This window comes from Heterodontus francisci, chromosome 37, assembly GCF_036365525.1.
Source record: "Heterodontus francisci isolate sHetFra1 chromosome 37, sHetFra1.hap1, whole genome shotgun sequence".
NCBI lineage: Eukaryota > Metazoa > Chordata > Chondrichthyes > Heterodontiformes > Heterodontidae > Heterodontus > Heterodontus francisci.
The window spans coordinates 9,637,280-9,781,458 of NC_090407.1; the positions used below are offsets into that span (position 1 = coordinate 9,637,280).

The 144,179-nt window shown below is 43.9% G+C and overlaps 1 protein-coding gene and 1 long non-coding RNA gene across 3 annotated transcripts; one reads left to right on the top strand and one right to left on the bottom strand.

Annotated features, from left to right (window-relative positions):
- Positions 1-312: 312 nt before the first annotated feature.
- On the top strand, positions 313-37,021 carry plekhn1 (pleckstrin homology domain containing, family N member 1). The gene is made up of 18 exons (XM_068016755.1): positions 313-383; positions 2,557-2,671; positions 9,013-9,159; positions 10,733-10,813; positions 11,398-11,485; positions 14,933-15,072; positions 17,582-17,731; positions 19,088-19,168; positions 19,576-19,654; positions 20,690-20,835; positions 21,601-21,840; positions 22,690-22,902; positions 24,587-24,820; positions 25,737-25,964; positions 29,095-29,316; positions 30,184-30,232; positions 33,725-33,778; positions 36,132-37,021. Exons 1-18 carry the CDS (start codon positions 325-327, stop codon positions 36,356-36,358), a joined length of 2,553 nt encoding a protein of 850 aa, XP_067872856.1. The 5' UTR covers positions 313-324; the 3' UTR covers positions 36,359-37,021.
- Positions 37,022-43,953: 6,932 nt separating this feature from the next.
- Positions 43,954-103,713, bottom strand: LOC137351885 (uncharacterized). Of its 2 annotated transcripts, none has more exons than XR_010969592.1 (3): positions 103,582-103,713; positions 45,831-45,944; positions 43,954-44,041 (listed from the first exon to the last, which is right to left on the bottom strand). It is a non-coding gene; the product is annotated as an uncharacterized lncRNA (long non-coding RNA). The 2 variants fall into 2 exon arrangements; XR_010969593.1 differs by lacking the exon at positions 103,582-103,713 and adding an exon at positions 97,516-97,551.
- Between the last annotated feature and the right edge of the window lie 40,466 nt (positions 103,714-144,179).

A 144,179-nucleotide genomic window follows, 5' to 3' on the forward strand; every position in this document is an offset into this window, starting at 1 on the left:
CACAAAGCAGGCTTGTACCATCAAGCCAGCCATAACACACAGCAACAATTCTTCCCACTAAGAATGTGCCTTCAGGATTCATTTAACTCTGAGGCATTTTGGTGTTACATTTATCTGGGAAAAATAAGACCTTTGACCTACCTGTCAGGTTTGACTCAGGTTGAGTCTCCAAGTCCCCACCCACTGGAGTCATTCACTTAAAAGCGGAAATGGGGAATGAGTTAAACACACAGCAGCAAGCCGTCAGCACTGTACTATCAGTTTGTATTTGGCACTGGGGTTTGGAGTCTCTGCTGGGTGATACAGCCAGGCCTCTCGATTAGGATGGGCAACAATTTCTCTTGTATCCCAAGGAAGGGGGGAAAAAGATCGAGCGATAGATGGTATGTAGACCTAAAATGTGTTAATCAGTGTTAACAACACCAGACTATTTAACTTCAGCTAACTTTTAACTGGCAGAGCACTAAGATGGTTCCTGTAAAACTTGTAAATCACAAGAAAACTCGCAACTAGACACTGTTAACAGACTAAATGTTTTAATGTTCTTTAAACCCATTGTTTGATAGGAAAGCTTTCTTAAACAGTGGTGGGTGATCGTTAATACAGATTGAAGTTTCAAAATGTAGCAAATTTTGAACTGCTTAGCTTTTAACTCCTTTTAATAGTAAAGGAACATAAAGATTCAAAACTGGCATTCATTGTTAGAAGTAAAACTTGGTGAAAAGGTAATTCAAAATAACAGTAGAACGTGCAAAATTATAGATGAATGGGAGTGAGTGACAAGGCTGTAACTCAATCACAGCTCCAGATAAACCTTAACAGCACAGCTTGAGTGACTGATAAATGAACCTTTGTATTAGACCAATTCTTGTTAGACTGAACCACAACCATGAAGCTTAATGTCCTCTCGCGGCGCACTCATTAATTTGCTGTGTGCACATTTATTTTAAATGGTCTAACGAATGTGTGAAAATAATAAGCACCGGATTTGATCAAATCTGTTAACCAGTGCACTGCATAAAGAAATTAAACTGTTATGCCACTGAGCCACTTTGTTTTTTCATCATTTCCTATTCTGGTTGGTTTGTGAAAACTTCGCTCAGAGGTTCAGTCTTTTTAGGTGTATTGTTCCTTCTGTAGAATGTTGTAGGAGGAATGGGGCTATAATGGGGGAGCTTCTCTGATGTGTGATTTCAAAGCAATTTGTGCATATTCAAATATAATGCAATTTATTTTAATATAGTCAGTTTTTGTTTATTGTAGAATAGAGCTATGTGCAGAATCCCATTGCCCATTTTAATTCTTGGTCACAGTAATCTTGTTCACATATGTGACAGGAGGAATGTCACTACAATCCAACTACAAACTGTCTGACGAAATGTAATGTTCCTCAAAGGCTTAGGAGAACCTTACTCATGAGTCAAGTGTGGCACTAACAGTGAGTGAATGTCAAATATGGGCATTCAAATATTATCTCCACCTGCACTTAGAATCATAGCATTTTGCAGCACAGAAGGAGGCTATTCAGCCCATTACACTCTGTTGGCTCTTTGAAAGAATAGTTCACTTCATCTCCTGGCCTTTCACCATAAACTTCAACATTTTTATTTTTAAAATGTTTACGCACATTCCTTCTAAAAGCTATTATGGATTCTGCTTCCATCACTGTTTGTGTCAGGACATGTTGTCTCCCAACAACCCTCTCAGTTAAAAACAGAATGTCCCGATATCTTTCCCTTCATTCTCTTGGTGATGATCTTAAATTTCTGTTCTACTTACCAGGGAAAGGAGATTTTCCCTACTTGGCCAATCAAAACACCTCAAAATTGGTGTCAATAAAGACTGTTCTTTTTGTTTTGACATTTCTTTGCCATTTATGTGGTGAGTTTGTTAGAAACTGTGCATTGTCTGTTGGCTGCAGATTGCTGTGTGAAATGGTTTTGCTGGGCTCGCTGTTGTTTCCATTGGCATCATTGCCCTTAATTGGCCTCCAGAAAGGTCACGGGATGGGACCTTGCTGCCTCCTTCCATATTGTAATTTCTATTATTTCCCAAAACGATATGGGAAAAGGCAGGGGACTAGGATGAAAGGAAGAAGATCCAGCGCAGGCAGTGACCTCCTTCTGTGCTGTAAATGCCATGCCATGATGCAGATGGGCCCTCGCAGGCAGCCAATCATGGGGTCTATGAGGGAAATAGAAAGATGCCACATTGATGCACCAAAGGGATACCCTTTGGATCTGGCATGTTTCCTGTTTTGTACTCATGCTAACTCTCTCAACAAGGTTAGCAAACAGAGGAAGATATACTTTACCTTTGGAACAGAAGTTACTCTGCAGTCAAGTGTCTATTCACCAGCGCAAATGTCCCTCACCTTGCTAAGTGCAAAATATACACAAATTCCTTTGTTAAAATCGCAAAGGAATTGTCAGTCAAAAGCGTTACTTAATATCACACAGCACAAGGTCAGCCTCATGCTTCCTAACACTGAAGAGTACTTGTGTGCTGAAATGTATACACAGTAATCCCTCAAAAACAAATGTACTTTGATTACAGTCTCTCTATCAAGGAACAAGTACCACAAGAGATTTATGCCAAGTTGCAGAACAAGCCAGCAACCGATCGGAATCAAGATTACCTCAGGTTGCAGGTACAAACACGTTCAGTGAAGGTAAGATACCATTTGTACAAATGTTAAAAATCGTGATATGCAAGTTGAAAATATTTGTGACCATATCAGAGGTACGGGTGTATAACAATACAGAATACAAGGGTGCCAGCTTCCTTGTTGTGTTACAGTGGCCTCTCTTAGTTCATTAACACTGTGCTTTCAGTAAAAAAAAAGACTGCATTTGTATAGCACCTTTTATGACCTCAGGACATCCCAAAGTGTTTTACAGCCATGAAGTACTTTGTGAAGTGCAGTCACTGTTGTCATGTGGGAGATGCGACAGCTTGAGCCTTAACCAGGATTTGAGTTCATAATCTAGGCTAGTACTTTAGCGCAGTACTGAAGGAGTGCTGCACTGTCGTTGGTGCTGTCCTTGGGGATAGACCTTAAACTAAGGCCCTGTCTGATTGTCAAGCGGAATTAGAAGATCCCATGTCACTATTGGAAGAAGAGCAGGGTGGGGTTTTGATAGAGTAAATTGGGAGAATCTGCTTCCACTGGCAGCCAGGTCAGTAAATAGTGGACATTTAAGGAAATTGGCAGAAAAAACAGAGGGAAGATGAAGAGATTTTTTTTAACACAGCGAGCTGTTATGATCTGGATCGCATTGCCTGAAATGGTGGTGAAAACAGATTCAATCGTAACTTTCAAAATGGAGTTGGACAAATAGAAGGGAAATAACTGCAGGGCTATGGGGAAAGAGCAGGGGAGTGGGACTAATTGGATAGTTCTTTCAAAGAGCCAGGACAGGCACGATGGGCCGAATGGTCTACTTCTCTGCTCTATGATTCTGATTCGGTGGGTGTCCAGGCCAATGCACATCCCTCAAAAACTTCTGGCTAAAAGCAGATTAACTAGTCATTCATGTCATTACTATTTTTGACCCAGAATGACTGCTGCATCTGTCTATACTCATGGCGATACTACACTCTAATATAATTCATTGCAAGAAGTGCTTTGAGACATTTCAATAAAAGCTGTGCAAATGCACCTTTTTTCCACCATTTATGTATAAATGTAAGTATTAAGTGTGATACTTGGTAACATAATACACCCTCAACCTTCTTATTGAAAACAAGCCAGTGAGAAGGTGACATCAGACTGCTCCTGAGGCTATGCCTGCTGTATGATGTACAGCTACGCTGAGGTACAAGTTGATGGCTCATCCTTAATGAGTTCACCTTGTTCATATTGCTGTGACAGTGAAACCACTGTTTGTTCTTGGTGTAAAAACTCAGGTTTTACCAAGCAATAAATTGTGTAATTTCCCGAGCTATTGCAGTAGCAATTATGCCCCTTATTCTCTGTAAGAATTCCAATCCTATGCTGCTTCCTCCCAGCCCCAGGCTGCATCTGTACATGTACCACCAGTCTAAACTTTTAAAAAAATTCATTCATGGGATGTGGGCGTCGCTGGCCAGGCCAGCATTTATTGCCTATCCGTAATTGTCCTAACTGAGTGGCTTGTTAGGCCATTTCAGAGGGCATGTAAGAGTCAACCACACTGCTGTGGGTCTGGAGTCACATGTAGGCCAGACCAGGTAAGGACAGCAGATTCCCTTCCCTAAAGGACATTAGTGAACCAGATGGGTTTTTACAACAATCGACAATGGTTGCATGGCCATCATTAGACTAGCTTTTTAACTCCAGATTTATTAATTGAATTCAAATTCCACCTTCTGCTGTGGTGGGATTTGAACCCATGTTCCCAGAGCAATACCCTGGGTCTCTGGGTTACTAGTCCAGTGACAATACCACTACGCCACTGCCTCCTAAATACAGCAAGTCAGCAATGATGCTGATAGTCTCATGCTTCCTCCTGGGAACTGAGGCACCGGCAGTGCTGGGTGACTTTCCTCGCCTCATTGCTGAGCTCTCGTCAGCCATTTTCTGGATCTTCGAATGTGTGAGACAATCATTTATGATTTCTCAATCGATAATTTTTGTTCATATTACTGAAGAGAAAACAGAAGGATCGATTTTCCAACTGAGCCCTCACAACAGGTGCATAACACCTGGAGTGGGAGATGCTCTCTGCTCAGTATCTTTCACAACATAAATGCATTTACAACAAATGTGTTTATGATTTCACGCTGAAATCTGCATAAATAACAATAGCTTGCATTTATATAGCACCTTTAACATGGCAAAGCATCCCAAGGTGTTTCACAGGAACATTATCAAACAAAATTTGGAGTTGAGTAACATAATGAGATATTAGGACAGATGACCAAAAGCTTGATTAAAGAGATAGGTATTAAGGAGCGTAATGGAAGAGAGAGAGGTAGAGAGTTTTAGGGAGGGCGTTCCAGAGTTTAGGTCCTTGATGCCTGAAGACACAGCCACCAATGGTGGAGTGAAGGAAGTGGGGAATGGATAAGAGGTCAGAGTTAGAAGAATGCAGTTTACAGAGGCTGTAGGTTTGGAGGAGGTTACAGAGATAGGGAGGGGTGGGCTCATTTGAACACAAGGGTAATCCTTGTGGAATTGAGGTGTTGCTGGACCAGGAGCCAGTATAGATCAGCGAGCACAGGAGTGATGGATGATTGCGACTTGGTGCTAGTTGGGATACGGCTGCCGGGTTTTGGATGAGCTCAAATTTAGGAAGGGTGGAAGATGCAAGGCCAGCCTCAGGAGTATGGGAACTGTCCAGTCTGGAGGTAACAGAAGAATGGATCAGGATTTCAGCAAGGATTCTCTTTCAACGGGAGCGTAGATTGGAGCATTAGGTGCTGAGGTCAATGAATCTGGCTTGAGACAGTCCTGATTTTATGGAAATGAAAATTAGGAGCACCTACCAATTGGACCTGTTGATCTGCACCCAGTTCTCCTCAACATCAAGCAAGAGCCCATGCCAAGTGTGGAGTCTTGGAAAATTTATCTCCTAACATCCTCAAGGAGTGCCTTGCCTACAAAATTAATTTTAGATTTAACAAAAATAAAAGGAATAGCTTACATTTTTATAGCACCTTTCACACCATCAGGGCATCCCAACGTTTTTTACAGCCTATTAGATACTGTTTGAAGTGTTACATAAAACATGGGGCAGCCAATGTGTGCACAGCAAGCTCCCACAAACAGCAATGTGATAAGTATGGAATAAATATTGCCCAGCACACCAGGAAGAACTCACTGCTCCTCTACAAACTAGTACCATACACTTTAGTATACTTATAGTACCAGACTGAAAAACCAGCATGTGCTTACTTCAAACTGGCATAGAACTTGAACCCACAACCTTCTATCTTAGAGGGGTGAGTGCTACTCACTGAGCTACAGTGACTCACATTTTAGTTTAGTTTAGAGATAGTTTAGGGATGATGGTATCCTTACTGTGTAATAAAATAATTTGACATATCAGTGGTTTTTATTGTGTAGTCGTGGAGAAGACATGTTAATTCAGGATTTGACTGATAGGGTATGGAGGCATGCTTGAGCTATAGACGGTTATGGTATACAATGCCTTTTTACCGGCTTGGACCAAGTTTTCCATCATCCTGCCGCGGTGATGTACTGACAGAGCCCGACCACATCAAGGGCACCAAATAAATGCCAATTAATGTTGAGGGATATTGCAAGGCTTCCTTATTCTTGTGCAACTGCAGACTGTCAGCTGCAGTATTAACATCGTGGAGAATTAGGATTGGTTTAGGAAAACTCCACAAAGGGAAATAAGGGAGGAAACAAAATACGTTTTAAAATAAATATTCATTAGAATCATGCACAGCATCTCCAAACACTTGAAAAGCAATGCCCAGATGTACACAGCATGTAAGTCATCTGTAAAGAGAAAGGACAAGTTATAACATTGCTGATTATGCACCCTGTCAAAATGGTTCAGTTAGAGCTGTTAACCTCGCTCTTCCTCTCTCTCTCAAGTGCTGTTTTCTCTGGGGTTCATTTTTTGCCTGTCTTTCAGCCACGGCTCAGTGGTAGCACTCTTGCCTCTGAGTTAACAGGTTATGGGATCAAGTCCCCTAAGTACATAATCTAGGCTGATGCTCCAGTGCAGTAATGAGGAAGCACTGCATCATCAGACATACCATCTTTTGGATGAGATGTTAAACTGAGAGCTCCATCAGGCTTACATAAAAGATCCCATTTTGGAAAAGAGCAGGGGTGTTTTCCCTAATGTCCTGTAACCCTCAATCAACATCAATAAATGCAGATTATTTGGTTACTTATCATATTGCAGTGTGTGGGAGCTTGCTGTGCACAAATTGGCTGGCCCATTTCCTATATTACAACAGAGGCTACACTTCAAAAGGTGGTTGGCTGCAATGTGCTTTGGGATATCCTGAAGGCATGTAAGGCTCTATAGAACTGCAATTTCTTTCTTTTAGTCCAAAGTCCCAGCGTTTGCCGTTATCTGTTTTAACTTGTGCAATAAATGGGCCTCCCTTTGCAAACTTGCTGCCAATCCATAGTCGGAGAGAGTCTGTCCAAGTTTCCAAGTTCTGTGGAACTGGGCCTGAAACACACTTGGCCTCAGCAGTGATTCTGCTTGCCCAGAACAGATGCAGCAGTAATTACACTTGGGTGGGGCCCGTATGGATTTGGAGCTGAATAGTCTTGCCTAACAGTCTGTGCTCTGTTCCCAAGCATTCCTGCCACGCCAGAACAGCCTTTTATTCCAAAGTTTCACAGCCGGTGCACATTCCTCCTCTGCCCAGGATAGCCAAGAGGGTTTCTTTTTTATTAACTAAAAAAAATGAATAGCATATTTTTGTTAACTATCTTGAAGAGAGCAGCATGAAACATTTTTTTGGGAGGAAATTGTGTTGTGCGGTAGCAGCAACAAATGCTTTTGGCTGTTGGGATGAAATTCCTGCATGTATTGCTTTAACTAATAAGGCGTTAATCCTTTTATTAGGGTTTAAAATAGCAGACAAACGAGTTTCACCAATCATACTCATATCTTAGTTACCATGATTTATATCTAAAGACATGCCTTAATCATAGGGGAAGGTGTCAACAGGAGTTTTTGATTCACAGAGGTCAAGGTTTATCGAAAAGAATGTGGGTGACACCAATGGCAGGCCCAGTGAGTGCCATTCTGGCCACGAAACACTGCTTTCAGAATCACTCGATCCCAGGAGAGTCAACTGTAATTCTTTGGGAAAATGTGTGAACTCATTGTTAACGTGTCTCTCCTCAATGTTAAACTATAACTTAAAATCCTTCATGAAGGTAAATATGTGGGTTGAATCCAAACTAGAGTTAACGCATTATCAATGGTTTAGTTGGTAAATGTGCCACCCAGTGTAGTACCGAGGCTTATGGAACATCATGGCACCAGCTTGGAGCACCCTGGACTATAGAGGTGGAGTGAGGGAGGGGTAGAGGTGGGGGAGTTAACCAGTGTCACCATTCCTGGTGCCATTCAATAATCCCCCCTGGAAAGTGCGTGTGGACATCAGGTGAGCACAGGCCTTATTCTACATCCTTCGTTTAGATTTGACTATGTTGACTTGGCTGTTTCCCATTTCTTGGCCAGATTAGGAGACTGGCTGGCTGTCAGGTGGGCAAACCTTCATCATCAGACCGGAGCTGGAAAGCAGAGAGGTGGGAGGGAGGGATCAGAAAGGCCGGGGGGGGCAGGGGGAGGGTGGTGGAGAAATCAGAGGCCATATGGGGCAGTGGGGGTGAGATCAGAATGGCTGGGGGTTGGGGGATTGGGAGAGGGAAACTGGAGGCCAGAAGTTGGGGAGATCGGAGGCTATTCAGGTGGGTGGGGACTGGGACTTAGGAGGGGCGGAAGATCAGAAAGACCGGATAGGGGAATCTGAAAGGCTGGGGGCATGTTGTGGTTCGGGGTGGGGTGAGGTATCTCCGATCACGAATGGTTTGAGGGCGGGGGTTCGGAAGATCACAGGTGTGGTTTCCAGGTCGGCTTGGAAGGGCAGGGGGATGGGGAAGCATTCCCACTCGTCCTGGCTCACAAGCTTTGCTGGAATGGCACTTACCTTCTGGATCCAGCTGTCCTCGCCTCCTGTTAGCTGTTGGGTTTCCTGAGGCCTAGAAAGCCCGGTCAGCCAGGGGTAAAACTAAAATGAAGAAAAAATGAGAGATTCGCAGCCTCATTAAAATATTTAAATGTGCCACCCACCTCCTAGGAACAGGTTAGTTGCCCATTCCCCAGACAGCCTCTGTTAAAACTGGAAGTGCGCAGGTTCGAGGCAGGTTGTGTTCGGGTTTGAGATTTTTAACATTTTAACATCCCACCTGACCCAAACCCGCCAGTGTTTGGGGTTAAAATTTCCCTCAATGTGTCTTTAATATGTGATTAATCCCCATTGCTTACTGCACGGTATATCATGACTATTTTATATTTCAATTAGGAAGCAAAGCAAAACGATGAAGCGGATCTCAAAAACAGACTGCTCTACAAGCCTATCATGGAATGGGACCAAAGTGGGATGAAGCTGGAAGATCTAGGGAAAATAATTCATTGTTCCAGGGTGAAAATCAGCCGTGAGCCCTGCAAGGTAAGGAACTACTCGGAGATCAGACATTTCTCACAGGACTGATTTCACCAAGGTACAAATCTGCCAAGAGGCCTTTACTGGGAGTGCCCATTGAGAAATCAGGAGGGGGATGGGGTATGGGGACCAGCAGATCAAACCATTTTCCTACTGTCCTCACTGAGGTGAGCAGAAAGGGACAATCAGACTGAGGCACACAATCCCAGCCTTGTTACTTTATCAGTTTAACTTAGTGGATAGAATTCTTTTCTGACTCAGAAGATAGTGGTTTCAAGCCCCACTCCAGGATTTCGGAGCATACGAATTGCTCGATGAAAAAACAACCAAGGTCCGTTTAGTTCATCTTCTGCCATCCTGATAGCCCCATGATACAACAATAATGGAGTTGTTGATTAATCACAGAGATTAATCTCTATCAATTAGTCAACAACAGGCCCAGACATGAGGTGAGGAAAACCCCCAGTGTTGGGAGAGCTTTGGGAACCATTGGTCCAAAGTCACCTTTTCCTCCCAGGTACTCGACACTTACCCCATTATATCTCAAATTATTCACCTACCAGATCCCAAAATGTTAGTTTTGGATTTGAATGGGCAGTTAGACTGCGACTTCAATGCAACACTGAGGACCTGTTCCGACGGCTTAATTGGATGTTAAAAAACTTCCTGGGTACAAAATGGCTTGCTGCATTTACTCGTATAACCACATAATATAATGTGTTCTTTGTGAAGTGTTTTTGGATGTTTTTGAGATACGTCACAAGGTTTAGATTTTCAAAACCATTGGTCTTATTTGTAAAGGTCAACAACAACTTGCCTTTACATAGCAAGCATAGCAAGATCAACAGGCTTCAGGGCTAATGGGTGACTGGAACTTGGTACAAGTTAGGATGAGTTCAAGTTTATGAATGGTGAAAGATGAGAGGTCAGCCATTGGAATAGATAAGTCTAGAGGTAACAAAAGCTGGCAATCCATCTCCAACTGCACGCAGGCAGAACTCTATTCAGTCATCCAGGAATCCAGTGATGTATTTAAACCGTATCCCAGGTGGTGTGCAGTGGGCAAGGTGCAGATTGAAAAAGGCCTGTATGTATATATAATTTCTTCCCAATCGAAACTTGGCTGCTGGCCAAACTTTCCGCCCTCGCCTTCCTCCCTGTGGTATCTGGCAATAAATAGAGAGTAGAATCAGATGAAAACAGAAATATCCCAACGTGTTGGCAATCACTTGCCGTCTTGCTGTGGCAAAATAAATATTTGCAGCCAGTAGCAAGACCAGGAACAAGCTCCTGGCGTGGGCCTGGAATTCATCCGTTAGCAAAACATAGCAGGTGAATAATCCAATAACAAAATTGTGAGAATAGGTAGGTTTGGAACATGTAATTTTTAAGTGTGAAATTTTGTTAGGCTGTTAATTCCAGAGAAACACCATCTCTAGATTTCTCTTAAAAGGGCCATCTAACCATAATCTGCTGTGTCTGACCATGTGCATTCATATTTTCTCACTGCTTATGTTCTGATATAACCCTTATTTGTGCCCTTCTGAACTGTTTGTAAAGAAATCTGTGTCTCTTGTAGGATATAAATGACAGATGTTTGGCGCTTTTCCAAAACCACCTGCTTATTCTCTCTGATGATTTCCATGGCTTGACTTACCAGGTAATTCTAAATTAAATTCACCATCCTGCAAAGCTAGAGCAAGGACCCGTCCAATGGGCATTGAGTAATGTCCTGATATTTTCGTTGCACAGGATTAAAAAAATAGATAAATTATTTCTCATTGGGATTCAATTTCTGTGCATCCATTGAATCAGCTACTGTTCCAAAAGATAAGAAGGTACAGCAGAGGCAGAGTCCTCATTGTGGTCCAATCAACCAATCCCAAAGTTCAAAAAATACCATTACCCCTCAGTCACTCCCTATTCCAAATCCTTCTTTGGGATGTGTAAATTTCCAATATGTGTTCCAAAATGGAAATAAATCTCTGCTATCCCCCAGTCTACCATAGTCTGTCTGGGCAACCTGTCCTGTAGGCCCAACATCCTGACCTTGACATTGTCCTGTGTTACTTTAATGAATGAATGGGTTAATGTAAAATAGTGGACAAAGGAATTTCAAACAATTGTGCTAACCAATATAGCACAGTGCTGTTTCATGGTGGAAGGGCCTTTAATTATGAATTGGGTAAGTCACAAGCACAGTAATAGCATTGCATGTAATCCCATCTTCTACTTTGTGTCTAGGGCATGCTACCCTTAGCAGGGATTACAGTACATAGCATGGAAAACACCAAAAGCAGATCAGAGCAGAGCCACGCATTTCAAATTACAGGTATGTAGCAAATAGTTTAGGTACTAAATGATCCAATTAAAATGTCATTTCTGTTTAATTATCTTTTACAACCAAAATTCCTTTAATATTGAAGTGTAGCTCCATTCATTGAGGATTGCAATGATCATGACATTGATGTGACAAGTTTTTATTTAATGAGCAATTGGATTCTTTACCAGTGCTGTCCTTAATTTTTGCTTTCTGAATGTCTGTTTTCTGAGCATTTATGTTTTTCATGTTTCATCCTTCTTCTCTTCCTTCCTGTTCCCTTATCCTCTCTCCTTCCTCTCTCCTCTCACCTTCTCCACCTCCTCTTTCCTTTCCCCTCCACCTCTTCACCATTTCACCCTTCCCTTCCCCTCTTTGTTTTCCCCTCTCCTCTCCTTCCCCCACCTCTCCCCTTTCCTCACCCATTTCACCCTCCCCTCTTACCTCCCCTTTTCCTCCCCTCTGCCCTTCCCTTCTCCCCTTCCCATACCTGTCTCCTTTCCCCATTTCCCCTCCCCTCCCACTTCTCCCTCCTTTCTCCTCCTGTCCCGCTCCTTCCACTCTCTCCCCAGGCAAAGCAGCAGTGACATACAGGACTGTCCGCTAGTCCAGTGTTGACCTCATTTCCTCCCTTTCAGCACACCACAGGTCACGAGGTAGAAGTGGGCTTCATGATGGAACCATGGCTGAACACAGACCTTAAATTTAAACCAAACAGTTATGACCTGTGTAGGAGTTATGAGATGATTTGCTTCTAGTGAGACAAGTATGCATCTCTGACTGGCAAACATGTTCCCTGCAAAGTATCGAGTGCAAGAACTGTTAAACTGCTGAAGATTTTGAGGAATTTTGTTTAAATGTAAACGTTTTAAAATTCTACCTCATAACTTTTTGGAAAGCATGCACCAACTTCACGTTATTCAGAAAAACACTACCCATTTATAGCAGAATCAGACATTGTTTAGATAACATTTTTCTAAAAAAATCATTTCAATCTAATTTATTGACTAAATCTTTAAGTTTCTAAAACTTTAAATCAGATTGTAAAAATTGCTCAATTTTAGCACATAAAGTGAGTATTAAAGGACCAATTTACAATGACCAATGGAACCAACTTCCATTTTTGCGATATGGGATTTTAGGAATCACATTCCACAATTCGCCATGATAAACACAAATCTGTCGCCTTGGCCATCAGGGTTATATTGGAGATGTGAAAAGTAATTAAAAAGTTATGAGGATTAAAAATTATATGAAGAATTAATCACGGCTTAAAATTTTGCAAGTTTCCAGGGTAGTCTGATGTTAGTGATTTTCCCATTTGTTGTTAACTGGGTTCACTGCTATCAGTAGCTCTGATGTACTGTGAAGAGGCTATTTTGTTTAATGCAAAATCAACTGGAAAAAAAATGAGAAAATTAAGTCTTTGTCTTTTAACAGGATAACTATAGTTTGCTTGAGCCAAACAGCCTGCTTTAGTTCTGTGATATCTTTGTCAGAAATTCACTTGCACAATATACCCTAATTGTGTCATAGTTGGTAATCAAGTAGAGCTTATTAGTCAAAATACTCTCCCTGATTATGTCAAAATGATTACTCCTTCAGTGAGTTTCTCATGATGTACTGAGTACACCGAGTGTACACCCAGCCAATCATCAGAGGTTAAAGGGAGATTTAATTGAGGCATATAAAATTATGAGGAGCCTGGATAGAACAGATAGGAAGGACTATTTCCATTAGTAGAGAGGTTAATAACCAGAGGGCATAGATTTAAAGTCATTGGTTGAAGGATTAGAGGGGAGTTGAGGAGGAATGTTTTCACCCAGAGGGTGGTGGGTGTCTGAAATTCGCTGCCTGAAAGAGTTGTGAGAGGCAGAAACCCTCATCACATTTATAAAAAGATATACGCTTGAGGTTCCGTAACCTACAACAGCACAGAAGGTGGCCATTTGGCTGGCATGGACACGATGGGCTGAATGGCCTCCTGTGCTGTAAATCTTTCTATGCTTCTATGTTTCTGGGTAAATATGCTAATTTTAAAGGCAAGATACTTGGAAGTAATGGACGGCACAGTGGCGCAGTGGCTAGCACCGCAGCCTCACAGCTCTGGCGACCCAGGTTCGGTTTTGGGTACTGCCTGTATGGAGTTTGTAAGTTCTCCCTGTGACCGCGTGGGTTTCCTCCGGGTGCTCCGGTTTCCTCCCACATGCCAAAGACTTGCAGGTTGATAGGTAAATTGGCCATTGTAAAAATTGCCCCTGGTGTAGGTAGGTGGTAGGAGAATTGAGGGAAGGTGGGGATGTGAGAGGGAATATGGGATTAATGTAGGATTAGTATAATTGGTGTGGTTGATGGTCGGCGTGGACTCAGTGGGCCAAACGGCCTGTTTCGGTGCTGTATCTCTCTATGACTCTAATTTGGACAATGGTTGTAAACCACTTGAGCTCTGCCCTTCCCGTTTACAGAGTTGTTTGAGCTCCTCAATGAGATTTGTGTCTTGTAATCTACATTGTAATCTACCTTGGGATCCATTAAACTGTAGATCATATACTTTTAGCTGTTCAATAATTTACCAGCAAACTTGTCAGTATACCAGTATTTAACTCTTTGTTGATTGCAGACACACTGCAAAATAGGGTGAGATTGCAAAACCTTTGCTTATTCAAAGAATATACCATAAATTAAAGGACAAGTTATCCAGCAGGCATGGGTCTCAAAACAGCACCGTGAGTGCACAATTCACACCTATAGAGAAGGAGTCTGTTCGGCCCATTGTATCTGTGCCAGCTCTCTGCTGATAGTAAAAGGTTCAAAATTCAGTTTCCGGGTAATCCAACCTTTAAAGCTTGGCTATGAATGAGACTGCAGTTATACTGCATCCAGTGTGTAACTCAAGCAATGTGGAAATACCTCCTGGAGATGGTTTTACATCTCTTGCTTTAACTGACTCCAAAGTTTCCTTTCCAAAACTGCTTTAGATCAATGCAAAAGTGATAGTATGAATGGCCCATCAAAAATCTTGTACAATTCTACACCTTTCTCTGGAAGGTAGGCAACATAATGCTGTCCAAGAAAAGGGCCGCAAATAGCAATAACAGCAATATGCATTCATGTAGCACCTTGAATATAGTAAAAATTCCCAAGGTGTTGCACAGGAGAGTTACCAGACAAAAGTTGACACTGAGACACGTAGGGAGATATGAGGACAAAAAACCTTAGTCAAAGAGAGGTAGGTTTTAAGGAATGTCATAAAGGAGGAGAGAGAGGGAGAGGCAGAGAAGTTTAGGGAAGGATTTCCAGAGTTAAGGCTTGGCTGCTTATGGTGGAGAAATGAAACTCAGGGATGCACAAGAGGCCAGAATGGGAGGAGTGCAGTGATCTTGGAGAGCTTCAGAGGTTACAGAGTTTGGCAAGTGACATGCATGTAAACTTGCAAACTTTTGCTCCTTCTGTCTGCAGGTCCACTGTTACATCCCTTTACAGTTTATTGTTCGACAGAGGAGGAGGTGAAGAAGTGGCTTTATTCTATCGACAAGCAAAGACAAGCGAGCAGCAAGACTGCAGATACACCTCAAGCACAATTACGCAGAGAACTCAATGTAAGTTTACTTACAGCGGCCTTTTTACAAACATCTGAACTATATTTTCTTCTGGGGGTTATGTTAATTGAAAATGTGGATGTGAGTAAAAAGGAGAAGGCGCTGCGATGGATTTTTCTTCCACTGCTATCCATTAATCTGATTGCTCCCTTGCTATAATGTGTTAAACAGAGATGAGCTTGGACTGAGTCTCTCTCTTCCTCAGCAAGCTGCAGATGGAGATGACGCGATCCGTTGCTTTGCTGATCTACACACTGCTCAGGAAGGTTTGCCAGGGGCTCAGGGAAGCAGGCAGCCTCAGTCATTCAGCGAAGCAGCAGCCTTCACCTCTCCCTCACACTCTCTCAGCTACGAGCTGAAGATTGAGAGAGTTTCAGTTCGAGGCTGGACATTGGGGCTCTCGTAACAGGCTCTTGACAGCAGAGTAAGGATATTAGTTTTGGCATGCCACCATTCCATCCAGGAACCTTGTTATGGATAAGTGTTGATAATATTTTACTTATGACACCAATATTTTATAGCAGATCCTACTCCAATTCTTAATTCAGTTGCAAAAGTTCAAACTAAACTGGGGCTTGCAGGAAAAAGGTGTTCATGTGCTAGTTTGTATGAAGGGGTCAAGTGGAATGTAAGCTACACCCTGAGGTAAGGCATCTCTTTACGTTGGGAAATCCGAGCCCTTCCAGAACTATAGCTTCCTTTTCAGAAAGACTGTTCCCTACGGGCAATGTGACCTTATCGCTATACTTTTGAGGAGCCCTGAAGCACAAGTACTGGGCCTTTGCAGCTAGGATTACAGAACATTCCATCAGTTGTCCTCATTAAATGACTAGTTAGCTATTTGAGAAGAGCAAAAAGAGCTCTATCATAAATGCTTCTTCATTGGATAATCTTTCATTGTCGCTATTGAACTTGGGATTCATGGAACTGTGATGAAGTGTATGCACTGGCCGTTTATGTAGATTTCGATACAATTAATACTTTGCTGTTACTGCTCCTAAAGCAACAAACATGCTGGGATGCATCAATATATCTTTTCACCCCCGACCTTTCTTACATGGTGCAATACCTTTAGTAAAACATTTAACAAATAAAAATCCATCACTATTCCCTTTTTAGGCTGCTTTGAAGATTATTAATGCAATAAAGAATGTAGGTGAAAACAAGCATAACCATAGACTAAATAAAGTGCCTTACTGCAATTAATTCATTTGTGGGTGAATGCATTAGCAATTTTTTGCACAGCAAGATCACAAACAGCAATGGTGGAGTGATGAATGCAGCTTCCTACTCTTCAAATAGTATCATGAGATCTTTTAACATGTGCCTATACAGACAGAAGGGCTCGTAGTTTAACATCTCACTTAGAGGACGGAATCTCTGATAATGCAGCACCCCTTCAGTTTTGTCATCCTAAATTATATCCTTAAGTTCTGGAGTGGTAGGTGAACCCACAACCTTTTGATTTTGAATATTAGCAACTGAGCAAGTTGACATGGGCTAGCTGCCCCTTTCTTCTCTATAGTAACCCTGTAATCCTTACATTAAACCTTAAGAAGGGCATATTAGGCAGGCTTCCTATGTGACTTAACTCATTCCTAAATGTTAACGGAACATTTAATCAGTTACACATTAACTCTGAAGTTTATACTATCTACAAACTGGTACCAGAATTTGACTGATGCCAAAGACTGGCAAATAATGTTACAGCTGATTTGTTTATCCATGTTGCATGTTATCTCAACTATTGTTCACCTTGGTTCATTGTGTTATTTGAAACATTCAGTGCAAAAGTAATTCCTTCCTATCTGGCCATTGTTTTCTCTAGAGCTGAGTCTCTTATTTTCTACCTTGTTTATATATTTTATCTATATTTTTACTGCCCTGAAGACCCATCTCTGTCAGGGTGGTAGTAACTGCTGTCAATACCCCTGCAGGGAGAATGGAAAATTTCCTGCTGCAGATCACTATGCAGGACATACACCTAAACGCAACGGCAGCAATGCCCACTTTGATCAAATAGCTTGCTGAGGCTGACAGTCTGGACTCGCATGTGAAGAGTGCCCATTTGGTTGAGGTAATGGAGGCTGTCCTGTGGAACAACTAAAAAAAAATACCCAGAGGGGGAAATCCTAATGAGCTGGCGCTCCCTACGCAGACCTTTGACTGATAAGAGTGCATATTGGAAATCTGGGCACAGCGGCCACTATGTTTGATTCGCAGCCCACACAATTTTGCATCTGTTATGTAAAGAAAATAGTACAGATGGAAAATTGGACACACTGGCCAAGTTGCCAACAGTTGCCCCCATCAAACAAAGCCATAACCCCTGAGGCACTAAAATATTAATATTTACCCAACATTCTGAGCATTTTGTTTCCAGAGGGTAGGATTTTGCGATCATACAAGGGAGTTTTGGACTTGTGATCATAGTGACTGAAGAGATACCAAGCATTATATCAAAGTCAATAATTGTGCATCAGTTAACCACCATTTTTATTTTGTACAGCACAACTCCCTGGGACAACAGACTAAAAATGTGGATTTGAGGACATTAATTCTGAACCAACCAATCCATGGAGGTGAAAGGACTCGCATCAATTCGTTGGGCGACGTCATCTGGATTTCAGAGGCAAAGTTACAGCATTTACCACATCAGGTACCGAGACCCAAATTAACAATATCATCACGAGGTAGGGTTGTCAACTCTAGACATATTCCTGGAGGTTTCATCACATGATCTCCAACCACCCCACCCGATCAAAGAGCTTCCTCAATAATTCCTGGAGACTCCAGGACAATTCCGGAGGGTTGGCAATCCATCTTCTTCTTGCTGTGGGGCACAGTGGACTGACCTTGAAACTGGGACTAGGAACATTTGCTTTAATCAGCCTTTGTACTTTGACACAGCGTGACTGTTTATTCAATCTTTGTTAGCTCGACTGCCTTGATAACCAATTGCAAAGACAGTCATTTATTCAACAGGACAGTCTTCCAATAAACATCACCAATATACACAGCAAGGGATGTACACTAATACTAGACAGCCTTTTCCTATTAACACATTAACATTCCTGAATAGTATACAAAAAATTTTATAATAATGGCATAATAATGGGTAAGAAATATAAGATTTGCTGAAGTTTTTGTCTGGTAATCTCCCCCTCTACAATCCTCTGATATCTCTGCACTCCTCCAATTCTGGCCTCCAGCATATCCCTGATTTTTATTGCTCCACCATTGGTGGTTGTGCCTTCAGCTTCCTAGGCATGATGCTTCAGAATTCATTCCCTAAATCTCTTCATACCTCTACCTCTCTCCCTGCTTTAAGACACTCCTTAAAACCTACTTCTCACCTGTCTTAACATCTCCTTAGGTGGCTCAAGTGTCAAATTTTGTTTGATAGCCCTGTGAAGTGACTTGGGACATTAGAGGCACTATATAAATGCATGTTGCTGTTTGTTGTTGTTTGACATAAGGATAAGCACAATGTCCTTGCACCTCTGGAATCTTGATTCACAATCAAATACAGGCTTGTTGGCTGAAGGTTTAGTTAGCATCTGATGTCTTATCTCAAATGGGCTCAAGCACCTTCAGCCCAATTAGGTCACAAGACAAAAGTGCCCATTTGGCGACATCAATTGGCATTAAGTTGTGAATATCTCTCCAAATGTTGCAGGATAATCAGAGAATGAAACAGGAAGATGTCACCCTTATGCAATAGAGTGTGCTCTTCTGAAGCTGAGGCAGACTAGAGAAACTAGCATGTATTATACCCATCTGGGAGTGTTTGATGCAGACACTGGGTGCCTGAAATACAAATGTATTCCATTTCTTAAATAAGAACACACCTATTTTTCAACAACAGGGGTTATAGATGAGAGGCAGGTAAATGGTGTTGAGGAACAGACGGGCATGATGTAATTGAATGGTGGAACAGGCCCGAGGGGCTGAATGGCCTGCTCCTGTTATTATGTTCCTAATGAAGTTGTTTTGTGTGCAACTATCCTTCCAGGACCAACATGATCGTCTTTTGATTCTGTTCCCAACGACGCTTCTCATTCTGTCTCAAGAAGACCATACTTTACATTACAAGGTAAATGTTGCTCACAAGAAGTACAATTCTGTCCTGAGGGTTTCTGTTATGCCGACTGTTTAAGAGGTTTTCCAATGGTCTCTAAATATCAGCAGTTAAAAACTCTGGAACTCCTTACTTCCCTAAGTCTTCCCTTCCTCCTAAATCTTTTAAAATCCAAGTATGGTGTCAATTAATTCCTGCTTACTCCGTCTTCCCTTTTCTTCTTTTAACCTTGACGATGTCCTGTACCTTGAGCCTGGTCCCTTCACCTCGGTATCTCAAAAATATATAATAGGGAATCACACAATGAGTTGAGTTGAAAATGACAAGGTACCTAAAAGATTTGAACAATGCAAATGAGTATAAATGAGCAGACACAGTGCCAACTGTTTAATTTATTTGTCCTTTTCTGTGTTTGCTAACAGGGTGAGCTTCCACTTAATGCTATAACAATATTTGAACAGGATGAACCTGGCAGAGATTCAAATACACTCCTGATAGAAGGTGAGTGCAGATCAAATGTCCATCACAATAACAAATTGCATTTGTATAGCACCTTTAATGTAGCAGAATGTTCCAAGGCGCTTCACAGAAGTGTCAGCAAATAACATTTGACACCTAGCCACGCAAGGTGATATTAGCTCAGATGATCACAAGCTTGGTCAAAGGGCAAGGTTTAAGGAGTGTCTTAAAGGAGGAGAGGGAGGTAGAGGGGTGGACAGGTTTAGGGAAGGGATTCCAGAGCTAAGGGCCTAGGCAGCTGAAGGCACGGCCTCTAATGGTGGAGTGAAGGAAAATCGGGGGTGCACCTAGGTATCTAAAAATATATAACAGGAAATCACAGAACTGGAGGAGGCCAGATATCTCAGAAGGTTGTGGGACTGGAGGAAGTTACAGAAATAGGAAGGGGAGAGAGAGCGCGGAGGGATTTGAAAGCAAGGGTGAGAATTCAGCACAAAGCAGATTCCAATTATTGGTTTGTAAATGATGTAAAAATCAGAGCATGTGTCTTGTGTAGACATGGGGTGGGAGTGCGAAGGCCATGTGGTGGTGTTGGAATGTTCAGGAGTTGAAGGCATTGAGATTTGTAAGAAGGGATGAGAAGACCAAAGGCTGTTACTGTAATAGGAGAAGGTGGAGACAGCATCAGGGTAGATTTGCTAACCTTGGTTTATACCTATTATTCTATATTTCTTTGGTTCTACCCCACCTATATAATTTCCTAAGGGAAAGTGCTGCATAAATATTCTCTAATTCCCAATCAATAAATCTCCTCAATACTGATCCATCCCTTAAGCTATTGAAACCTGGCTGGCTTCACAGATCACATCTCCCATCCATTTTTCATCCTTTGTCCATAGGAACAGAGGCCAACATGTCCCATAGGGTATTTGACAGTCCTAGTTTATAACGTCAGCTGAACCCATCAATCAGCTAACAGCCCTGTAACACACTCCCTGGTATTGAATGTTCTTTAGATCACCACAGAATAAGTAATTCTTCCATGTTCACTGTTTCTAATACTGCTTTATATTCCAGGTAAAATGATCAACCAAATCGTGGTGTCCTCTCAGAATAGAGTAGCTCACCAGAACTTAATGCATCACCTGAGTTCTGCAGGGGTCACAGTTCAAAAAGCCTCCAAGATCAACACAGGGTGTGATTACAAACAGTGCAGAGATCAGGTAGATACAATTTACAATATATACAAATGACTTCAAGATCCAACAGTGGGAAAGTCTGCAAAATATCATAGCAGTTTTGTAAAATAAATTAGAGACTTCCTTATATCCTTTTGTGAACTTACATAATGTATATGAGTTCCTTTATTTTCACATTTTCTGACATTCTTGTAACTCACGTTCTTATGCCAGAATGTATTAATTACTTGCTTGTAACTTTGCTCCATTGCTATCTGAGAATGTTGAGGCATTTGGATGAAATTCCTTTCACTATTATTTTAACAGACACATTAACCCCTTTGCAATAACTGGGTTAACCCTTCAGCTAAATAGACAAACAAACATTATGGGCATGCATTAATCACATGTCCACCACTGTTCCCAACTTGCCATTTCAGAGCTGTTGCTTTCCATTAGCAACAATTGGAACTTGCTCATTATCTCATGAAAAAGGAGAAAGAAGCAAAATGAAACTTATACACACTCTACTTCATTCAAAGTCATTTTGTCCAATTTTGTGTTGAGTTCCATCCTTGCATTGCATGATTCAACTTATTGGATAATTCAATCTTTTCTGTGCACAGAATTGACTTAAAATGATCAGGAGCAGACTGTATATATTACATGAAATAGTGGAGTCAATTACAGCTGGGACTGGACATTAGTTGTGGTTCCAAAGGCAGTTTCTGATTGTACATGTGCCTGTAATATACCCAAACCGTTGACAATTTTTTGTTTCTCAATGACTAAAACATTCATTAATTATAGCTTGCAGACAAACACAAGCCGTCACTAGAATCACACAGGCGAGGCAACAGCCCGACGACAGTGTATGGAGTATTCACATTTCCCGAGAAACCAGTAGAAATGATTTCTGTGTCGGAAGACCTGCCCGCACCAATTACTGAGAATGCGATGGACCAACTTGTCTCTCCTGATTATGCTGAACCCTATACTCCTCCCCGATTGTGGTTCTCAGCAGCAGCCAAGCCTTTAAAGCTTACTTCGGTAAGTGTTGTTTTATTGTAAAAATATTCCGACAATATTCTACAATTCTGCATTAACATTGCTAAGTTTAAAAAAAAATTAAAGGCATTATTAATAAGAAAGGAGAATGAGAGTTATATAACACTTTAGTATGCTTCTGACGAGATAAAGTGTTTCCAGTACAATGAATTAGTTTGAAGTTTATTTTGTGGGCAAGCATGGCAGTCAACTTGCACATAGCAAGATCTGTGAGCAACAGTGAAACCGATGACCAGTTAATTGGCTTTGATAGTGTTGGTTGAAGGAGGAGCATTGGCCAAGATATTGGGAGAACTCGCTGCTCTTCTTCAGATAATGTCATGGGATGTTTCATGTCTATCCGAATTACAGGTCTGAGCAGATCTGGCCTTGGTTAAGCATCTCACCCAAGGGGTGGGATCTCCAATGATGTGGAGATAAGAAAATGCTTCCTGACTCAAAAATTAAAGCATTTGTAATAATAATGCCAACCAGGATTTAGAGATAAGGACATTAAGGAATTGCAAAGCACAATTGAATGATAGGCTGCAAGAGTTCTGGTACTATCAGGGTGAGCTTGACATATTGGTCAAAAGGCCTTCCCTGACCCTTGACCTGTCTTACATGTGCCTGCTATCAGCTAAACTCCTCTAATGTAACAAGACCTGTCATACGTTAAAGTTAAATATATGATATGAAGATTCCGTCGTACACAGTACTCTTGCGTTGCATTGCATTTGCTTAATGATTAGTGTAGTTAATTGTTCTAAAAGAGGATGTAATGTCAAGCATGATGTGTGTACTGTTGGATGTTAAAGAGCCTGTTATATGACTGGCCTCCATTCATTTCAGTCTGCATACAAGCACAATTCTTCGCCTTTGCCAGTCCGCGGAAGCAGTACGAGATTAGCAGAGCGTAATATCCTTGCCTTGTCCGAGCCTCCACCCTTGTCTGCAGAAAACTTGCCTGTTACTGAAAATTGCTTGTCACCCGGCTATGCGGAACCCTTTGCAGCTTCAAAAATGCAGCCAGTGCCTTCTAGGAGCACATTCTCTCATAAAGATGTAAGTATGGGTCTAATTCCAACCTAAAAATATTTTGTTGATGGAATACATAGAATTACATAGAGTCAACAGCACAGAAAAAGGCCATTTGGCCCAACTGGTCTATACTAGCATCAACGCTCCATAAGAGCCTGCTTCATCTGACCCTAACAGCATATACTTCTATTCTTTTCTCACTCATGTATATATTTAACTTCCCCTTAAATGCATCTAGCCATTTGCCTCAACTACTCCAAGCGACAGTGAAACCCCTATTCGCTACCCCATGAGCCACCTTCCCGATTATCCACCAGAATTTTTGAGGTTGAAGCCTTGTGTGAGACATCCCTTCATTGCATTTCTTCTTATTTGTACTGCACTAGTCTTCATTCTCCTGATTAGGGCACTGCTGTAATAAAAATGTAAGACAAAATTTGGGAAGTCTCAATTCTCTGCCTATATAGACTATCCCCAGGAAGGGGGTGGGGGGGGGAAAATCCCTTCAAATTCAACAATAATGGAGCTTCCAATGTATATAAGAGAAGTTCTTACATTTGATTTTAATGGCATTAAGACTTTTTATTGGCCAGTCTAAACTAATTTCTCATCTATCAGCTTTAGTGTATTAATTGGACTGTTGATAGTTCCTCAATCCTTTCCCTCTCTGCTTCTCAATTTATACTGTCGCCCACTGTTGATGTAAACCAATTCATTTCTAAAAATACTCCTTGATGTTTTTAAAAGAAGTTGAATTTCCTGCTCCAACAGAGTCCTGGCGTTTAGGCTCCATTGCCTCTGATGGACAGGAGACTCTTTCACCATTCATTTCACACTAGCCTGAGAGTAAATACCCGATACCTTCCTTCCTATTTAAACATTATATCACATTACCACTAATAATATTCACTTCATTAGCAACCTAATCATTGAGGGATTGGCATAAAATGTTCAAAATTGTGTATATGATAAAGTTTACCGTGATTGTTACAACTTTGGATATGTTGTTAATTGTTTATTCTTTCCTTTATCGCTTCCCTCCTACCTTGCATCATTGTGTTCCCTTTTAATTTTCAATGGCAGTCATACCCACCCATGCTTCTTAATGTGGGTGAAACTGCTCTATCAGTAATACAGAGTGGTTTCCCCAACACTAAGGCTGATGAATAAGCAAATAAGCAAGGCCACTATATTCCATTGCACCATTGGCAGATACTCCTTCAGCTATGCATCCCCTTGCCACCTCCTCCCTGCCTATAGAAACCTCTTTGATGCACTTCTCTTTGCTTGAGCTCTCCCGTCATTCTGATTCTTCTCCCCTTGTCCCCGTCACTCTCCATCGCACTGTTGAACGCTCTGCAGCTTCTCTTTGTACATGACCAATATGCTAGAAAAGCAACTAGCGAATGGACTAACATGTTGTGATTTTTCTATACCTCCCACCAGCCATACACATAAAAACCTACATACAGAATGCCACCGTCCCAATCTGAGGCAATGCAATTGGATGTGATAGATCTGGGTTGTGGGAAGTTTTTCATATTTGATAAACCTGGAGAGGAACGACTCTTTTATACAACTGAATTGTCTTTGTTACTGTGCTTTGTACTTGGTCTTAAGCACCTTGAGGTTTGTTGAGTTGCACTGAAATATTTTAACTTTCTTTAGTCGAATGAGCTGACCCAAATATTTCTTTCACCTATTTCAGATGGCCAACAGTCAAGGTCCTTCAATAAAACACCAACAGAGAATCATTAGGACATCAGAGTGCAATATCTCCAGGTTATCGCCTGCTTCATCGCAGCTTGGCAGCACTACATTCAACTATTGTTCACCTAGTGATGAACGTTTGAACATCCTTCTGTCTCCAACGTATGCTGTACCTTATATTCCTTTTAGGTTACGACCAGCCCCTCCTGCAAAGCCTGGTTGGCTTCGAGAGGTAAGCAATATTTCCCCAGTAGAAGAATAGAGCTGGGTCAAAAATATAAAGCTTAGCACTTGAAGATAAGACTAATAAAACATCAAACAGCTGAGTGTATTATTAAATATATGAATCTTAGCAAAGTCCTATAGTATTGAAACTGGCTGTTATATTATAGATTGAAATTGTGTTGTGCATTATTAGTGACAAGCACATTAATATGCTTATATTAAATCCCACAGTTAATTTGAGCTAAATGGTTTAAAACCTTTCTTAAAATAGAAAATCTGAATGTGTGAACATATTTATCACTTACATATTCCCCAGGGCAATACCCAATGTTGGCTCAGTTGGGAGCACTTTTGCTGCTGAGGCAGGAGGTTATGGGTCAACCCCCACTCCAGAGACGAGTGTGTATAATCCAGGCTGAGACATCACTGCATCCCTGAGAGAGATAAGGGCACTGTCAGGCTTAGCTGTGATGCTTACTGCAGTTGAACAGCCTGCGGACACTCACTGTCTAAACTTGCACACAAAGACAATCAAGAGCTTCTGCTGGTAGCCAAGGAGTTGCAGGGGTCTCAGCTTCTTTCGAGAGATTATGAAGGAGAATTGGAAAAAAAAACAAAGTTGCTTGCAAAATCCTGACATGGCAATGTTTTCATTTGAGCTGTGCCAAAGGGTGAAAAAAAACACTGGAATTTTCACTCTTTGCAATGGCGCCAACGGACATTGTTGCATGAGATGGAGAGAATTCAAAAAGCGGAACAGGACCATTATTGTTTACATTCTTTACCAGACAGGACTCAAATTCATCAGCTGATTCTTGTGATAACAGTGAGAGATCTTTTTTGATATAAACACAGTTAAGTTATGACACAGTTTGCAAAATCCTGGTAAAATGTGGAAGATAAATAATGTCATTGCCTTTCAGTCTGTTGCCAGACACAATTCTTCACCGTTACCAGACAGTGTGAGTGATCTGAAAGTACCACTTCGAAAGACCCTTGCCTTGTCACAGCCACCAGTCAAATCCAACTGCGGATTCAGAAAGGATTCCTGCTCAGTGACAGCTGGACACTTGGATGGTCCTGTGTCACCAGAATATGCAACTGTCAAGAAGCAGTTAGCCCCATCTACAGTCAGACTTTCTGCTGCAGGCGTAAGTACAGTTCAAATGTATATGTATTTATTGTAATAAAAACAGAAAATGGTGCAAATACTCAGCAGATCTGGCAGCATTATGGAGAGAGAAACAGAGTTAACATTTCGGGTCTGTGTTCTGATGAAAGGTCACTGACCTGAAACGTTAACTTTCTTTCTCTCTCCACAGATGCTGCCAGACCTGCTGAGTATTTCCAGCATTTTCTGTTTTTAGTTCAGATTTCCAGCAGCTGTACTATTTTGCCTATATATTTATTGTAGCTTTAACTGTTTGCTATGGACGTTGTTGGTAAATAGAGATTAGAAGAAACCCTTACCAACTTTAACAGGAGCACCTAGCTTAGTTTAGATTATTGACTTTCTGGCTTATTCTCTAGGCAGAATTTTCCCTCCGGGGGCCGGAAATGGAGGTCAGGTCTGTTTCCAGGTCCTGACCCCACCCGCAGAGGGAAATAGTCACTCACTGTGATTTTGACAGGGAGCCCGTTGCTTCCTCTGCAAAAATGGCCTGAAGGTGGAATGGAGCTGGGGAACAGGCACCCTGGCCAACGAGGCTATTTTTACCTCCCATTTGCCCCTGACCTCTGTTCCTGGCTATGCCGAGGGCTCAAAATCCCGCCCTCTGTCTCTTATCTTCCCTCCCCTCCCCCTCCGATGGGTTGCCAACTCTGGTTGGATTTATTCCTGGAGACTTTGTCACATGATCTTCCACCGTCAACGTCCCACCCTGTCAAACAGCTCTTTTCCCCCTAACCTCCAATATTTTTACAACTAATAGATGAAAACATTCCAAAGGAGACACACAATTTCAAGAAAACTGCCCTGTAGTATCCAGGAGATTAATCTTTCAATCCCAGAGGATTGGCAACCCTGCCATTGTGATGTGTGAAGCTGTGGAATGAGTGGGAGGTCATCGCATGTGAGGCCAATCCTGCATATGCCTGCACACGCAGACACGCACGCAAACACACACAGACATAGACGGACACACTGCAGCCAGAGTCACTGGATGGAGATCAGGAACACCTCCCCCTGAATTTTACCCTCTCAGCGGCAATTGGAGAGTTGCAACTACGGCCAACTGTAGGACTCCTAACAGCCATTGAGATCCGCGAATGCAGCCCAGATGGAGTACGAAACCCAAAGGCTTCCTGCTTGGTTTGGATGGCCTAAATGTTGCTAAATCCCTCGGTACGGCACTGAAGTGTCAGCCTCGATTAAGGGTTCACGACCTAGAGTGGGTTCACGCCTCAATCTGAGACAGGGCTGGTTGGTCCAGGCTGATATTTCCGTACAGCAGTGAGGAAATGTTTCACTATTGAAAGTGTCGTCACCTAGATGAGTCATTAAACTGAGGTTTCACCTGTTCAGATGGATGTAAACTCCCTGACAATGAGGAAGAGCAGGAAGTTCTCCTGGCCGACACCATCCAGTCAGCCAAAGCCACCAAAATAGATTAGCTATGATCTCCGTGCTGTTTGCGGGTCCATGCTATATGCAAATTGACAGCTGTGTTTGCTTACTAACTGTGACCCACAGTTCAAAATAGCTGAAAGGCGTTGAAGCACTTTGGAGCATCCTGCAGAAATTGGATATATATTTGAAAGGGAAAAAATTGCAGGGCTATGGGAAAAGAGCAGGGGACTGAGATTAATTGGATAGCTGGCACAGACACGATGGGCTGAATGGCCTATGTGCTTTAGCTTTCTATTATTCTATAATTGTGTGACACAATAAGGTGCTAGATAGTCGCTATTTTTTTCCATTGTATTGCACGAAAATAATATAACTGACAATCAAATAATTTAACTTCAGAAAGATGCTGTTTGCTTTCAACTTGAGCGTATAGTTCAAATGTGTGCATAGTGGTTATGTTGCTGGGCTAGTAATCCAGAAGCCTGAACTAATAATCCAGAGACGTGAGTTATAATCACACCATGGCAACTCAGGAATTTAACTTCAGTTGATTAATCAATCTGGAAAAAAAAGCAAATATCAGTAATGAAACGACTGAATTGGCATAAAAACGCATCTGGTTCATTAATGTCCTTCCAGGATGGAAATCTGCCATGCTTACCCAGTCTGGCCTATGTGTGACTCCTAACCACCCTCTGAAATGGCCTAGCATGCCACTCAGTTGGGCGATTAGGCCTGGACCGTAAATGTTGGTCTTGCCACATCCTGTGGATTGAAAAGAAAACAACATACCTGCAAAGGTAAGAATCTTGCCCAGTGATGAGTTCAGTCATAACAATGAACACATATGGGCAAAGGACAACAGGAAATGGGTTATTTGCCTGCAAGTATTGCAAGATGTTGTTGACACAACACAAGTCCATGTCATTGTGGTATCATGCTATAATTAACAGGTGCTTCTGTATAATACTAAAGTTTCTCACAGCCTTTCATCTGAGAAAAAAGATATTACAATCTGCCTGTCACCAAAATATTAACTTGATGATGCATTTGTATTTAACCTTTAAGTAACAATTTCCCATGTGAGCCTGGGAATTTCCAAAGTTTGGAACACTTCTGGGATCTGAGGTCTAATCCAACTCAGTTTGATTTGGTGATTATCGCCTCTGCCTGCTCACTACAAGTTTTCCACACAAAGTCATCCAGTTCCTAGCCAAAATTAGTCCAATTCAAAACTCAATCCAGCACACAGACAGTAATCTCATCTAAAGAGATTATAGAATGAAAGAGCTTGCATTTATATAGCGCATTTCATGGACCTCAGGAAGTCCCAAATGTTTTATAGCCAATGACGTACTTTATGTTTAGTCACTGTTTGATGCAGGAAACACAGCAACCAATTGGTGCACAGCAAGCTCCCACAAACAACAATGAGCTAATGGCCAGGTAATCTGTCTTTTTAGTGATTGTAGGTGTGAGGAAAGGAAAATGGTCTCGTGCAGTGGAGGCTGCTCTTCCGAGGTTGTGGCTGAGGTACATTGTTGAGGCAGTTCAGAATAACTCAACATCTAACCTTGCTGGTCGTGCTCTGAGAGGGCATGATGCTAACTGCCTTAAATTGATTGCTTCATTCCTTACAGTTAACCTTCTCCCAAAAAATTTTTTAAAATCATTACAAGACAAATGAAAATCTTTATTCCTATTTGCTTCAGCCCGTCCGCAAACAAAATAGTGCATCGACAAGAGACCAGTGGAGTAACACACGCCGGCTAGCACACGAAAGGTTACCCCGCCTATCTCTGCCATCAAGTTCTGTGTCGGAGAGCAGCTCCTGCTCATACATGGATGAAAAACCCTTGACCGACCTTCTATCTCCATTATACGCTGAACCGTATTTTCCTCAGCCTCCTGCTGACCTTTTCTGGATTCGAGAAGTAAGTATCGTTGTACTGGGGCACTGATAGTGCTGATATAATTACTGGAATTGTAGCATTACAAATAACTGGTGTACCATTTCAAACAAATGCCCCTTAACCTACCGTGCGTTGAAAGGGTGGAATTCCTGTCTGCGCTTAGAGGGGGCTGGGAAGGGAAGGAGACTGGGGTGGTTTTATGTACAAGTGGCAAATTCTCTGATTTTGCTGGCCTTTTCAGTGAAGTAGTTCTATGCTGGGATGCCCTGATTAAAACGGGACAGATGAAAGAAGTCGACTGAACTCTGTACCAGTCATACAAAAGCCATAGAAAAAATAATCTTTCTGAAGAATAGACTAACACTAACACAGACTGTTTGCTTCTTTCCCAATGTCTACTTGCCCCCTATGTATGTCTCCTATAAGACAGTGTCTACTAGCACCTCGCCCTTTATTTGTATCATTTTTCATAAAGTCTTTGACAAATTGTTCAACCACATCAGTGATGGAACACTATGGATGACAGTGCAGAAGTATGGTTTTCTGGACAATATCATTGCAGGCTAGCAAACTCTTATATATCCCTCCAGTTATTATTCCTTCATAAATTTATTGAGACTTCTGATATAATTCATATCAATTATCATTCACTTTCACAGAAACCATGCTAGGAATATAGGAAGAGAAGTGTGTGGTTCATGACTGATCTGTACCTCAACTTCTACTCTATTGCACATCCTATGTTAGTAAATGTCATATTTTAGTCTATCTCTGAAAGAGAAATTTCTATCCAGGAGCTGATTTGTACATTCATGTTCGTTACTTAAAGCACTTTTGTATTCAATCCGTACAGTATTGCTATTCTGAACCATCCCTCCTCTTTTGCAGGAAGTATTACGGAGAGGAAGTGCTGGCTTTCCTGCCCATTGCTCAAAAGGTACATTAGCTCATGAAAAGAAATGAAGTTTTGCCCCAAGAGAGTGGCTGTCCCTCCAATAGGATGGAGATCTCTGGATGGCCAGGCACTCTGCCTATAGCCAGTAGGCTGGTGATCTCCAGATGGTCAGGCGCTATGCCTCCATCCAAAAGGTCATTGACTTAAATTCTACTGTGGACTTCCTTGCTCTTGAGGCTGATAAAACAAGTGCCAAAAAAGGAGGGGGAATGCAGGGAGGTGGGGGTTTCGATATGGGCAGAAATAGCCTAAGAACAATATAATGTAACTTTTGAATAAAGTTCTCAACAGCATTGGAGACCGGCTAGCGGGGGAGTCCTTACCTTATGTTTTTAATAAGAGAAAAAAAGGCAAGAGGGCTTAATTTTCTCTGTGTGCTAGGCTAGTTTCAGTGCACTAGTTCAGCTGTTTATGTAAACTCCTGCCAGGGATGGTTTAACATAGTCAGTTTACAAAAGTTCTAAAACTGAGCAGCAGGAATTTATGTGAATTCGCGGAATGATTCATGATAAAATATCACCCTGATTAAAGTATGCCATTGCTCTCAGTGTGGCTTATCAAAGTAGAAATAACACTCAATCATTTTTTTTCGAATTTATAGTTAAAGGCAGATCAAACAAGTCAGTGAAAGATGCTGATACAATGGCTGTGGTGTGTGGAGCAGAGTGACAACACATTCCAGCTGCGTAATGTGATTTCCTCATTACCCAAGGTGTGGCATGACTCACGGTCTGATGCAACACTCTGCGCTATAGATTGTACAAAGCCAGACAAGAACGGCAACTATAACTACAGAACATAAAACGACTGCCCAGCTGATGGGAAATCCAACTCAAATCTTTTAATTTATTCTTTGTTCTTCCATCATACCCCTCCCAATCTGACCTTAGCTCAGATGCACACCCTCTCAATTCCCTGAATCAGAAGGTTGTTCATTGAAGCCCCACTCTGGCACTTCTGTATGCAGTCCAGGCTGGCACTGTGCCGAGGGCATGCTGCACTGGTTGCAGAGCTGTCTTTTGGATGAGGTGATAAACAGAGACCCCTAACTGCCTGTTTAGTGGCTGCTAAAGGTCTCTTTCCGCTTCTCAAAGAATATGAAAGTGTTCACCTTGGGTAACATTTCCCCCTCAACAAACACTGCCAAAATCAGCTGACGAGATTACTAAAGTTAACTTTTCAGGTGACCTTTCATCAGAACTGCAGACCTGAAATGCTAGCTTTGCTTCTGTCTCCACAGATGCTGCCACACCCGCTGAGTTTTTCCAGCACCTTTTGTTTTTGTTTCAGATCTCCAGCATCTGCAGTATTTTGCTTTTATATTATTGATGAGATTACTCATTGTGTTCGCTGTTTGAGAGTTCTAGCGGTGTACACATCAGCTGCCTATTAACCCATGCAGTGACAGCATTTCAAGAAGTAATCCATTGCTTGTAAAACGCTGTGAGAGATGACAAGTTAATTTGTAAATGCAAGTTTGTTCCTCTTACTAACAGCTGGACATTGAGCTGCACCCCAAACTGCTTTACTCTGATGTGACAGCAACAGCACAACTGCCACCATGAGTACTGTGTCACATGACTTCCACAGAACAAGTCAGGAGACATGAAAATGGCTTTTTCAAAAAAATTGCAGAAAAATGCATCACTGGGGTGATTATGGTCCCTGGGTCACCACATTTATTGGCAGCAGTGAGACCAAAATTACTAGACATTTCCACAGCTCACCCATTGCCAATTTTCAAGCCAGTCTTGAAATGGGTGGCCACCATTTCCCAGAAACAGGATTCCAACCCTATATACAGATAGGGATCATATGATATGACCCCAATGCCATTTTCATTCAAAAACAAACAGGATGTACACTGTGCAAACTGACACAACCACCCCACCTTCCCCCAACCCCCAACCCTTGCAAAATGCCACCAAGCCACCATCCCTTAAAGGGATCACTGGAGGCCACTAAGTAAGTAGTTAAATGATGCGGTTGTTGCAGTGTGTGCAGGAAGGCATCAACAGTTTTTGTTGGCGTAGGTCACAAAGGGCCGAATGGCTTACTTGTACGCTGTAATTTCCTTGATTCTAAGAGTTAATGCTGCTGCAGGCAAATGAATGTCAATCACCTGTTTGTTCTCTAGTGATCCCGGTAAAATTTTCTTAAAGGTTTAGCTCTGACATGTCCAAATTTTTGGCTTTGTGAGTCATGCCTTGCACGTCATAGCAGCTTTGAGGCCACATATAAAGCTTAACTCCACGTCACCGTTAATGTGAGTACAGCCCAAGTTGCTGATACCAGCAAGGTGTTGGTGTCTGGTTTAGGATTTCTCCAGAACTGAGAATGCGGTGCCACAAACAGCCCTTCCCGAACCTCCAGGTCTACAAAACTCAAACAGGAGGAACTTGGGTGGAAGAAATATGAGCATCAATGGGGCCACATTGGCCACAAGTTGGACAGCCCTAGTTTAGCTATTCCACTACTGAACTAAATCGTATTGCAATTTTCCAGAAGCAAAACGCTACAAATGCTGGAAATCTGAAATAAAAACAGAAAATGCTTAAAATGCTCAGCATCTGTGGAGAGACAAATAGAGTTAATGTTTCAGGTCAATGACGCTTCATCAGAACAGGGAAAAGTTAGAGATGTAACAGGTTTAAGCAAGTTAAAGGCGAGAGGGTGGAAAAAGAACAAAAGGGAAGGTTTGTGATAGGGTGGAGGCAGGAGAGAAGGCTGCCATTCGCACCTCCTGTAGACACATTTTTGTTTCTTTATTTGTCCCATTACCAGTCCCTTTGGTCCTGCCCCACCACCTCTTATTATTTCCACCCTATCACAAACATTCCCTTTTGTGCTTTTTCCATGCTTCCCCACCAACTGCCCCCTACCCCCCACCCTTCACTTGCTTAAAATCTGTTACGTCTAACTTTTCCCAGTTCTGATGAAAGGTCATCGACCTGAAACGTTAACTCTGTTTCTCTCTCCACAGATGCTTCCAGACCTGCTGAGTATTTCCAGCATTTTCCATTTTGTTTCTACTTCAGTTTTCCAAGTTGGCTGTAAATTGAGAAGAAAGGTACTTTGGCATTGAAATTGTAATGTCCACATTCGCAATGAATATCTTAAATGACTCATATGAGACTCCTTAATCCTGATACAGTTATTAAGCGTTCTCTTTAAATAAGTTCACTTTGAGATAATGGACAAACACTCGTTGCGAATATGGTAAAGTGCAATTTCATCTGTTTCCAGGTGCTTTTATTATCGCTCAGACAGCAGGTTAGAAAAGACTTGATAGTGTGTTTTACTGAGACATTTCAGGTAATGATTGAAACCATTTGCTACTCATTACAAGCAAGAAAACAAATACTGACAGAGATGCTATTAGAATATAAGTATTTAAGGTTGCATCTTTTCAATTTTAGTGCATCAAACTTGGGGGAAAAAGAGACTTAGCATGTTTTTCTCTCCTTTTTTCAGATGACTCCTCTGAATATTATACAATTATACAACTTTTAGACAGCTATCGAGAAGGTGACTTGTACTCTATATTATCATATAGTCAATATGTCTATATTGGAAGTCCCTTTTAGCCATGTTGTCAAAGTTTTAACTGAGCCATAGCGACCAAATGGCCCCAATTTAATCCTCAGCCTGTAATCAGTTAACTGCCTCAGCTGGGTTGACCCTCCAATGTTAGAATTGGGTTTAGTGTCCCTGGTTTCTGGAGGGAAAATCTAGCCAGTGTTCCCAATCCTGATTCTAGTTCAGGTATGGAGATTAGGACTTATTCCATGATTTCGTATGCCCAGTGTGGAGCTGTGCTTACAGGGGAGCACAGGCCAGCGTATTGGGGCTACAATGTTGTAGCCCTATTTCCGACCTGCACTGCCTTTGAATGCAGTGCCCCTGCTGGAAATTGCATTTGAGGGTGGGGTAAGTCGGGGGTAGGAACATTGGAATCATCTCTATTGGCAGACGGCTTGATGGGGATTGGCTGTAATGCCCATCATGTCAAATAATCTGTCCGTACTCACTGCTTATTCTGAAACACAAAGAATAGCTTCTTGATTTGAGTGAAACCATACCTTAGAATGAGCTGGGGGGGTGAAGAGGGGAGAAGTTTGGAGGAGGGTGGAGAACAATCACTGTTTTATATGGGGTTGACAGACAAGATCTAAGGCAAAAAGTCCTTCCAGGTCTGATTCAAAACTGAACCATCAAAGTGTGTTTTACCCCCTGCTTTTAACCACAAAAATCATTCCAGTACAAACTAGAAGGGAGTATTTGATGGGATCCAAATCTTTCCCATCTCTGTGGATGGAGATCTACTGAATGTTCATTATACAAACTAGGATTGTATTATCTGGAATTAAGTAGGTTAAAGGATAATTTGATCAACATTTTCAAGATATTAGGAGAAACTATTAGAGAAGATCAAAATAAACTATTTCTAATGGTTGGAGAGTCTAGGATGAGGGGGCAGAGTCTAAAAATGAGAGCCAGACCTTTCAGAAGTGAAATTTGGAAACACTTTTATCTCGACTACAATGGCAGGTGATGCTGGGTCAATTGTTAATTTTATATCTGTGATTGATAGATTTCTGTTAACCAAAGGTATTAAGGGATATGTAGCAAAGGCCGCGGATTAGGTCACAGAGCAGCCATGATCTCATTGAATGGCGGAACAAGCTTGAGGGGTTGAATGGCCTTTTCCTGTTCCTATGTTCCTTTCGATGTTTAACCAACTTGCTGGAATTTTTGAGAAAAACAATTACATCGTTAGGCTACCTTTGCAAATTCTTCAAATGACTCGTTCTAATTAGACACTAAACACTTAGAAAAACACGGTTCTTAGTTTTCCACAGCTATGTCCGTTGGATCAGATCAAAATGTCAACCAAAGAAGATTAAGACCTTGCCATAGGCAAAACACATACACTTGCCATCACAATAATCCCTGTGCTATGCAGGGTGTTTTAACCTGCACCAGTGCTGATCTACATGAAGAGGTGCTAGAGATGAGCTGAGCTTTGTAGCTCCAAGAACAGTCTCATGCCTCAGGGTTAAACTGGGCAAATATTAGCATACAAAGAGGTGACGAGTTTATATAGAATTCATTTTAACAGGAGTGAATTTAAACAGGTTAACACCCTGTCTGAATATGCCAAGCATCTGTACATTAATATTTGCAGAGTGTAATTATAGAGCCTCTGTTTTTCTCGTAGTGGTGCACTGATTTTATAGTCAGTTTGCAGGGTTTCTGTGACTGCACCCATCATTGTATTTACGAAGGGAGAGAAAGGGCAGGACCTACTGAGGTCTAGACTTGAGGTCATAGAATCTGTTGAGGTTCAGACTTTTCCAAAGCGGGTAAATGTGAATAAAGCCAAATAGATGTGAACCAACATTGTTCATTTCAGCCTTGGAATTTGATAAAGCTTCGGAGTTCATTAATATTTCAATTGGATTATTGAGTAATTTTATGACTTTTAGTGATAATTGGATGTGAAGCAGGACACCAATAACAAGCTTGGCCTAATCTGTACTCATTGGGTTAAATTTAAGATCCTATATTCCCAACAGGGAGCTGTGCTTTGAGGGAGCATTAGGGCAACAACACTATAGTGGAGCTTTCTGATGTGCTCAGTACCTGGAAAAGTCAGTCACTTTTACCAAGGTGATGTTGCTACTTTATTCCTGGTCAAGGCAAGGTCAAGAAATTTGGAAAACTATTTTAAAAAAAGGTTCCATATTAGAGCACATTGAATACAAATAAAAACTAAACTTACATTTCAAATGAAGTTGTGAAGGGAACTATGTGAAAAGAAATGTACAGTGACCATTATTGTTCATGATGTTTAACTCTGTGACGCCTACCTCTACAGGCAAGAACGTAAGCTGGTACAGCGATGACAGCAGGATCTCTTTAACATCGTCTGAACACACCTACGCAGAGCTGGAGAGTCTCCAAGATGACTCCGACTATGAGTTTTGGGATTTTGACTTCAAGAAACAAGGAATTTCACATCTTTCAACCCCAACGGCCGTGAAGCTGCTTCATCGGGGAATAGTTGACTCAAGACTACGAGGAAAGTCGCACAGATGGTCGTGAACACCTTGCAGGAATTTGTGCTTTACCACATTCTTGGAATACTGTCTCATCTCGATGGTGGAATGGGATCCGGCAATACTGACTCGTGGTTTACTGCCTTATATCGATTTCCACTGCTGTCTTCTTACAACATCCTTAACTGCTAATGGGAGAGACGGCTCTTCTTCACAAAAAGGAGAGTGGAAATTTCGGACATGCTTCCCCCAAAAAAACTGTCAATTGAAAATTTCACAACTGAAATTTTTGTTAGGTGAGACTATCAAGGGACACGGAGCAAATGTGGGCAAATATAGTTAAGATGCATATGAGCCATGATCTAACTGAATAGTGGAACAAGTTCAAGAAACTCTTGTTCCATATGTTCCTACATGATTAAAGATAGACGGGACATGATGGATGAGGTGTTTATTTGAGTTTTGCAGCCTATAATTCTGGACTAGATAAAATTCAAAACAGTTTACTATCATATGACAATACACAGTGGAATAAAACATGACGTGAGCTGGTCTTATGTCATCCTCTTGTGTTTTGACTATGTTGATATTTTTATTCATATTTTACTAACATTTCTATTTGCTTTGTAAAAATAAAATGCCTATTGTTTGATGTAGCTTATGTCAAGATGCATAAAAGGTCACTGATAATCCTAGCTAACTGAACATTATTGTAATAACTTGTCTAGAATTGTGCGTTTGTAACAAACTATGTATTGTTATGCATATTGCATATTTTTGATAATGCTCAATCATTTTAATGAAGCTTCCTGTGGTATTAAGTTATTTGTGTCAGTTCTCGTTTTTGTGAATAAAGCCCCAATTTCTTGGTTCATGGCAGAGAATAGTGATGAGGCTAATTTGGCCAACACAAAGTGGGTTAGAAGTAGGTCTGCAACACTATAGTCCCAAAACCCTGACACACGGGCATTGTTAGCGAGACTTTATGCCATCGAGGAGTCTTGGAGAAATTACCCTGATAATTTAAGATGTGTTGTACTTTGTAAACTAGACCATTAACCAACACTTTCAACTCATCTAAACTGTTGTACTGTTTGGAGATTTTTGCATTCAGCAAAGGCTGAAGTTACGCTACTGATACTCGGACCCAGACTGGTGTCTGTATACTGAGATGCCCAGCTGGTAGTCTGAGTTATGCGGCCGACTGCATCTCATATTGAGCTCAGCACCAATGGAGTTTAGACTTACGTGCAAATACCCGTAGAGTGGGTGGATGAGGTGCTGCTACCCTAAGGCAAAAATTGGTTAATAAAGTCCCCAGCAGTTTCAATGGAAGAACAGGGTATTATTGAAATGCAGCAGGAGTCATATACATTTGATACACACGTCTACCAGCATAAGACTACATATGTACCATCCAAAACTGTGACCTCTGCCATCTAGAAGGATAAAAGCAGCAGGCGCATGGGAACACCATCACCTCCACGTTCCCCTCCAAGTTGTAGACCCATCCCAACTTTGACATATATCGCTATTCCTTCATCATCACTGGGTCAAACTCCCTATCTAACAGCATTGTGGGAGCACCCGCATCACCCAGACTGTAGCCATTCAAGAAGAACTCTCACTGCCACCTTCTTAATTGCAACTTAAGATGTCAACCTTGCGAGTGATACCCAGGTCTCGAGAATGAATAATGTTAGAGATGTGAAACTGTGGCCATTTTTGGTCTCTCATCTTTTACAGTAATGCAGTTGGGAGCCAGATCACTGTCATGATCCCCAAGTTGTACTGCCACTTTAACACTGATATCCATCCAGGACTACTTCATATTCACATGAAAACAGCAACACCTGCAGCATTAAAACACAACCTGAGGCATTCCTGGAAGATTTATGTTCTTTCCATGTGCCATCACAAAGGATTCCAACCCCTAATGGAAGCACACAGCAAAATAAGAGGTATAGACGAGAAAAGTTTACAGGGCTAAGGGGGAAAGAGCAGCAAGTAAGCCTATTTGGATAGCTCTTTCAAAGCACTGGTACAGGCACAATGGGCCGAATGGCCTCTTCTGTTATATAAGATCCGGAAATCCATGAAAATACTTCCCCACAGTTCCCTAAATCATCAGTGCAAGCAAGTATAAAAAGGAAAGGAGACATCAGTACCAATGGTTCTTGAATTTATTCAGCCAAATAATGATGGTGAATTTGGCTCCTCACTTGAGATCTCAAGTGGAGCTGAAGAACTAGAAGATCCAATTCATGATGGTTTCTGGTACATTTCTCTTATACACTGAAAGGTTGTGCCTAACGACTGGCCATGAAGCCCCAGTCGCTCCAAATGAATGCTGCACTGGACATCTTGGGGTATGAACCCCTCTGGCTGCTATGCGTAGGACAGCGTAAATGCATCGGTGCAGATTTTCACTGTTTGGCATTTCTAGCTCAGCTTTAGATTTCACGAGGCATAGAGATTCCGATAAAGTAACCCATAGCAATCAGAGTCACTCTTACTCTACAGAATCCTTCCCTGTGCCATGACACCCAATTTAAACTGGATTCAGACCCAAAGGATCCATTTGCTGATTAATTACTGAGATGAATGTTCTAGTTAATTTGAAAGAACTCAGTTTTGAATTAATTCAGGACTCCCAGCTTGGCCGACATCCAGATGGAGATCAGTCTTCTTTTACACGGATCTCTACCATTCACATGGACAAGATACAAGAAAAGCTTGTAATCTGAATGGCAGTTTTGCTCTCACTTTTAACCTCTAATCTCTCCCTCTCTATTTTAAGTTTCCTTGTCTTTATTTTACCAATGCTATTGTTGCTTGCATAATAACTTCTGATGACACCATTGCTTGAAGTAAATTGGAGGGAGTGTTAAGTCTACCATCACAAAGGGCCTGTCCTACAGTCAATGAATGATAACCATTTCTTTCATTTATTACTTCCAGTTAAACCAGCCCTCATATCCTCTTAGAATGCCACTATCTACAAGGCACAAGTCAGGAGTGTGATGGAATACTCCACTTGCCTAGATGGGTGCAGCACCAACAATATTCAAGAAGCTCGACACCATCCAGGACAAAGCAGCCGCCTGATCGGCACCCTATCCACAAACTTCAGTTCCTCCACCACCGACGCACAGTGGCAGCGGTGTGTGCCATCTACAAGATGCTGTGCAACAACCTGCCACGCCTCCTTCAACAGCATCTTCCAAACCCGTGACCTCTACCACCTAGACGGACAAGGGCAGCAGACGCATGGGAACACCACCACCTGCAAGTTCCCCTCCAAGGCAAACACCATCCTGACTTGGAACTATATCGCTGTTCCTTCACTGTCACTGGGTCAAAATCCTGGAACTCCCTCCCTAACAGCACTGGGGGTGTACCTACCCCACATGGACTGCAGCGGTCCAAGAAGGCAGCTCACCACCACCTTCTCAAGGGGCAATTAGGGATGGGCAATAAATACTGTCCTAGCCAGCGACGCCCACATCCCATGAATGACTTAAAAAAAGGGTCTCCTCCTGATGTGTAACCTGTCTTTTCACTTTAAATGGTGAAGGACTTGCTGTTCATGTCCATGATTTTCTGCTTTTATTTCAGAACTCCAGTACATCTCTAAACACACCCAATATATATGCATTAAAAAACTGTGAATGGTATTAGACATGGTGGGAATTACTTAGAAAATAAACAAAACATTGCCTCAGTCGATAACAGGACAACCTAGATTCTCTACGATAAACTGAAGGCGTGGTAGTGTATTGTCCCTCCTTTAACAGTAAATTCACAAGAGATTCCCAGTACAGGACTACCTGGCTTCAGTATGATCATTAACAGTTATTTATAACCATCTTGTCAAAGAGTACCTATGTCAGCAGCTTGCCCAGGTAAGTGCAGCAGATTACAACTATATATGGCATGCTTTTGTAAATGCTAAGTGAGTATTCGACCAAAGTCATTCCACATAATAAAATTGTGACGCCCTTTTATTGGAAAGAGATTCCTCCGAGGGAACCTTATCGAGGGTTGCATGGTTCTTATGGAGCAAACGTTTATGAATATTATTAGATACCTCCCACAAGAGGAGTAAAGGGCACAGGTTTGGGGGTGCAAAGAGCAAGTTTGGGCCTGATGCCAGAAAATATCTCTTCATGCAGACAGTGGTCAATCACCAGCATAGATTATCATGAAGTGTGGGTGGGACCAGGGCACTGGAATTATTTTAGAGTCAGATGCTGGAATCAGGGCATGGGAAGGGTTGGAGCTCAGGGCATCGTTATCCAAATCTACCTTGTGATCCCTATCCATGACCAATGTTTTTTTTTTGCTGTTTTATTAAAGAAACTGAAAACCTTCTAAGGATTTATTTCATAGATGCACAGAATGATACAGCATGGAGAAGGCCATTTCGCCCATCGTGTCTGTGCTGGCTCTTTGAAAGAGTTATCCAATTAGTCCCACTCCCCTGCTCTTTCCCTGTAGCCCTACAAATATTTCCTTTTCAAGTGTTTATCTAATTGCCTTTGGAAAGTTATTATTGAATTTTCCTCCATCACCATTTCAGACAGTGCATTTCAGATCATAACAACTCACTGTGTTGAAAAAAAAACCTATTGTCACCTCTGGTTCTTTTGTCAATTTCCTTACATCTGTATCCTCTGGTTCTCAACCCTTCTGCCAGTGGAAACAGTTTCTCCTTATTTTTCAGTCCTTAACTTCATCTGTTCCTTGACTCATTTATCAACCAAACACAACAACTGGGAGTGGACACAGCGACCTCACTGGGAACCGAATGAATAGAATCTACACAGTAAAGGTCTGCTACCCAACCTGAACCTGACGGGACCTGACGACATGTGTCGGGTCGGGTCAGGTCACTCTTCTGGGTCCGGCTTTCAGGCTTGGGTCAAGTCAGGCCTGAGTACTCCACGGATTCTGAATCTGCGCAGTGAGCGAGTGAGCGTCTCTGTGACGTCATTGTGCTCATGCTGCAGCTGCGCAGCTTCCTTCCATTCCATCCATCCTAAAGTGCTAAGTACTGTAAGTGTACTATAGTCAGGTCAGGCTCGGGTAGGGTGAGGCACGGGTCGGGTCGGGTTGGGCGCGGGAAAAAATGAAAGGACTTGGGCTCGGGTCCGATGTGGTTGTTGGGTTCGGGTTGGGTTTTTTTTCCAGACCTGAGCAGGCCTTTACTACACAGTGCACTGACTCCACAAACAGCCATTAAAAAATAAGAAACGTAATGTCAATAGCTTCAAACTTCAACAGGAGAGAAATTTCAACATTTTGTGGCAACATATAGAATCATTAGTGATTGATTCCTGTTGTGTTTGGAATACTTGGACTCACAATTAACGAAAGTTCTTGCATTTAAATAGCACCTTATTGTAATGTTTGATTGATCTGGGTTTGATTACATTAGGCTGTCCACTTATCTGTGTTCACTGTGCTTGATTACTTAAGCATAGCTGAAACTGAAACCAAAAAGAGACAGGACCCAGAATGTTTTACAGGAAAACACAAACTGCTCTGAAGAAGACATTGTATTGAGATCTTGTAAGTGCTCAGATATTTTAGAGTGCTGTAAATAAACTAGTTGGTGATTTAATAAGAGTGTGTTATCTGCATTGCTCTGAGATAAATCAGATATACATTATATATCCAGCAACCCGGCATAAACATAACATTTATCATTTCTTCCAGACCTCCCAAAACACTTCACAACTAATGATTTCTGAAGCACAGTCACTGTTATGGAGGCAAATGTGTCAGGCATCTTGTGTACAGCAAAATCCTGCAAGTAGTAAATGTGAACAAATTTTTTCCTAGTTGTGAGAGGAATGTTATCCAAGACAGTGGCAGATCTCACTGCCCCTCTTTCAATAGTGACTTGTGATCTTTTAAATCCACTGGAATGGGCAAATGGAGCCTCAGTTTAACTCGAGAGATGGGCTTAGATGAAGTAGGGTTGGAAGAAGCTTGTGTGGAGCATAAATACTGGCATAGATCTATTGGGCCGAATGCCTGCTTCTGTGCTATTAATTCCATATAACATCTTATCTGAGGGTGGTTCCTCCACTGTTTCATCCTGGATTATGTACTCAAGTCTCAGAGAGAATTACAATATCAATAAGGCTCATTTCCCCCCCCCCCCCCCCCCCCCGTTTTAATCTAAGGAAGACTAGAAAGATACAGAGATGTGTCTACTTGGTTTACCCCACTGGTGCTTGCACTCATGTCCTTTATTTGCGCCATGGATGTGTCAAAATTAACATGGTAATATTCCAGCTTGACCCAGGCAGCGGGCAAACCCATCTCACACATTCAAAAAGTCCTCATATTATTTAGCATCTCTGCGACCAAATGTTTTCAACAGACCTTCAGCCAGTTGCCGAGTTGGTTGCTATGTTGTCAGCTGTGGCTGAGCTGGTAGCACATGTGTGTCTGTATCAGAAGGTTGTGGATTTAAGCCTCACTCCAGGCACCTGAGCACAAAGTGTAGGCTGATGCTCCGCTGCAGTACTGAGGGAGTGCTGCAATGTCAGAGGTGTCTTTTGGATGAGATGTGAAACCAAGGCTCTATCTTCCCTTTCAAGTGGGTATAAAAGATTCCAAGGTGCTAGTTTGGAGAACAGCAGGGGAGTTCTCCCAGGTGCCAGGTGTCCCGGCTAATATTTATCTCTCAGCCAACACCTGTGGGGGGGGGGGAGAAAAAAAACAGATTATCTGGTGATAACCTCATGGCTGATTGTGGGAGCTTGCTGTGCACAACTTGGCTGCCATGTTTCCCACATTACAAAAGTGACTACACTTCAAAACATATTTTATTGGCCTTAAAACACTTTGGGACATCTTGGTGTCACGAAAGGCAGTATGAAAATGCAAATCTTTCTTTCTACTTTCTGTTGTTATCATTGTTTGTTCTGCTTCTGTCAGCTCATCTCTCCAGAGAACCAATATTGAAACGTACTAATGCTGAGAACATCCCATCAGTTCTGCAAATATTCCTTCTGCCTCAGGTAAACAAACATACTTGGCAAACTACGGATAGATTTGTTATTTCTTACCTTTCTGCTAATTACAGAATATATCTCACAGAAATTATGATAATTCATGTTTACTGACAAAAGCTGCCGTAGACTCATTTACAACACTTAGTATCTCACTATCAGCATATTAAACTCAGCAAATGCGGTAATGATGGGGGAATTTGACTAACTGTGAAAACAAGCATTTGTGAATGTCACTTCCATTTTCTGTCATGTTTTGCCTCATTTCCACTTTCAAATAAAATACCAACTTTGGCCCAAAAGATAGCGATAGCCTGCCCCAAATCACACTTGCTTCCTGTCTGGCACATAGGGGCAGATCCTGGACGTTTTGAATGGTTTAAGAGCTGTGATAGCAAATGGTTGGCCTGTTTTACATCATGGATATAAAAATCAGGAGAGATGTGAAATGGGCTGCTGATTCATCATCACTTGTTTTACACTATTGCAGTCAGAGTTACGACCAAACACTTGGATTTGTATTGTTGTTTGAAAGGGTTTAATTTTACACCTTTACAGAGAAAATTGAATTCTTAAATATTTGTTCTTCACAAGGATCTTTTGTTAGGAGTCCTGGAGTGCCAAAATCTTTGAATTTTCTCTTTTTACATGTCTCCTGAAGTATCTTACTGCAGAGATGGCACTGATGTTCACCAGCAATGCTGCAAAAGCACAAATGCACTAGCATTAGAGAAGTTTCCTGGAAGGATTAGCCGAAACACAATTTGCCCCTTCTACATTTTCTCCCCCCTCGTGTGACGAAACGCTCACTTGTGCTGAGGTACCATGGACTGCCAATCACCATCTGCTACATCAGCCAAGATCTCTCTCTCCATGTGTAGTTTCAAAGGACATCACAGCTGAGACTGATCCTGTCTCCATCTGGTGCCCACATGTTTCCCAGCACGAGTGGCTGCCGTTGTCAGAATCTTGGCTGAGCTCGATTGTAACACCCACCCCCACTGCCCAATTGCAGCACTGCCTGAGGTCAACTAACTCAGTGCAGGTGGCTGAACAAACCTGCCGCTTTGTGGTCTCAACACCTGCTGTTTCATATTTGAAAAGGCCAGAGACAACAATCCAGGAGAATGATACATTTTTCTTATTCTATCCGTTGCCAGGTATGATGGATAAATGTAACGTGGGCCAGAGAGTTGATAGCAGGAAATAAGCTCCAGGTCAATTAGCAGCTCAAGGAAGTTGCTCTTGTTCAGGAATGTTTGTCTGTAGATTGGCAACAGCTTGTAAATCTTGGCTGCTCCAATAATCCCCTTTATCTCCAAACTCAGAAGAACATCTACACACTGATATAAGAATGAGATTGTGGCCACTTCCGGGTGTCCATCAGCTACAATATATTGAACATTTTGCCTATAATTCGCACTGATACTTACTATGACTCTATTGTTGTCAAGCTCCAGTTTTCTTTCTTATTATATTGAGCTATGATTCAAATCCTCATGGCTCAGATTTCTTTAAACTAGTTGGTGTTGTAGCACTGACCTTTGTTTTCTTAAAGGCATTCACAGGATGTGGCTGTTGCTGGCAAGGCCATCTTTTATTGTCCATGACTAATTGAGAAGGTGCTGGTGAGCTGCCTTCTTGAATACAACTGCATGTCTTGCTGGGCTACTTCAAACGGCAGTTAAGAATCAAACACTTTGCTGTGGGTTTGCCACATGTAGGCCAGACTGAGTAGAGACAATAGATTTCCTTTCCCTAAATGATGTTAATGAACTAGGTTGGGTTTTTAAATAACAATCCAGTAATTTTAATCCAGTACCAACACCAGCTTTTTAATTCCTGATTTATTTAATTAATTGAACTTCAATTCCCCATCTGCTATTGTGGGATTTGTACTCACTTCGCCAGATCATTAGTCCAGGCCACTATGTTACTAGCCCAGTAGCTTAAGCTCTATGCTACCCTACCCCTGTACTGTACAGCATAAGATTTGCTGAATGGAACCTGTGATCTAGCCTTGGTCCTCCTGGCTGGAACTCCCAGTTCCATCATTCATTGGCATTCCCCTTGATGAAACTGGGATCCTGCTGCTGCCAACTCCTCTTACTGTCATCCACCCTCCTGCAGCCATTGTTGCCTCCCTGAAAGCCATTGAATGCAGCTACTGCCTCCACCTGTCCATTTCTGGTACTACTTGCTTGATTTCCATACACCCAGTAGGTAGCTAGCAATTAGACTTTGAGGCCTTTAAAGGACAGACCAGGTAAACATAGATTTAACTTAGCAGTGGCCAGCTTTCCACGAGGCAGTTCTTAACACCCATTAGGAAAGGGCTATTGAGATGTAAACATTTTGCTCATTATATAGTCTGTTACGGGGTCTAACACTCCTGTCAAAATAAACCAGTTCCTCCTCCCACTTGCCATGAATGACACTGGGGATATTCCTTACTTTTCCAAACATGTACTCGACCGTGTTAATACTCACCAGCTTTCCACATATCAGACTGGGAAGTTGCAGATTTCATTGCCCAGGATGCACAAACAAAGCAGAATAAACATAAATCTTTCTGTGTGCAAGACAGGCAGGAATGTCCTCTCCCTAAGTGTAACAGAAGAAATGATTTTTATGAATGTTGAATAATCAAGTTTAGAATTCTCCTTCGCACAGTGACCAACAATTGGAATGGTTAATGGAGAAAAAGACCTTCAAATCATTGATAAAACAGTATATTTTGATAGGAAAACAGTGGGACGGATGGGCTGAATGGGCTTCCTCCCCATATTTGGCTTGTGCAACGGCAAATTTTTGGATTTGATATCACGGGGAGATCAGAATGTGTCAGTACGCTTCCCAGTTTGAATTAGTGCCTTACAACAGAATGTTTACAGGTTCAAGCCCCTGCAGAAACTCTGATGGATGAACAATTCCAAACAGAGAGCTGTCCAATACATCACAGGCTGACTGAATATTGGCCTGTTTGTACGTATTGTGCTTTCATTTTCTCTGGTAGTGCATCGGTTTACATGTTTGCAAAACATTTCCTTTTCTCAATATCGCGGCACAGTTGTTAAACCATTCATTTTAATGACTGCAACAAAACAGCAGACATAGGGATTATATATGAATGAGCTATCAGAGGAAATTAAACCCTCGAGTGTCTACATTTTTCTCCATCAGTTATGAGGCACAAAACAGAAACCATTCGTGATAGTGAATAGTGAATATATTCCAAGCTCTCGGAGCTGTTTTGTGATGACAGCATCTGTTTGCTTTACAATAGTGTTGAAACTGGAATGCCAGTTATGGTGGAATCGGACTGGGATGCGATGACTCCCATGGTCAAACAAGCTGCCAACAGAGTGGGAAGAATGGGAACAAAGCTGAAGTATTGGACATTCCAGAGTCAATGGCCTCAGGAGAAGGGAGCAGAGAATTGCAGGGAGAAATAGTTTAAAGTAATAATATCCTCATAACAAGAAGGTCTATCTGTTCAGGTCTCTTGATGTATCAGATGCCAGAGAGCTATGTGAATAGGAGCAGGGGGTTTCTTCTCATCTCCTGGTCAATAGAACCTCCCCCCAACAACCCCCAACTAAAACTGATTAACGGTCATCCAGCTCAGCTGCTATTTTTGGGATCTTGCGGTGCCCAATTTTCCCAAAATGCAATAGTGACAATAATTCAAAAGCAGTTAATTAGTTATGAAGATCTTCGGGAGGAACTGAGGATGTGAAAGGCATTGTATCAATGCAACAACAACAACTAACATTTATATTGTGCCTTTAATGAGGTAAAATGTCCCAGGGCCCTTCACAGATGTGTAATCAGACAAAGTTTGACACTGATCCACATAACGAAATATTAGGACAGGTGACAAACATCTTGCGCGGAGATAGGTTTAAAGGATTGACTTAAAGGAGAGAGAAGTGGAGAGGTGGAGAGGTTTAGGAAGGGAATTCCAGAGCTTAGGGCCCAGGCAGCTGGAGGCATGGTTACCAATGGTGGAATGATGAAAAGCAGATATGTGCAGGAGGCCAGGCTGGTTTGTTCTTTAAACCAGCACTCTGGATAATTGCCTTCAGTTGGCACAATGTTCCTGAAGAGAACCTGTGCTGTCAGGTCTAACAGCTCAGAATGTAGGCCCAGCACATTCCTGCACCTATAAATCATCTCAATTAGGACTTTTGGGGTTAGCCTATCCCTGAACTGGATAATCGTCATACGGTACAAAGCTCAGATACTGGCAGCATTTCACTCTCTCTAATCAACCTCAGCAAATGAATCAACACATCTGAGAAATGACATTTCTCACAGATACTAATTTATTTAATTCCATCTCTTCAACATGGAAGCTCACATTGCATTCATCAGGGAAGACAATGGGCTTTGTATTTCAGAATTGTTTAAAGTGCATTCAGTTTCCACGGGCTACAGCTGAACCCAGGCAGGCAGGGAGAGCCTCCAAAGCCTGCCTAGAGCACTGACCTCTCGGTCTTGCTGTTTCCCAATCCCGCCTCTGGGATAATGGCAAGATGGAGCCAGAGACCCTGCACCCAGGCTGGCGGTGCTATTTTCAGTGCCCGCGCACCTCCGTTCCTGACCCTGATGGGGGCTCAGAATCAGGCCCCTGGGTGTCAGTAATGGTAATCATGTAACCCCCAGATTATTGTATAAATTCATCTGGTTCACTCAAGTCCTTCAGGGGAAGGAAATCTGCCATCCTTACCCAGTCTGGCCTATATGTGACTCCAGACCCAATGTGGTTGACTCTAAACTGTCCTCTGAAATGGCCTAGCAAGCCACTCAGTTAAGGGCAATTAGTGATGGGCAATAAAGGCCAGCCTTGCCAGCGATACCCTCACCTCATGCACGAACTTAAATAAAAAAGTTTTGGCTGTCAGTTGTGGCTCACTGGGTTGTACTCTTTCCTCTAAGTTAGGAGATTCAAGCTGCACTCCAGCAACTTGAGGGAGTGCTGCACTGTTGGAGGTGCTGTCTTTCGGATGAGACCTTAAAGTGAGACTCCATCTGCCCTCGCGGGTGGATATAAAAGATCCCATGGCACTATTTCGAAGAAGAGCAGGGGAGTTCTCCCCGATGTCCTAGCTAATATTTATGCCTCAATCAAATCACTAAAACCAGATTATCTGATCCTTATCACATTGCTGTTTGTGGGAGCTTGCTGTGTGCAAATTGGCTACTGCGTTTCCTACATTAGAACAGCGACTACATTTCAAAAGTATTTCATTGACTGGAGAGCGCTTTGAGACGTCCTGAGATTGTGAAAGGCGCTATATAAATGCAAGTTCTTTCTTCTTTGATGGGCCTGCTTTGAAAAGAGCGAGGAAGATCCCCAGTGACCTGGTCAACATTCCTGTCTCAACCAAACCATATAAAATAAATCAACTGCTCGTTTATCTTCTTACGGGACGTTACTGGTGCAGGTTGGCCGCTGAATTTTTATGAAATAAAAACACTCACGGCACTTCAAAAGCAGTTAAATATGTGAAGTGGTTTGAGATGATGAATAAATCCAAAAGCTGTCCTGGAGGGAGGGAGGAGGTAGGAAGGAGGGAGGGAGGAGGTAGGAAGGAGGGAGGGGAAGGGGAGGAAGGAGGGAGGGGGAGGAAGGAGGGAAGGAGGGGGAAGAGGGAGGGGAGAGGGAGGAGGGATGAAGGTGCGGGGGAGGAGGGATGCAGGGAGGGGGAGGAGGGGGAGGGAGGGAGCAGGGGGAGGAAGGAGGGAGGAAGGTGCGGGGGAGGAGGGATGCAGGGAGGGGGAGGAGGGGAGGGAGGGAGCAGGGGGAGGAAGGTGGGGGAGGAGGGATGGGGAGGTCAATGTTCACTCTCTGAGGTCTTTACTATGTGCAATTTGTGAAATGGGTGATAGGATCTGCACACCCCAGATCCACATCTCTCCCAGTTCCATTAAAGAGCTTTAAAATGGGCTGTCGACTCACTAACACTCGATTTACACGTTCACACAAAGTCATTGATTAAATAAGCTGCCTTTGGTGCAATTTCTAGTCAGTGACAAATGGGCAGCAGGGGAGAAACAATCTAGCTAAGTTACATTTTAAGAATTAGTTTTTTTTATGGTAAAACAAAGTACAGAATAGATAGAATGGGTCAAAAATATCTAAATTATAATTAAAAACAAGACAAAAGGAAATGGGAAAGAAGAGTAAGGTGAAGAAAATGGATTAAAATAAAAACAAAAAATGCTGGAAATACTCAGCAGGTCTGATGAAAGGTCACAGACCTGAAATGTTAACTGCTTTTTTCTCCACAGATGCTGCCAAATCTGCATTTTCTGTCTTAGTTTCAGATTTCCAGTATCTGCAGTACTTTGCTTTTGGAAATGCTGGAAATACTCAGCGGTCAGGCAGCATCTGTGGAGGTCATCAGAAAATGGACGACAGGCTGAGCAGAATTGAAGAACCAAACACTCTGCCCTCCTCGAAATATTCCAGAACTCACTGGATTCCGGGAGGGTTCCAGCGGATTGGAAAACTGCTAATGTTCAAACGCCCCTGTTCAAGAAGGGAGGGAGACAAAAAGCAGGAAACTATACGCCAGTCAACCTAACATCGGTCGTTGGGAAAATGCGACAGTCCATTATTAAGGAAGAAATAGCAGGACATTTAGAAAAGCTTAACACAATCAAAAAGAGTCAACATAGTTTTGTGAAAGGGAAATCATGTTTGACAAATTTGCTAGAGTTCTTTGAGGATATAACAAGCAGAGTTGATAAAAGGGAACCGGTAGATGTAGCGTATTTGGATTTCCAGAAGGCATTCGATAAGGTGCCACATAAAAGATTATTGCACAAGATCGGAGCTCACGGTATTGGGGGTAATGTATTAGCATGGATTGAGGATTGGTTAACTCACAGAAGACAAAGAGTCGGGATTAATGGGTCTTTTTCACGTTGGAAAGACGTAGCTCGTGGAGTGTCACAAGGATCTGTCCTAGGTCCTCAACTATTTACTATCTATATTGGAGGAGGGGGCAGAGGGTAATATATCCAAGTTTGCTGATGATACAAAAATAGGTGGGAGGGCATGTTGTGATGAGGACATAAGGAATCTGCAAGGGGATATAGATAAGTTGAGTGAGTGGGCAAAAACTTGGCAGATGGAGTTTAATGTAGGAAAACGTGAGGTCATGCACTTTGGTAGGAAGAATAAAAAGGTAGACTATTATTTAAATGGAGAGAGACTTCAAAAAAGTGCAGCACAGAGGGAGCTGGGTGTTCTTGTGCATGAAACACAAAAAGTTAGCATGCAGGTGCAGCAAGTAACTAAGAAGGCAAATGGAATTTTGCCCTTTATTGCTAGGGGGTTGGAGTTTAAAAATAGGGAAGTCTTGTTACAACTGTACAGGGTGTTGGTGAGGCCGCACCTGGAGTACTGTGTACAGTTTTGGTCCCCATATTTAAGAAAGCATATACTGGCATTGGAGGCAGTTCAAAAGAGATTCACTAGGCTGATTCCTGGGATGAAGGGGTTGACTTATCAAGAATGGCTAAACAGGTTCGGCCTTTATTCATTAGAGTTTAGAAGAATGAGGGGTGATCTTACTGAAATGAACAAGATTCTAAGGGGTCTTGACAGGGTAGATGTTGAGAAGATGTTTCCACTAGTGGGGGAATCTCGAACTAGGGGACATAGTTACAGAATAAGGGGACACTCATTTAAAACTGAGATGTGAAGGAATTTCTTCTCTCTGAAGGTAGTGAATGTCTGGAATTCTGTACCCCAGAGAGTTGTGGAGGCTAGATCGCTGGAAGTATTTAAAGAGGAGGTAGATAGATTTTTGAAATATTGGGGAATTGAGGGCTATGAGGAGCTGGCACAAAAGAGGAGTTGAAGTCTAGGGCAGATCAGCCATGATATTATTGAATGGCGAAGCAAGCTTGAGGGGCTGAAAGGCCCACTCCTACTCCTATTTCTTATATTCTTGTATGGAGCATATCTCCAACAGGTGGGTCTCTCCTCAAACTGGACATGCTGCTCTGCTCCTGGCTAACATTGGTGTTAAAAGCTTTTCCTGACTTATAAGTAGATTTTTTGCTTGAGTCTTTTTCAGTGTCACAGATCATGAACTGAGACTAATAAACTTGGTTGAGCCAGAGACACAGTCATTTGTCTAATCTGCTGATAAACTGAAGGTTAAATTTAGCAATAGAGATTAATATAGTGTAGTATCATTGTGGTGCAGCCAACTGATTACCTTTTACCTCTTCAACTACTGAATGGTCAATCAAAGGCACAATACTTCTGTAGTTAAAATAAACTTCCTACCATTTTTTATGGTTTAACACTAGTTAATAAACTTGTTGAGTAAGTTCTGGGGAAGTCCAATCCACTGGTTGGTGCTCAAGAGACGATTAGACGCATTTCTGGAAAGTAAAATGATTGAGGATTAAGGTGAAAAGACAACAGCAGAAGCTTGACATTGATCTATGAAGTGGGTGCACAAGTTGGGCCTAAAGTTGCTTTACTTAAAACACACTGCAATGCTCAACATAACTGTTACTGGAGACTAACAAGCAGCAGTCAACTTTAGCAAGGTGTATCGCATTCTCTTCAAATCCAGCCTTCAGTCAGTCATACTTATTTGCTTCACCGGTCAAATTAACGGCTTAACAATGACCTCCACACCAGCACTGATTAGTATTCATTCAACAAGCTACCTCTCTGTAGGATGCTTTCCATCATTGTCTGACTTCCATCACCTTCCGAGTACTTCACTAATGCATTATTTAGCGATCCAAGGTCAGAATTGCCATCAACCTTTGTGCTTTCAGATGTGTTTTGATTCCTGGCAGACACTATAGCTGTTTGCCCTTGCTTTGTAGGATGTAAGTATTTCTGCATCAAGGACTGAATAATAGTCAATAAATTAATTTTCCTAGGATCACAGCTCCCTTGCTTCACACGCTTGAAGATGGAAGGCACACGCAAGAAAAATAAAGCATTTTCATCTCCTTCCTCTCCAAAGTCCTCATAAAAATATTCATAAATTTCTGGGACTGTGATGGAATAATCTTCCTCACACTTCCCTTCTGCTGCTGACATTGATTCCAAACAAGGCAAATATTCCATGTTTATTGAAAACTGGTCATCCTTTGCTACGGTAACCAAAGTCTCTGTAAATGTGCTTTGACATTGACTGCCACTGTGACCAGCAGTTTGTCTGACCTCAGTGTGCTGGCATTGAATCTGTGTGCCTCCCCACAATTCTGGAAGAGCCTTGGGATTATTTTTATAGCAGTCACTGTGAAGTACATTTTCTGTATAGCTCCCTGCGTCCAATGCAATACTGGGTCTAGCACAGGCACTCTCATCATGAGACTGGCTTACAGTAGAGTGAGAGATGGAATTAGATTGATGTCTAGAGTGCAAGGATTCAGCAGTAGAAATGAGAAGACACTGCTGGCTTCTGGAAGAATGGAGTTTCTCACCAGAAATCAAGAAGCGTTGCTGGCTCCTGGATGATTTGTCACTTGACATCATTTGACTAGTGGCCATAAGAAATTGATTTACCATTTCCAGCTCTATTTCTTCTTCACTGGCAGACAAGACATCCTCTGAGGTGTAGAGCTCACGGTTAATCTCTTGAGGAAAGTGCCTACCTAAAGCAGGTCTTGCTCTGTTTCGAAACATTGCCTCTCCCAGTTCCTTGTCTATTCTCTTTTCAGAAGATGTGTTTTCATCTGCTGTGCCAGGGGGCTGGTGGCATTTGCTAATATTGATCTTCTTGCTCCTTTTGTGGGGAGAGGGTGAGCTCTTGTCAGAATCATCACTGAGATCGGAATCTTCAGAGGTTACCAAAGAAGGTTGTAGGATGCATCTGCACTCCTCAGGTACACTATCAAACAAAGGCCAATCTTTCTCACACTGGTAGAAGGTGTAACCAAAATCATCCATATCTGAAACTACAGACGGTTGGCAACTTAGCAAAGGAAATTATTATCAGTTGCACGGTTTAAAGAGTTAGAATTAGTTTTATGTTTGCATGCGCACTATGGGAGCATTTACACTGCAGGTTTAGATCAGTAAAAGAGAATGGCTTCGATATTCGATTGCACATTGTTTTTGGGACATAAACAGGTGCTGAAAAGCCCAATGTAGCATGTGCACAATGAGTTTGCACTGGCAATGCACCCTACGCCATATTGGTTAAGGCACATTGTAGTCATCCAGATGTTAGACCCATTGCCTATTCAAATGGGGGTCCTAACACCTGGTTCAGGTCCCTTTACCAAATTGGGTGGTGGTTAGTTTTCTCAGGCGCATAAGGAGTCAAACCAAAGGTTCTTGAAGGGATTAAGACAAGCTGCCTGTCTCCACATTAAAGTCTGTATGCTGGTGACAGTACAAGCCCCCTTACCCCTGCTATGCTTCTTACTGTCTCACCCCACACCTGGATTTGCCTGCTGCCGTCAGACCTCAGTCCCCTCCCCCACAACTGGTGAGCATGAATGCACAGGACACGTTAAATTCAATGGCTCTTAGAAACCATTGCGAAGTTTCACCATTATTGCTTTCTATCATTGGCAGGCTCAAGTATTCAGCACGCCAGTGACCTATTGAAGTAAATGCTAAGGTGACTTAGTAGGGGAAGTTTTCTGGTTGTGCACTTCATGGAGACTTGGCTCAAAACGCACTTTGTGGAATGGTGCGTACACAGCCCATAAATTGCCCAAAATGCTCTGTCATCAAACAGGGCTGCTCCCAGCATCAGGTGTCAGCTATCAGAAAACCAGTCCTGACAAGCACGTGTGAAAATTATTAGTATGAAGAATATTACAATACTGCTGGCCATTACTTACCTGCCATAAGTGAAGGGACCTCTTGTCCAACAGTTAATGGAAATTGGCGTAAGCGGAGAATCTCCCTATACTTAGTCTGTCACAATGCATTTTTAGTCTGATTGGTCTATTGGCCCTTGTTTCCATCATGGGCAGATAACACTTGCAATTTTCTCTTTTTAAAATGAGACACACTCATGAGAAAATTGTTGGCTGCCTAACTCCTGCTAGCCTCCCAGATGTGAAGCCTTGACTCCAATTGGTGTCCTGACCGAAAGCAAGATATCAATGCTGCCTGGATTATAAAATCTCCCAGATAGTTGACAGCCAGAATGAGCCTCACATCCTGCTGGATCCGAAACCCAGCGTCTGCAAGTAATTAATACACTTTTCCGGTTTCTATAAAACTAAGCCCTGACCTCTGCAAATGCTCTTGTGGGATAATAAGGAGTGTACGCAATGGCATTATGGGTTATCTGGGCCCTACAGTATCTATAAATGCACAAAAATACATCAGGTTTGTGTCTATCTGGAGAATGCACAGATTCTTAACCTCATTACTGCATCGGGCTACGAGTAAAATTCAAATGCTTATCAAAAACTACCGACTTTACTTCTGAAATATCTTAGCAAATAGATGGACAATTGCTCTTCCTAACATTGCCGTTATATCATCAAATAAAATCAGCACCGTTTTTATATGTTTTAGTGGAAAATGCTACTCACCTTGCTTCCTGCTCCAAGCACAGGATGCAAAGGGCAGTGAGCTGAGCTCCCACGGTTACGTGTGCACTGTCCCAGAGTTTGACCTTTGCTGGGACACACTGTCCTTTAGTAGCAGTTCCATTAGATTATTAAAAATAGACCTGACTGTCATCACATGGACTGCGTTTGACTTTCCTTTCTCCAACATGATCGTCAGCAGTGTTATAACATTACAGTCCACTAATAGAATCACACAGGAAGCTAATCATCAATGTGGTTCCAGATTAATCCAGAGATATTCAAGCTGGGGTTTCTGGATTTTAAGGGGCCGGTGAAGGGACTTCTGGCAGTGTGGGTGGCTGGGTCCATGAGGTCTTTCAATGATAGAATCTTACAGTACAGAAGGAGTCCATTCAGCCCATCCTGTCTGTGCTGGCTCTTTGAAAGAACAGTCGTGTTTAGTTCCACACACCTGCTTTTTGTCCCATATGTTCCTCACCCTCAAATATCTGGTCAACTCCTTTTTTAAATTATTTATGGAATCAATGGCCACCACCTTTATCAAGCAGAATATTCCTGATCTTAACAACTCTGGATGAAAAAAGTCTCCTCACCTCCCCTCTAGATCTTTTGCCAATGATTTTAAATCTCTGGCCTCTGGTTATTGACCCACTCGCCAGAGGGAACAGTTTTTCTCTATTTACTCTATCAAAACCTCTCAGCGTTTTGAAACTTCTATTAGGTCACCTCTTAACCTTCTCTGTTCCAAGGAGAACAGTCCTACCTTTTCCAACCTCTCCTCATAACTGAAGTCCCTCATTCCTCGTAACATCCTGGCAAACCTCCACTGTATCTTTCTAAGACCTTTACCTCTTTCCTGAAGTGTGGTGCCCAAAATTGTCCACAATCCTTCAGTTTCGCTCAGAGGTCCACAGAGTTCTCTATTTTTTCTGCATTACTTGACTTACTTACACATTGTCTAGGGGCCAATTTTAACCTCACCCGTCAATCAGGAGATAGACGGGATGGGGTGCAATACTGGTTTTACACCCAATTTTGCTCTCTGTTGAAGTCAGTGAAAAAAGAAAGACTTGCATTTATATCGTGCCCTTCACAACCACCGGATGTCTCAAAGCACTTTACGGCCAATGAAGTGCTTTTGAAGTGTAGTCATTGTTGTGATGTAGGAAATGCGTCAGCCAATTTGCGCACAGCAAGCTCGCACAAACAATAATGTGATAATGACCAGATAATCTGTTGTTGTGATGTTGCTTGGGGGATAAATATTGTCCAGGACACGAGGAGAACACCCCTGCTCCTTCTTCCAAATAGTGCTGTGCGATCTTTTACGTCCACCTTAGAGGGCAGACAGGACCTCAGTTTAATGTTGCATCCAAAAGGACAGTTCCCCCAACAGTGCAGCATTCCCTCAGTATGACACTGGAATGTCAGCCCTGATTTTTGTACTCAGATCCTAGATGACGACTTGAACCCATAATCTCTGACTCAGAGTCAGGAGTACGATCAACTGGGCCACCGTACACTAACACAGAATAGGGTGTAAAGCCAGCATTGTATCCGATCCTGTGGGTGCCACACCCTGTGGTTAGATTAAAAAGAGCTCCAACCTTATATCTGTTGCTGCATGCCAGTAAAACAACATTTTCAATGACAACACCATTCTCCTTTGGGTAGTTGACACTGTTTATTGGAGGTTATGGCAGGGTGTCCCCTGGGAGTGGAACAATCCATTTGTTTGATATTAAAATAAACACCCAGAAGTAAATAGGTTTTGTGTCTTTGTATGACAGGGTTATTTGTCAACCACCTGTAAAGGGTAATTTGCATCTTTGGGAAGATTATCAGAAGTGGCAGGTGAGTCTTCCTCGTGATTTACAGTGAAAATATACAGTGCTGAGCCATACAGAATAGGCAGGCCGCAGGGTTTGTTTGCTGGTCTATGCCAAGTTCACTGGTCTCAGCCAGGCCCTGCACTATGGATGACATATGATGCAAAGCTGAGGTCCCAGAACAGATGATTGAGGCAACACCATGTCACATCCCATCAATCGGAGAACACTCCCTTTATGCCTGCCCTCTGTCTCTTACCTCCTAACCAATTACTAACCCATGTCACAAGGTTACCTCTAATTCCATAGAGGTTGTTGAAGCAAAATAATGGGGTGTGATAATTGGCCCCGGGTGCTTATTATCTAGGAATGGGGGGTAAAACCAGCCAGATTTACCACTTCCAATCCCATCTCATGCCACTTATTGAAAGGCGCATGTGTGAATGTTGAGTAAGGACACAGTTGGATTCAGTTGCAACATCCTCCACAGACTACAATGATAGTAGGATCCAACCATGGGACAATAAAACCAGGAGAACAAACCTTCTCCGATGCATCCTGCAGTTGAAGTATCTGTTAAGGAGGAAGCTGAGATGGTTGGGTTTTGGCTTTTCAAGGTTGACGAGGCAAGGATGGTTGAATCTCTCCTGCCTATCAGAGGCTGGTAAGGGGTGAAGAAGCAGGAGGTCCATTGGTTAGATTGGCATGTCCCAAGGATGATAGGGTACTCTGGCTTTTTTGATCTGCCTCCCGATTTATACCTGGGTAACATTGGTTTTGAATTGTAGCAAGCACATGAGCTGAGAGGTTGGAATTGGCTTTGTGTTTAGTTTAGTTTACAGCACTGAAACAGGCCCTTCGGCCTACCGAGTCCATGCCGACCATCAACCACCCATTTATACTAATCCTACACTAATTCCATATTCCTACCACATCCCCACCTGTCCCTATATTTCCCTACCACCTACCTATACTAGGTGCAATTTACAATGGCCAATTAACCTATCAACCAGCAAGTCTTTGGCATGTGGGAGGAAACCGGAGCACCCGGAGGAAACCCATGCAGACACAGGGAGAACTTGCAAACTCCACACAGGCAGTACCCAGAATTGAACCCGGGTCGCTGGAGCTGTGAGGCTGTGGTGCTAACCACTGCGTCACTGTGCCGCCCTGTTCATCATGCCAGTTTGGCGCTGGGCCCTGGTATGTGAGGAATCAACTTTAAGCTTTCATTTACTGTTCTGCCAGCTGATTCATGGGCTTTTTCCATTTAAGTTGCCAGCAGTATTAAATAATTCCACCTGCCCAAGATTAACTTCTACTGTTTGAGTAGAGGCTCTATTTTTCTTGGCAGGGACATTGGGCTATTCTAATATCACTGGGACAAATATCTCTATCAGTGTTCCTAACCGTCAAGAAGGGGGCAGCACTAAAGCAAAACAAGTGGCCCCATCAGCTGAAAGTAGGCCTGAGTTCTCTATGGTGATTTAATTCACATTACCGATGAGTGGTCTGCAGAGGCCCTGAGGGGAAGCGGTGGGCACTCCGCGACTTTTTTCCAAGGTTACCCAGGCTGCATACTAGGGCTCAGTGAAGGGGGGCAAGCAATCGAAGAAACTCTCACATGGTGATCCTGCACAATCCTCGATCCGTGAATGGTGGTTTACACCAGGTTTACACCAATCGATGGCTCTCAACAAACTCTGCAAATCTAGGGGACAGTGGGGGCATCCCATTCGGTTGCCATTCATGATGCCACTTTGATTCAGATTGCCAGCTCTGGTTGGACGTATTCCTGGAGGTTTCATCACATGACCTCCCACCTCCAAATACCCTGTCCCCATTGGTCACCCGACACGTCCATCCACTCCCAATTGGAAAGCAAACAAGCTCTTTATTATCCGATTGGATTATGCTGGACTCTTAGCCAAAAAGTCCTTTTATCCTGTCTTTAATATGAGCGTGTCTACCCTGAGGCACAGTGTGGCTTTCGAGCACAGAGATCCACCATTGACATGCTGTTCTTCCTTCGCCAGCTACAGCAGAAATGCCGCGAACAACAGATGCCCCTCTACATTGCTTTCATAGATCTCACCAAAGCCTTTGACTTCGTCAGCAGACGTGGTCTCTTCAGACTACTAGAAAAGATCGGATGTCCACCAAAGCTACTAAGTATCATCACCTCATTCCATGACAAAATGAAAGGCACAATTCAGCATAGCGGCGCCTCATCGGACCCCTTTCCTATCCTGAGTGGCATGGAACAGGGCTGTGTACTCGCACCTACACTGTTTGGGATCAACTTCTCCCTGCTGCTCTCACATGCGTTCAAGTCTTCAGAAGAAGGTATTTTCCTCCACACAAGATCAGGTGGCAGGTCGTTCAACCTGGCCCATTTAAGAGGGAAGACCAAAGTACGGAAGGTCCTCATCAGTGAACTCCTCTTTCTGACGATGCTACATTAACATCTCACACTGAAGAGTGCCTGCAGAGTCTCATCAACAGGTTTGCGGCTGCCTGCAACGAATTTGGCCTAACCATCAGCCTCAAGAAAACAAACATCATGTGACAGGACGTCAGAAATGCTCCAACCATTAATATCGGCGACCACACTCTGGAAGTGGTTCAAGAGTTCACCTACCTAGGCTCAACTATCACCAGTAACTGTCTCTAGATGCAGAAATCAACAAGCGCATGGGAAAGGCTTCCACTGCTATGTCCAGACTGGCCATGAGAGTGTGGGAAAATGGCGCACTGACACAGAACACAAAAGTCCGAGTGTATGAAGCCTGTGTCCTCAGTACCTTGCTCTACGGCAGCGAGGCCTGGACAACGTATGTCAGCCAAGAGTGACGTTTCAATTCATTCCATCTTCGCTGCCTCCGGAGAATCCTTGGCATCAGGTGGCAGGACCGTATCTACAACACAGAAGTCCTCGAGGCGGCCAACATCCGCGGCATATACACCCTACTGAGCCAGTGGTACTTGAGATGGTTTGGCCATGTGAGCCGCACGGAAGATGGCAGGATCCCCAAGGACACATGGTATAGCGAGCTCGTCACTGGTATCAGACCCACCGGCCATCCATGTCTCCGCTTTAAAGACGTCTGCAAACGCGACATGAAATCCTGTGACATTGATCAGAAGTCGTGGGAGTCAGTTGCCAGCGATCGCCAGAGCTGGCGGGCAGCCATAAAGGCGGGGCTAAAGTTTGGCGAGTCGAAGAGACTTAGCAGTAGGCAGGAAAAAAGACAGAAGTGCAAGGGGAGAGCCAACTGTGTAACAGCCCTGACAACCAATTTTATCTGCAGCACCTGTGGAAGAGTCTGTCACTCTAGAATTGGCCTTTATAGCCACTCCAGGCGCTGCTTCACAAACCACTGACCACCTCCAGGCGCTTACCCATTGTCTCTTGAGACAAGGTCAAAGAAAAGAAAGAAGAAATATTTTTATAACTAAGAAATAAAAGCATTCATAGTAAATTTTTTAAAATCCCACACAATTTCCTTGTTAATGTCCCCTCTGGCGTTTTTCCTGGGTTTTCGCTCTAGGCTGTGTCCTGGGGATTAATTGTCAATTCTTGGAGATTCCAGGTCAATCTTGGAGGGTTGGCAACTTGAGCCATTGATTCACTTCCTACAATAGCAACCTTTGGAGGTGAGTAGGAGATCATATATCCAAAGCAGTCAAATCACGCTCAAACCTAGTCCAGATGAGTGACAGAAACCCAACATCGCAAATGTCCAATACCAACTTGTGCTGCCGATCCCTTTCCATGAATGGTGAAGCTCGTCATTAACTGCCACGGGATTCAATGATTCAAGGAATTGAGGAAAAGGAAGTGGTTATTCACTTTTACCTCCTTTTTTGAGTTTTCAGTTTTGTGGGAATGTTCCCATGCAAACCTACGTAATGGTGTCCGTAGTTACGGATACATGTATCAAAGTCTATAGTCCCAGAGCTCCCCCTCATGGTAATTTTACGTCATAGTGCAGAACCGAACTACACAGAATAACTTGCCTTTATATAGCACCTTAATGTAGTAAAACTTCCCAAGGCACTTCACAGAAACGCAGAACATTTACAGCACAGAAGGAGGCCATTCGGCCCATCGTGCCTGTGCCGGCTAAAATAGAGCGATCCAGCCTAATCCCAATTAGCTCTTGCTCCGTAGCCTTGTCCACTACAGCACCTCAACTGAATATCCAAGCATTTTTAAAAATGCGATAAGGTTTTCTTCCTCTACTACCCTTTCAGGCAGTGAGTTCTAGACCCCCACCACCCTTTAATCCTGCAGCTAATTTAAATCTCTGCCCCCTAAGTTTTTGACTTCTTTGCTAAGGGAAATAGGTCTTTTCTATCCACTCTATCTAGGCCCCTCATAATTTTATATACCTCAGTTAAATCTCCCCTGGCCTCATCTGCCCCCAGGAAAAAAACCTCAGCCTATCGAATCTTTCCTCATAGCTAAAATTCGTCAGTCCTGTCAACGTCCTCTTGAAATCTCCTTTGTACCCTCTCTAGTGCGATCACATCTTTCTTGTAATGCGGTGACCAGAACTGTACACAGTACTTTAGTTATGACCTAACTAGTATTTTATACAGATATAGCATAATCTCTCTGCACTGATGTACCAGATAGAAAACATATGGCTGATTTGCCAGCATCTGTTTTACACTATTGTACAAAGTCAAAATGAACCCCACCCTGCCAACAGTTCCCAGTGTTCTGTGTATGATTGACAACAAGACTGGCCATTCACAAGGCTTGCTATTTTAAGTCCCACCCTTCTTCTGCTCTTGTGCATTGATGAAGATTATTAAATTTGGAGATGTGAAGGTTAACCAGAATTTGCATAATCACCAAAACTAAGCAAATTTGAACTCTTTTGAGGCAACTATGTGAAAAACAATGTATGTAATTATATTCAAGGGGTGTTTTGTTTAGAAAATATAATGTGTTACACCTGACAAATGAAACATTGCACTTTGAAATCTGCTATTGTTTAATTTTCATTTGTATTTTGCGTTACATTCTAGATGGCTGAATTAGCTGTGCTTGTATAATTTAACTGTGTTTGAGACATAGCTCAAAGCAATCAGAAAAAAGTGGAATTGACATTGTGAGCGGTCAGGGGTCAATGTCTTCAGGTGAGGATCTAGGGGTCAATGCATTCAGGTGTGGAGCCAAGTCAGTGCCTTCAGCTGAGGGGCTAGGGTGTCAGTGACTTCATGACGAGGCAGGGGGTCAGTGCCGAGGTGACGAGGCAGGGGTCAGTGCCTAGGTGAGGGGTCGAGGGTCTGTGCTTTCAGATGAAGAGACGGGGTTAACATCTTCAGGTGAGGAGCCACGGGTCAGTGCCAATGTAAGGGGGCAGGGGTCAATGTATTCAAGTGATGGGTCAGGGTTCAGTGGCAGTTTGATGCATTTTGAACCCGTCAAATTTACCCTGCATTTTTAGACCCGATTACTTTGGAAGGATGAATGAGAACGGGCAGAGACTGCTTGAGTTGTGTACCTATCATAACCTCTGCATCACCAACTCATTCTTTCACACTAAACCCTGTCACCAGGTTTCATGGAGGCACCCAAGATCGCGTCGTTGGCACCAGCTAGACCTCATTGTTACAAGGCGAGCCGCCTTAAACAGTGTTCAAATCACACGCAGCTTCCACAGTGCGGACTGCGACACCGACCACTCCCTGGTGTGCAGCAAGGTTAGACTCAGACCAAAGAAGTTGCATCATTCCAAGCAGAAGGGCCACCCGCGCATCAACACGAGCAGAATTTCTCACCCACAGCTGTTACAAAAATTTCTAAACTCACTTGTGTCAGCCCTTCAAAACACTCCCACAGGGGATGCTGAGACCAAGTGGGCCCACATCAGAGACGCCATCTATGAGTCAGCTTTGACCACCTACGGCAAAAGTGCGAGGAGAAATGCAGACTGGTTTTAACCTCATAATGAAGAGCTGGAACCTGTCATAGCCGCTAAGTGCATTGCACTGTTGAACGACAAGAAAGCCCCCAGCGAGTTAACATCCGTAGCACTTAAAGCAGCCAGAAGCACTGCACAAAGAACAGCCAGGCGCTGCGCAAACGACTACTGGCAACACCTATGCAGTCATATTCAGCTGGCCTCAGACACCGGAAACATCAGAGGAATGTATGATGGCATTAAGAGAGCTCTTGGGCCAACCATCAAGAAGATCGCCCCCCTCAAATCTAAATCAGGGGACATAATCACTGACCAACGCAAACAAATGGACCACTGGGTTGAGCACTACCTAGAACTGTACTCCAGGGAGAATGTTGTCACTGATACCGCCCTCAATGCAGCCCAGCCTCTACCAGTCATGGATGAGCTGGACATACAGCCAACCAAATCGGAACTCAGTGATGCCATTGATTCTCTAGCCAGCGGAAAAGCCCCTGGGAAGGACAGCATTACCCCTGAAATAATCAAGAGTGCCAAGCCTGCTATACTCTCAGCACTACATGAACTGCTTTGCCTGTGCTGGGACGAGGGAGCAGTACCTCAGGACATGCGCGATGCCAATATCATCACCCTCTATAAAAACAAAGGTGACCGAGATGACTGCAACAACTACCGTGGAATCTCCCTGCTCAGCATAGTGGGGAAAGTCTTTGCTCGAGTCGCTCTAAACAGGCTCCAGAAGCTGGCCGAGCGCGTCTACCCTGAGGCACAGTGTGGCTTTCGTGCAGAGAGATCGACCGTTGACATGCTGTTCTCCCTTCGTCAGATACAGGAGAAATGCCGCGAACAACAGATGCCCCTCTACATTGCTTTCATTGATCTCACCAAAGCCTTTGATCTCGTCAGCAGACGTGGTCTCTTCAGACTACTAGAAAAGATTGGATGCCCACCAAAGCTACTAAGTATCATCACCTCAATATGAAAGGCACAATTCAACATGGTGGCTCCTCATCAGAGCCCTTTCCTATCCTGAGTGGCGTGAAACAGGGCTGTGTTCTCGCACCCACACTTTTTGGGATTTTCTTCTCCCTACTGCTTTCACGTGCGGTCAAGTCCTCGGAAGAAGGAATTTTCCTCCACACAAGATCAGGGGTCAGGTTGTTCAACCTTGCCCGTCTAAGAGCGAAGTCCCAAGTACGGAAAGTCCTCATCAGGGAACTCCTTTTTGCTGATGATGCTGCTTTAACATCTCACACTGAAGAGTGTCTGCAGAGTCTCATCGACAGGATTGCGGCTGCCTGCAATGAATTTGGCCTAACCATCAGCCTCAAGAAAACGAACATCATGGGGCAGGACGTCAGAAATGCTCCATCCATCAATATTGGCGACCACGCTCTGGAAGTGGTTCAAGAGTTCACCTACCTAGGCTCAACTATCACCAGTAACCTGTCTCTAGATGCAGAAATCAACAAGCGCATGGGAAAGGCTTCCACTGCTATGCTTAGTTTAGTTTAGTTTAGAGATACAGCACTGAAACAGGCCCTTCGGCCCACCGTGTCTGTGCCGACCATCAACCACCCATTTTATACTAATCCTACACTAATTCCATATTCCTACCACATCCCCACCTGTCCCTATATTTCCCTACCACCTACCTATACTAGGGGCAATTGCTAATGGCCAATTTACCTAGCAACCTGCAAGTCTTTGGCATGTGGGAGGAAACCGGAGCACCCGGAGGAAACCCACGCAGACACAGGGAGAACTTGCAAACTCCACATAGGCAGTACCAAGAATTGAACCTGGGTCGCTGGAGCTGTGAGGCTGCAGTGCTAACCACTGCGCCACTGTGCCGCTATGTCCAGACTGATCAAGAGAGTGTGGGAAAATGGCGCACTGACACGGAACACAAAAGTCTGAGTGTATTAGGCCTGTGTCCTCAGTACCTTGCTCTATGGCAGCGAGGCCTGGACAATGTATGTCAGCCAAGAGCGACATCTCAATTCATTCCATCTTCGCTGCCTCCGGAAAATACTTGGCATCAGGTGGCAGGACCGTATCTCCAACACAGAAGTCCTCGAGGCGGCCAACATCCCCAGCTTATACACACTACTGAGTCAGCGGCACTTGAGATGGTTTGGCCATGTGAGCCGCATGGAAGATGGCAGGATCCCCATTGACACATTGTACAGCGAGCTCGCCACTGGTATCAGACCCATCGGTCATCCATGTCTCCGCTTTAAAGACGTCTGCAAACGTGACATGAAATCCTGTGACATTGATCAGAAGTCGTGGGAGTCAGTTGCCAGCGTTCGCCAGAGCTGGCAGACAGCCATAAAGGTGGGGCTAAAGTGTGGCGAGTCGAGGAGACTTAGCAGTTGGCGGGAAAAAAGACAGAGGTGCAAGGGAAGAGCCAACTGTGTAACAGCCCCGCCAATCAAATTTTTCTGTAGCACCTGTGGAAGAGCCTGTCACTCTAGAATTGGCCTTTATAGGCACTCCAGGCGCTGCTCCACACACCACTGTCTACCTCCAGGCACTTACCCATTGTCTCTCGAGATAAGGAGGCCAAAGAAGAAGAAGACTTTAAATGGTGGATTTAATTTGAACAGTATGAACATGAGCAGGGTCATATTCAAAGATAACAGGAGTAAGCTAACGACAGGATAGGACCAGCACGTTTCATTTTACCTTGGAAATTGAGCCTGTGAATAACTACTGTGTCGCAGCCAAGATTTCTGACAGTATCATAACATCATGGTTTCAGTCCATGAGAACATTCCTTAAAGCTGTTGTTTATATTTGTATAATATCATATTTGCATTTGCCAAAAAAATGTATCTCAGAACTTACACAAACATCCAAGGTTTCATGGGAAATGGTGACAATCCCAGTTCGCAGAAACTTGTAAGGCAGGTTGAGGCTTGCAATTAAACCACAGACACATTTTCTATTCTTTCCAGTATAATTAAACATAAACATTCTCCCTGGTGCCCCAAGGCTACCAGGTTGGATGTGGCCCATGGGGCGGTCACTCTGGCTGCCTGCCTCTCTTCCGCAATCTTATTCACACCCAGGTGGCCCCAGAGAAGGAATAGGCGCTGTCTGTCACTATGCTTGAGACCTTTGATGACTGATGAACACTGCAGGGACTGGAGAGCAGAGCAGAAACAGAGAATAATATTATTTAATTTTATAACTTACCTTTGTTTTATTATTTAGTTCTTTGTTAGTTGTGCTCCTATAAAAAGGGGGCACTTTTGCCTGGTTTTTGCTTGATGATACTTAGGGCAACTCCATCATAGATGAGAGATCCCCTGGGCAACCTGCTCCAAAGGGCCTCATCAAAATAAATGGATAGATTATGAAATGGCAGAATGATTGAGTGTTATTAAACATAAGATGTAATTACCATTGGAACAATATACATGAAACAATGAAGTGAGTGTCCATCAGGAATATCTCATTGAGGTATTTAGGATTCCGAGGATGTAGACAAGTTGATCACACCTTGCCTTTATATAGCACCTGGAACGTAAAAGTGTGCCAAGGTGATTCACCAATAGAGACAGATGTGGAAATAGGCGCTGAGTTTTGGAGGGAGAGATTAGGAGGGAGTGACTGAAAATTCATCCAAACAGATTGGTTTTGAGAAGGATGATAAAGGTGGAGAGGGATATCAACTGGAGTATTGCGTCCAGCTCTGGGCACCACACTTTAGGAATGATGTGAAGGCATTGGAGACAGTGCAGGAAAGATTCACGAGAATGGTTCCAGGGATGAGGAACTTCAGTTATGTGGATAGATTGGAGAAATTGCGACTGTTTTCTTTGGTGAAGAGAAGGTTGAGAGGTGATTTGATAGAGGTATTCAAAACCATGAGGAATCTGGACAGGGTAGGTAGGGAAAAGTTGTTCCCATAGGTGGAGGGATCGAGAACGAGAGGGCACAAATTTAAGCTTATTGGCAAAAGAAGAAATAGTGACAGGAGGGGAAACTTTTTCACACAGTGCGTGGTTAGGATCTGGAATGCACTGCCTGAGAGTGTGATGGCAGCAGATTCAAGCAAGGCATTCAAGGGAATTGGATTGTGCAGTGGGGAGAAGGCTGGTGAGTGGCATTAGGTAAATTCCTGTTTTGGAGAGCCAGCACAGATGTGATGGGCCAAATGGCCTTCTGCTGTGCTGTAACAATTCTGTGATTCTATGAAGAGGCAGAGGGGTGGAGTCAAGGCAGCTGAAGACTTTGTCACTTGTGGTGATTGGGTGGGGGGAGGGGAAAGGACAAGGAGAAGGTCAGGGTCTGAAAGGTGGGGGTGGGGATATAAAACTGGAACTTGACACAATCAGAAATTCTACAATAGTGGGCATCGACCAGGTGAATAGACAATTTCAGTTTAATTACTTTCAACAGATGCAGCTGTGTCTTTCCAACATTTTCTGTTTTGATTTTAGACTCCTAAAATTTGAGTTTATTTTCCCTGGTTCATCCTGAAATGGATTTTTATTTAGTTTGGATTCCAGCAGCTGGCTCTACAGGCGTACGGTGCTAAATCTGGCTCTTTAATCTCAATGCCAAAATTGTACAACTAAGAAAGGTTAGGTCTTAGATCCTGCCACAACTTGGTCCCGAAAAAACAGCATAATCTTGGCGAAATACCGATGTCGGGCACAAAGAATCGAGGGAATTCAGGTGTGAGACTTACGGCCATTCTTACGCTGCATCCGCACCCGAATAGCCTCGCTCTTTTACACTCATCTATTGCTCACTGTGCCCGAACGCACCTTGACTCATATAATGGCTCTGCCAGTGCCCGCTCTGGGCTAAAGAGACATGCATGTCAGTTTTCTGCGATTACGTTGGTTCAAAACGGGTATAAAATGAAGCCCCGAATTTTAAGTTCAGTTGGAAGCAGCCATTTTTCTGGTGTTTCATTGCAGTTTTTTAAGCAATTTAAAAAAAAATGCACTCTGAGACCTGCTCTGTATTTTCTTTGAATGTAGTTTTATGACATCAGAATAAATTGCATTAAAAATTGAAGAGCTTCCTCTATTGTATGTTTTTAAACATGCTGTGCCTGCTGTGTGAGAATGATAGGCCAACAACAAGAAATTTTAATTTTCATACTGAAAGTTGGGTGCATTTATTGGGCCTCAATTATTTGCTAATTTCCACTTATTTTCACCCATTTTTACACTGCAACATATTTTAATGGCAGGAAATTTGGGTGCAGCCGTTGGCAAAAAGGGTGCAATTCACACAGTAACTTTCTAATTATTTCCCCAAAGGAAATTCTACCCTGCTATGTCCGAGCCAAGTGGTTTATCTCTCTCATCCAATTACAAGCAGCCTCCAGGACATTTAACACAAGGTATTGTATCCAATCACAGACATGCAGTAAACACAGAAATTGGCGGGATTTGGTTGTGGGAGGTGTCCCGATGCCAAATCCCTTGTTCCACGTCATCACAACAGTATCTGAGTTGCCTTTACTGCCTCAGCCATCAGAACAATCAATGGCCTGACACCCAAAGGTTCCCAGCCCATTTTTCAATTCCGCATAACTGTGTTAAGTACCCATGGGCTGGCTGGCAAAAGTTGCTGAGCCAACATGTAACCTTGGTGTCAAATATCTGAAAATTCATCTCTCTTTCCTCCCCCACACTCTGGACAATTAAGATGATGCTCACCAGATGGCAGTCTGTAGTCATGACGACTGGATGAGGACCATAGGAGCCGGAAAATATTTAGTTGATCGACACGGACAGGTTGCTTCTTTTGCCTTGAGCCTTCTTGTGGAAACAATTATTATTAAGCTACTTATAGGCTCCACCCTCATCCTACCTGAAACATATTATTTTTGGCTTCAACAAGTGTGGCCTATCATTGAATTAATGTGGTAAATCTTAGGACCTAGAATCAGGGAATCATACAGCACAGAAGGAGGCCATTCAGTCCATTGTGCTTGTGCCTGCTCTTTGAAAGAGCTACCCAATTAGTCCCACTCCCTGATTTTTCCCCATAGCCTTGCAAACGATTCACTTTTAAGCATTTATTCAATTCCCTTTCGAAAGTTACTATTGAATCTGTTTCCACCACCCTTTCAGGCAGCGCGTTCCAGATTAGAATAACTTTCATTGTGGTGGTTGGTTTGCTGCCTGATTTTCTTAAAGAACTTTTTAATTTCTGGTAATTGCTGCTCCCAGGCTAAACAATTAAAGTTGCTGTCAATAAGTCCACTGACAAAGGAATGGAGTTGGCTGGATGAAGGTTGATTCCTGGTGGGATTCCAAGATTCCAAGATTATTTTTCCATGATTTTTTCTTTCATTACCTGTCTTTTCTCTTTCTGTGGCCAGTGGACTAGGACTCCACCTTTTATTCAATGGGAAATTGAAGGCGTTTGAGGTACAAAGAGGCTTTCTGCGTGTGTTAACCCTACCCCTACACACTATGCTAATTGATCAGACTTCCTGCTCATGCTTGACTCTAGCAGTTGGCACATTTTTGACCCAGAGATAACCAGAGCATCATCAGCAGTCAATTGAAATCTAATGTGCCAGTTACTGGCAGCAATGGTATAGAGAGACGCAGCAATGGGCAAGGGCAATTGGTACAACTCAAAAACTGCATTAGCTGCAGTTCAGTTGGTAGCACTCTCAACTGAGTTAGAAAGTTGTGGGTTCACATCCCATTCCAAAGACGTGAGCACAGAAGTCTAGGCTGATACTCCAGTGTTGTACTGAGGGAGTGCTGCACTGTTGTAGGTGCAGTCTTTCGATAAGATGTTGAACTAAGGCCCCATCTATCCTTGTAAAAGATCCCATATCACTATTCAAAGAAGAGTAGGCAAGATGTCCTGGCCAATATTTATTCCTTAACCAACATCACCAAAACAGACAATTTGGTTATTGTCACATTACTATTTGTGGATTTTTCTATGTCTAAATTAGCTGCTGCATTGCTCTACATTACACCAGTGACCAGACTCCAAGAGTTAGCTGTAAAGTACATTGGGACATCCTGAGGATAGGAAAGGTGCTATACCAATTCAAAATGTTTCTTTAGCAACTTATTTTGCTTTCTTTCTGTATTCATATTTGCAGCAATTAAGAAAGTGAGGGTAATCCCTATAAATTTGATGTGTTATTTAAATTGATAATTACAGAACAACCTCATTAGGAAATTACTGTAATAAAATGAGTCTATAATTTTCAATGTAGGTACCTACAGTGTCTATATCTCACTAATTGTTCCGATTATAATGAGAATACATTAATGAGGGGGATAATTTCCAGTTTACCTAAATGGTTACAGAGAAAGATAGAATTAGAAGAGGCTTCGCTCGTGGTTTGGTTGTCACTGGTGCTCAGGCCATGAGCTAATGATGTTCAAATAGTGACCACTCATCTCTCAAATCTGTTCTCCCCTTTTTAGTTCATTTGCTTGACCCAAGCCCTTGTTGGGAACACTGGTAGAAAGGAGCAGTTGCTTTTCAGCACTAACTCTTTAAGGAACGCCTGTTGACAGCACTGTATCACCAATGGGTTGTCCAATGAGTAGGAGGTGAGGCAAGACATACAGCAAATTTTACAACAAATAAAACAAACAGCAAAGCGAACTCATTTTTATTTACAGAGTCTACTTAAACAGAGTCTACTTAAAAAGAGTCTCTACAAAATGCATCAACTAGAACTCATGAGCAAAACTGTAACAGTTTCTCCCAATGAAAGCACAGTGATTTCTCCAGCAAAATGCAGTGAGTGGAGGAGAGTTCCATACACGTTAAGTGTATAAAACGAATTCCAGTCACTTACAGCACTGCACTCTCCAGGCATGATTGACGGGTGAATTTCCCAATTGTCTCCACATCCAGGATTGCAATTTCAGAAGTGACCTATCCGTAATTCAGAGATCCCAATATATATTCAGCAAAAAACTTGACGCAATTTCAGTCCCTTTTATTCTCACAAATCGTCTGATGTGATTTGATTTTACTCAGGGGACCAACATGTCCAATGTGGAGTACACCTCCCATTTAATTAGTTGAAACTAATTATAAAAGACATGATTTTAGTCTCACTGCGACCCAGGGATAAGTCTGATATTTTTGATCTGAAAAATGACACGGATTGCTTGTCAGGGGCTCGTCCTACAGAAAACAGCTCTGTAGAGGTAGTGGTGATTAACATCCTTTTTGTCCTGGATGTCAATCAGAGATATTAGTGATTGACAGTTCCGTGCTGGACCAGCACACAACAATATTACCTCGTCTTATAGCTCAGAAGGAGGCCATTCAGTCCATCATGCCTGCCCAGCTCTCCAAAAGAGCTGTTTAATTTAATCCTGCTCCCCTGATCTTTCCCTGTAGCCCTGCAAGTTTTTCCTTTTCATGTATTTATTCGATTTCCTTTAGAAAATTACTACTGAATCTGCTTCCTTTTTTTTTTATTTGTTTGTACGATGTTGGCGTCGCTGGCTAGGCCTGCATTTATTGCCCATCCCTATCCCATTCCACCGCCCTTTCAGTGCATTCCAGATCACAACAACTAGGCTAGGTTAAAAAAAAAACTCCTCCTCTCCCTTCTGGTTCTTTTGCCAATTATCTTAAATCTGTGTTACCAAACCTCTGTGCAGTGGAAATAGTTTCTTCATATCTACGCTATCAAAACCCCTCATAATATTGAACACTTCTATTAAATCTCCCCTAACCATCTCTACCCAAAGCAGAACAAGCACAGTGTCTCTAGTCTCCCCATGTAACTGAAGTCCCTCATCCCTGGTATCATTCTAGTACATCACCTCACACCCTCGTCAAGGCTTTGACATCTTTCCTAAAGTGTAGCACTCAGGATTGAACACAATACTCCAGCTGAGGCCTAAACAAAGGGTTTACCATAACTTCCTTGCTTTTGTACTCTGTGCCTTTACTTATAAAACCAGGGACAGCCTTATCAACTTGTCAAAACTCCTCAAAACATACCTATTTGACCTTGCTTTCCGTAACCCCTCTGAGCTGCCCCAATTGTGTTCATTGTCCATTTTTGTTTCTCTGTGAAATGCCGTTAGATGTATTTCTATGTCAAAGGAGCTAGGTTTGTTGTTGCTGTCATATTTAAGTATCTAACATTATTATTTAGCTTAATTAAACATAAATCAGCAGAAATTAGAAAACAATGTGCATAATTGAACAGTTCATTCAATCAGATATGAAAAAAAACTTGCACTTATGTAGAGCCTTTTCTTACTTCAGGACGACCCAGAGTCCTTTAAGTCAACAAGGTTTTTTTTTTAAAGTGTAGGTGTTGTCATGTAGGATATGCAGCGGCCAATTTGCACACAGTAAGGTCTGATAGCAACCAGATATATATATTTTTTAATCAACATTGGTTGAGTCATAAATATCGGCCAGGGCACCAGGGAGGACTCCCCTGCCCTTCGTCAAATAGTCCAGTGGGATCTTTGACATCCATCTGAGAGGCAGTCAAGGCCTCGGTTTAACATCTCATCAGAAAGACCGCACCTCCAACAATGCAACAGTTCCTCACTGTGTGTCATGGGTTGTTAGCCTAGATGTTAAGCTTGAGTCTTTGAACCTTCTCAGCTGACAGTACAGCGCTTCAGGGAAAACAATGATGTAATAAGCAATACTTTTAAGTCACAGAAGAGTTAATCCATGCTGTAAGCTGCCCAGTAATCTGTAAAATATCACTTTGTTGTACAATTGGTTTGTCTGTAAATTGGTGCAATTTAAAGCTCATCATTAAACTGCAAAAACAACTTTTGATTTTGTGGATTCAGCCGTGAAATAGAGAAGAACAGATGTTTGGGTCTCTGTAACAAAGCGGGACCACACTACTGGATGTTGGGCAACATCACACGTTTGATGAAGAGACCCGGAGGTTTGAATACCAGTTGCTGGAAATCGCTATCGGACGTCCGGGGATGTCAATACATCCTGTTATATCCAAGGTGAGCTGGCTACCTTGATTGGGTTGGCAGAGGGGAAGGCGATGGATGGCAGTGGAAGTGCCGACTCGCCAGTTGGTACGATCACGATTCGATGGGATATGACATGCGAACATGCTGCGTCGGGCAGATGGTCACAAAGCAAGCACACATTGTGCAGTGAGTTGGTTGCTCACCATAATCGCTCAGGAGCGGTTCCTGTAATCTGCTACCCAGCCAACAAGGGCTGAAACCCGCAGACTGTGCAACAAGTGCCATTTTGCCCTTTGACATTCTGCCATTGCTTAGCACACACTGACTCCTCTTAATTCAAAGTCACTTAATTCAAATTGTCTGATAATCTTTTTTGCATTAAATTCCCACTTTGCTGTGTTACTTACCTTGCTTAGTACAAATTCCTTATTTACTCAAAACTTCCAACTCTGAGTTATCAGGAGCAGACTGAATGGAACCGGTTGTTGTGGGATTCATGCCCAGGGAACACTTATGCCTTTGGCACTAAGTACAGGAAGTAGGGGTGATGACCTATGGCACTGAGCCATTGCCCCCTTTGAGGGAGTTCTGTGGTTTCCCTGGGAGGTGGTTGGACGCAACGTCGCCTCTGCCAATGGACATAGGGCTGGACAGTCATTTAAATGAGGTGTTTGAGTGCGGGCAGCAGGCTGAAGGGAGCATAAAAGTGTTTTAAAAAATTAATACTAGAGAATAACAACAATACATTGCATTTATATAGCACCTTTAACATAGTATAACTTCACAGCAGCGTTACCTGACAGAAATTTACACTGAGCCACATAAGAAGATGTTAAGACAGACGACCAACAGTTTGGTCAAAGAAATAGGTTTTAAGGAGGGACTTAAAGGGGGAGAGGGAGGCAGTCAGGCTGAGGGAGGGAATTCCAGAGCTTTGGGCCCAGGCACTGGAAAGCATGGCCGCCAATGGTGGAGGGAGGGAAATTGGGACTATGCTATAACCTGTTGGTCACAATGAATCTGATTTAAATAGCACCTAGAACCGGCAGCCCATCCCAGTCTAACATGCCTCAATTTGCACGCTACTGGTTGGAGTTGCCCTCACGACTGTGTCATGTAACAAAGTGTCTTTGTTGGTCTATTTAAATAGCGTCTCAAAATCTGTCAAGTATCAAAGCAATTCCGCAGTCAGGTCCAACATTCTCACGCTTTGCTTAACGCGATCATGTTGAAACTAGTTTTTTTTTAAACAATTAGTCTGGGTTTTCCCTCTCATCCCACCCCCAGTTTCTTGAGCTATTATTCTAAAGTCAATAACAAAAGCAAAATACTGTGGATGCTGGAAATCTGAAACAGAAAATGCTGGAAATGCTCAGCGGGTCTGGCAGCAGCTGTGGAGAAAAAAAAACAGAGTTAACGCTTCAAGTCGATGACCTTTCATTGGACGAGAGGTCACAGACTGAAACATTAACTCTATTTATCTCTCTGCAGATGCTGCCCGATCTGCTGAGTATTTCCAACGTTTTCTGATTTTGCTTCTGAAGTCAGTGTTGGCCAATTCTGAGAGGCACCTGCAACCTTCAAGTGTGCACGTGACCATTTTCCACGTGTACACTTGGACTGTGAGTGGGCAAATGATTGTTCTGGGATGAGACATCACAGACAAACCAATCCTGTTTCGCCATATACATGCATTTTCCAGTCGGTAGTAAACAGGAGTGCAACTCTGGCTGATGTTTCCCTCATAAAGCAAGAGTCACTGAAAACAATTTACTGCTTCCATTGTTGCCCAGTTGGGGTCAGCTAATTCAACACAGAGCAACCAAAATCCAACCAGGGACCTTCTGGCTTACATGGATTACTGCCTCTAATGAAGGAACTGGACATAATCCCATTCACAAATGTCATCTTGACTGAGTGTTGCTGTTCTCACCTTGAGTCAGGTGGATGTGTGTTCAAGCTGTACTCCAGGTGTTCTAGTCCAAAAAGCCAGTGGAGAAGGATGGAACTGGAGCCATATTTACACACTTTTATAATTACTTACAGAGTTACACATTACATGCATACATCTCCTAGCCCAACAACTACAGTTGCAGTCTGTGTCTATTTGTAAAGACTTAAGTGAATCCCCAGTTAATGCCCACCAACTACATACAATTAAGCACAATTAACACGAAAGGCTTGAGTACATAACCTAAGCTTGTACATGAATGGAGCAATGAATTGTCAGAGGTTCTGTTTTTTGGATGAGATAGTGAACCAAAACTCCTTTGTCATGTTCCGCTAGATGTAAAAGACCAGAGGGGACTCTTTGAAGAAGAGCATGGGAGATGTCCCAGCCACCGATATCCCTGGCATCTTGCTGTGCACAAATTGGCTGCCATATTTCCCAAGACTACTCTGCAACAACTACCGTGGAATCTCCCTGCTCAGCATAGTGGGGAAAGTCTTCGCTCGAGTCGCTTTAAACAGGCTCCAGAAGCTGGCTGAGCATATCTACCCTGAGGCACAGTGCGGCTTTCGAGCAGAGAGATCCACCATTGACATGCTGTTCTCCCTTCGCCAGCTACAGGAGAAATGCCGCGAACAACAGATGCCCCTCTACATTGCTTTCATTGATCTCACCAAAGCCTTTGACCTCGTCAGCAGACGTGGTCTCTTCAGACTACTAGAAAAGATTGGATGTCCACCAAAGCTACTAAGTATCATCACCTCATTCCATGACAATATGAAAGGCATAATTCAGCATAGCGGCGCCTCATCAGACCCCTTTCCTATCCTGAGAGGCGTGAAACAGGGCTGTGTTCTTGCACCCACACTGTTTGGGATCTTCTTCTCCCTGCTGCTCTCACATGCGTTCAAGTCTTCAGAAGAAGGAATTTTCCTCCACACAAGATCTGGGGGCAGGTTGTTCAACCTTGCCCGTCTAAGAGCGAAGACCAAAGTACGGAAAGTCCTCATCAGGGAACTCCTCTTTGCTGACAATGCTGCATTAACATCTCACACTGAAGAGTGTCTGCAGAGACTCATCGACAGGATTGCGGCTGCCTGCAATGAATTTGGACTAACCATCAGCCTCAAGAAAATGAACATCATGGGACAGGACGTCAGAAATGCTCCATCCATCAATATTGGCAACCACGCTCTGGAAGTGGTTCAAGAGTTCACCTACCTAGTCTCAACTATCACCAGTAACTTGTCTCTCGATGCAGAAATCAACAAGCGCGTGGGAAAGGCTTCCACTGCTATGTCCAGACTGGCCAATAGAGTGTGGGAAAATGGCGCACTGACACAGAACACAAAAGTACGAGTGTATCAAGCCTGTGTCCTCAGTACCTTGCTCTACGGCAGCAAGGCCTGGACAACGTATGTCAGCCAAGAGCGGCGTCTCAATTCATTCCATCTTCGCTGCCTCTGGAGAATCCTTGGCATCAGGTGGCAGGACCTTATCTCCAACACAGAAGTCCTCGAGGCAGCCAACATCCCCAGCATAACCAACCTACTGAGCCAGCGGCGTTTGAGATGGCTTGGCCATGTGAGCCGCATGGAAGATGGCAGGATCCCCAAGGACACATTGTACAGCGAGCTCATCACTGGTATCAGACCCACCGGCCGTCCATGACTCCACTTTAAAGACGTCTGCAAAGGTGACATGAGGTCCTGTGACATTGATCACAAGTCATGGGAGTCAGTTGCCAGTGATCGCCAGAGCTGGCGGGCAGCCATAAAGGCGGGGCTAAAGTGTGGCGAGTCGAAGAGACTTAGCAGTTGGCAGGAAAAAAGACGGAAGCGCAAGGGGAGAGCCAACTGCGAAACAGCCCCGACAACCAATTTTATCTGCAGCACCTGTGGAAGAGTCTGTCACTCTAGAATTGGCCTTTCTAGCCACTCTAGGCGCTGCTTCACAAACCACTGACCACCTCCAGGCACTTACCCATTGTCTCCCGAGACAAGGCGCCAAAGAAGAAGAACTCTGCAAAAATAATTGATTGGCCTTGAAGGTGTCAAAGGTGATAAATGTAAATTCTATCTTCTAGGTTATTTAAAATGGATGAGGGATGTTGGGATTAAAGGTCAAACTTATAAAATCTGTTGTCTAAGAGATAGATTGGATGGTGTTGGCTGTGGCTCACTTGGTAGCAATGTGCGTCTCTGTCAGAGGTGCTGTCTTTTGGATGAGATGTTAAACCGAGCCCCTTTCTGCCCTCTCAGGTGGATATAAATGATCCCATGGCACTATTCTGAAGAGCAGGGGAGTTCTCCCCGGCGTCCTGGCCAATATTTATCCCTCAATCAAATCACAAATATCAGATTACCTGGTTAGTATCTCATTGCTGTTTGTGGGAGCTTGCTGTGCGCACATTGGCTGCCGTGTTTCCTACATTACAACAGTGACTAGACTTCAAAAATACTTCAATTTCTGTAAAGCGCTTCGGAAAGTCCCGAGGTGGTGAAAGGCACTGTTGCCATTCTTTCTTACACGAAGGCTGTTTGACCCCACTGATACCAACAGAACCTAGCATCGAATATGTATGTCAAAGCAGCACCTCGGTCTTCCTTGATGGTGCTGCAGATAAACACACACCCAGTATAGCATTAACCTGTACTTCACCCCTCTCTATCGCTGCAATCTTTTCCAGCCCAACTGCCCTCTGAGATCTCTGAGCTCCTCCAATTTTGGCCCTCTTCTTTGTCCCTGATTTCCTTTGCTCCATCATTAGCTGCCTAGGCACTAAGCTCTAGAGTTTACTCCCTAAACTTTTCTGCCTCTCCACCTCTCTCTCCTCATTTAAATCTGAATCAGAGGACTGTGGTTTCGTGTCCCGCTCCACTTCATTGGAACTACCAAGGAAGTTCAGTGGGATTTCTGAATATGAGCATGTAATGTTGGAATACACACGAAGCTGTAGATGTCCTCATTTTGCTTCAGATTTTTTTTAATGAGGGGGAGGTAGAAAGAGAAACATGTAATGTTGAACTGAACCAATAATCTTTTCTTTCCTGTGTTGTATTTTCAAATACTTAATCATAAGAAATCTAGGCTAACACTCCAGTACAATACTGAGGGAGTGTTGCACTGTCAGAGGTGCCATTTTTCGAATGAGACATTAACTGAGGCCCTGTCTACCTTCTCATGTGAACATTAAAGCTTCCATCGCACTATTTCACAGAAGAGTAGGGGAATTATCCCCAGTATCCTGGCCAATATTTAACCCTCAACCTACTCTACTGAAACAGATTAGGTGATCATTATCACATTCCTGTTTGTGGGAGCTTGCTGTGCACAATTTGGCTTTTTAGTTTCCTACATTACAACTATGACTACACCTCAAAAATAGATCATTGGCTGCAAAGTGCTTTGGAATGTCCTGAGGTTGTGAAAGACGCGCTATAAATGCAAGTCTTTCTTCCTTCTTCTTTCTTAAGTTGCTCCTTAAAACCTACCTGTTTGACACAGAATTTGGTCACCTCTCCTAATTTTTGTTTTATTCATTCAGGGCGGTGGGCGTCCCTGGCCAGGCCAGGCCAGTATTTATTGCCCATCCCGAATTGCCCTTGAGAAGGTGGTGGTGAGCTGCCTTCTTGAACCGCTGCAGTCCATTTGGGGTAGGCACATCCACAGTGCTGTTATGAAGGAAGTTCCAGGATTTTGACCCAGCGACAGTGAAGGAACGGTGATATAGTTCCAAGTCAAGATGGTGTGTGACTTGGAGGGGAACTTGCAGGTGATGGTGTTCCCATGCATTTGCTGCCCTTGTCCTTCTAGATGGTAGAGATCGCGGGTTTGGAAAGTGCTGTCGAAGGAGCCTTGGTGCATTGCTGCAGTGTATCTTGTAGATGGTACACACTGCTGCCACTGTGCGTCGGTGGTGGAGGGAGTGAATGTTTGTAGATGGGGTACCAATCAAGCGGGCTGCTTTGTCCTGGATGGTGTCGAGCTTTTTGAGTGTTGTTGGAGCTGCACCCATCCAGGCAAGTGGAGAGTATTCCATCACACTCCTGACTTGAGCCGTGTAGATGGTGGACAGGCTTTGGGGAGTCAGAAGGTGAGTTACTCACCTCAGGATTCCCAGCCTCTGATCTGCTCTTGTAGCCACAGTATTTATGTGGCTATTCCAGTTCAGTTTCTGGTTAATGGTGGCCCCTAGGATGTTGATAGTGGGGGATTCAGCGATGGTAATGCCGTTGAATGTCAAGGGGAGATGGTTAGATTCTCTCTTGTTGGAGATGGTCATTGCCTGGCACTTGTGTGGCGCGAATGTTACTTGCCACTTATCAGCCCAAGCCTGGATATTGTCCAGGTCTTGCTGCATTTCTACACGGACTGCTTCAGTATCTGAAGAGTCACTAATGGTGCTGAACATTGTGCAATCATCAGCGAGCATCCCCACTTCTGACCTTATGATTGAAGGTAGGTCATTGATGAAGCAGCTGAAGATGGTTGGGCCTAGGACACTACCCTGAGGAACTCCTGCAGTGATGTCCTGGAGCTCAGTTGATTGACCTCCAACAACCACAACCATCTTCCTTTGCGCTAGGTTTGACTCCAGCCAGCGGAGAGTTTTCCCCCTGATTCCCATTGACCTCAGTTTTGTTAGGGCTCCTTGATGCCATACTCAGTCAAATGTTACCTTGATGTCAAGGGCAGTCACTCTCACCTCACCTCTTGAGTTCAGCTCTTTTGTCCATGTTTGAACCAAGGCTGTAATGAGGTCAGGAGCTGAGTGGCCCTGGCGGAACCCAAACTGAGCGTCACTGAGCAGGTTATTGCTAAGCAAGTGCCGCTTGATGGCACTGTTGATGACACCTTCCATCACTTTACTGATGATTGAGAGTAGGCTGATGGGACGGTAATTGGCCGGGTTGGACTTGTCCTGCTTTTGGTGTACAGGACATACCTGGGCAATTTTCCACATTGCAGGGTAGATGCCAGTGTTGTAGCTGTACTGAAACAGCTTGACTAGGGGCACGGCATGTTCTGGAGCACAGGTCATCTCTTTATATGTCAAATCTTATCTGATAATGCTACTGTGAAGTGCCTTGTGACATCTTACTGTGTTAAAGGTGCTATATAAATGAAAGTTTTTGTTGTTTTACAAATGAGAAAAGTCGTCAGGCCCGATTCCAGTATGTGCTCCATTAGTTGGTTTACAGCAGCAATGGGGAAGCTCCCAGTCCTGATTCACGCTAAAATGTGTCTGCGTGTGTTCTGTCCTTGGAAGAGGAGGGGACTCCTCAGGACTGTGACGCCCGTTGCAGTCAAATAGCATGCTGATGTTTACTGTTCAGGCTCACACACAGCGAGTGGTTGCACTGGCAGGGCACTGGAGGGCAAACCACCAGGGCAATATAGATTCTGGGATGAGGCAACACTTTCAGGAAAGGAAGGCAAATGTAGGCCTCACCACCTCTGTGCTGGTAAGAGAAAAATCCAGCCAGGGTTTCTGCTCATGTCTCCTGATAGAAAATGTGCCTTTGTGGACATCAGGTGAGGACAGGGTTGAGCTTGACTGTGATGCACCCACAGTCAAATAGTCTGGCAATAACCTGTCTAGGCTGACACAAAGAATTTAATTGAGTGAGGTTTATCAGAACTTAGCACCATAGTGCGCTGTGAGGCATCACCTTCAGAGGGTTTGAAGTTGGCTAATAAAGATTGTGGGGTTTCATTCCTATGTAAGCTTAAAATTAGAACTCGGCCTGAGTCAGGAAGCACTTTTTCCACACAAAAGAGTAGCGGAAATCAGGAAATCTTTTCCCCAAAAAGCTGTTGAGGTTGGGAGTCAATTGAAAACTTCAAAACTGAGATTGATAGAGTTTTTCTAGGCAAGGATTTTCGGGTTACAGAACCAAGGCAGGTGGATGGAATTAAGGTACAGATCAGCCATGATTTAACTGATGGGCTGAACAGCCTTGAGGGGCTGAATGGCCTCCTCCTGTTCCTATGAAATTGGATTGGCAATCACCTAGCTAACAATAAATATCCAACAGTCATATGCAATAAGAGATGGAATTTGACTTATTGACTCACCACAGATCAGTGGCCCTATTGAAAACAATGGGGAGAGTTTGAAGCTTCCTTCATATTGGATTTCACGAGGCCAGTCTCCATGCCTCACTTATCCCAGCAGCAGAATCATTGAACCGCAAAAAAAAATTAACCCGCTGGGACAAAGGAGCCGGATTTCAGGATTTTAAAAGTCAGGAGCTGGCTGACAGATATCAATCTCCTGTGACCTGGACTGAAAACTAAAACTGTGGCAGTCACTATAAGCCAGTATCTGGGACGGAAGACACAATAGTTGAGTTAAACACAGTCCCTGCCACTACCTCAGCCCACTAACTTTACTTATCTGTGTTCACAAACACACCCAGGTTAGCTTAGACCTAGAATCATGGAATGGAACAATGCAAAAGGAGGCCATTTGATCCATCGTGCCTGTGCTGGCTCTTTGGTAGATCTATCCAATCAGTTCCACTCTGTTGCTCATTCCCCATTATCCTGCCAAGTTTTCCTGTTCAAGTCTATATCCAATTCCCTTTTGAAAATTACAACTGAATATGTGCTTTCACCGCCCTTTCAGGCAGATCATAACAGCTCGCTGCTTAAAAAATAAAACATTCTTTTACTAATTTTTTTTTATTTCCAAAATATACTTTATTCATAAAAATCTGTAAAAAAATACATTACCAAACAGTTTCAAACAGCACCAAGTCAAAAATTACAAACAGTGCAAAGGTGATCAGTTTCCTTCACTACAATCGGGCGGCACAGTGGCGCAGTGGTTAGCACCGCAGCCTCACAGCTCCAGTGACCCGGGTTCAATTCTGGGTATTGCCTGTGTGGAGTTTGCAAGTTCTCCCTGTGACTGTGTAGGTTTCTGCCGGGTGCTCTGGTTTCCTCTCACAGCCAAAGACTCGCAGGTTGATAGGTAAATTGGCCATTATAAATTGCCCTTAGTGGTGGTAGGGAATATGGGATTACTGTAGGGTTAGTATAAATGGGTGGTTCCTGGTCGGCACGGACTTGGTGGGCCGAAGGGCTTGTTTCAGTGCTGCATCTCTAAATAAATAAATATAGGATTAATGTTGATGGTCAGCACAGACTCAGTGGGCCGAAGGGCCTGTTTCAGTGCTGCATCTCTAAAAAAAATCATGGTTGCCTCACAATCCTTCCATTTCCATTTCATTTCTTATGCCAGATGCATTTGTACATTTTACAGCAAACGAAAAATTTCCCAATGCAGTTCGAGGGGTTTCCCATGGATCCAGCCCCTTCGTTCAGCTTGGCGGGGTGGGGGGGGGGGGGACCTTACACAGTGGTCTTTCCCCATTGAGCCTTTGCTGCGGCTGCCCAAAGCTCTAGTGCGTCCCTCAGCACGTAGTCCTGGAACTAATTACCTTAAATCTGTGTCCTCAGGCTACCAACCCACCCAACAGCAGAAACAGTTTCTCCCAATTTAATCTATCAAAACCCACCTCTCCATGTGCTTTAATTCTCCATCCCACTCTGACCTCTCTGTCTTCAGCCTCCTACATTTGTTCCAGTTTTCAGATCTCCGGAATACGCAGCATTTTGCTTTTTGTTTTAAGGTTGGAAGGCTGGAGCTGCACTCACAAAGGCATTTGCATTCCACCTGGTATTCCGACTTTGTTTTGCAGGTCACCTGCGAAGTCAGGAAATGCAGGGCTCCTTCAGAACAAAATAATTGTACTGTTTACATGTGAGCGTTTTGGAATTTCTTGTCCCTGTCAGCAGTTTCGGTGAAAGGACAGCGCTCATCAAGAGAAGAGGGAGAGGGCCCATCATTATGTTATTTTCCTCTGCTTGGAACCCATTTGAGCAGAATGCAAAGCCACCCTGGGGCTATTTTGTGACAGCTAATCTGCCAATTTAACAGTCGGGATAGGTGATTAGAAGAGATAAAAGCTGAAATAATTGGGAATAGTGTTGGAGTAATGAGGCTGAGATTTGAAAGCCTTGCGGAGATGGGAATTTGGTATCACATCCTCTGTTCCTCTCCTGCTCAGACTCATCATTTTCCTGCTACCTGTCTAATTCTGAAATGACAAGTGTCCTGATAAAGGAGGTGAGCAGGTTCATTCTCTCACAAAAGAAAGGCATTCGCTCATGAACACATGACTGACACAGAGTGAGAAAGGGTGAGGTGACATGACCGAAACTGTATAAGGCTGACAGAAAGTTTCACTTCGTAAGGTATTACTCTTTGCGTCTGCAATGTCAGGTCTGCACTTGAAATTTCTGAGTCATGTGATGGCTGCTTATTGTCAGGTTATGTTTATCTAAACTTCTAATTTTCATTCTGTTTCCGACTGCTGCCACCAAATACACTGACCCTTGACCCTTGTAGGGGGTCAGACCTGCCAATAACCTCCATGAAAGGGGTTATTCTTTAGATGCAATTCTACACTGTGAGTGCCAGCAGCCTGCTTGACTGTACAAAAGTGACGTCAAGCTTGTAGTTAGATAACATTTATAAGGTTCACCCACTCCAGGGACTTGAGCTCATAATCTAGGGAAAGCTGCATGTTCAGTGGTGCTCTTTCAGATGGGACGTTAAACCAAAAACCTGTCTGCCCTCTCAAGTGTACGTAAAAGATCACATAGGGCAATTTCTAGAAGAGCAAGCGTGTTCTCCAGGTTTCCTACCCCTTATTTATTCCAGGACCAACGCCTGAAAACAGATGAAATTAAAAACAGAAAGTGCCGTTAACACTCAGCCGGTCAAGCAGCATCAGTGGGGAGAGCAGCAGCATTAATGTTTCATCAGAATACAACAATGTGGTCATTTTCTCATTGATGTTTGTCAGATCGTGCTGTGCACAAATGGTCTGCCGCACGTCCTGAGACCTTGAAAGGCGCTAGAGAAATGCAGACTCTTTCTTTAATGTAGGGAAACGTCTCAGGAAAGAAAGCATCGAGAAATGTGTAGAGGAGCTTGGAGAGGAGACTACATAATTAGACTTGGTCAAATAGATAGGTCAAATAGAAAGGCATTTAATGGGAAACAGAAAGGAAGCGAAGCGGCAAGGTTGGGGGAGAAAGTTCTAGAAAGGAGGGTCAAGATGATTGAAAGCCCTGCCCCTGTTGATGGAACAGAGGAACAGTAAAGAATGCACGGGATACCAGAGTTCGAGGAATGAACTGCACAGAAATGGGTTAAAGGGGTAGGAAAGTCATGGGGTTGATAGGGTAGGAGGCTAAGCCATGAAGGGAATTGTAGACAGGGACATAGCTATTGAATTCAAAAGACTGGAAGGGGATTAGAAAGCCAATATAGGTTGGCAAAGATTGGCGTGAAGGAAAAACTGGACTAAGTGACGCAAAATTGGGCATCATATCCAAGTCTGATTCTGCCATCCACACATGCATGTCTGCTTTCCAGCAAAGGTTACAGGGAGGCAAACAGAAGCAAGTGCCTTTCCTGACCTCTTCCCCTCTCCAGGCCGGGAATGTTGAGGTCAATGCTCGATCTTCATCTGCTGCCCTTGCTGGAATCAATGAGCTCATCTCAGCGTGGTTCGTGACTCACAAATCTGGCTCAAGCTGCACTGATCTTTGTGATTCAGTTCCATAGCGGGCGGAACACCAATCTCCCATTCCATCAGGGGAGTTCCAAAGCAATGTACTGGAGTACAAGCATGCAATCAGTAGGGAAGGAAGGGAGTTTACAGTAACCTTGATATAGCATCACGTCACACTTCATGGAACCGGTAAAGCACTCCACATATATCAAAATGACTTTGGTGATGGTTGAATGTTAGCCAAGATGTCAGTGAAATTTCCCATTCTTCTTTGAATTGTGCTATGTGATCTATAGGAGCCACCTAAACAAGCAGGCAGGCTTTTGGTTTAATATCTCTTCTGAAAACAAGTGCCTCCCCTAATGCTACACTAAAGCCTAGATTTTGTGCTCAAGTTCTAACGTGGGTTAGCTTTAATTTATCATTCCGCTACCTCAGAGTTGAGTCTTACCAACTGAGCCATGCTGACATGTTCATGAGGCTTCTAAATCAAATATTTACGTTTCCTATTTGCTCTTGTTGGGTTTTTCCAGTGACGAGGTAGGCCACGTAGAGCAGGAAAAGCCCAGGTTTGATCCCTGATCTGTGCTCAGTTAGCTGCCATCAGTCAGAGGATGCCACGTTTGGATTAGAGAAATGGCAAGAAGAAAATAAATCAATATATGTAGTTTGGGTTCCGCCAGGGCCACTCAGCTCCAGACCTCATTACAGCCTTGGTCCAAACATGGACAAAAAAGCTGAAATCAAGAGGTGAGGTGAGAGCTACTGCCCCTGACCTCAAGGCAGCATTTGACCGAGTATGGCATCAAGGAACCCTAGCAAAACTGGAGTCATGGAGTCATTTACGACATAGAAGGAGGCCATTCGACCCATCAAGTCCATGCCTGCTCTCCCCGGAGCAATCCAGTCAGTTCCACTCCCCCGCTCAATCCCGTAGCTCTGCAAGTTTATTTCCTTCAAGTGCCCATCCAATTTCCTTTTGAAATCATTGATCGTCTCCGCTTCCACCACGAGTTCCAGGTCATTACCACTCGCTACATAAAAAAGTTCTTCCTCACATTCCCCCTGTATCTCTTGCCCCAAACCTTCAATTTGTGTCCCCTAGTCCTTGTACCATTAGTTAATAACAGTTTTGCTTTGTCTAATTGACCTAACCATCAGCCTCAAGAAAACAAACATCATGGGGCAGGACGTCAGAAATGCTCCATCCATCAATATTGGCGACCACGCTCTGGAAGTGGTTCAAGAGTTCACCTACCTAGGCTCAACTATCACCAGTAACCTGTCTCTAGATGCAGAAATCAACAAGCGCATGGGTAAGGCTTCCACTGCTATGTCCAGACTGGCCAAGAGAGTGTGGGAAAATGGCGCACTGACACGGAACACAAAAGTCCGAGTGTATCAGGCCTGTGTCCTCAGTACCTTGCTCTACGGCAGCGAGGCCTGGACAACGTATGCCAGCCAAGAGCGACGTCTCAATTCATTCCATCTTCGCTGCCTTCGGAGAATACTTGGCATCAGGTGGCAGGACTATATCTCCAACACAGAAGTCCTTGAAGCGGCCAACACCCCCAGCTTATACACACTACTGAGTCAGCGGCGCTTGAGATGGCTTGGCCATGTGAGCCGCATGGAAGATGGCAGGATCCCCAAAGACACATTGTACAGCGAGCTCGCCACTGGTATCAGACCCACCGGCCGTCCATGTCTCCGCTATAAAGACGTCTGCAAACGCGACATGAAATCGTGTGACATTGATCACAAGTCGTGGGAGTCAGTTGCCAGCATTCGCCAGAGCTGGCGGGCAGCCATAAAGACAGGGCTAAAATGTGGCGAGTCGAAGAGACTTAGTAGTTGGCAGGAAAAAAGACAGAGGCGCAAGGGGAGAGTCAACTGTGCAACAGCCCCGACAAACAAATTTCTCTGCAGCACCTGTGGAAGAGCCTGTCACTCTAGAATTGGCCTTTATAGCCACTCCAGGCGCTGCTTCACAAACCACTGACCACCTCCAGGCGCGTATCCATTGTCTCTCGAGATAAGGAGGCCCAAAAGAAAGAACTTATCTAAGCCTGTCATAATCTTCTGCACCTCCATCAAATCTCCCCTTAATCTCCTTGGCTCCAAAGAGAACAACCCCAGCTTTTCCCTGACCCCTGACCTTGTAACTAAATCCCCCATCCCTGGAACCATTCTGGTAAATCTCATCTACACCCTCTCAAGGACCTTCACATCCTTCCTAAAATGTAGTGAACAGAACTGGATGCAATACTCTAGTTGGCGCCTAACCAGAGCTTTCTAAAGGTTCAATGTCAAGTCAATGGGAATCAGGGGGAAAGCTCTCCACTGGTTGGAGTCATACCTAGTTCAAAGGAAGAGAGTTGTGGTTGTTGGAGGCCAAACATCTCAGCTCCAGGACATTGCTGGAGGAATGCTTCAGGGTAGTGTCCTAGCCTCAGCCATGTTCAGCTGCTTCATTAATGACCTTCCCCCAATAATAAGGCCAGAAGTGGGGATGCTCGCTGATGATTGCACAGTGTTCAGTACCATTTGCGACTCCTCAGTTAGTGAAGCAGTCTGTGTCCACATGCAGCAAGACCAAGCAACATTCAGGCTTGGGCTGATAAGTGGCAAGTAAACATTCATGCCACATAAGTGCCAGGCAATGACGATCTCCAACAAGAGAGAATCTAATCATTCTTGACATTCAACAGCATTACAATCGCTGAATCCCCCACCATCAATACCCTGGGGGTTACCATTGACCAGAAACTTAACTGGACCAGCCACATAAATAGTGTGGCTACAAGAACAGGTCAGAGGCTGGGAATTCTGCAGCAAGTAACTCACCTCCTGACTCCCCAAAGCCTGTCCACCATTTACAAGGCACAAGTCAGAAGTGTGATGGAATACTCTCCACATGCCTGGATGGGTGCAGCTCCAACAGCACTCAAGAAGCTCGGCACCATCCAGGACAAAGCAACCCGCTTGATTGGCATCCCAACCACCAGTGTACCATCTACAAGATGCAGTAACTCACCAAGTCTCCTTAGAAAGCAGCTTCTAAACCTATGGCCTCAACCACCTAAAAGGACAAGGGCAGCAGATGAATGGGAACACCACCACCTGCAAGTTCCCCTCCAAGTCACACACCATCCTGACTTGAAACTATATCGCCATTCCTTCACTGTCACTGGGTCAAAATCCTGGAACTGTCGTCCTAACAGCATTTGGTGTACCTACACCACATGGACTGCAGCGGTTCAAGAAGGCAGCTCACCACCACCTTCTCAAGGGCAATTAGGGCTGGGCAATAAATGGTGGACTAGCCAGTGATGCTCACATCCCATGAAAAAATAAAAAGTTATATTATGTATTCCAACAAATGCAGTATTTTTCATCAGTCCCCAGCCTACAGGGATTCCAGTCTGTAGGGGAAATGGAAGGTCAGGTGTATAGTAACAGCGAGTACAATTGAATCCCCATAGGGAATTCAGGAGAAGCTCCTTTACCCAGAGAGTGGTTAGAATGCGGAACTCGCTACCACAGGGTGTAGTTGAGGTGACTAGTATAGATGCATTTATGGGGAAGCTAGATGAACACATGAGGAAGAAAGGAATAAAAGAATATGTTGGTGTGGTTAGAGGAAGAGGAGTAAGAGAAGGCTGGCAGGAACCTGTTGGGCTGAATGGTCTGTCTCTGTGCTGTAAATACTATGTAATTCTATACCTTACTTCCACAAACAGTTGGACACTTCAAAGGTACTTCATTGGCTGTAAAACTCTTTAGGGTATCTGCAGGTTGTGAAAGGGGCTATATAAATGCAAGTTCTCTCTTTCTTTCATGGACTATAACATGTTCACCCATCTTCAGCCTCTCTGCTGCATTCCAGCTCTTGTGAGGAATCATGGCCCCATACTTTGTTAACAGCTCCGAAGCTAGTACAGCCTGTGCTGGGTGAGGATGGTGTGTAATATACACATCGTCTATTTTCCTCACATTTAAAGTATATGTGTCAATGGGAGCATAGAGACGGGAGGAAGATGCATTGTCAACAGAGCATATTACAAAGATTTATGGTGTCACCACAGGCTGTAAACACATCTGCACCCATATTACATCGCACCCACCTAGATTACACACCCAACTCTCAGCTAAAGAAATGGTCCGTGACGAATATTGGAACAGACTGATCTCAGGGACTGAATGGTTCTGTGGGTTAGCATCTTTCCTTATTGGCTTTGGCACCTGGGGTCAAAAGCTAGCCCTGACCAATAGCAGTTTCTTGTGGCCTCATGACCAATGCACCAATTGCTATCCATTGGTCACAAATTCACATTAAACTGGCACTCTCACCTCAGTAGAATTTACATTGTGCTCTGTATTGGCCTGAAAGTTGCAGTGTAAATCTGGAGTCTGGGCTCATACACACCATGCCAGAAACCCACGGGATAAGTGGAACAGCAGCTTTACAGACCACCCAACATTACTCTATCTTTACTTTAATGGAAAGTAAAAAACACCACTTGGTTGTAAACTACGAAATGAATAGGTTAACATCTACCCTTGACCACAAGGAAGCCGATAAAACTAGTTTACAGAGTGGCAGGTCTGGATAGAGATGCAATGGTTTTTGTTGAAGTTCGTTCCGAGCAGCTTCGTAATACAGGACTCAGTGCTCTATGGGCTGTTCCCAGGGACGCACACAATGACAAACATCAACTGCTGCTGGAGAACTATCAACTCGGTGAAAGACACTCTTTGGTCTGCCCAAAACTTGCTGGTCTTCCAGCACAAAGAGCTGTCCAGAACCGAGTGTTGCAGACTGGCACATTCCAAGGTCCAGGACTACGTGCTGAGGGACGCACTAAAGCTTGGGGCAGCCGCCGCAAAGGCTCAATGGGGAAAGACCACTGTGTAAGGCCCTCCCACCATAGTGTAAGGAGGGGCTGGAACCTGTGTAAAACCCCTTGGGCTGTTTGTTCGACATGAAATATACATAGTAAATATAACCTGTAATTGAGATGCCTCACTACACTGACAGAATGCCACATACTGTAATGAAAGACATTGAACTGCATTGCACTTTATGTAATGTCAAATTTGAACTGTAATGTAATGTATTTTTCAAATTTTATGAATAAAATATATAGTTTAGAATAGATACACAATCCATCACCTGTAGCTGCGCTTTTAATATCCACCACCAGGGGTCCATCAAAGCCAAAAGATTAATGTACTGTTGACCTGCTTGGGCGATTTCTGATCTCACTTCCAACATAGTATGTTTAAAAAATAAAAGAATGCATTTTATAGTGAATTCGCAATATACATCCCAAAGTGTTTACAGCCAATGAAGTATTTTTGAAGTGTAGTCACGGTTGTAATGTAGGAAACTAAAGGCAATCACATCACATGGCAGCCAATTTGCACACAGCAAGCTCCCACAAACAGCAAATATGATAATGACCAGATAATCTGTTTTTATGATGTTGAGAAACAGTGAGCTGAGGCAAGAGCAAAGTAATCTTCACTGAGACTCACGAGCAGAGCACAGGAGCAGCAGTAACAAGCAGCGGTGGGAGATGGTGGTGTTAGTGGTAATGTTACTGAACAAGTAATCCAGACACCCAGGGTTCAAATCCCATCACAACTGATGGTGGAATTTAAATTCAATTCATTAACTAAAAATCTAGAATTGAAAACTAGTCTCAATAATGGTGCCATGAAACTATCGCCAATTATCGTAAAAACCGCATGCCCTTTAGGGAAGGAAATCTGTAGTCCTTACCCAGTCTAGCCTACATGTGACTCCAGACACACAGCAATGTTGTTGACTCTTAATTGTCCTCTGATATGGCCTAGCAAGCCAATCAGTTGTTCAAGGGCAATTAAGGATGGGTAACAAATGCTGGCTTTGCCAGCAACACCCACATCCTGCAAAAGAATTTTAAAAAGATGGTCTATTCCCCCAGGCCACTACCTGCAGAATCCTGAGTGTGAGAGAGAAATAAACTGATCCCATCTGCTTTTTACCCCTCTTCTCCTGAAGGTGCTGACTCTAGTTGGGATATGGGTCCCCACAGGAACTAACTGCCCTTAGCAATCTCATCCAGTGCCTGCTTTTCATGTGTAGACTGTTTGGGTTAGAGATTTGATCGGCACTCCATCTACCACCTTAAACATTCACTCCCTTCACCACCGGTGCACAGTGACAGCAGTATGTACCAGCTACAAGATGCACTGCAGTAACTCAATAAGTCTCCTTCGACAGCACCTTCCAAACAAAAATGCAGTCATTCCACAGTCCACAGCTGACGTTATGATCCCTGTGGAGATAAAAAAAAATCAAATCCACTGACTGATCCCACTTTAAGAACCCAAAAATAAACCAAACAGATTTCACTTTTATAAATTATAATATAATAGGGCGGCACAGTGGCGCAGTGGTTAGCACTGCAGCCTCACAGCTCCAGCGACCCGGGTTCAATTCCGGGTACTGCCTGTGTGGAGTTTGCAAGTTCTCCCTGTGTCTGCGTGGGTTTCCTCCGGGTGCTCCAGTTTCCTCCCACATGCCAAAGACTTGCAGGTTGATAGGTTAATTGGCCATTATAAAAATTGCCCCTAGTATAGCTAGGTGGTAGGGAAATATAGGGACAGGTGGGGATGTGGTAGGAATATGGGATTAGTGTAGGATTAGTATAAAAATGGGTGGTTGATGGTCGGCACAGACTCGGTGGGCCGAAGGGCCTGTTTCAGTGCTGTATCTCTCTAAAAAAAAAATTTTTACATTAACAGTCAAACCAAAACCAACATAAATTAAACATGAACTAACAGTTAACTCATGGTTGATGTATGTATATCTTAAAGGTTACACATTAACAAACAGATGCAACAAAGGAAGTCCTTTGGCAGTTTTATCAGCAAGGTAGCTTCGCAGATTCCCAAAGCCCTTCAAGTCTTTGAATGTTTCAAATAGATCTCCAGATCCCATCTTCCTAAGATGCAAATGCGATTTCCACCCGATGGCAGTTTCTCTACAATCCAAACCCCACTGATATCAGCTCCACCAAAACTGCACACCCTTCAGGAACGTCCATGGTTTTTCTTACAACAGTCCCAGTTGTGTAACTTTGCTGATCTTTCAGTCACCAAAGACAATGGTAGCAACTTGTATCTTCCAAGGGTCAGCTACCAGAAAACAGATTCCAATTCAGCAGCCCGAGGAGACTCTTAAAACCAACATCACCCAGCTGTGCAACTGTCTTCAACCACTGTAGAATCTTCTTGAAACTGAAACTTAACCTCCCAGTCACATGTCCTTGGTTAAAAAAAAAACTGTTTGTTTTCAATCACAGGACTGTTTGTTTGTCTAACCTGGGTTTGACTCCCCAGTATTTAGAAACCCCCAGTCTCAAATCAGGGATTGTCTCAAATCCACAGACACAAGCTGTACGGAACTCTATTTCCACACAAAGGCTTCATAACACTGATCAATTATAGCACAACGGTGGCTACACTTCAAAAGGACTTCATTGGCTGTTAAGCCCTTTGGGTCATCCTGAGGTCATGAAAGGCACTATATAAAATGCAAGTTTTTTTTTTCTATATGGTCTTGAAGCTGATCCCAAACCTATTCTCACCCAACCTTCCAGCAGGAATCATTGACTTTTCTGTCGCTGAAGGTAAGTGAGAAAGGTTGAAAGGCATCCTCCTGTCAGTGGGAACTCAAAGAACTCAGTCCAGTCTGACGTTGGCATTTACCAGTAACCTCAGGTACCAATGTGAATCAGAAACTGGAACAGATGCCCATTATGCCCAGATCCATCTTGAATTCTGGAAAGCCACAAAACGGTACCTGGGGACACCGACCATTGTTCAAGATGTTGGGAAGATGGCACTGCTTTCCCAGTTAAATCCATTAACTACACACCAGCATCTGTATAAAGGAGTGCCGTAGTACTTTCAGAAATACTTGGAATAGACACTCCAGCCATGAAATTACTGCCATTCTCAGCACTTCTGGGCACTAAAATTTAGAACCTCTGCAAAATAATCCAGCTCATGTATCCTGCCTAGATATAGCCTTGCAGAACTTTGCTCTCCAGAAAGGTCTGGACAAGCATCTTAAAGGAGGAGAGAGAGGCAGAGAGGTGGAGAGGTTTAGGGAGGCAATTCCAGAATTTAGAGCCATGGCAGCTGAAATCATGTCCACTACTGATGGAGTGACAAAAATTGGGGTGTGTGAGACGCCAGATTTGGAGGAGCACAGAGAACACAGAGCGTTGTAGAGCTGGAGGAGGTTGCAGAGATAGGGGCGAAGGGCGTGGAGGGATTTGAACACAAGGCTGTGGACTTTAAAACTGAGGCGTCACTGGACCAGGAGCCAATGTAGGTCAGCGAGCACAGGTGTGATGGGTGAGTGGGGCTTTGTGCGTGTTATGATACCGGCAGCAGAGTTTTGGATGACCTCAAGTTTACGGATGGTGCAAGGTGGGAGGCTGGTCAGAATACATTGGCATGCTTTGGCATCACCTCCCAGACAACATCCTGGAATTCGCTAACAGTAATGTGACAGCAATGTGAAAACAAGAACGGCAGCTGATCAAGGAGTCTCAGGGCAAGCGGGCCTGGACAATAAACATGGCCTTGCCAGCATCACCCACATCCTGACAACAAATAATAAGAAAGGCAGATACTTGAAAATAAATGAAATAAAAATATTGACTGTGATACAATTCCAGGTGTGCAGGACTGAGTGAGATCAGTCTCACTTGGTGATGTCATGTTTTTTTGCATACATCCTGTCATTTTGGTAAACATTCCACTCCAATTCTTTTCTCATAACTTTTGGCTCTGCTGGGCTGATTTGATCGGGTTCGTCGCTTCCCCTTGTTACTTTGTTCCTCCGCTGAAAACATCCTTCCTGGGCCTGAACTTTCACAATGGAAACACGTAGCCATGTCTCACACATTGAATACTCATTGTCAGGCAGCTACTTGGGTTTCGACACGTTGTTGGGACGATTTCGGAGAAGCTCTGCACTGCATCTGACTCAAGCCCCCTTTCCATCAGGGAGAGTCTACTGCGGTTCAGTGGGTACCATGCTTGGCTCAGAGTCAGTCGGTTGTGGGTTCAAGTTCTACTCCAGATGAATGAAATCCAGACTGACGTGCCAGTGCTGTAACTGAGGGAGTGCTGCAACGTCAGAGGTGCTACTGTTTGGCTCAGACATTAAACAGAGTTTAATGTGCTTTTTTAGTTAGACATAAAAGTTCCCACAACAGTATTTTGAAGAGCAGTATATTCCTCCCCGGTGTCCTGGCTAATATTTATCTCTCAACCAACACCTGAAAAAGAACAGATTATCTGGTTATTACCTCATTGCTGTTTTCGGGAGCTTGCTGTGCATAAATTGGCTGCCGTATTTCCTACATTCCAATGGTGACTACCCTTTAAAGAGCATTTCATTGTTTGTAAAGTGCTTTGGGACCTGCTGAGGTCATGAAAGGCACTACAGAAATGCAGCGCCTGTACTGAGGGAGTGCTGCACTGCCGGAGGTGCCGCCTTTCGGACGAGACGTTAAACTGAGGCCCTGTCTGTCCTCACAGGTGGATATGAAAGATTGCATGGCACGATGTTGAAGGAGAGCAGGGGAGTTCTCTCTGGTGTCCCAGCCAATATTCATCCCTCAATCACCACCGAAAACAGATTATCTGGTCATCGTTACAGTTCTGTTTCTGGGATTTTGGTGTGCGGAAATTGACTGCCACGTTTCCCATATTTCAATAGTACACATCAAAAAATACTTCATTAGCTGTATGACGTTTAAAATGATGTGACAGGTGCTAGATAAACTCAAGTTTATGCTTTCTTTCCTGCACCTGTTTTCTGCTTCTGGGTCTAGTTAGTGTGGGGCTAATAGAGTGAGCAGCACAGCGAGCGTGATGTTACAGCACACACCCAAAAGGGGTTAACACACTGGTTATTTTACCATGGAGGAAATGCTATTTTACTCTCCCAGTGTGATAGGTGCACCAACACTGATCCCAGGCTCTGATAAGGTGGCCATTTCTTGCTGAAGAAAATCAAAATTGGTCAAACTGAACACAGAACAAAGACAGCAGGAGGCGGATGAACCTTTCTGTTGGAAGATGAGATAAAAGAAATAAAACAATGAAGGTCGTCAGCACAGAACAACACTCTCTCTGGCCCTATCACTGCGGAGATAAATTAATTCCAAGTCTTCAGAGACGGTCTCTGTTTCTCTCTAGAACTGAGGGCTTAGGAAATCTACTGGAAATCACTGCTGAGTTATTTGCTCCTTTTCTTTTATTGATTCATGGGATGTGGGCGTCGCTGGCTATGCCAGCATTTATTGTCCATCCCTAATTACCCTTGAGAAGGTGGTGGTGAGCTGCCTTCTTGAACTGCTGCAGTCCATGTGAGGTAGGTACACCCACAGTGCTGTTAGGAAGGGAGTTCCAGGATTTTGACCCAGCGACAGTGAAGGAATGACGATATAGTTCCACGTCAGGATGGTGTGTGACTTGGAGGGGAACTTGCAGGTGGTGGTGTTCCCATGCATCTGCTGCCTTTGTCCTTCTAGGTGGTAAAGGTTGCAGGTTTGGAAGATGCTGTCTAAGGAGTCTTGGCAAATTGCTGCAGTGCATCTTGTAGATGGTACATACTGCTGCCACTGCGTGCCAGTGGTCAAGGGAGTGAATGTTGAAGGTGGTGGATGGGGTGCTAATCAAGCGGCTGCTTTGTCCTGGATGGTGTCAAGCTTCTTGACTGCTGTTGGAGCAACACTCATCCAGGCAAGTGGAGTGTATTCCATCACACTCCTGACTTATGCCTTGTAGATGGTGACAGGCATTGGGGAATCAGGAGGTGAGCTACTTGCGCAGAATTCCCAGCCTCTGACCTGCTCTTGTAGCCGCAGTATTTATGTTGCTGGTCCAGTTCAGTTTCTGGTCAATGGTGACCCCCCAGGACATTGATAGTGGTGTTAACGGTGGCTGAGAGGGTAGCACTTTCATGCTGCCAGTCAAGAAAGTTGTGGGTTTACGTCCCAGTCCAAATGCTCCAGTGCAGTATTAAGGGAGAGATTCACACCAGAGGTCCTGTCTTTTGGATCAGATGTTAATCCGTCTGCCCTCTTTGGTGGATTCCATGCCACTTCCCTTGAAAAAGAACAAGGGAGTTCTCCTCCTGGTGTCCTGGCCAATATTTATCCCTAAAACAGATTATCTGGTCAATTATCTCATTGCTGTTTTTGGGATCTTGCTGTGTGCAAATTGGCTGTCATGTTTCCTACATTACAATAGTAACTACACTCCAGAAATACTTCAGTGACTGTAAAGTGCTTTGGCACGTTCTGAAATTGTGAAAGGCGGCTATATAAGTGCAAGAGTTTTCTTTCGATTTACATCAATAATTTGAAGACAATGAAAAATAGATCGTATCAATTCACCTAGGGGATTTATTCCCTCTGGTGATGAACTGGTTAACGCAATCACATAAAATTCCTCTCAGGTAAATTCCCCAGTCCTGCAATCTCAGTGTCGAGCCATGTTGGTGGGGAGTTAAGGTGGGGCGGGTTAGGTGGTGGGGAGTGGGGGGGAACAATGCTCAGAGATAGGGCTACAACACCATCACCTAATTCTCCGACTCCTGAGGCCTTCACGAGTGGCCCTATTTACACTCATGGGACTATTGAATTTAAATTATTGTATGCTATCTGAAAAGGGTTCAGCATTGCTTTCAAAAGTTGCCCAAGGTAAGGAGAGGGGCGAATCCACAATCCTGGTCTCCAGCTACAGAACGTAGATTTGCCAACAAGGGTTGGACATATTCCTGGAGGGGTCATCACATGACTTCCTGCCTCCAACTGCCCGCCCCTACTCTCTGGCCATCGGTTGGCCAACATGTCCATCCTTTTGGCGCCTCACCTTCCCACACCAATTGCCACATGATTGGATGATTTTTGACTGTCAGTTAAACAGCCTTTTTCCGCCATGTCCAATCCAATATATTTGTAACTACCAAACAAAAGTGCTTAAGGAATTTCTTAAATGATTTTTTTCAATGCCCAAATGTTTTTTTCCCCCCCCCGTGTTGGCTTTGCAGCAGTATCCTGAGGATTGCCTTTACTACTGGAGACTCCAGGGCAATCCGGGAGAGTTGGCAACCCTAGCGCGATGCCATTTACAAAAAATAAAGAAACAAGAAACTCTGGGCGCATGGTCGATCAAATGAATACAAGGGACATCAGGGGCTGCTCGGCCTCGATTACCCTGAATGTGAAATCACTGCCTTGATGTCCAAGTGTTCATCAGTGGATATTACAACAAAGTGGAACTCCTGATGGGCAGAGTGATCAGTAGTAGTGGGGGAGGGTCCATGTTCCTAAATGGAGCAGAGTATGACAGGAGATGAGTGTCCTTAACTGAACCCCCACAATATAAGTAACATCCCGTCACCCTCCCCCACCAGCCACCAGCCTCAGGGATTCAGATATGGGTCCACAAGAGGTGCCATTGGAGACAGTTTTGCAAAAGAATCTGAACCAATTCCCCAACTCAGCCTCCGACTGTAAGCAAAAGTCAGAGCGTGTCATGGAGATGTCACACTCTCCTGGCAGCTACAGGCAAAACATAGACCAAATCAAAGGACGAGAAACATTGCAACTCTCACGCTGACGTTCCGCCATGTTCTGGGAATGAACTTTGAAACGGTCCTATTTACTGACGGGTAAAATGAATGTTTCAAACCTGAAGTCTCACACATTAATTATCACACAACAAAGCCCGATGAATCGGTCACTGTAACTTGATACCACGTTTATATTGGAGCCGCTCCAGCTGTGTCCTGGATCAGCTTCAACTGGTTTTCGAAACTCGAAGCTGTTTTGCTGGCCGTCAATTGTAAACAGGAGAGCTCTCATCCCCTTGCAGGCATGCATGGGTGAGTGGCATCGCAATAATGCCATGCATCATGGCACATCAACAAGGTGAGTAATTTGGCAAACCAGACTGGAGGGCCTGGGCAGCAGGTTCACCGAGAGCACGTTGTCCAGAACGTGGGAGCGAAACCAATAAAGGAAGGGAAGAACCTGCCTTCATATAGAGCCTTTCATGGGCTCAGGACATCCCACCAGTACTTTATCTTTTGTATTGGAATCACTGTTGTGGCGGCTCCCACAGTGTAGCATGCCTTCAGTGCTGACCTGAAATGTTAGCCTAGATAATGTGCTCAGGTTTCTTGTGTGGGGCTTGAACTTACAACCTTCTAATTCAAAAATGAGAGTGCTACCACAAAACAAAGGCTACAAAACCTGATCTCTAAGAAGCAACAGCAGGTCCCTACCAGCCATCCCAGAGCGAGAAACTGGATCACACGGGGAGATGAGGAATGCTCTGGATATAAAAGAAAGAGAGAGTTGCATTTCTATGGCACCTCACATGACCTTAGGATGTATCAAAATGCTTTCCAGCCAGTTAAATACTTTTTGAAGTGTTGTAATGTAGGAAATGCGGCAGCCAATTTTCGCACAGCAAGATCCCGCCAAAAAGCAATGAGATAATACCCCAATAATCTGTTTTCGTGATATTAGTTGAAGGATAAATATTGGCCAGGATACCAAGGAGAATTTACTCAAAATAGCGCAATGGGATTTTTTACGTGGATCTGAGAGGGGAGATGGAGCCTTGGTTTAACACCTCTTCCAAAAGACAGCCCCTCTGACACTACTGCACTCCCACACAGGGGTGTTAGCCTACATTCTGTGCTCAAGTACCTGGAGTAAAACTTGAACCCACAACTTTCTGACTCAGAGGTAAGAGTGCTACCAACTAAACCACAGTCGATACAATAGACAATTGGTGAATGCAGTTCCCTCAGTGCTTTTGTGGGTAAATGTAACACTTAGCCAGAAAAGCTAGAACGTACTTCATCTGATTCCCAGCAACCATTGATCTCAACCAGGTCAGAAATTAAGAACGGAATTTAACGCCCCACCCTGGGAGCGGGCTAGGAGTTGGGGGCGGGTGCGTAAAATCGTGTGGGAGGTAGGGGGGTGGGTGCTGTGCCTGTCACCTACCCAAACCCACTGCTATTTTACAAGCGGCGGGGGAGGTGGCAAACGGTCCATCTAATTGCTGCTTAAGGGCCTCTTTCCACCGCTGCCGGTATTTTACAGGTACTTTGGCGCCTGAGGAGGCTCAGTAATACATGGCGGTTTGCTTGCGGGCTGTGGGGGGACCCTGCAGATTGGGCACTCTGTGCCCTACGGAGAGCCCCCCCCCCCCCCAGCAGCACAGGCCACTCCCGCTAAAACTACCCCACCCTGCCCTGCTCTCCAACTCACTCCCATCCCACCAGAGCTTAGCCAATTGTCCCCGGTGAGGCCCGACCCCCACTTACCTCTTTGAAGGGCGGCGTCCATTGTCCTCTTCTTGCTGTTTGCAGTTCCAGCAGTGGCCACCACTCCTGATGGTGCTGCTGGGACTGAGGAGCTGCCAGCCCTCTGATTGGCCAGCAGCTCTTGGAGGTGGGACTTCCTGCCTCAGGGGGGCGGAAGTCTCAACCAAGGCCAATTAAGGGCCTGGGTTGCACAAAATAGCAACGTGGTTTCCAGGCCCAGCAGAGGCGGGCTCATCCCTGACTTTTCAACTGGTGGGCAGGGAGACTGCCTCAACATTAAATTCCGGCCTAAGTGTTGATCTCGTGATCCTGGGCTATGGTGGGAAAATGAACTGGCCAGGGTCCCCACTCCTGATCAAAGTTAAATGGCTCCAAATCAACAATAACAAATCGCATTTCTCTAGTGTCCTAAGTTCGTGAAATATCCTAAGATGTTCCACAGGAGCATTATCAAACAAAAATTGACTTGAGCCAAAGGAGGAGACATTAGGACAGGTAACCCATTGGTGTAGAATCACTACCTAGTATAGGATTAAGCACATGTATGAAGAAACCACTCTGTGTGATTTCCAGTACTTGCCGAGTTAAAAAAATTAGGTATTAAGCAACATCATAAAGGAGGACAGAGTGGTGATGAGGTTTGGGGAAGGAATTCCAGAGTTTAGGCCCGGATAGCTGAAGGCATGGCCGGGAATGGTGGGACGCAGGAATGGAGGAATACGCAAGAGGCCAGAGTTGAAGGAACACAGAGTTATTGGAGGGTTGGAGGAGGTTACAGAGATAGAGAGAGGTGAGGACATGGAGGGATTTGAACAAGAGGATGAGAATTGTAAAATCAAGGTGTTGGCGGATTGTGAGTCAATTTAGGTCAGCGAGCGTAGGCGTAATGGGTGAATGGGACTTGATGTGAGTTCGGATAGGGGCAGCCGAGTTTTGGATAAGCTCAAATTTGGTGGAAAGGTGGGAGGCCGGCTGAAGGGGCATTCCAAATTCCAAATCCTCCTTCCTACCTTCAGGGCACTGAGGACAAATGAACTCAGGTAACTCGGCAGAGACTGGAGATCACAATGAGGAACGTCCTCGTATGTGTGGCTTAATCCTACGCTGATGGCAAACAGTGAAATAGTTAAACAGAAGTAACATGTGTGAATCCTTTCTTATAAAAATACATTTAAAACAAAACTGATATCAAAGAAATTGTTTGAAAATGCCGTATGTTAATACTTGGTCCAGTTCTGTTTTTCTGGTCAATAACTTCCTGAGCTGAAACAAACAACTTCCCTCGACTGCACACTCTTGAACTTCCTAAAGGGAAATTGTTTCAAAGTTGTTAATACCTCAGAGAGGAAACAGCCTCCCTGACCAGACAACTGACATAGTGCTGGTAGCGAGACTTGTTCCGTGGCTCAGGTCCAGCGGGGAAACCAGCAAACGCCCAAAGCTTGTGAATTTCCCCTCCTCCAATCACCTGGCAAAGCTGTTTAAGATTTAATGATGTGTCAGCGAGGTGGGAGCAAAAACATCGATGACAACAAAGCAATAGGGGACCTGGCTTGAATTAAAAATAAATTTGGAAGTGGGTGGGTCAAGGAAAGCTTTGAATTGTCCTTACATTTCTGAAGTTCCAGATTATTTTCATCACAGGCCAAAGTCCAAGTTCCTGTCAATGATCAGAATACATTCTCCAGTTACTGATTATCCTAGTGACTGACACAAAACAAGAAAATGTATTTGCCTGTCTCACAGTGACGGACTGGATACACACTCCTGTGTGACTGACAGTGACCAGACTGGACATGGGGGACAACCCACTGCGTTCAGACACCCTTCCCATTATCTAACACTTCTGATCTCCCACCAATCTTCCCCACGAGGCTTCTGATTTCCCCCCCCCCCCCAAAGCCTTCACTTCTCCCCTAGCAGACCTCTGATTTCCTTCCCAGGGTTCCAACCTCCCCCCGAGGCCTCTGACCATCTCCCCCAACCACAGGCCTCCAACCCTTGCCGCCATGCCCCAGGACTGGTCCCCCGAAACTGACTCCCCACACACGAGGACTCTGGGTCCGACTGCCCCCCCAGACCGTGGGATCGGAACCCCACTCCCCGAGTGCGAGGGAACCCCAACATCCAGTCTCCTCCTGCTATACTGTCCATCCCCAATCCTAGTGGGTCAGGTCAATTAAATACAGCCCACACTCCTGTGTGACTGACAGTAACAGACTAGACACATGCGCCCTGTGTGATTGACAGTAACCTAGTGACCATAACTGTCAAACTCTGTTGTTACCAAGAGCAGATTATCAACGTTGACTCCTGGCCAAGTGAAGCAGCTTATAACCAGCACTGTTCCATCTGCATCTGATGTGTTCCACTTAACACCCTGTAGTGGTGACTACCTACGCACATGCAGCGAGCAGGCTGGCCAATCACACACACAGATCAGAAATGAGAGTGATCAAAATTCATTCCGCAACTCACCTCCAGCTGCAATACTGGAAGAAAACTGAGGGCTCCAAAGTGGCCTTCCCTGCCTAGTAAAGGGAACATCGCAGAGATGTTTAGGATGGTGAACAGTACAGAGATAGGTATATCTAGAACATTACAGCAAGTTAAACTATGACAGTGGACAAGGGAACAGATACAAACATACCTGACGTCAGATTGTCCCTCAGACACAGTGCAATGGACATCTGTTTGAGGTGGTGGAGGTGGAAAATCAGGAATCATTTCGGAAAACTATGGCAGGTGGAGTTCTATATGTGAAAGAGCAAAGCCATTCACTTTGGATGCGAGAAAGACAAATCGGGATATGTCTTTAATAGTGAGACTAGTAGCTGTGGAGGAGCAGAGAGATTTTGCCGTACGTGTACACAAATCATTAGCACACAGACACAAAATGTAATCAACAAGTCTAATGGAATATTGGCTTTTATCTCCAGCAGGCTAGAGTAAGGAAGTGATGCTTCAGTAATACAGAACCTTGGTCAAACCCCATCTAGAGTGCTGCACTCAGTTTTGGGCACTGAAACTCGAAGGATATATTGGCCTTGAAAGGGGTACAGCACAGATTCACCAGAATGATATGAGGAATGAAAGGGTTAAATACCGTGGCTACAAGAGCAGGTCAGAGACTAGGAATCCTGAGGCGAGTAACTCACCACCTGACTCCCCAAAGCCTGTCCACCATCTACAAGGCACAAATCAGGAGTGTGATGGAATACTCTCCACTTGCCTGGATGGGTGCAGCTCCAACAACACTCAGGAAGCTTGACACCATCCAGGACAAAGCAGCCCATTTGATTGATACCCCATCCACGTGTATTCACTCCCTCCACCACCGACGCACAGTGGCAGCAGTGTATACCATCTACAAGATGCTCTGTAGCAACGCACCAAGGCTCCTTAGACAGCACTTTCCAAACCCGCGACCGCTAACATCTAGAAGGACAAGGGCAGCAACTGCATGGGAACACCACCACCTGCAAGTTCCCCTCCAAGTCACACACCATCCTGACTTGGAACTATATCGCCGTTCCTTCACTGTCACTGGGTCAAAATCCTGAAACTCCCTTCCTAACAGCACTGTGGGTATACCTACCCCACTTGGACTGCAGCGGTTCAAGAAGGCAGCTCACCACCACCTTCTCAAGGGCAATTAGGGATGGGCAATAAATGCTGGCCTGGCCAGCGACACCCACATGTCATGAACGAATAAAAAAAAAATTATGAGCACAGGTTGCAGATGCAAATCATGGATTGGTTGAACTTGCTGGGAGCACAAGCGAAGGGCTTGGAAGAGGTTACCTATTGTCCATATCATGAAAAAGCTGGAGGAAAATGAGGCAATAACTGCCGATGTAAATAAAACTCCAATCAGTGCAACAGATGATTTAATAAATTAAATAAATAATTTAATAAATTATAAATCCTGGAACTCACTGCCTACAAGAGTAGTGGAAACAAAGATGATCAATGATTTCAAAAGGAAATTGGATGGGCACTTGAGGGAAATAAACTTGCAGGGCTATGAGGATAGAGCGAGGGAATCGGATTGACTGGATTGCTGTACAGAGAGCCAGCTTGGACTCAATGGGTCGAATGGCCTCCTTTTGTGTCGTAATGACTGTATGACAAATTAGAGTATGGTTATCGGATTTTACAGCAGCATTGTACCTGTGCCAGCTCCATTTAGTTCTAGCCATCTCCCCTTTCCTTGTACCTTTAAAATCTTTCTTTTCTCAAATGTTTTTTCATTTCCCATTTGCAAAGCTGTTAAGGATTCTGTTTCTGGTTTGCCCCCTGGTCTAAACTGAGATATCTCAGCCAGGGGCATAACGAGAAGGATAATGGCGCATTGGGGCGAGGGAAGATTCAGGATCAAACTCAGTTCCAGTAGCCACTAGCCACCACCAGAGTTGATGAATTGATATTGGGCTGGATACCAAAAGCTGGTTGGTCTGTGGGAACGTAACCCAGCAGAGAAGGGTAGAAAAGGGAAGAAAGACAACATACGTAGTGAGGATAATTTGACTTTGGCCGCTAGTCTCTAAAGAGAAATATTGGAGCAGCCATTAGTTAGATATTTTTCTCAATTTTCACCTCCAGGACTGAAGTCAAAGGAAGAGAAATCCGATATCATCTGTTTGACGCTATCACACGCAACTAAATGGCTCAGTTTTGGTCTGTAAACACCGTAATTCTTCCATGAATAGCTTTTACATTGGAAATTATAAGGCAGTGTCAATTGTGTGACTCAGAGGCGAGAATGGTCCTGACTGAGGCACGGCTGAAGATCCATCACTCTTCTGTCAATGCTTTCAAAGAAGTTATTAATCTGTTGGGGTAGCACCTCTGTCGAAACAGGGGAATATTGCAAACAGCAAATGCTGTCTTGAGTTTCACCTTATGGTATTTTCCGAAACTGTGTCAAAACGGTTGTCAAAGTCCTCCGTGGTTTGAGAAACATACGACTTGAATTTTACACGGTGATTACTTTGCAGGCTGCCTTACCTTACATGGCGTAAAATGCCATGGTGGAGCTGTTAAGGAAATGCTGCACACAAAAGAATTTTCCACGGTAGTTTAAAGTGCTGAGCCTGGGAGTCTCTGCAAGTGGGAAAAAAATTCTTCTCCCCAGCTGCCTGCTGATCAACCGAGTTCAGTTAAATGTCAGCTCAGCATTGACAAAGTGCAATTCACTATGAGGCATGAAATTCTCTCAGCTGAGCCTGACCAGCAGGGTTTGTAATGGCACAGCACTAATACTAATTTATTTGCTTGTAAAGGTACATACTGATCAGCAGAACCATCTGACCATCGCCTGCGTTATTATAGATCAGTATTTGTGACAAGGCACTGTTAGCGTGATATAGTAATGCTGTAAAATTGTAGCTGTTGTGGGGAGAGATTTAATTATAAATCTGAGCAAGGGAACTCACCCCCAGGCATTGCTGCTCCCCACTGCCTCCTGGCTCACCTTTATCCAAATGATGAGTGCTTGGCACCAGACTGCAGTGCTATCACGTTGTGCAGTGTTATTGATCCAGAGGAGGCCATTCATAAGAAAGGTGCCTTTTAATTTACTACAGTGCAGCAATGCTTTCCCACTGTCAGATGTATTATTCAAGAGAGAGACAGACCAGCCTTCATTGTTCGGGAGGCAGCCCAGATTCTTGACTTTCCAAGGTTTCTGAGCTGCCTCTAAGTACAAGTGAGGTCTCCAGTTTCCAACAAGAGTAGTGTCACCAGGCAAATCAAAAAGTAGGAAAGTATATCTTGAATGGCCTCTTCTGACAGGCGCTCAGCTCAGTGGGAAATTCACTGTGGCTTCCCTGCTCAGACTGCAGTTAAAGAAAGGAAGCAGCTTGCATTTATATAGCCCCTATCACAGCCTCAGGATATACCAGTTATTTACAGTCAATGAAATTCTTTCGAAGTGTACTCATGGTTGTAATGTAGGAAATGCGGCAGCCAATTTGTGCACAGCAAGCTCCCACAATCAGCAACGTGATGATGACCAGATAATTTTTTTTGTGATGTTGGTTGAGGGATAAATATTGGCCAGGAGAATTCCCCTACTGTACTTTGAGGTGCCAGTTGGGGCCCAATAACAGTAAGGGGAGACTGATTTGCATATTTAAAGGGCCCCTGCCGGCTTTGGGTGAGCTCCATGTGCCAGCAGTGGGGAGTAGGGGCAGGTACTCAGGAGAACTGCAGCCCTCCAAATACTCGGACTAACTGAGCTCAGACTCAAGGCTGAAAATGGCACCTTCCTGGCTCAATTCAACACTGGGCCAAGCTTTTACCAACTGAGTCCCCAGGGCAGCAAGCTGCCATTCCTTGGGCTAGATCTTCAATGGAGCTGCCCATTCCCACTGCCAACTGCAGAAGAGCCTACCATTGTGTGGTCAGATTACCTGCTTGATTCAGGCAATAGGTGCTTTTTCCATGTTAATCAGGATCCTACAACATTTCTGGACAGACGCAGGGTGCGTGTGTGTACATTTCACCTGGCAACCCAACCAAAGGCTGGCCAAATCGGTGAGTTTTTAATTGTTTTACAGGGCTGCTGCCGCACCAGGTGCCCCCTAACACAAATGGCCCCACCCCCATTCCCCCTCCCAATGCTCCCCCCTCCCACCCACGCATCAGCCCAGACCTGCACAATGATGGCCATGTTAGCCACTGGGGCACCCAATATTGCACCAACCTGGAGCCAGTGAGCTGCACGGGACTGCCTAGTTGGTGCCCAGAGCCTGTCAACTATATGGTAATAAAATCCAGCCCAGGATTGCCATCAACACTTTTGGCTGGCACACTGTGCAGGTCTACCACCCAATAGTTAAAGATATACCCCTTTACGAGGATTGATTCACAAGAATGATACCAGAACTGAGAGGTTACAAACCGTTCGGAAAGACTGAACAGGCTGGAGCTCTTTTCACTTGAAAAGAAAAGGCTTAGGGGTTCCCGATAGAGGTCTTTAAAACTATGGAGGCATTGGTAGAGCACAGATAGAGAAGATCTATCAGAGAAGACTTAATGTGGGAGACCAAAATTAGGGGCCATAATTATAATATGGTCACTAATAAATCCAATAAGGAAATCTGGAGAAACCTATTTACCTGGAGAGTGATTAGAATGTGGAACTTGCTACCACAGGGAGTGGTTGATGTGAATCACATAGATGCATTTAAAGGGAAGCAAGATAAGTACATGAGGCAGGATATGTCGATTGGATTAATTGAATGGGGTGGGAGGAGACGAGGGTAGAGCAGGACCCTGGGCAGAGAGACCATTTGGACCTTTTGGCTTATTTCTGTGATTTAAGTTCAATGTATTTCAATCTAATCAACAGTAGCTTCAGGTTACAGAGCGAAGCCCACCCTGTCCTCACCCAACATTCACCCATGCACTGTCCAGTAGGGGAATCATTGGATAGCTATCACTAACAGGGACTCTGGCTGACTTTCCCTCTCCCTAGCTCAGGGTTTCAGAATGCCCCTCCCACCCTGGTTGAGATCAGTTATCTCATTTCAGATCAGGGAGTGAACCAATTGTATTTGGCTCGGCATCAAGCACCAGTACTGGATTGAGCTACTCAGCCAATTTGGAAACTCACATATTTAGTTCAGTTTAAGTGTTAGAATGGAAATGTGAGGTCTTTTACTGCATCCTACAGCTCAGATACAAATTGTTTACTGGAGGTAATGAGGTGTTGAAGAGATACAGAGAGGTATAGGGTGTGGAGTGGTACAGAGGTATGGAGAGGTACAGGGTGTGGAGAGGTACAGAGGTATGGAGAGGTGCAGGGTGTGGAGAGGTACAGAGGTGTGGAGAGGTGCAGGGTGTGGAGAGGTATAGGGTGTGGAGTGGTACAGAGGTATGGAGAGGTATAGGGTGTGGAGTAGTACAGAGGTATGGAGAGGTATAGGGTGTGGAGTTGTACAGAGGTATGGAGAGGTATAGGGTGTAGAGTGGTACAGAGGTATGGACAGGTACAGGGTGTGGAGAGGTACAGAGGTATGGAGAGGTACAGGGTATGGAGAGGTACAGAGGTATGGAAAGGTGCAGGGTGTGGAGAGGTACAGAGGTATGGAGAGGTACAGGGTATGGAGAGGTACAGAGGTATGGAGAGGTACAGAGGTGTGGAGAGGTACAGAGGTATGGAGAGGTGCAGGGTATGGAGAGGTACAGAGGTATGGAGAGGTACAGAGGTATGGAGAGGTGCAGGGTGTGGAGAGGTACAGAGGTGTGGAGACGTACAGAGGTGTGGTGAGGTACAGGGTGTGGAGAGGTACAGAGGTGTGGAGAGGTATAGGGTGTGGAGTGGTACAGAGGTATGGAGAGGTATAGGGTGTGGAGAGGTACAGAGGTATGGAGAGGTATAGGGTGTGGAGTAGTACAGAGGTATGGAGAGGTATAGGGTGTGGAGTTGTACAGAGGTATGGAGAGGTATAGGGTGTAGAGTGGTACAGAGGTATGGACAGGTACAGGGTGTGGAGAGGTACAGAGGTATGGAGAGGTACAGGGTATGGAGAGGTACAGAGGTATGGAGAGGTGCAGGGTGTGGAGAGGTACAGAGGTATGGAGAGGTACAGGGTATGGAGAGGTACAGAGGTATGGAGAGGTACAGAGGTGTGGAGAGGTACAGAGGTATGGAGAGGTGCAGGGTATGGAGAGGTACAGAGGTATGGAGAGGTACAGAGGTATGGAGAGGTGCAGGGTGTGGAGAGGTACAGAGGTGTGGAGAGGTACAGAGGTGTGGTGAGGTACAGGGTGTGGAGAGGTACAGAGGTGTGGAGAGGTATAGGGTGTGGAGTGGTACAGAGGTATGGAGAGGTATAGGGTGTGGAGAGGTACAGAGGTATGGAGAGGTATAGGGTGTTGAGTAGTACAGAGGTATGGAGAGGTATAGGGTGTGGAGAGGTACAGAGGTATGGAGAGGTATAGGGTGTTGAGTAGTACAGAGGTATGGAGAGGTATAGGGTGTGGAGAGGTACAGGGTGTGGAGAGGTACAGAGGTATGGAGAGGTACAGGGTGTGGAGAGGTACAGGGTGTGGAGTTGTACAGAGGTATGGAGAGGTATAGGGTGTAGAGTGGTACAGAGGTACGGAGAGGTATAGGGTGTGGAGAGGTACAGGGTGTGGAGAGGTACAGAGGTATGGAGAGGTACAGGGTGTGGAGAGGTACAGGGTGTGGAGTTGTACAGAGGTATGGAGAGGTATAGGGTGTGGAGTGGTACAGAGGTATGGAGGGGTATAGGGTGTGGAGAGGTACAGATGTATGGAGAGGTATAGGGTGTGGAGTTGTACAGAGGTATGGAGAGGTATAGGGTGTAGAGTGGTACAGAGGTACGGAGAGGTATAGGGTATGGAGTTGTACAGAGGTACGGAGAGGTATAGGGTGTGAAGTGGTACAGAGGTATGGAGAGGAACAGGGTGTGGAGTGGTACAGAGGTATAGAGAGGTACAAGGTGTGGAGTGGTACAGAGGTATAGAGAGGTACAAGGTGTGGAGTGGTACAGAGGTATGGAGAGGAACAGGGTGTGGAGTGGTACAGAGGTATGGAGAGGAACAGGGTGTGGAGTGGTACAGAGGTATGGAGAGGTACAAGGTGTGGAGTGGTACAGAGGTATGGAGAGGAACAGGGTGTGGAGTGGTACAGAGGTATAGAGAGGTACAAGGTGTGGAGTGGTACAGAGGTATGGAGAGGAACAGGGTGTGGAGTGGCACAGAGGTATGGAGAGGTACAGGGTGTGGAGTGGTACAGAGGTATGGAGAGGAACAGGGTGTGGAGTGGTACAGAGGTATAGAGAGGTACAAGGTGTGGAGTGGTACAGAGGTATGGAGAGGTACAGGATGTGGAGTGGTACAGAGGTATGGAGAGGTATAGGATGGGGAGTGGTACAGAGATATGGAGAAGTATTGGGTGTAGAGTGGTGCAGAGGTATGGAGAGGTATAAGGTGTAGAGTGGTACAGAGGTATGGAGAGGTATAAAGTGTAGAGTGGTACAGAGATATGGAGAGGTATAAAGTGTAGAGTGGTACAGAGGTATGGAGAAGTATAAAGTGTAGAGTGGTACAGAGGTATGGAGAAGTATAAGGTGTAGAGTGGTACAGAGGTATGGAGAGGTATAGGGTGTAGAGTGGTACAGAGGTATGGAGAGGTATAGGGTGTAGAGTGGTGGAGAGGTATAGGATGTGGATCATTATGGGGTAAGAAGCAGTGCACAGACAGTGGTACAGGGTCATAGAATGGTCAGTTCCCTGGGGATTCTGCTGGTTCCCAATAGAAGTACAGCATGACACCAGCAGAATCTCCACAAAATACCGGCGCTATGATGTTGGAGGAAAAGCCAAGTATCCCATCTACTCTTCACCAACAATTTAAGCAGCATTCGGATATTATCCAGTTAGGTTCTGAACATGAATGTAAATGCTGAGCAGAGAACAATGCAAAGTGACAGTGTAACTCAGTGAAGGTACTAATCTGAGCAAGTATCAATCTCAGAACAGAACCTGTGGTATCTCAGTGCACCGTCTGTTTATGAGTTGAAGGAAGTGGTTGAGTGTAAAAGATATCTGAGGGTCACATGGTTAAAATTAATTGAATAGATAAGGTGGGGATGGGCAGATATGTTATATGTGATCAAACTGGAGGTTTCTCCTGACTCTAGGCATTGCTAGAGTCTAATATGCTGAACTGGTTTTACTTTATTGATCACTGCTGTGCTGCAGACAGAAAAAGAGTCACACACAGGGAGTTACTTAATTAGCCTCCCCTTTATGGTTTACACAAAATACAACACATACCCAGTTTCTCCCGACTTATTTAGTTTCCATGGTCCCAAGAATTTTACGGCAAAAATGTTTCAGCTGCCATGCACAGATGGGTCTCAGGTCAGTACATAGTCCTAGATTCCTTGCAATCATCACAGCTGTTCTTAAAAATTTGCCAACACTGTCCAAGGTCTCTGAAATATTAGTGACTCCCATTTCTAATAAATGGAGAGAACCATGATTGGCAATTGGTCAGATATCACTTAATATGCATTGTGCTGCTCCTCAAAAGTGATGAGTGCTGGTATTGGCAAGCTAACTGTGCCCAGTGTCGCTGTCAGTTAAACACCAAGTTGTAAATGCTTCTGGGGATGTACTCATTAATTGCATTCAGGTAAAATTCCTTTGTGTTGTATTTTAACCCATTAAACAGGGTGGCAAATGCATTAAACTAGCACCCAAAGGTTTTTGCCCCAACTTATTATCCAGCACCCTAGAACCATGGAAATATCGAAAGTTTATGGCACAGAAGGTCATTTGGCCCATTGTGTCCCTGCTCTTCGAGGATTAAAGAAAGAATTTACATTCATGTAGCACCTTTCACAATCTCAGGATGTCCCAAAATTACAGCCAATGAAGTACAGCCACTGTTGTAATGTAGGAAACCTGGCAGTCAATTTGTGCACAGCAAGCTCCCACAAACAGCAACGTGATAATGACCAGATAATCTGTTTTGGTGATGTGAAATGAGGGATAAATAGCGACCAGGATACTGGGGAGGGCGAACTCCCTGCTCTTGTTTGAAATAGTGCCAGGGGATCTTTTAAATCTACCTAAGAGGGCAGATGGGGTCTCAGTTTAATGTCTTATCTGAAAAGTGGTGCCTCTGACAGTGCAGCAGTCTCTTAGTACTGCACTGGGAATGTCAGCCTGGTCTACATGCTCAAGTCTCCGGAGTGAAGCTTGAACCCATAAGCTTCTGTTTCAGAGACAAGAGTGTTACCAACTGAGCCACATTATAAAACGGATACAGTACCAGGAGCTGCACAAACAGCTCTTCTTTATCCGCTATCACCCTGCCTGGGTTTCTGCCACAATCAGTTAAGGAACCCAAGACCATCTTGATTCAGATATGGATGATGGAGCTGATTGCCAAAGGAGAGGTGAGAGTAGCTACCCTGGACATCAAGGTAGCATTAGACTGACTGTGGTACCAAGGAGCCCTAGAAAAACTGATGCCAGTAGCAGTCAAAAGGAAACTCACCAGTCACTGGAGTCACACCTGGCAACAGTTGTGGTTGTCCAAGGTCAATAATGACAGTCCCAAGATATCCCTATAGAAATTCCTCTGGGATGCATCCTCATCCCAATTATCATCAACTGCTTCATCAATGACCTTCCCTGCATCATATGGTCAGGAATGGGACTGTTTGCTGAAGATTCTAGCATTCATTTCCATTCACAACTCCTCCAATAATGCAACAGACTTTGCTGGTCTATAGCAAGGTTTGGATAACATCTAGGCTTGGGCAGCTAACAATCATGCCACAAAAGTGCCAGGTAATGAATATCTCAAACAAATAAAATCCCAGCCATCTCCCCTTGACCTCCAACAGAACCACCATCAACATTTGATGGATCACTACTGAATGATTAACTCATTTCCAAAGCCTGCCCACCATCTACAAGACACAAGTCAGGAGTGTGATGGAATACTCTCCACTTGCCTGGATGAGTGCAGCTCCAACAACACTCAAGAAGCTCGGCACCATCCAGGACAAAGCAGCCCGCTTGATTGGCACCTCATCCACCACCTTCAACATTCACTCTCTTCACCACCAATGCACAATGGCAGCAGTGTGTACCATTTACAAGATGCATTGCAGCAACTTGCCAAGGCTCCTTCAACAGCACCTCCCAAACCCGTGACCTCGGCCACCTAGAAGGACAAGGGCAGCAGATGCATGGCAACACCACCACCTGCAAGTTCCCATCCAATTCACAAACGATCCTGACTTGGAAATACATTCGCAACAACAGTCAGAATCTCACGTCATAATACAAGGGTGTTTGTTGATCGATGCTCCTACTGCCAGGTTCAAATTTCACCTTCGCCACGACGGACACACTGCGGCTGTGGTGTGTATAATCTACAGGTTCCATGCAGCAATTTATCAGGATTACTTTAACAGTACCTCCCTCCCCTGTGACCTCTACCCCTGACAAAGACAAGAGCAGCAATACTATGAGAACACTATTACCTCCAAATTCCCCCTCCAAGTCACACACCATCCTGACTTGGATATACATCGCCATTCCTTTACTTTTGCAGTGTCAATATCCTGGAATTCTCTATTTAATACATTGTGGGTGCACTTTAACCACACGGACTGCAGTGATTCAAGATAAAGGCCCACCACCACCTTCTCAGGGCAATTAAGGATGGGCAATAAATGTGGCCTTAGCATTTCCTCACACATCCCAGGAACAAATTTAAAAATAAATGTGCCATGTGGTATGACTTCAAACCATACGAACCAGGAGGTATCGGGTCAGCTGAGCTGGCTGTTCCTTCAAGACAATAGTAGGGATGCTACTAATGGGCTGAATGCAGCCAGAATTCCCCGTTCTTAATTGCAAGCCATCAACCCCTCCAGAACAGGTTTGTGTGTGTGTGTTTGTGTGTGTGTCAGTAAATGTCAGGTAAAGACAGGATAGGCAATTGGCTGTCATGCTCCCACAGTCAAATAGTCTGCTGACACTCAAGGCAGGATCATTGCCCCATCCCGCCTATGGGCCATTTTCCTGAAGGCAGGATTGGAATTGACAGGGATACCTGCCCGCAAGCTGTGGTTAGCCAATTAAGGATAAAGGCCTATTAAGGCCTATAGTAAGAGTTCCAGTCCAGAATCAGGGACTAGGCCAACTGCCTAGAGGTGGCCTCCAGACAGCAGACCAGGGGCCTGTGATCCAGCAGGTTTTGATGCCCCCCCCCCCACCCCCCGCCGCCTGCCTGGTCACAGCTGTGATCACAAGCCTCCCTGTGGGGAGGCTCCCCCTCCACAATGATGGCCCAGCTGCTGAGGGCATTTTTAAATGTAAAAGTTTAAAATGTTGGGGAGCGGGCTCCTCAAAGTGGAGGCACCCTCTTTCTATCTTACCTGAAATGCAGGCCGCAGTGTCTTCCAAGCTGGAGGGAATCCTATTGGCCCTTCAGCTTTGAGAGCCTGCCTGCTGCCTTAATTGGACAGCGAGCCTGCCCTCTGGCTATTAATTGGTCCTAGCGGGGAAAATTTCTACCGGGTGACTGTTTCCCACATAGTGTGGGGTTGAGATCCAATTTGACCCTGAAATTTCGATCCCAACACAAAGGAGAAAATCCTGCCCCCAAGGTCTGGGTTCACATCTGCAGAAGGGTTTCTTAGATGAGGTAGTGGACCATAGCAAGAGTCATCCATCCTTTAACGAAGATCAAAAGTGAAGAAGAATTGAAAAGAAAACTTGCAGATTTTCACAGAACTATAATCATGCAACTTAATCTCAGTTTCTTATTTTTTCCGACATGATGGTAAAAAATAGGTTTGTCTATTGAAGAAAAATGATGATTGCCAATCATATGGAAGAAAAAGATTAGACGTGAATTGTTATTGAGGAAGTTCTGTATTGTCTGGTGCATTTCCCTAATAAAACCTAGAATGGTCAATGAATGGGATGTCCTGTGGTTGTGGAGTGGGGTGTGTTCTTGACTTTGTAGATGCGCTGTGCCAATTGATTGGCTACTTTTATTCCTTTCAGTGTTTACCCATTTCCATAGTAAATGTTATGAGCCTGAAACTTAAATATGATTTATCACCACTGAGTGCATGTTGACAAATTAAAAACTGTGAGCTAGGTTTCCCACTCATTGACTGAGTGAGTAGGGATAGAGCCCTTTAACTACCTCAGTGAGTCAATGTAGGACACAGCCTGGGATCTCAGCTGAGAACTGGGCTCAAAGGGATCACTGATTGGGAAACTAATGTTACTGTGGGGATGAGGGATGGGCGAATTTGCTGTGATGTGTGTACATAGCAAAATAGGACAGCAGATATCCATGTACATCCTGTAACCAAAGCGGAAATGAAACATTTTCAAACAGAAAGATGATCTATTGACATAGTTCAGAGTACACAGAGATCACTTGATGTTGAAATCTGGCTGTGTGGTATCAGTAATGAATGCTGGCATGAATTTCTTCCTCTGCTATGTTGGTATAGTGAGGAATTTCATTTTGAATGTCACATTTATTATTAATGATTTGCAGCACGACTTAACCAACATGATGGGAGAGTTAATGTACTGGAGAATGAGGCTGATTGGGCCAACTTCATATGATTGCAGAAGTTTAATATTTGGTTTGTTCTCTGACCCAGCTGTTGACAAACTTGACAGGCTACACAAAGCTTGCAAGCTGTAGCCTAATTCCTAGGATTGCTTTACTCTTTATCTGTCCAACATGTTGAGTATGTTTGTGTCATCTGGTGATCAGTTAACAACCTCCCACACATTGGGGCGAAATGTGAACTCACCTAATGTTTGGAATTTAATTACAGATTAATATTTTGGTAGTGAGGCTGTAATGCTTTGGTGAATCTTGTATCCAGATCAACGTCCTGTGGGTGAGGTTATTCACCCAGCTATTTATTTTATTTCTTTTGTTATTATTCCTGATCTCTCTTCTTCCTAGTATGCAGGTACAGCAAGTGATTAGAAAGGCAAATTGGAATGTTGGCATTTATTGCAAGGGGTATCGAGTATAAAAGTAGGGAAGTTCTACTGCAGCTGTACAGGACCTTGGTGAGACCACATCTGGAGTACTGTGTACAGTTTCAGTCTCCTTATTTGAAAAGGATATAATTACATTAGAAGCAGTTCCGAAATGGTTCACTCGACTAATTCCACGGATGAAGGGCTTATCTTATGAAGAAAGGTTGAACAGATTGGGCCTATACCCTTGGAGTTTAGAAGAATGAGAGGTGATCTTATTGAAACATATAACATCCTGAGGATAGAGTGGATACCAGGAGGATGTTTCCTCTTGTGGGGGAGACTAGAACTAGGGGATGCAGCTTAAAAATAAGAGGTCTCCCTTTTAAGACAAAGGGTCGTTAGTCTGTGCAATTCTCTTCCCCAGAAAGCAGTGGAGGCTAGGTCATTGAATATATTCAAGGCTGAGTTAGACAGATTTTTGATAGATAAGGGAGTCAAGGGTTATGGGAGCAGATAAGTGCATGTAACATTTGCACCGCATAAGTGCCAGGTAATGAGCATCTCAAACATGAGAGAATCTAATCATTTCCCCTTGATGTTCAATGGCATTACTATCACTGAATCCCCCATTATATATCCTGGGAGTTACCATTGACCAGAAACTGAACTGGAGCAGCCACATAAATGCTGTGGCTAAAACAGCAGGTCAGAGGCTGGGAATTCTACAGCGAGTAACTCACCTCCTGACTCCCCAAAGCCTGTCCACCAACTGCAAGGCACAATTCATGAGTATGATGGAATACTCGTCACTTGCCTGGATGGGTGCAGCTCCAACAACACTCAAGAAGCTCGACACCATCCATGACAAAGCAGCCCACTTGATTGGCACCCATCCACAAACATTCACTCCCTCCACCACTGACGCACAGTGGCAGCAGTGTGTACCATCTACAAGATGCACTGCAGCAACTCACCAAGGCTCCTTGGACAGCACCTTCCAAACCTGCGACCTCTACCAACTAGAAGGACAAGGGCAGCAGATGCATGGGAACACCACCACCTGCAAGTTCCCCTCCAAGTCACACACCATCCTGACTTGGAACTATATCGCCGTTCCTTCACCGTCCCTGGGTCACAATCCTGGAACTCCCTTCCTAACAGCACTGTGGGTGTACCTACCCCACATGGACTGCAGTGGTTCAAGAAGGCAGCTCACCACCACCTTCTCAAGGGCAATTAGGGATGGGCAATAAATGCTGGCCTAGCCAGTGATGCTTACGTCCCGTGAATGAATGAAAAAAGGCTGGAAAGTGGAGTAGAGACCACAACCAGATCAGCCATGATCATATCGAATGGCGGAGCAGGCTTGAGGGGCCAAAGGCCTACTCCTGCTCCTATGTTCCTACTTTCCAAGTCGCAGGAACAGGCTCAAGGGACTGAATGGCATGCGGCTCTTCCTATATTGCTATGTTTGTATTTGAGTGCCACTCCCAGGAGCCTTTTTGACAACGCGGAAAAATCTAGAGACTGAACTTACTGTCCAGGCAAAAAAAAATACCCATTCCCTTGAAAGAAATTGTGCAAAAGATTAGGAAAAAATGAGACTATTTTGGCCTCTCTTACTCCATGTGCTGCAATGACATATTCACATGGAGCTATCAAAATGATAAGCACTGGAATCTCCCAAATAATACCAAACCTCCAGAAGCTTAAGGATAAACATCGAAAATTATCCTAAACATTTGAACAGTTGTCATGCAGGCCCCCACCTGCCAAGAATGGGGCACATTAATTTTGCCACATGGACATTAAATTTCAAATTGTTGCTGGGAAGAAGAGAAGGCCTGTTATAAGGGGTTGCCAGGCCCCTGGCTGGAAAGACATTTTTGCATATTAGCACACAGTGTTTGTAGACAAAGGACCATTCCCTGACACACACAATACCCAAAGCCAGAAATGGTTATAACAGTCAGTCACGTGACAACCCTGCTGGCCAATTTGGGGAGTTTTAAATTGTAGAGACAGTGTTTGAACTGGCAGAAAGCTCTTTGCTCCTGGATGGAAAAGATCTCTCCTGGCTGGCTCACCACAGCCTCTCCTGTCTGCTCCCACCTCTTTCTCACGGAACTCCAAAAATCCACTGGAGGCACATGAACCCCAAAAGAGAAAAGTCTCCTACAGTGAACAAGGTTCAAGAAGAAAAGCAAGATCTACCTACAATCAAGGGCTCTACTGTGAGCTCGAAGAACCGTAACAACAACTCTTCAGATATTGCCTCAAACCTTTCCACTTTATTTTTTTCTTCTGCTCTTTTCTGTCTCTATTTGCATGTGTGTATCGCATATGCATGCTAGCATGGGCGCGTCGTGTATCCGTAGGCATCAACAGAATTAGAGTTTAAGTTTAATTAAATTTCACCTTTCTTCTTTTCACCTAAGAAAGCTAGTTTGTGCTAATTTCTTCACCTTATAATTGGAAAGCGGTGGACAAGGATTCATCAAGGGGAAACTAAAATAAAAAATAAAACCCTGTTACAGTAACACCAGGTGAAGGCTGAAAGGGAACCCTAGACCTCTTTCTCACCTGGTCGAAACACAGTCTATACAGAAGCCTCAGTTTTTCACGAGAACTAACTTCCTACGTGGTGTTGTCTGTTTTTAGGCTGCCGTTTTATAATCATTGATCCTGAATCAATTCCCTAAATATGTACTTTGACAAAGGTCGAGCTAACTGTGTGATAGGCTCTGCACACCCTGGGCTGACTCACACTCTGAAGCAGTCCTTCCCTCAATTAGTTTGCGATTGTTAATTCCTGCCATTTAAAGAGTTGCTGCCAGTGATTGACTCGTGGAACCAATGACAGTGCTCAGGGTTCACTGACTCTGTGGTAGTCTTTCCTACTGGGTCAACGATTGTCCATCGCTTGCCAGGACTCAGCGCCTGGAGACCTCCTTGTAAAATCTTCATTTATCCAGTCAAAGGGTTTGATTAGAAGGGATATGTAGGAGGTGGGGGGCAGAGGGGCTCAAGTCAATATTGGTTTTCCACACAGATGAAAAAAAGCTCCAAGCTATAACCACCCCTGCAACCGCCATGGTGCCTCTCATCTCAGATCCCAAAGAGCTGCTGTCCTCTGCTTCTGGACACTCCTTTTGTCTTATAATTCCAGTCGTGACTGGAGGCAACAGCACAGCAGCAGAGATCAAAGCAGTGCAGTAGTGAAAGTTGGAGTCATGCTCTGTGGGCATAAGTCTCCCGAATGGAGACAGAAAAGTAAATCACTTGCAACCCACTGATGACAGAATCACAGAATTGTTACAGTACAGAAGGAGGCCATTCGGCCCATCGTGTCTGCACCGGGTCTCCAAATGAGCAATTTATCTAGTGCCACTCCCCCGTCTACTCCCCATAACCCTGCACATTCTTCCTTTTCGGGTAACAGTCTAATTCCCTTCTGAATGCTTCGATTGAACCTGCCTCCACCACACTGTCAGGCAGTGCACTGCAGATCCTAACCACTCGCTGTGTGAAAAAGTTTTTCCTCGTGTTGCTTTTGCTTCTTTTACCAATTATTTTAAATCTGCACCCGCTCGTTCTCGATCCTTTCATGAATGGGAACAGTTTCTCTCTATCTACCCTGTCCAGACCCCTCATGATTTTGAATACCGCTATCAAATCACCTCTCAGCCTTCTTTTCTCCAAGGAAAACAGTCCCAACTTCTCCAGTTTATCTTCATACCTGAAGTTCCTCATCTGTTAGCGGGCATTGACTAACCTTGGCTGCCTTTTGTAAATGTCAAAATTATTTTGTGGTATTTTCGAGCTCTCGTTCTGTCAAAATGGTTACTGAGTGAAACTGGGATTAACTGATCCAGCCTACTTCCTTATCAATCAGCCGCCTTTAATTTAAAATATGTACCGTTTAGTGTTATCTAGAATAAGGGAGCATAACCATAAAATTAGAGGCAGGCCATTCAATAGTCATGTCAGTGAGCACTTCTTCACACAAAGGACAGTGGAAATCTGGAACTCTCTCCCCCAAAAAAGCTTTGAAGCTGGGGGTCAATAGAAAATTTCAGAACTGAGGATGGTATATTTTTATTGGACAAGGCTCTTAAGGGATATGGAACCAAGGTGGGCAGCTAACTTACAGATCAGCCATGATCTAATGGAATGGCGGAATAGGCTTGAGGGCCTGAATGTCCACCTTCTATTCCTATGTTCCTTATTCACAATGGAATCATCCCAGAATATTTATACTGGTCTCAAATCTATTCTATTTGCATCATTGTAATAAAAAAGTGCTATTTTTACCAGCATGGGCCCTTGATGTTTAGCCATAGCTCAGAGGGTTGTGCATATGCCTTTAAGTTTGAAAGTTGTGGGTTCAAGGCCCACACCATGAAACCTTGAGTGCAAAAATGTAGTTGACAGTCCAGGACAGTACTGAGGGAGTGTTGCACTGTCAGAGGTGCTGCTATTTGGATGAGGTGTTAAACCAGGGCCCCATCGGCCCTCTCAGGTGGACATAAATGATCCCATGGCACTATTTTGAAGAAGAGCAAGGGAATTATCCCCAGGGTCCTGGCTGTTATTTATCCCTCAAACAACATCAATAGCAAACAGATTATCTGATCATTATCATATTGCTGTTTGTGGGAGCTTGCTGTGCACAAATTGGCTGCCCTGTTTCCTACATTACAACAGTGATTTCACTTCAAAAGTACTTAATTTACTGTAAAGGGCTTTGGGATGTCCTGAGCTCAATATAAGGCACTATATAAATGCAAGTCTTTCTTATAGGTCTCCTGAAGATGCTGACTTGTGCTGTCAGCCAGCTGTTACCCCACCCACATGACAGTTCATCACTTTGTTGCCTGGACACTGATTCTTGGTGGGACATTCTACCATGGGGAGCATCACAGTGGAACCTGATACGAACCTCTCTCAATGTCCAACACACATCCCAGTCACAGTAACTGGAGGGTGGTCAAGTGCAGGAACTCCAACTGATACTTTTGATACTCCAGGTCCTGACTGCCCTCACAAAACCCAGCAAGGTTGTCCCCTTTCACCCTTTTCATTTGTGCCTGTTCTCGAGACCCAGCAGTAAGTATAAAAGATCGGGAACAGTAGCATAGTTGTTTATGTTACGGGACTATTAATCCGGCGGCCTGGACTAATGATTGGGAGATATGAGTTCAAATCACGGCAGCTGGGGAATTTAAATTCAGTTAGTTAAGTAAATCTGTAATAAAAGGCTAGTATCAGTACTGGATTGTCATAAAAACCCATCTGGTTCACTAATGTCCTTTAGGGAAGGAAATCTGCTGTCCTTACCTGGTCTGGCCTACATGTGACTCCAGACTCACAGCAAAGTGGCTGACTCTTAACTGCCCTCTGAAATAGCCTAGCAAGCCACTCAGTTGTCATGAAGGTGGCTCATTACCCACTTTTCAAGGGCAATTAGGGATGGGCAATAAATGCTGGCCTGGCCAGCGACGCCCACATCCCATGAATGAATTAAAAAAAGATCAGTGAGGAGAGAAAGGGTTGCATTCATATAATGGTGTCTTGTCTTGTATTTTATACATACCTTAAAGTACTTCATGTGCAATTAATAACTTTGAAATAGAGTGACCTTTTTGGTAAGAAAACACAGCAGCCACTTTGTTCACTGTATGATCCCACAGGTAACATTGAGACAAGTGACCAGTTAATCTATTTTAGATAAGAGAGCTCTGTTAATCATGACATTTTGCTGTGCTTCCTTCAATAGAGACAGTGACAGTTCATGTGCATAGATCCTTGAAGGGGACAGGACATATTGCGAGAGTAGTTAGCAAAGCATATGGGATCTTGGAATTCATAAATAGAGGTATTGAGTACAAAAGCTGGGAGGTTATGCTGAACCTTTATAAAGCTCTGGTTAGGTCACAGCTAGAGTATTGAATCCAGTTCTGGTCACCACATTTAGGATGGATGTGACAGGGTGCAGAGGAGATTTATCAGAATGGTTCCAGGGATTTTAGCGACAAGGTTAGATCGGAGGAGCTGGGGTTATTGTCCTTGGAGCAAAGGAGATTGAGGGGAGATTTGATCGAGGTGTATCAGATGATGACAGGCTTAGATAAGTTAGACAAAGAAAAACTCTTCCCATTATCTGACAGTACAAGGACTAGGGGACACAGATTATAGGTTTGGGGCAAGAGATGCAGGGGGAATGTGACGAAGAACATTTTGACACAGCGGGTGGTAATGACCTGGAACTTGCTGCCTACGAGGGTGGTGGAAGCGGAGACGATCAATGATTTCAAAAGGAAATTGGATGGGCACTTGAGGGAAACTAAAGTTGCAGGGCTACTGGGATAAAGCGAGGGAATGGGAATGACTGGATTGCTCTACAGAGAGCCAGCATGAACTCGATGAGCTGAATGGCCTCCTTCTGTGCTGTAATGACTCTATGAATCTTTAATGTCAATCTGAACAAGCAGACTGGGCCTAAATTCAGCACTACATTCAAAGGCTGGCATTCCTGACAATACAGCACTTTCTCAGTACTGTATTTGAGTGTCAGGTGCATTATATGCTCAGGTCCTGTTAACAGGCCTGTACTCATAACCTTCTGACTCAGTGACAACAGTGCTACCAACTGGATCAAACTAACACTCCTGAAGTCAAGAAATCTTGGAACAAGAAAAGTTCATTCAGTCCATCAACCCCAGTCCTGTTTTCTCACCTCTTGTTCACCTTGGCGATAGAAGATCGGCTTGGCTCAGTTTGTAACACTCTCACAGAACAGAAGGTCATGGATTCAACTGCTACTTAAGGATTTGAGCACGTTCTCTAGATTAACACTTCAGTGCAGGACGTTGTCAGTAGTTCAGCCTTCTGGATGAGACAATAAACTGGAGCCTGGTCTACATATTTCAGTAGTTCAGATTCCATGGGACTAATAGAAGGACAGTAGAGAGATCCCCTGGTGTCCTGACCAACATTCCTCCCTCAACCAACGATACCAAATAAAACTGGGGGCTCATTTGTTGTTTATGGGAGCTTGCTGTGTATAAATTGGCTGCTCCGTTTACTTGCATAACTGTAACTGCAATTCAAAAGTAATTCATTGGCTATGAAGATCTTTGAGATGTCCTGAGGGTGTGATAAGACATTGTACACCTGCACGTTTGTTCGTTAATAAGGCAACACAGCAAAGCACCTAGATTGAAAGCCAAATCCATGACTGTAGCCATATCCAAAACTTGTTCATTAGCCTCAAGGTAGTCACTACCCTCTCAATGGTCATAAACTGAAATTACATATCTCAGAACTATACCCTCCCCAGAAACAGAGATATGACCGCTCGTTGACATCATACTCTTCTGAGGCTGTACCAGATTGGAGGGTGGCTGCTATTATCTCCATGGGATCAAATTATAACTTTTTAGATGACTGTAATGCATAAAAATACCAAAAATCCTGGGTCTCTCAGTTGCATTCATCAATTTCTGCCAGTTAAAAAAAAAGAGGAGCTTGCGAAAGGGATGTGACACCTGACACCACCAGGCATGTACACTACGTCTCAACGGTAGCTTTCTTGATGGGTTTGATGCACAAAAATATCTTCTGGCATTTCAGCTGAAACCACTAACCCTGTGGCTACACCTATCCGAGCATCTGTGGACCACAGGGTGTTTTTTTTATGGAAGGAGCACAGACAAGAGCGTCATAGGGTGCATTCACACACCTGCTGCAAAGTGATTCCCACTTCATGGTGACTTACTAACATAGGAACAAGAGTAGGCCATTCAGCCCCTTGAACCTGTTCCACCATTCAGCTAGATCATGGCTGATCTGTATCTTATCTCCATCCACCCGCCTTGGTTTCATTTCCCTTAATACCCTGACCTAACAAAAATCTTACAACATTAGATTTGAAATTTTCAATTGACCCCAAATTTCAACAGCTTTTAGAGGGTGAAAGTTCCAGATTTCCACTCTCCTTTGTGTGAAGAAGTGCTTCCTGCCCCGTGAACACTCTAGCTGCAATTTCAAGTTTATGCCCCTTTATTTTGGGCTACCCCACCAGAGGAAATAGTGCGAGAGTATATTTCACATCCACCTGAGAGGGTAGAGAAGATCTCAATTTAACATCTCATGTGAGAGACAGCACCTCCGACACTGCAGCACTCACTCAGTACCGCCCTGGGAATGCCAGCCTAGATTACATGCTCAAGTCTCCGGAGTAGGAGCTGAGCCCACCACCTTCTAATTCAGAGACAAGAGTGCTACCCACTGAGCCACAGCTGATAACTAAATATAGCAAAATATGTTTTTAGCAAACAGCCAGCTTGACTCTAACAACTTCCTGCAAGTCTGTTAAAATCATTCAGGACCATCCTTCCCCAACAGTTCAGCAGGCCCATGCACAGGAGACAATCAATCTTGTGCTCATTTATAACTAAATGCTGGGCTGTACTGGAGATCAGCAGTCACCCTCACATCCAGACTCTCAGATGGATGTTAGCCCAATGATCACGGGACTGAAATGGATAACTAAGGATGGGTGTGGAATTTCTCTTATTAGCAGCCTGACAGTTGGATTAATACTAAACTGAAGGACAACTCCTCCACAATGCCAATGTCATGGGTGAGGGGAGCTCTCTGTTTTAAATCCCAAATCATTTTAAACTAATACATTATGAGTAAGAACTTGTTGACGTTTCATATCGAGTTCTTTCTTTCTCTGCAAGTGAGAAGTCCCCAGGAGTAACAGGCTGAGTCTGGGTTTGAGATTTATACTTAGGAGAAACATTGAAAATTCATCATGAGAGTGGCTTAAGTTCTGAATTGGTTAATATATGTGGGAAGCAATTGCCAGATTATCTTGTGAAATAGCATCTTTATTGGATGATAAAGCTAATTTAATCAGGGCTTATGGAGCTATTCATTTGGACTTAAAATGGGAAGGTTGTGTTCAGCCATTTACTGCTCTAAGTCATAGCACAATGCCCTTGAAAATCCATAGGAGTGCTAACCCAGCATAAGTGCCAGCAAACACCCAATGGGAATCTTGCCTTTGACGCAGCAATGGAGTGCATTTCAAGGCACATGATTGTGACATCTACCCAGGCAAGTCTCTGTAAATACAGTGTGATTTATATCTATATCGACCCTGAACTTCTGCAGAGTTCTCCTGATCTCCTGCCATAACATTAGTGGGAGATTTGTTGGCCCTTGGAGAAATGGTTTTTAGCTGTTGGTGTTGTTTTACTGCAGGTTCCATCAATCTGGTACCAAAGAACACCCATGGCAATTCCAAGTTACTGTCTAGAAAATAGCTGCTGACCTTCCGGATCAATGTGGTGCCAAACTTAATTCCTGGTTTCTGGGGTCACTGTGAGGTGTCTTGGCGAGTGTAGCACCTCTAGGGTCCTATCTTTGGTATTCATCAGTCAGGGTGGCGGGCTACCCCAACAAAGGCCTGCCCACTCTGTACAGGAATAGGAGTAGGCCGTTCAGCCCCTCGAACCTGTCCTGCCATTCAATGAGATCATGGCTGATCTCCGACCCAACTACATATACCCGTCTGGCAATACACGACAGATATGTCAGGAAAGGGTCAAAGTCTTGGGTAGGGTCCCGCTGTGATGAATGGGTTGAAATCATAATGAGTGCATCAAGTTCAAGAAAACCCACTGCCTCCAGTTGGAATAAAGTTGTCAATCAATCTGTAATGAAGGGGTTAAAATAGTGCACTATTCCACACAAATGGGTTAACGTGATTTTTACTGGTAACTCACAGCATGATTTCAACCCAGAGTGTTCTCTAGAATATTTATATATATATATAAACATTTTCTGTTTTATTTCCAGTTTTTAGTATTCAGGTTTATTATTCTCTGTCATATCTCATGATTTTGTATTCATTAAATTTGACTAGATTTTAAAAAAAATTAATTTCCTTTGTATTTCTTCTAAATGGTGTTTCCACTCATTAGTGATCATCATATGTTCCTTCTGGTATTACATATATATATATATATATGTACTGGTTTAACACTGAGTGACTGCTGAAAGTACAGCAATGATGGCCTGATTATCAGCGCTGTAAAATTACACAGTGATAAAAAGAATGGTCCTGTGGAAAGTATGTCGTATGAACATTGTTTGACTGCGTGTACTCTGCTGACGGTGTTAAATTCCTTTTTCACTGCATGGAACTCCAACCTTGAAATGAAGCATTTTTTGCAAGTAGCAGGTAACCAGGGTGCTACATTGGATGGAATGGGATTGTTCATATCGGAAACCAATTCATCGCACCCCACCCTCACTCCACCACCCCTCACTTTCCCCTGTCATACCCCATGCCATGACCGAGTGTGGATTCAGCCTAGGGCCTCAGTGTGTCGTGACACACAACTTGCACAACTAATCACTTGGCATTTCTTCTAGGTCTGACACTGATATATGCTTTTTGAACATTGAGGCATTTAGAACAGAAAGTTTTGTGGCCAATGGATTGGTACCAGTCAGCCAGCGCAGAAGCCAATGGTTAAGCATTTTACCACCAGGTTAAGTGAAAGATAATAAATCAGAACATTAATGTCATAATGCTCCTACATCATGAGTGCAAGTTAGAGTTGTCACCACTTCCTGGTTTGCACTTACAGGCACATCATTGTGATATCTACAGGGGCAAGTCTATTTAAATACAGGCTGATTTAAATCTCCCAGTGTCCTGCCACAATGTTAGCAGAGATCAGTTGGCCCTACAAGAAATGATGCACGTGACTGTGTTTTTTGGTCGTTCATCATGTTTCTCCATGGGTTCCACCAATCTCAGATCAAAGAACACCCATGGCAATTCCAAGTGACTATTTATAGCTGTTGACCTTTCAAGTGACTCAGTGGATCAAGTTGCTGCTAAGTTTAATTCCTGGTCTGTGCTACGAACACTTGATATTCAATCAAGGGGTGACTCTTGCTGGGGTTCCCAGTCCTGGGACCAGCCAAGCAATGTGTGTGTGAATGTAGGGTAAAGAAAGGATCGTGCTCAGCTGTGACACCTCCATGGTTTACTAGCCCACCTACACTATTAAAGGCCACGATACAGTTGAGGTTCAGACATGAGGAATTTGCCTATTGGAACTCCCCATGAGGGAGCCGACAACTTTAGGAGAACAAGGTGAGAAGATTGGCAGAAACAAAAAAGGAAAAAAGCCTGAAAAGAAACTCCAAGAAGAGCGGAATAGAGTCCGAAAAAGAGAGTTTGGACGGGGAAGTAGGATGGAGATCGATGCTCCAGCGAATTCTCAATTCATTTGTTCCCAGGAGCACAAAACCATGTAACTCCTCATTTCCCTCAATCTTCCCTGCCCCCCCACACTATACAGGCTTTTTGTATCCACAATTGCTGGAACCCCATAATCATGAGAAAGAAAGGAGAAAGATAGGAAGAAAGAGAGTGAGAGAGAGTGAGACAGAGAGAGAGAGAGAGAGAAAGAAAAGAACGAAGACAAACTTGCATTTGTACAATGCCTTATCATGCCCTCAGGATGTTCCACAGTGTTTCAGATCCAATCAATTGCTTTTGAAGTGGAGTCACTGAGTTATGTTCTGCACAGCAAGATCGCACAGACAAATGCATAATTATTCTGTTTTTTTTAAAGTGTTGTTCATTGAACGAGGAATTTTGGCCAAAATTCAGAGAGAACTCCATGCTCTTCTTAGAATAGGGCATTGGGATCTTTTACATCATTTTGAACAGACAGCTGAGGCCTCCGTTTTAACATCTAATCTGGAAGATAGCACCTTTGACAATGCAGGATTCCGTCAGAATTGTATTTAGACTCATTGACAACCCCCCTTCCCCCGATGCCTCCATGGATAACTGCACAGGCCGTGTGTAGGAGTGAGCCATACAGTTTGGGAAGGTCTCAGGTTTGATCCACGGTCTCATCTGTTGTAGATGCCAAAGCATTCCAGACCAGGAACCAAAACTGGAACCTCCTGGTGATTGGGCACTGTCATTAGTGTCCCAAGACAGGGAGAGGAAATATCATCCAGATTCTCTTCTGGATTGCTCCTCAGAGACCTGTGTTGAATGCCTGCTCTTAGATGTTGGGTAAGAGGGGATTAGGATGATCTTGGTTGGCCATATGGTCAAGTTGCCTGCCAACATTCAACTCAGACGTGACACAGGGAGGCTGTTGGCACTTGTGGGAACATGTCCCAGTAAGAGCCAACATTTTCAGGAGTGAGCAAAGAAAGCAGCAAAAAATTGGCGGGGAAAGAAGGACCCAAATCTTGGGAACCAACCCAGAACAAACCAGCCTGGGCTATCTCCTGCTCTGGTGTAGTACAGATTGACTGAGCCCTTAAGTTAGGTCACACCACATAGTGTTGCTTCATTTATTTGATCCAACCTGTTGAGGATAACCCCTTGAATTGGCTCCAAGCCATTCTGGAGCATGTTACACCCAAACAGGCTGTGGTGTTACAAAATCTATAAATTCCTTTCTACTCAGACTTTTGGGAATTTGGGCAGGTGTAATGATTTTTCAGCTTTGAGTCATGGGATGGGGAAACCTGCTCCTAGATCTTTCTTTGAATGGATATCCCAGCAGAGAGTAGACTTTAGGTTGACTCTTAATAGTAGGATTCCAGGAAAATGGGATTCATCCTGCAAATGCCCGATGCAGGTTGCTAACTGTGAGGGACATCAAAAGCTCTTCATTCCAACATTGGAACAGATAACACAGCTACAGTAGAACTGCTTGAAGTACACCCTCCTGTGGCACCAAAATAAGAAGGCATTTCAGTAGATGGGTGCAAAGATGTTGGATTAATTATTTAACACAACTAAACGAGAGATGTGTGTCATAGGATTTATCCCCCTGTTCAAAGCTGCTCTTTAGAAACATGCCAAGAACAAAGCAGAAGCTAGGGATTATTTCTGGGGACAATGCTTGGGGACATTTAGGGCTCTGGTTATGAGGTCTCACTGGACACACCTGTCCACCAGGTGTGTGACTGTAATATTACCACCTTAAAGCATTCATACATTATTCCTCCATCTGCTATTTCAAGTGTTAACCTGTTTACTTAAATGGGTAATGTGGACAGAGAACTATCGTGTTACAAACAAATAATTCTCAACCTTATATTGTCTAAATCTATCAAATTGTTTGTGTGCTTGTTTCATACCTAGGCAACGAGACACAATAGCTATTGAAAAATATGTTCAAATCAATAATCGTCAAGGGCATTTTTTTTTGTCAATTGAATATGATTAGAGGTGGAAAGTTTCAGTGTGAATTCTTAAAGGACAATATTATCTTTACACTCAACCTCTTGTCTGTTCTTTCCAGTTCCCATGCAATCTATGCCTTTGTGGTATTTAAGGTTGTGTTGTATAATTACATTATATCCAGCAGAGGGAGCCTAGTCCTATCTCTGTAACCTCCACCAGCCCCACAACCCTCTAAGATCTCTACACTTCTCCAATTCTTGCATCTTGCGCATCCCCGATTTTAATCATTCCACCATTAGTGGCCATGACATCAGGTGCCCAGGCCCTAAGCTTTGGAATTCCTTTCCTAAACCTCACTACCTCTCTATATGTCTCTCCTCCTTTCAGATGCTCCTTAAAATCTATCTCTATGACCAAACTTGTGGTCACCTGTCCTAATATCTCCTTACGTGCTTCATTGTCAAATGCTGCTCGCTAACGCTCCTGTGTTGACTTTGACTACGTTGAAGCTGATAGATGCAAGTTGTTGTTGTTGTTGTTGTTGGAGGTAAAGTCCTGGCTGACATGTGTAGGTTCAACAAGCAAGAACTTGGCTGCATTGAAGAAAGAACTTAAACAGGTTTAAAGACACAGTTAGTTTGTAAAAAGTTGTTCTAAATATCATACCTGTAACACCATGAACTCTGAGTCTTAAATGTTTCCAGCTTTTCTCTCCAGTGATGGTGATTTCTTGACAGTTCATTCCCAGCAGACTTTGGGTTGCCAACTCGGGTTGGACATATTCCTGGAGGTTTCGTCACATGACCTCCCGCCTCCAATCGACCAGTAAAACAGCCTTTCCCCCAACTTCAATACATTTAAAACTAATAAATGGAAGTGTTCAAAGAAATTGAAAAAATAATTTTTAATGCCCCTGTGACTTTTCTCCTTCATTTGTTCGCAGCAGTGTCCAGGAGATTGATCTCTAATAGAAACATAGAAAGCTTTATGGCACAGAAGGAGGCCATTCAGTCCACTGTGTCCCTGCTGGCCAAAAAGAACTATCCAGCCTCGTCCCACCTTCCAACTCTTGGTCTATTGCCCTGTAGGTTGCAGCCCCTTGAGTGCATATCCAAGAGTTTTTTGAATGCAATGAGGGTTTCTACTTTCATCACTCTTTCAGGCAGAGAGTTCCTGACCCCCATCACCCTCTAGGTGAAAACATTACTCCTCAACTCTCCTCTAATCCTTCTACCCATTATTTTAAATCTATGCCCCCTGGGATTGACCTCTCTGCTAAGGGAAATAGGTCCTTCCTATCCACTCTATCTAGGACCCTCATAACTTTATATACCTCCATTAATTCTCCCTCAGTCTCCTCTGTTCCAAAGAAAACAATCCCAGCCTATCCAATCTTTCCTCATAGGTAAAATTCTCCATTCCTGGCAACATCATCGTAAATCTCCTCAGTACCCTCTCTACTGTGATCACATCCTTCCTGTAATGCGGTGACCAGAACTGTACTCAGTACTCCAGCTGCGGTCAAACTAGTGTTTTATACAGTTCTAGCATAACCTCCCTGTTCTTATACTCTAGGCCTTGACCAATAACGTATCCCATATGCCATCTTGACCACCTTATGTGGCATGTCCTGCTACCTTCAGGGATCTGTGCATTTCCTGGAGACTACAGGGTAAACCCGGACAGTTAGCAATCTCAAATGGCCTCCATGGCCTGAGCCAGGGATGTCATCTTCTCCTTTGTCTGCCTGCAGATTCGAGGTCTCCTCATATGCTGCCCGTATGTTTTCCTTAGTTAGAGGTTTGCATTTATTTTGGCAGCTGTTTCTCCTCAGGATTTTCAGCTGACTGCTGGAGCGGTAACCCTGCTGGACGTAGCAAACTCCTTTCAACACCTCCTGTCCATTTATCTGTCATCTCTCAGCAGTTGCTGCTGTCAGGTCCCGCACTTTCTGGAGTAACTTGTGCAATCCACGTGCAAATAAGACCTCACGATCATTTAAAACTGCTCATCATTTGGCAGCCACCTAGAACTTAGAAGGGGAAATTGACCGGTTTACGCAAACCTGTTTTCAAAGAAATTGGCAGCAAGCTGCAAGAGAAAATAGAATTTTACTCATATTTCAAAATTGACACTGATGTTGAGTGGCCCTTGTAGCTCGTTTGCTAAAAGCACTGCATCTTAATGCAGAACTGGTCCCATTCCAACAAAGAAGGGCCCAGGTATGATGCCCAGACTGTACTGAGTCAAGTTGAACTCAAGTTGAATGTTGATGGAGCCACAACATTTTGCTATAGTGCTCCCAGGGTAGAACAAATCAAAATCAGCCAGGGTTTGCACTGTTGACTGGTGTCCAGTGACCTCTTCTTGTCAGGACATGTAGAATGGAGGCTGGGTCAGGACACGATTGGGCTCAACTACGAGGCACTCTAAGGTCAAATAGCCTGTCGACTCTCATTGTCCGGGCTCAAACATTGAGGGTTGGCCTATTAGAAAGAATACAGGTTGGCTACTGGCGTCCATGGAGACGTGTGCCTGAAAGAGTTAGCATCTTCAGGAGGAGAATGAAGAACAATTCGGGAAAGAAAAAATCTGGCATAAAGGAGAGAAATCAGGGCCAGTGCCTCAGAACCTTTTTATTTCATGCATCAGAATAATATTTTAATTCCCCGTGTGGACCTGCATCCCCTGAAAAATAAAGTGAGAGCAAATGGAAACTTAAATCATTAATGGATCAGAGCACAAGTGAGAGAGAGGGGTGAGAGAGAGGAGTGAGACAGAGAGGAGATGGAGAATGAGAAAAGAAAGAAGTGAGATGGAGAGGGGAAAGAAAGAGAGAATGAGAGGTGTGAGACATGGAGGAGAGGGAGCAAGGGAGAGAAAGAAAGGAGTGAGACAGAGAGGGAGAGGGAGAGAGAGAAAGGCAAAGTAACCAAGGACAGAAAATTGAGAAAAGAAAGAAAATGATTGGGATAGGAGGTTTTCAGAATTAATTTTCCTCCTTTCTGATGGAATACTCTCCATTTGCCTGGATGGGTGCAGCTCTAACAACACTCAAAAAGCTCAACACCATCCAGGATAAAGCAGCTCACTTGATTAGCACCCCATCCATAAACATTCACTCCCTCCACCATGGCCCACAGTGCAGATGCACTGCAGCAATGCACCAAGTCTCCTCAGACAGCATCTTCCAAACCTGCAACCTCTACCAACTAGAAGGACAAGGGCAGCAAATGCATGGGAACATCACCACCTGCAAGTTCCCCTCCAAGTCACACACCATCCTGACTTGGAACTATATCGCCGTTCCTTCACTGTCGCTGGGTTAAAATCCTGGAACTCCCTTCCTAACAGCACTGTGGGTGTGCCTACCCCACATGGACTGCAGCAGTTCAAGAAGGCAGCTCACCACCACCTTCTCAAGGGCAATTGGGGAAGGGCAATAAATGTTGGCCTAGCTAGCAACGCCCACATCCCATGAATGAATACAAAAAACCTAGAGAATTAAGGGACTAGCAAGAATGAGGAACTGAAAGAAATTAGTATTAGTTGCAGTAATCAGTAATAGGATTATTGGAGAGACAATATAAAATATAAAATAAAGAGTACAATTCTAACGGGGGTGTAGGAGCAGAGGGATCTGGGTGTATATGTGCATAAGTCATTGAAGGTGGCAGGATAGATTGAGAGAGCAGTTAATAAAGCATACAGTATCCTGGGCTTTATTAATAGGGGTATAGAGTACAAAAACAAGGAAGTTATGTTGAACTTGTATAAGACACTAGTTCGGCCTCAGCTGGAGTATTGCATCCAGTTCTGGGTGCCACACTTTAGGAAAGATGTGAGGACATTGGAGAGAGTACAGAAAAGATTCACGAGAATGGTTCCAGGGATAAGGAACTTCAGTTATGGAAATAGATTGGAGAAGTTGGGACTGTTTTCCTTGGAGAAGGCTGAGAGGTGATTTTATAGAGGTATTCAAAATAATGAGGAGTCTGGACAGAGTAGATAGAGAGAAGCTATTCCCACTCGTGAAAGGATCGAGAACAAGAGAGCACAGATTTAAAGTATTTGGTAAGAGAAGCAAAAGTGACATGAGGAGAAACCCTTTCACTCAACGAGTGGTTAAAGAGGAATGCACTGTCTAAGAGTGTGGTGGAGGCAGGTTCAATTGAAAAGGGAATTAAACTGTTATATGAAAAGGAAGAATGTGCAGGGTTAAGGGGAGAAGGCAGAGGAATGGAACTAAGTAAATTGCTCTATCTGAGAATGGACACGATGGGCCAAATGGCCTCCTTCTGCACTGTAACAGTTCTGATTCTGTGATAGTAAAAAAGTAGTACTGGAGAAATTAATGGGACTGAAATTTTATTTCTCCCCTGGACCTGATGATCTACATTCCAGAGTGTTGAAAGAGGTGGCTGCAGAGATAGTGGATGCGTTGGTTGTCATCTTCCAAAATTTTATCGTTTCTGGGACAGTTCCTGCAGATTGGAAGGTAGCAAGTGTAACCCTACTATTTAAGAAAGGAGGGAGAGAGAAAACGGGGAACTACAGACCTGTTACCCTGACATCAGCAATAAGGAAAATGCTAGAATCTATTATAAAGGATGTGATAACTGGATACTTAGAAAATAATGATAGGATTGGGCAGAGCCAACATGGATTTATAAAAGGGAAGTCATGGTTGAAAATCTGTTAGAATTTTTTGAGGATGTACCCAGCAGAATAGATAAGAGGAAACCAGTGGATGTGGTGTATTCGGATTTTCAGAAGGCTTTCGAAATGATCCCACACAGGAGGTTAGTAAACAGAATTAGAGCACATGGATTTAGGGGTAATATACTGGCATGGATTGAGAATTGGTTAACGACAGAAAACAGAGATTCGGAATAAATGGATCATTCTTAGGTTGGCAGGCAGTGACTAATGGGATAATGAAAGAAAAATACTGTGGATGCTGGAAATCTGAAATAAAAACAAGAAATGTTGGAAATACTCAGCAGGTCTGGCAGCATCTGGAAAGAGAAGCAGAGTTAACGTTTCAGGTCAGTGACCCTTCTTCGGAACTGATGGGATACCGCAAGGATAAGAGCTTGGGCCCCAGCTCACAATCGTTATCAATCATTTGGATGTGGGCACCAAATGTAATATTTCCAAATTTGCTAATGACACAAAAATAGTGGGAATGTGAGCTTTGAGGAGGATGCAAAGAAGCTTCAAGGGGATTTAAACAGGCAAACGAATGGGTAAGAACAAGGCAGATGGAATATAAAGTGGAAAAATTTGAAGTTATTCACTTTGGTAGGATAAACAGAAATGCAGAGTATTTCTTAAATGGTGAGAGATTGGGAAGTGTAGCTGTCCAAAGGGACTTGGGTGTCCTTGTTCATAAGTCATTGAAAGCTAACATGCAGCTGCAGCAAGCAATTAGGAAGGCAATGGTATGTTGGCCTTTATTTCAAGAGAATTTGAGTACAAGAGTAAAGAAGTCTTGCTGCAATTGTATAGAATCTTGGTGAGACTGCACCTGGAGTATTGTGTACTGTTTTGGTCTCCTTACCTAAGGAAGGATATACTTGCCATAGAGGGAATGCATTGGAAGTTCACCAGACTAATCCTTGGGATGGTGGGATTATCCTGTGAGGAGAGACTGAGGAGACTGGGGCCTGTATTCTCTAGAGTTTAGAAGAATAAGAATTGATCTTATTGAAGCATGCAAAATTCGTACAGTGTTCGACTGGGTGGATGCAGGAAGGATATTTCCCCTGGTTGGGAGGGTCTAGAACCAAGGGACACAGTCTCAGAATAAGGGTAGGCCATTTAGGACTGAGATGAAGAGGAATTTCTTCATTCAGATGGTGGTGAATCTTTGAAATTCTCTACCCCAGAGGCTTGTGCAGGTTCAGTCATTGAGTATATTCAAAACAGAGATTAACAGATTTCTAGATATTAAAGATATCAAGGGATATGGGAATAGTGCGGGAATATGGCATTGAGGTAGAAGATCTAGTTGACTGGCGGAGCAGACTTGAGGGGCCAAATGGCCTACTCCTGCTCCTATTTCCTATGCTCCTATCTCCACTTAAAAACAGCATCAAAATGCACCTTTCGTTCGTAATCTTTAACACTGTAAATGTCATCAAGTTACCAACAGCCGTGTCCCGGTTGCTGAGGTAGGTGAATTCCCAAAAGCAATGGCAACACAAGGCCTTCAAAATGGATCAGCAATGATTTGGGCTATTTCCTCTCTCCCTCTCTGTCTCTCCTTGAGGGGATATTTGTTGGACTGAAATAGATTCAGATGCCACATCATGGACTTGGAGAAGTAAGGAAAGACATATGTTCAATCTTTAAGGAGGAAGCAATTAGTAAATAAATAGAACCACATCTGCTCCAGGGCAGCATTATAAGTGGACCAGGGGTTGCAAGTGGGCTGCAAGTTATTAGCAATACTATTAACAGGAACTAAAGGAGGCCACAAATAGCATCAGCTCAGTAAATGGGTGAAAGTATCAGTATCGCCTGTTCCGTTGTTACTGATAGCAATCGTTTTGGATTCCATGGTACTTGTTTCAGACTGGCACTGATAGGAACACCTGTATCAGCACCAGTTTGCTATTTGGCATTACCAGCTTTCAGAATGCTGAGGGAGGAAACAGCATTAGGGTTTCAGTTTGATATAAGATTGCCAACCCTCCAATATCGCCCTAGAGTCTCCAGGAATTGAAGATTAATCTCCAGGACACTGCTGGGAGAAATCCAGGAGAAAAATCATTTAAAAAAATAATTTTCTTTCCATACCTTTGTTTATGAGTTATAAAAATTTTGGAATTGGACAAGGAAAGGCTGTTTGACTGACAGTCGCATGGGTAATGAAGAATTTGCTTTCCAATTGGCCATGAGAAGGCATCACCCCATTAGGATGGACATGTGGGGCAACCAATGGGTGCAGAGTGGAGGTGGGATAGATGGAGGGAGGTGGCCATGTGATGAAACCTCCAGGATTACATCCCACCAGAGTTGGCAATCATGGTGGGATGACCAGTTCTGACCACAGGTCATTGTCCTGAAATGTTAATAAGGTAGAAAGCCCGGATTACTGCAGTGTACATGGCTATAAGGTGAGCACGGTTTTGACTATGGGGCTGGTACTACAATTGGCAACTCCCAGTGAGGAGAGTTGGTGTTGATCGCTCCACCATTGGCAGCGGTACTTTTAACTGTCTAGACCCTAAGCTCTGGAATTCCCTCTTTAAACCTTTCCTCCTCCCCCTCTTCCTGTAAGACACTCTTTAAAACCTACCTTTTTGGTCAAGCTTTTGGTCATCTGGCCTCATATCTCCTTATGTTTCTTGGTGTCAAATGTTGTCTGATAAAGTTCTTGTGAAGCGTCTTGAGTCATTTTGAAAGAAAAAGACTTCCAGACAGATGGGGCCTCGGTTTAACCTTTCATCAAAAAGTTGCATCGCCAACAATGCAGCACTCCCTCAGTACTGCACTGTCAGCCTTGATTTTTGTGCTCAAGTGGGACTTGAACCCAGGGGCAAAAGTGCTACTAACTGAGCCACAGCTGACACACTACCCTAAAGGTGCTATATAAATACAAGTTGTTGTTGAGCATAATTCCAGATAATCTCGGCTCATTCACTCCATAACTTCCTGTCATTCAATTCATGGCTGGTGGGCCTGTAATTCGCTGGACTGCACTCTCTCATGAGCATCTCTCCTCACTCTGAGCATCCAATGGTGGAATCAGCACTGATATTTGTCAAGGCCTTTTTTTATAATTTTAAAAAGAAATTGAAATTTATATAACTTCTCAACCTCAGAATGCCTTAGAGTGCTCCATAGCCAATAAATTACCTTTGAAGCATAGTCACTGTCGTAGAAAACGTGGCAGACAAATCACGCATAGCAAGCTCCCACAAACAGATAATTACCATATCATCTGTTTTTAGATGTTGGTTGAGGCCAGGAAACTGGGGAGAACTTCCCTACTCTAAAGCCTGGCTACCCGACCCGAACCCGACTAGACCCGACTACATGTGTCGGGTTCGGGTCGGGTCGAGTCAAAATTCCGAGTCCAGCATTCGGGCTCGGGTCGGGTGGGGCTGGACATTGTTTCCGGGAAGTCACAGGATCAGGTTTACTCATGATTCCCCACAACTCCAGCTGCAGGAACAGCCTGCTGCCGGAACAGATGAAGGATATTCGGGTCGGGTCAGGTCGGGTTGGGTTGGGTGCGAAAAAAAAATTCAAGCACTCGGGTTCGGGCTGGGTTCGGGTTGGGTTCGGGTTGGCTGTGGTCGGGTGAGGCCCGGGTCGGGTTTTAATTTTATATTCGAGCCAGGCTGTACCCTACTCATCTTCGAAATGCTGCCATGGGATCTTTTACATTCACCTGTCAGGTTCTGGGACACCAGCATCTTGTTAATTGTCTTCGGATGTTAGATCTGTGTTCTGTAGTCCGGCAACTGATTGAGGTAGCAGGCCTAAGGAGTTAAACAGCAGAAACGTCAAGAGCCAGCACATAATACCAAGGTTTCTGGGCTGTTAAAACCTGTCTTGAAAACCTTCTACAAAGTTATGATATGACATGGGTCTTATACACAGAGAGTAGCTGAGACTTTGAAGAGCAGAAGAGTCCCACCATTGAATGCTTGGCTTGGCTGAGTTAGCTCATTTTAGCTGAGGCAATGGTCAGGGTGCTACAATTGACTTCAGTGCTCCTAGGTTATGTCCATCACAGTAATTTTCTATTGCTTGCATGTTGCAGTCTTCAACAACAACTACGAACATTTATTCAGCACCTATAATGTACAAAAATGTCCCAAGACACTTTACAGAAATGCAATCAGTCAAAAATTAAAACAGCCAAAGGAGGAGATATGAGAAGGGGTGACTAAAGGCTTGGTTAAAGAAGTAGATTTTAAGGAGGGTCTTTGGGGAGGAGTAAGGCGGAAAGACTTAATGAAAGAATTCCAGAGTTTAGAGCTGTAACAGTGGGACATAAGGAGTGGGAGATGTGCAAGAGGCCAGAGTTGGAGGAACGCAGAATTCTTGGAGGGTTGTGTGGCTGGAAAAGATTACAGATATAGGGAGGGGCGAGGCCATGGAGGGATTTGAATACAAGGATTGTTAATTGTGTATCAATTGTTTGATTATATGCAGGTAGAGGGTGTTAATTGGGGTCTTACTCGAGCATTTATTAGGAGACACCTACTGAGACTGGTGAAGAGTTTTAAGTGAGGAGCTACATGTTTGTAATCCTTTTATTCTGTACAATAAGTATGAAACTGAGCAAAGATAGGCTCCAGCATTATCCTTTCATAACAAGCTTTCAGGAGTTTAGCAGGATGAGAATTTATACAAACAGCAGAGTTTTGGATGAGCTGAAGATTTGATCTAAATATTGTGCAAAACTGGCAGCAGTATGTACATTCCTTCCATCCAGCTGAGAAAGGACAATTGCATCCAAGAAATCAGATGTCATAGACACAATAAAACGTCCAGTGTCCAGTAAGGAACTAGCCATTTCCATTTGATATTCTGCATCGTGTATCTGCAACTGTTTTATTACATCTCTTTAACTAGTGTATATGGGCATCTCTATCGAACTCTCTCTCTCACTCACACACACCGTTATGGGAGTTAGTTAGATGCAGCTAAAATTATTTTTATACAATTACTGGAACAGTTTTATTAAGGTTAATACAACACTGCCAGCAACACCATTTAGAAAACAGACATTTTCTCAGGTAACCAAATATTGTATATGATATAAAAATCTACAGTTATCTGAGCTATATTATACAAACTAAAGGTCAACATAGGAACAACAATAGCCCATTCAATCCCTTGTTCCTGTTCCGACACTCAATTAGATCATGGCTAATGTGTATCTTGACTCCATCTGCAGGCCTTGCTTCTCTGGCCCTTAATGCCCTTACCTAAGGAAACTCTATCAATCTCAATTTTGACATATAGAAAATTGGCCCCAGCTTCAACAGCTTTTTGGGGGAGAGAGTTCCAGATTTCCACTACCCTTTGTGTGAAGAAGTGTTTCCTGACATCACCCCTGAATGGCCTGGATTTAATTTTAAGGTTATGCTCCCTTGTTCTGGACTCTCCCACCAGAGCAAATAGTTTCTCTCTATCTACACTATCAAATACTTCAGTCATCTTAAACGCCTCAGTGTGATCACCCCTCAATCTTCAATACTCAAGAGAGTTAAGGCTCCCTGATTTAATTGATACTACTTCAAACGTCAATATTGTAGACAATTCCTTCCCCATTTCTTAATGGTTAGTGGTATAAAAGGCAATGTCTTGAGCAAAAATAATACAAATCATAATTTTCAAAATTTATGAATAAATTCAACAGACCTTACTCTAAATAAACAAACTATTCTATCAGATCAGAGGCGGGGTTTTAAAGTGAGGACACAAATTTATTAAACTCAAGAAAAGTTGAACTAATTTTCTTCTTAAATCTTTTGTTAAGTTTAGTTTATTAGTAAAGTAATATTTCTGCAATGATACTTAGTGTTATCAAAAAAAAGGTCTGCTTCTGAAATATATTTAAATTCAGAACTTTTATTTAGAAATTCGCTCCAAACTTGACAAGTGCTTCAGGCCTTCCAGGATTGCCCTTCTTTAAATTAACCTTTTATATGCTGTTTGTTATTCTCAGTCCAATATTTTAGTAATAGGACTATGCCAAACAGGTTACAGTATAAGCAATAAGCAACGGCAAAATCTCAAATTGCAAAGTTTTACTTGTCGCAAGTGATTTGATGGTTAAAAAAAATTGACCCTTTAACATTATTATTCTTTATTATACTTTTCCTGTCTGTATGCAAATATACTCCAGGGGTTTTATAAGTAAAGTGTGTTCACCTGTTTCATATGTAAAAAGCCCTTCACTGTCATTGAAGAGGGTTCAATGTCCTTTTGATAGAGGCGGGGGTGGGGGGGAGTGGGTTCTAATTTGGGATAATGCGTTGCAGTCTTGCCATTGTGCTGCTAATCCCTGCAACTCTACAGCACATATTGTTAAAATTACCCAGCTCATGCCCCAGGAGAATGGAATTCTCTGCAGCCCTTATTCTCTTCTCCTATTTCTGGTAACTAATCTGGTTATTGCTTGGTGGCAATTGTGACAATTTTGTAGTACAGAGATGCAACAAATCCCTGCCACACCTCACTCCAACTAAAAAACACTGGAACCAGGCTTAAAGGGATTAGCACAGCACCGTGGTACAGGGCACTGTGCTGACAGGTGTACATAGACTGGGCCTTCACTCTTAGCCTCTTGTCCTGCTAGTTTCAGAGGAGAATGGGAGTTTGAAATGGCAAAGGCAGCCAAGATGAAAGTGATTCGTAATAGATTAGAAGTGTATGGCGTGCATTTCTTGTGCGTGAACACTTCCTGTAAACTGTCAGCTGTGGCTCAGTTTGTCGCACTCTTTCCTCAGAGTTAGAAGATTGTAGCTTCAAGGCCCGCTCCAGGACCTGAGCACAAAAATTAATGTTGCTCCAGCGCAGTACTGAGGGAGTGCTACACTGTTGGAGGTGCTGTCTTTTGGTAGAGAGTTAAACTGAGGCCCCATATGCCCTGTCAGGTGCATATGAAAGATCCCGTAGCACCATTTTGAAGTAGAGCAGGCAAGTCCAGGACAATATGTATCTCTCAATCAACATCACAAAAACAAATTATCTGGTCATTATCACATTGATATGGGATCTTGCTGTGTGCAAATTGGCTGTCACATTTCTTACATTGCAACAGTGGCTACACTTCAAAAGTATTTCAATGGCTGTAAAACACTTTGGGATGTCCAGCGGTCATAAAAAGCACTTTATAAATGAGAGTCTGTTTTTTCCTTTTAAACATTGCACTTGTTCCCTGTAGGTCATTTTATACATAGGTGTGTCTCATACTGATGTTGTCATCAGGTTCCGACTGCAAGTTTTACTGGAGAACCTCAGCAGGAATCAGCAGTGGGATCCTGTCAGTCCGTCCCTTAAACTCAGCTCCACCACCCTCCCGATTGCAGGACTTCTGTGGGATAGACTGCCAGCTGATTGGATAAGTTTTCCTCTGGCACAAGCAATTTCTGCTACTTCCCACCCGGAATGGGTGGGAACTCGCTTGGTAGGAATTAAACGAGGCCCAGGAATTCAAATAGCCTTCACCCTATTTCTGCTGCAGCGCGCCAGATTCCAACTCACATCGCTGCTCGCTCGCTCGTCCGTCCAAATCTAGCCCGCGGTTAAACCCGGGGCCTTTTAAGTGACCTGTTTCTCTGTGTTCAGTGCCTTAGCTAAGATTTTCCGAGCTTTACGGGCCAGAGGAAGTATCGCAATGTCCCCAATTCAGCACAGATTAGTAACCAAAGTTGGCACTGGCTTCTGTGGTCCAGCTGTCTCAGCTCCAACAACAGTGTTTAAAGGTTTCAAGGGAGATGGAGCAAAGGCAAGAAGAGAAAATTGAGGTACAGACCAGCCACAATCTAATTAAATGGCGGAGCAGTACCCGAGGGGCTGTATAGCTTCCTCCTGTTACTAATGTTACAATGATATTAACAGCTTGCACTAACGTGGGGCTCCTCGTGAATGGAAGACATCCCAGAACGCTTTAAAATAAGCAGGAAAGGGAAAACAGTGGACAACCCAAATTATACCTGCTTAATAAGTTCATACGTCAGTTATTCCATTTAACAGAAAGCAGCTGGACCAACCCGTCCCTTGCAGACATCTTTGCAAAAGTAATGCAGCCTGTGTAGAATACAGATGGTCACTTTCTGATGTTTTGGATTGGGGGAGGCGGGGAACAGAATCCATGTTGACTGACATTTGGCCTTAAACATGCCAAACAAATCCCAAGTATGTGACTGAAACTTTCCCATTGCCCCCTGCGAATATCAGAGAGATTCCAGCAGTGTACAGTCGAAGTGTAGTTACTGTTGTAATATAGGAAATGCAGCAGCCAATTTGCACACAGCAATCTCCCACAAACTGCAATGTGATATTGAGCAGACGATCTGTTTTTGCCCAGGACACCAGGGAGAACGCCCTGCTCTTCTTCAGAACAGGGCCATGGATTCTTTTACATCCACCCAAGCAGGCAGATAGGGCCTTGGTTCAACATCACATCCCAAAACACAGCACTTCTGACAGTGCAGCACTGGAGCGTCAGTCTTGATTGCTGCATTCAAGCCCTAAGGTGGGACTTGAACCCAGAACCTGATACCTCGGAGACAGACATTGCAACCAACTGAGCCACAACTGACACATACTTTAGACCTAATTGACCAATCCCTTTTTTGATGGATGCATTGCTGGGGTAAGTAGACCAGAGAAAGCCCTGGGTTCAAAGCTGGGCTAGGGTGGAAAGTAAAGTTCGGGTAGAAGACCAGACATGATATTGAATAGCGGAGCAGGCTCGAGGGGCCGTACAGCCTACTCCTGCCCCTATTTCTTATGTTCTTCTGTAACCCTGGCCTAGGCTGAGTCAGCTGGAATGGCAGTAGGGGCACTCTGTCAGGGGTCTGTTTTATCTTTTGCATTGCGATGAGGTCTCCCTCCCCCCCCCCCCCATCCCCATGATTATGAGGCTCTGGCTTCATTTAAATTCTCCAGGCAACTGATGGGTGCCACACAGGCATCCTGACACAGCTCACCAGAGTAGGGTTGCCAACCCTCCTGGATTGTCCTGGAATCTCCAAGAATTAAAGGCTAATTTCCAGGACACGGTTGCAAACAGAAATCTGGGGGAGAAAAGTCAAGGGGTAAAAAAAAATTGTGTGTTTGTTTTTATTTTCGTTGGACACTTGTGTCTATCAGTTCTAAAAACATTGAACATGGTGACGGGAAGGGCTGTTTGACTGATAGTCAAGAATCATCCAATTCAGCCCAAAGAGTTTATACACTTTCCAATTAGTGGAAGACAGTGCGCCTCGAGAATGGACGTGTTGGGCAACCAAGGGCAGGAGGGTGGGGGTGGGGTGGCTGGAGGTAGGAACTCATGTGATGACACCTCCAGGAATACAGCTCCAACCAGAGCTGGCAAAGCTACATTGGTTGAATTGAATCCTGTAAGTCAGGGCGGAGCTGCTGCCAGCATGGTAAGTTGCGGAGGAGGGAAGGAGGGGCATTGCTGTGATCGCTGAGGGTGAGGGCTCCGGGGAGGCAGCAGCCCAGATTATTTTACAGTGCTCCAGAGGTGCACTGTTGCTCCTCAAGGGGCCCACCAGAAATAATTTGAGACTTATCTTTGCTGGGCCTCCTGTTTTCTGTCGCCCATGGAACTGAGGGGAGTCTGTGCTGTGCAGTGCAGCCCAGTTTCTCCCTAAAGTGGCAACTGGGGTTCTATTTACATCATCACAGCCTGATTCCCACATTAAAAGGGGCCTATTGCCTGAAACATGCAGGTGTTCTGGACAGCAGGAAGCAGGTCCCTCATACAAGGGAGTCAGCTCTGATTGAGGCTCCCTCACATGGAACTTAAGACCATACCAGAATCCAAGGAGATGGGGCTGATTAAAGTGGCATCAACTGCAAAGCCTGACCACACCTTGTTTAGTGCTGGGGGATTCTGGCTGTTGTTTCAGGGCCAAAAAGAAGGAAAGGAAGGAAGACATGCATTTAGATAGCACCTTATACAACCTCAGGATGTTCCAAAGCACTATACAGAAAATGAAGTACTGTTTGAAGTGTAGTCACAGTTGGATATCAGTGTTATAGGATTACTGTAATTATAGACAGCATATTGTATTATTACACCTAATACTACCAGTTATCTGTGGACTATCAGTGAGTTGCCATATTACTACTGGTTATGAGGGGAAACTGACTGTTACCAGTGTTACTGTAAGCTATCAGTAGAATCAAAGTTCCCCCTACCTCTGCGAGTCACTCCCCGACCATCACAGTTGCCCCTTTTTGCCTGCTCACTTGATGCCTCCTGGTTCTCGAAATGTCTCACACAACAGCTGATGGACTGAAACCATGAGCAAAGATAGTTAACTACAGGAAATCCAATCCGTATAAGGTGAGTGCAATAACATTTGCAGGTGTCATGTGATTGGACATCCAGTGACCATATGTCACACGGTCTGATATCACGTGGTCAGATGTCATGTGGTCAGATTTCATGTGGTCACAATGTCACATAGTCAAATCTCTAGGAATGCTTCCAACCAGAATTGGCAACCCTAAGTGCATCTCACCTATAGGGGAGCAAGTCTTTGGTTTTCTGTTGTGTGATTGCCTTTAAGAGTGATATCCCTTTAAGATCTTAGTATGCTAATGAGCTAAGTAACTGTAACTGTTACACCAAGAGGCAAGTCCTGTAAATAGATAGCTCTGCACTGTATATACTTGTTAGCTGTTAATAAACCTGTTTGAGATCTTCAATCAACTGAACTCCATGTATCTCATTTATGTTGCATCAGACAACGTAAAAAGCTTCTCATTACATGGTGGCAGCTGTGTTGAGAAGACAGGATCCAAGATTGAAGATCACAGGAAAACAGCTTTAAAAACTACCTACAGCTAAAAGGGAGAATGCCTCCAACCAGAGTTGGCAACCCTAAGTGCATCTGACCAATACGGGAGCAAAAATTAGGATTAAAGCAACACTGAAGACTGAAATTGAAAAATCAATGCCAGCACATGAAGTTGGACAATATAGCTAAGCATGTATTTACTCACTGAGTAGCTGAAGCATTGTGCTAGCTAGTTGCAACTAACGCCAGTTCTTCCACAGCATCCCAGCTATTGCTTTGAACTCATTTGGCAAAACGAATTGAGAAATTACAAACTTCGCCATATTTGCTCAGTGGGTGGATAGTTACAACTGTGAGCAGTGCCTCAGTCAGTGGGAGCACTGTTCTGACTGGGTACTGAGTGAACAAACTACATCCACAGCGGCACAGTGGCGCAGTGGTTAGCACCGCAGCCTCACAGCTCCAGCGACCCGGGTTCAAGTCTGGGTACTGCCTGTGTGGAGTTTGCAAGTTCTCCCTGTGTCTGCGTGGGTTTCCTCCGGGTGCTCCGGTTTCCTCCCACAAGCCAAAAGACTTGCAGGTTGATAGGTAAATTGGCCGTTATAAATTGCCCCTAGTATAGGTAGGTGGTAGGGGAATATAGGAACAGGTGAGGATGTGGTAGGAACATGGGATTAGTGTAGGATTAGTATAAATGGGTGGTTAATGGTCGGCGCAGACTCGGTGGGCCGAAGGGCCTGTTTCAGTGCTGTATCTCTAAATCTAAAAATCTAAAATCCACTACAGATCATTAACATATGTAAATGGCAGACGGGAAAAGATGACCTGAGCCATCCAGACTGTCACAAACAGTCATGGGGCCCAATGTATCACAATACAGATACTCCCTATCCGCCCAGAGCGATATAATTTCCTGAGAGACCGAGAGAGGTGAATAAACAGATAAAAACCCAGGTCAGTCAGGAAGGGGTAGAAACCCGGATAATTCCGCATTGGATCCCCTCCAGCTCTTTATGTGATTAAACTTACTCCAGGTCACATTGAACCTGATTTACAGAGGTACAAGGTAATCCATCACTTGTACAAGTTGATTTTCACACCAGCCAGAAACAGATTTTTAAAAATTCATTCATGGGATGTGGGCGTCGCTGGCTAGGCCAGCATTTATTGCCCATCCCTAATTTCCCTTGAGAAGGTGGTGGTGAGCTGCCTTCTTGAACTGCTGCAGTCCATGTGGGGTAGGTACACCCACAGTTCTGTTAGGAAGGGAGTTCCAGGATTTTGACCCAGCGACAGTGAAGGAACGGCGA

Bases quoted from the DNA above. Each gene is read 5' to 3' on its own strand.
- plekhn1 (XM_068016755.1), top strand. From the start codon at position 325: ATGGGCAACAATTTCTCTTGTATCCCAAGGAAGGGGGGAAAAAGATCG. The intron at 2,672-9,012 runs GTAAGATACCAT...TATTTCAATTAG, and splicing joins TACAAACACGTTCAGTGAAG to GAAGCAAAGCAAAACGATGA. The intron at 15,073-17,581 runs GTAAGTTTACTT...TATTTTGTACAG, and splicing joins AATTACGCAGAGAACTCAAT to CACAACTCCCTGGGACAACA.